This window comes from Nymphaea colorata, chromosome 9 (assembly GCF_008831285.2).
Source record: "Nymphaea colorata isolate Beijing-Zhang1983 chromosome 9, ASM883128v2, whole genome shotgun sequence".
NCBI classification, from domain to species: Eukaryota; Viridiplantae; Streptophyta; class Magnoliopsida; order Nymphaeales; family Nymphaeaceae; genus Nymphaea; species Nymphaea colorata.
The window spans coordinates 36,925-158,820 of record NC_045146.1 but is presented as its reverse complement, the minus strand read 5'-3'; the positions used below and the strand labels follow the sequence as shown (position 1 = coordinate 158,820).

The following is a 121,896-nucleotide window of genomic DNA, read 5'->3' as shown; positions in this document are numbered from 1 at the left end:
CCATATATGGTTTATATGGTTGTGTGTGCAGAACAAAGAACAAATAGTGACCTGAACTGGATTCATCCTCACATATTGTTAAAAGAAAAAGAAAGAAGTTGTAACATTCCAATCACATTTTGAATTTGCCAAGCTGGACCTATTACACAATCAGGTCAAAAGTCCAAATATACACACACATGTTCTACAAAGGGGATGAAATCCTGTGGACATTTAGACCTCTGTCTAATTGCAGCTGCTCGAGACAATGTCTCCCGGCAGTGCTGTGAGAAGCCTGAGGATTTCTCCTTTAAAACCCAGATGGAGAAATCCAAGGATCCTACACACATACATACATATGGGAAAAATCAATGCTGAGGTATGTCGGTAGCTGCTACATGGCTATAGTTCAAAAATTTGTCAAGAAAAATCCTCATTAAAATCATCTTCAACTGTCGTTGCACCAGAAATAGTTACTTTTAGTGACAATTTTCAAAATTTTCGCCATCCAACATTATTAGGCACACATGGTAGCATTGAACTATATATAGTATATACATTTTTTGTAAGCAAGTTTTTTCGTATTTGTATCTGGATTTGAACTCAAAATTATATGCCAAACCCGAATTCTAGTAGTAAACTCGTCTCGCTGCCAATGAAGTGGCGTGTCGCCTTAAAACTATTTCCATCGCTCTTGGATTAAAAAAAACAGCATCCTCGTGTCTCAAGGACGAGTCGTACCCTTACTTCTGTGATCCGTGAGTCGAAAGGAAGGACAGGTCGGTGACTACAAATGGCGGAGCCAGCGCCGGCTGCTATAGTGACCGATACTGTAAGGTGGGGACACGAAACAACTTCTCTCTCTCTCTCTCTCTCACTGCGAGATTGATTTTGGAAGAAGAGGAGGATGGTGGATGCTATAATGGAGGATGTTCCCGATTTACCTGTCCTTTTAAAAGCTTCCGCTGAGTTTGCTTCATATCCTGGTATGTCCCGCTTATCTTATTGTTCGATTCTTTCTGCTACCTTTTGCATTTTATTTTCCTACAGATTAGTCCCTTGGTTGAGTTTTCACGTCGTGTTTCTGGAAAACTTTCGCAATGGGCTGGATTAGGTCAACATAGTGACGCTTCCGTCAAGGAATTCCTCGACCGGTTCCCTCTTCCTCTCATCTTCAGGTAATCGTCCTTCTTGCTCACCAGTCTTCCAGAAACACAGTAAGGGAATGGTATTTGAGACAAAGTGGTTGTTAAAAGTCTTCTTTGGAGTTAATAAGTACTCATATTGATGTTCATCACTATCTTTCGATTGATGTAGTTAGCGCGTTCTATTGGATGATTGGGCGTCAAAATTGTAGGTTTTGGAGTGAAAATCGATGAAAACAAAGAACTTTTTTGGTGCGTGACGAGCTTTATGCCCTAAGGAGTAAGGAGGGAAAATTTATCGCTTTTAGTTGCCGTTTAGAACACAGGATGAGTAAAGAGACACTTCACAAGAAGTCTTTGGTACAATGGGTTATTTCAAGACTTGCACACAGAGCAGGTTCTATGTTAAAAAACCCCTTGCCTTCTTCCAATATGCATTTCAACAGGAAAAAAAAAGTAAGCTGAACCACCTAGCTGAATTTGAGGATAAGCTAGGGTGGTCGAGTTCGAGCTGCAGCACTCATGCTGTACTCCAGATCGAGCTCGGCTGGAGATAGGTTTATTAAGACTTGAGTTGAGATTGAGTTTCCAAGCTGGGTTTAAATTTGGATCATCTTCAGGGCTCAAAATTGGATCATCTTCAGCACTATTTGTTACTATTATGACTTTAGTACATTTTCTCCTGCTTTAATTTCAAAATATTGTAATGATAGATTTATGACAGAGTTCTTTCTGTCATCACCGCATTATAGCATGATAGTAATTCATGTTTTGCAGTATTTGTTATTTATTTATCCATTTTCATTTGATTCATGTTTGACAATTTTAGGCTATTTGTCTCTAATATCTTGTCTCCTTTCTGTAGTGCTTTAAGTCTGAAATCTGATGTGCCTGGGCTCGAGAGTTCATTGGTATCATGTCTTGAAATGATATTCGGAACAAAGTATGGGATTTCTCATGTTCCAGAGTATATGGTATGTTGTAATTTTCATAATATCTCTTGGTACATCGATCCCATTCTATTAATTTGGTATGTATTAGCTCACAGGTTTTATAGCTCATGAAATAAATCTTTACTGTATTTCTTTTAGTCAGCCTAAATATCTTTGCTTTGATAAACTTTTCCTGTAGTATAATATTTGTCATGCATTTCTGCCAACCTTTTCTACGAGAATGACTCAACATTGTTAACAATCAAATAGTGTATACAGATTCTCAATCTATTCTACATCTTTCCTGTCAAAAAAATAATTTGATTATGTTGCTTGTGGATGCTGGTGCTTGAAGTTTCTAGGAGCAGCCATGTGACAACTGACATGGTTCTTATAGCAAGTACAAATATAAGATTAGATGTTTTGAAGAATGCACTGGTGAAAGTCATACATAGAATGGGTATCAAAAGTGGATAGTCATGCTAAAAGCTGACTGATTCATGGATCCACCCCCCCAAGAGCAGCTTTTGAAAGATGTGGAAAACCTCGTGCTTCAAACTGATTGATAAGATTTGGTCAAAAGTCGTCCAGAAGTAATAATTTTGTCATGGCTATAGTAGTCAGATCAGGGTGGATATTAACAAATTATATAAAAAAGTTGCCTTGCAAGATTGCATGGTCGATGCCCATGTTGCTGACAGTAGAACCTGGAATTGTTCAACCAGTCTTGATACAGTGCAAACATTCATATTTTCAACTCAAATTCTTACACATTAGAAATGCAAATATCAAAATCAATTATTATTTTGTTTTTGAATTATGTTTTTGTCTGATACAAAGAACCAGAGAGAATATGCCTAATCTCTTTCTGCTGACTACAGTCAACAGTCAAATGACTGTAGATATCTGTCTGGAAATTGAACCCAAGTCAGCTTTTACTGGAATGAAGGCATGTGATACCAACCATTACTGAACTTGCTTTTCTAATATTTTTCCTATTTCGTCACAGCAGAAGCAGGTATTTTTATTGTAATTTTGAACTGCAGTAGAACCATGTTCTCTGACTTGCCAAAAACTTTTGAAGCTATAGAATGTCCACATAGTTATTCACTAATGACTAGTGTGCTAGGCTGCTAGCATACATGATTCACTAAACTAGTCGTTAAAAAGTTAGCAAATTAGACTTAATAAGGTGTCAGATGATATGATTGTTTTGTTGTAAGTTGTAAAGTGTACTGTGAACATGACTCAAGAGTGTATACGTGGTTTGCATGCAAAATCAATGAACTAGTTGGGAATTGCTTACTCTCTCTCTTTCTCTCTCTCTCCCCCCCCTTCTCTCTCTCTTTTGCTTTCTTGATATTTGTGTGGTACCCCAGATAAATGAACCGGCTTTTGCGTTCCTATATTGTATTTTCTACTGCGTTTTAGGCAGGAAACATCTATTGCACTCAAAAATATTCTTTGGTGATGTTCCAACAGCAATCAATCTATTATCAGAATTCTAGGAAATTTTTATGTCATCAAAATTCATGGGGTCTTCCTTAATTTTTCTGTTTGTGTTTCTTTGTTCAATTTGTTTGCAGCCTTTTGTATGTGTTGGGCTTAGCGCACAATCGCAGGCGGTCAGGTGTTTAGCATGCAAAGCTGTACGTTCACAATAGTAAGCCTTTGTTCCAGTTTGTATATACAATTGCAAATTTTTCCACTAATTTCACTCTTTTCTTTAATCTAATCACATTATTATTATATGGAGTTATGAAGTGTGTGAATTCAGCTGTATCTTGTTAATTCTAAATTTGTGGATAATAATTTAGTTTTATGAAATTTACCATTCAGTTCTTTTTCTTTTGGGATAACAAGAGGGCTTGCCTATAGAGCAGAGTTGACTACTGATTCAAGAGTTCTAGCAACATCCCATTTCTTATTTATGTCTCTACATCAAGGTCAAATCTCTTCTATGTATCTCTGAGGAGCTAAGGCCATCGTGTTCTTACATGAACTGTAAAGGCTTTACACATGATGCTTTTCGCTAGCTATACTTATTCGTAATTAAAGGATTTTGCTTATATAGATAAAATGAGATGAATATTAGTCATCTGTTTTTTAGGACTGAAAATAATTGGGCGCTTGACTTCAGGTTGCAAACTTTTTGGAGAATGATTGTACAGATGGTAAAGCTGCAGAGCTCGCTAATAGTCATGGTGCATATCCGTTGCTTATTGATTGTCTTCTTCATGGGTATGGAGTTTATATCTACTACTCTGTCAGTATGGTGACTTTTCCAAGCAACAGACTGTTGATGTTACCATTTCCTGGTGTTCTATTTATCGAGCATTATATTGTTTAGGCTTTTACATAATGATCTGCACTTTAAGTTGTAGTTTGTGTTACTTAATTTTTTCTTCAGTGGTTTTCTTATCTTCTTTTTATGGTTGATTTTTGCCTGTTGGCTTGATATTTAAGTACTGATGGTACAACACTACAATTCCTTTTTGAACTATTCCAACAATGTTATTGTAGAAATAAAGCATGCACGAGAGTAGAAGAAAGCACACCAAGGTAACGTGGAAAACCCTCAACACGAGGGAAGAAAAACCACGGGTGAGGAGGTCTGACGCCCACTAGCAGCCAGACACTCTCTCTCTTAGAAACTTCATTTTCTCAAAGATTAGGGTTTACAGAGATATAAGTAGTCCTAATTAGGACAAACCGGATCGGGTAAGGATCCAGACCCAGACAACAAAACCCGTCAACACTCCCCCTCAAGTTGGGCATACATATCAAACATGCCCAACTTGGATACATTTCTCTCAAATGGAGTTACACTTAAGGCCTTGGTTAGGATATCAACAGTTTGGTCTTCAGAATTCATGTATGGTAGCGTTAATTCCTTAGGAAGACGAGTCAGCCATGATCACAAATCAGAAGCGCCTGTCACGGGGTAGAGTGTTGTGGATCAACGGCAGAAGCGGTGTGAGCAACAGGAGCGGCAGGACGCGGCGGAAGCAGCAACGTCGGGTGGCAGAGCACTGATGGCGGCAGCAGAGAACGACAGACAGATCACTGACGGCGGTAGCAGAGAACAACGGCGGTGGTAGGGAGCAGCGGACAGGGAGAATCCAGTGGAAGCAGATCACTGGACGAAACTGAGGGAGCAGGTTGCCGAAAAACAGAGTGGCAGGAACAGGGGCTTCGTGCGTCGGGTGCCAGAAAACCAGGGGAGGAACGCCGGAAAAACGGAATTAACAAGGTCGGACGGAACCTGACGGAGGCAGAGGCAGAGCGACGCTGGGTGGGTTGTCGCTGGACGTAGGCGTCGGGCGAGGTGCAACAGCGCAGCACAGGCGTCGGGTGCAACGCACGAGAGAGGCTCCTGGTGCGTGCGGTGAACAGTGCCGGGCGATGATGAACAGTGACAGGAGATGCTCCTGGTGCGTGCGCTGAACAGTGTCGGGCGAGTCCTCCTCCAACACGAACCAAAACGAATGACCCACCAATAACGCCGGAACAACCTGGCTCTGATACCATGTAGAAATAAAGCATGCACGAGAGTAGAAGAAAGCACACCAAGGTAACGTGGAAAACCCTCAACACGAGGGAAGAAAAACCACGGGTGAGGAGGTCTGACGCCCACTAGCATCTAGACACTCTCTCTCTTAGAAACTTCATTTTCTCAAAGATTAGGGTTTATAGAGATATAAGTAGTCCTAATTAGGACAATCCGGATCGGGTAAGGATCCGGACCCGAACAACAAAACCCGTCAACAGTTATGTTAAATTGTTAGTACACTGCAAATTTTCTCAGCTTGAATCGGTACCTACCAAAGGTAAGGCATTAGAGAATGGTACAGTCTTTCTTTCATTCTGCTGGAGAGGGTTCTGCACCTTGCTCTTGTATATCCTGATTCTGCCTTATGTCATATGGGTACGGTTATGGGGTATGGGTGCCAGTGGGAGTGCTGGTACGGGTGCATAACAATTTCCAAAAAGTTGGTTACGAGGACCCATCCATACACACACACATATGGATAGATATATGTATAATCATAAGTTTTTAGTTAAATAAACACAAAATCATTGTTTATATTCATAAAAGATATATTATTGAACAAAAAAATACTAAAACATACCCAAAAGGGATTAAAAAAAATACTAAAATATACCCAAAAAAATACAATAATGCTTCTATGACCAGGCCTGCACTCGTACCCGCAGGTCGACATGGGTGCTTGGCCTTTTCAGCCGTACCCATGTTTCATAGGTTCTGCCCTTTGCACAATCTCTAAGCATCAAAATCATGCTAGGAGTGCTGCACCCTGTTCTTGTATGTCCCTATTGTTCCCAAAGGGAACAAACCCTCATAAATTTATCGTGCTCTTGGACGTCGTGGTTCTGCCTTACGTACAATTGCTGATGATCACATATCTGATATGTTAGGAACACTTCTCCACTAAATTAATTTTATCCCTTTTGTTTCCAAGGGGAGCACAGCTCCCCTGAATCTACTCCAGTTTTTGTATAGAGTATAATTGTTCTACTGTGTATGCAGTTAGTTTCTTATGGTTATATGCTTAAGCTTGGGTACACTCAAGAATGGTGGCTGTCAGATGAGGTTGGTTTAGGTCATGTTGGCGACTGAAGAGGACGTATGCCAAAAACCTTGAGTTCCAACTCCCACTTACTCTAGAAACGGGTTTCTCCATATCACAACCTGGATAACCGTAATCTAAGGTGGTCATAGATGTTACAATCAACCATTTTACTTTGTCCTTAAGGTTGGAGTCTCCTTTCTTGATTTCCACTGTTGCCATGCAAGAAATTTGACTCAGCTTTAGCTACGAGGACTACTTGGGTTGCAGAAGTGCTTTGACCTTCTGAACAGTGGCGTGACCAGTATTAGAAAGATTGTCATGTGATGTGAAAGATGAAGATCAATGTCCTTAAGAGAAGTTGAGTAAAGGAAGATTTCAAAAATTTCTCTAATTTTTAAAGTATTTATCTTCAGTTTTTGAAATTCCTGGACTTTCGGAAAGCCACTTACAAGAAAGACTTTGTGACGAACGAAAACTTGTGAGTATGGGCCAAAGCCAAACTAGTAATGGGGTATGTTATGGTCAGTATCCATTCTAAACAGGTGGGATTTTGATCTGCCCAGGTTAATGTCAGCTGGTGACTCTGGCTCCCTTCGTAGTTGCTACTTGCTTGACTTGAAATGGCCTTTCTGGAACATCTTTATGTTCTGATGCATCTACTCTACCATGTACATGTAATGGTTTTATTTAAGAGGCAACCTGAATTAGGCATGAAAGGACAATATATATAGTGGAGGTGCAATCACAATCGTAAGTCTTAATTTCATAGTGCAAATACTGAACAAGAACAGCGTTGCCTAATCAAATGTATCAAGCAACTAAGTAGAGAAATTGAAATTGCAAGCTCAATCTTAAGTCCCTTGTTCAAAATCCATAGTCAAATTTGGCAGAACATCCAACTTCAGAGATATTTACCTAAAATTAGTTTGTTTGTTCAAATTTTTTCCTAAATGATATTTTGTGCTGCCATAACCAAATCTCATTTGACAATATGGTATACATTGTGCCATGTAAGACAGTGAGGTGGGAATAATAGTGAACTGAAAGAATGAAAACTGGTGATTTGCGAATGCTATGAAATCACACCCTACTCCATTCATGATGCACCTACTTCGAGGACAATTGCTATACTAGCACGACTTGCTTCTTTATTTCTTGAAAAAACATTCTATCTTGGAGAGATCTGTACGTATACTACCATATTTCAGTGTCGTTTATATTCAGTTAACATGTTTAAGTAGATAAATAATTGTATTCTACCATTTTGTTGATTCATATATGCAGTGGAGAATATGGTTCCTGTCTTTGATTGTTGAAATATTTAGCAATGCGTTTGGGCTCCCAGCACTTTTTAGATGGCCTTTTCTCCTATTGTGAAGCACATTCATGGATGTGGAGTTAATGTTTTGTATTTGTTGACTTCTAGATCGAGTTTTTTTTTTTTTTGGCAGTTTTGGAAATTAACCTTGTTAGATGATCATCATTTTTCTTGCATTGCTTCAGGGATGAACGAGTATCTGCATCTTCTATAAAAGCTATTATCAATCTCTCAAAGACCGCTCCTGGGATTGTAAGTACCTTTTGTGAACCTTTTTAGTTATGTTCCTTTCATGAGTTGTTAGATTCTTATTTGTTTATGCATTACTGGTTAACAACTGAATTGTGTATATGAACTGCAATACTGTGAACTGTTTCAGGGAGTCATCTTTCCAACAGATGGTGATGACCCTACACATCTCAAAAATGTTGTAGAACATAGCTCATCATCGGTAAGTTGCCTAATGGACTTGTTTGACACTTAAATGTTCTATAGGAATAGGAAGTAGTATATCTTATTTTAGTATTGCTGCTTTAAAATTTAAAAAAGATCTTGGTATATTTGAATATATTTTGTTGACATCAGTTTCCATATGGCTAATATAATAGGGGCAAATACTGTTGTTATTCTGAAAAATAGCCCGTGTTTCTGCAACAATTTTGGAACATGATAGACAACATTTCAAAATATCAATTAGGTCTAATATCTTGTAATATTATTGCATATTTTTTCTTGTTTGATCAGCTATAAAGCATGTAATGTAGCATAGGGTCTTTAGGGACACACTGCATTTGCATGGGCTGGTAGTGTGAGTGCAGATGCTTCCCTGACTTGGGTTGCTGGTGTGAGTGCAGATGCTTCCTGATTTGCTAAATTCAACATCACTTGTGTCAAGTATGCTGAAAGACGATTATGTCTGAAATATGTTCACATTTGGATGCACATCAGGCTCGACTTTCTGTCACACCAGTATGCAGTCAAATCATAATGGATGGGGAGCACATTAATTCAAACTAACCATCAACTAGACCTGTCAATGTTAACTGATCTTATATATCCATTCTTTCGAGCATTAAGAAGGAGAGAATGCTAGAACTATCTTTATAAGCTGAATTTTTTTACTCAAAAGTATTCAGAGATTATAGAGACCAGAGGGTGTCCCATATATAATGTGCTGTTGAAAATAAAAAAGAAAATTTCGGGCATTTTCCAAAGGGTGAAGTTTTGCATAGGTCGAAGATCCACATCCTGTATTTAGGTGGGGTGACCTTAATGAATAGCAGTATAACTTGGAAATTCTTTCGAAAGTTTTGAATATATGTTAGTTAGAAGGGTTGACTAATTATACACCGTAATGAAAAAAATGAAAGAACCAAAACGCCAAACTTTTGATCTTTTTCTTGGATGGTTTAGACACGCTACGTGCTGACTTATCGTTGCAAATAATGACTTCAATTGAGTCATATGATTTCAGGGCATTCTTATTTTGGATGGTTTCCGTACTTATGTTAATGCACTGTGTCCTTAACTTTTATTCTCAATATATTTTTACTTAGTGAGCATTAAATCTTTTTTTCAGGTTCACATAATGAAAACAGGAAAGCAAACGTGTTGTATCTAAGCATTTAATGAGTAATACATAATGTAATAACATGTAAGGTTGAACTTGAAATGCTTGGTTTCACCTTTGGCCAACTTGAGGGGGTTTGGTCAGTTCAATCCCAGTTTGTTCCAAAAAATTGGGCTATATGTATGTAGCCTGACATCCAACCTTTTTGGAAAATGCTGTGCTCAGATTTGCACTCTGTGCCTGTACCTTTACCTTTCTGATCTTGGGAGCATGTTGTTTTGGTGGTACTTGATGGCTTCTGTTGTTATTTATATGGCATTCTTTTTGTCTTCAAGAAAGAATTTATGTTTGATTGTCATCTGAAACAAGCAAAACTATCGCAGCATGGGGTTCATTCACAGGAAGCTGTTATCCATATAAAAACATAGTGGAATCCTAGATATACTCGTTTACATGGCAGCTTTCCCTACAGCATATTTTCCAACACGGAATGTCAATCTCATTCAATCACTAGATGAGTTGTTCATGAATTGCTGCTTAAACTACCAGTGTCGAGAAAGTGAAGAGGTTGAACATTTATCTGGCACACTTGGTTACTAATGCATGATGGCTCATTTAGGGGGAAAACACATAAGGCTTTTCATTACTTAATGCAGCTAGGGAGGAACAAATGGGTACCTTCAGAGTTCATCTGGTGCAATTTCTTTAATCAAATTCTTTTCTCTTGGAAAACAATGAAAGATTGACATGTAAAATTAGCCTGCATCTCGTGGGCTGTTTTTCACCACTAATGAAAGTTCTCACATACTCCAACACGGAGGAAAAGTCATTTTGCAGTTCCCTTGAGAAAAATATTTTTGTAGATGTTAGATAACTAATCCACTGTGATCACCTTGTTTTTCAAACAATTTCACCTAAGGAGGTCAACCTGTACTGGAGGCAGCTGTATTCCTATTCTTTTAATCAACTATGATTGCAATGGGAATTCATAGATAGATTTCTGATTCTATGGATGGTTGAGCATATTACTGACAACAAGAATTATCATGATTCCAATTATGAAAATTTGCATGCCCCTTGTGATGGTTGAATGCTATGAGTTGCATCCTTGTTGTTTTGTGGCAGCAATTTTTTTTTTCATCTTTATGATAAATTCTTCATTTACTTTTAGTCTTTTGCTTCCTCTCACAGCTTCTACTTCTGCACAAACAAATCATGCAAGTTGTTTTTTTGTATAATTGACAGTCTATGGTGTTTTCATATGTTCTTTTCAGGCACGTATTCGGGTGTTTTCACTCATTGCAAAACTGTTTTCTACTTCAGCTGCTGCTTCAGCAATTCACAGTTCTGGTCTTCTTGATCTGTTGGTGGCAGAAGTCAAAAACTCAAATGATGTTCTTATGACTCTAAGCACTCTTGAGGTTTTGTATGAGGTAGTATTTTCCTTTTCCCTTTTCCAGATGTTTTATCTTGTTCGTTTTAGTCATCTGCATTGACATGATTTTTGGATCTCATTAGTTCTCTTTGAAAGCTCATTTTGTTGATGTAGCTTGAGTGTTGGTTCTTCCTTTTACCAATAGAAAGGTCATGCAGCTATGTTGCTGCAGCCTGTATGCAACCATCATACAGGTGAATGTTGTCTGTGGCTGTGAATGCTATATTTTTTGAAAAATTGGATCGGAGAGTATATGTACTTGTATGAATGGTTCTGCAGGAAATATAAATTAAAATAGATTTGAGAGAGACAGAGAGCGCATGCAAGAGAGAGAGAGAGAAGATGGGCCGTCTACTTCTCTATTTTGGGAGAGAGAAGGGGGATACAACAGACTTGAGCTCCTTTTCCTTTCTCTTTTTCAATGGAGAAGATATCTACCTACTTGCACCTTGTTGGATATTACCATGGGTGCCTGAGTTTGCTTATTGTTAAAGGACATGGTCCCATGGATGTAGAAGTTGTATGTGACTGTACGTCTGAGACACTGAACAAAATTTGTTATTGAAAATCAAAATCATATGGAATTTGTACCCCTAAAAAAGGTTAAGGGCCACAACAGGGTGCTTCTGTAGCCAATAACTTCTCTCCATTACCTGCTTTCACATATAGATTGTAGAGTATTAACTATTAACTGTGCTCGGGTTTTAAGAAAAGAAATCTACCTGGCAGTTTTTCAGTTTGTATTTGGCAGTGTTTAGTTGATTTAAGAACCACACATGTAATCGTGGTGAGAAGTGTATCAGGTCTGAAATCCTTCCTCTGCCTGTCTCTGGCGACTTTGTCTTGTGGTTTGGTTAAACATTTTTAATGGTCTGAATCTGTCTGATAATCCAGGTGATGAAAAATTACTCCATACTTAGAACTCCCACTGGATTTGGAGTGTTAATTAATTGTTTTGTGGACAGAAAGGATATGGCTGGGAGTAGCATCATGGACTATAATTCCATATTGTGTAGATACATCATTATGTACTCTGACTAGTTGCATTTTTGTTCTCCTGTATGCTGAAATTTGATGGAAGCCCTTGCCTCCATGATAAGCTTATTTTTGCTTTATCATTTATTTGTTGATCAAATTTCCTTTATTGCTTAATTTGAATAATGTAGTCTTCATAAACACAGGTAGCATCATCACCGCATGGTACACAATATCTTTTAAAGACCACTCTTCTGCAGTTACTAACTTCATTGATCAGGTTTTAACTCGTCATTGCAAACAATTATCAGATGCTTAAGACTATATTCTACCTGGGCATCCTTTATTCGCAAGCTAATGTACTTTGATACAGGAACTCAGCTGAGTCTGTTTTGCGATCAAGAGCAATTATGATATGTGGAAGATTGCTTTCTTCTGATGATATGTTCACGATAATTGGTGAATCTAGTAAGTATATAGCTTCCAACTTTCATATATGAGGTGTTTACTAGGTAGATGTAGTTTGTGTCCTCAGGCTTCAGGTCATGGTTGAAGGGCAGCTGAAGCAAATAACTGCAATTATAAGAAAAGTTTTTTGCTTGAAGTGGTTAGTAAATTGCTGTCTCTGTTTCTTACTATGTTATGCATTGTCAAAGATAGGAACTAACTCAAACATTGAATCATCTAATGTCAGGATAACATACTATGAGTATGAGTAGAATCTTGTAGGAGCATATCAACTAAGAATAAAACGCTTATTAGGCATGAAAATTAAGCTGATAATTAAAAAAATGAAGGTAAATTGTTCACAAAATTTACGATATAGTACAAGTTATACCAGCATATGTAAAACTACAATGTCCAAGATCTAATGCTTACCAGCCAATTTTTTCAAAAATCTAGCAGATACAACCACCGGGCTTGTCCTTATTATTACTTTTTTGCCACATCCTCCTTTTTTTTTGTCTTTCTACATTGTTGAGAAGGAAGAATCAGTTATGTTTATAGTAATCTCCACCATACTGCCTGCCCACTAAATGTTCCAGTATTTGGAGCTTCTACTGTTTTGGTAAACTACTACTTTTCTTGTAAACTAGTGGGTGAGCTCAAATCTCATGTTGGATAGCATACTTCTCATTTGTGTAAAACTGATGATACTATGGTGATGCTTATATGAAGAATTTTTTATTTGGTTGTGGCTCTGAAGTCTACGGTTGCCTTTAAAAGAAAACGGCATACTAATGACTTGACTTGTAAAGTATCTTATCGATCTAAAGCTACACTTTTCATCAATTGGAAATTTGGACATATCGAGGTGTTTTTGTGTCATTTGATGAATGGTGTGTTTCTACTACTGCTTGCATGATTTATCAAATTGCAAGCAATGGCTGGATAATGCTCATGACCTCTGTGTCATGCTTATGTCTTAACAATACTAGTTGAACTGAACTTGGTATTTTTCCAGAATTGTACAATGTTTTAATACGATAAAAATTAACTTTCATTTCTAACAGGTTGGTTGATCTTTTGAGTATCTGCATTTTTTCAGTAGTGACTTTTTATTAGCACCTATTGTGTCAGGTATTGGAGATGCTCTATCTGCGATTAATGGAATTTTGGAGAATTTGGAAAGTGAAGACTCAGATGAATGCTCAAGTGCAATCGATAGCCTAGGCCAGATTGGAGCTTGTAAGTTTATAAGCTATATGGCTTGATTTTTAAACAAATTTTCTTTTTGATTCTTTGGCTTTTAATTTATCTTGAAGTTGATAATTTGTCTTCTGGATCTTCCCATAAAGTTGTTGTTTGGAGGTTTCTTTTGGATTTGCATATTTGGAGATATTATACATGGTTTTTTGGCTTATAGTATGTAATATTGTCTTTCATAAGTTATATTACGTGAGTGCATTGTAATTACTTGATCTCATATGAGTGAATTCCTTGGAAGGTTTGGAAGCCTATTGTGTACAAACCTGTATATAGGTTTAATATGAGTTATATACTTATGTTGTATAAACTTGTATGCTTTAGCAGTAGTTTATGATCAGTATTTGAACCGATTTCATTACTAGTTAGTATCAGTGTTATGAATATCATTGAGAAGGGGCAACAATTTCCCCTTAATTGTGAAGTATAAGCCTTAAAGTAACAAATTATAGGTGCTTATCAAAATGATTTTGAAGATTATGAAAGACATTTTAAAAATAAGTATCATGTTCTGTGAATGAAATATTAGATATTCATAGTCAAAATAACTATCTTCATGTTCAAGCTCGTGGAATGCTTTAGTGCAATAACTCGATCCATCCAATTGTGCAACACAAAGCCCACCGTTCAAGTAAATAATAAAATAAATTTCTAGTGACAGTTACATATTTGCCCAAAATTGTTCTATTATGAGCATCAAGTCCCAAACTTTTTGAAAAACTTGAGTCATACTCAATATTGCAATGAAAAAAGAAAAACAAAAATGGTGGTCCAAAAAGAGAAATGCATATGACAGAAACTATGAGCTGCCGGCCTCTTCTTGTGGTGCCCATCTTCAAAATCAGGTTAGTTAATGTTACAATGAGGTATCCATGTAAATGAGTCCTTTGCATCTTCATTCTTGTATGCAGACAGAAAAGGATAGTATCTTTTTTACTTGAGCACTTGGAGACTCGGTGGTCCTTTGGCATTGCCTTAAGGGCACTGTTGAACCATAACGTGTAGTGGTTTCTTCTACATGTATGTGCTCAATGAGGTTTATGTCAAAATCTGGCTCTTTAAGTGCCTAAGATTGCTAGGCATTAGTCCTTGCCTTTCAGCAATCAACTTATTGCCTGTATCTATGTTATCCACTATCATTGTTGTCCATAGCATCTTTTCCTTTCATCTATCGCTTCCTTACAGCAACACTATTGTGTATTGCAGGCCATTTTGAAAGTATCACAACGTTTTCTCACTTTCTGATCAAATGGTTTTGTTTTTTTTCCCTTTTTCTGGGCAACAAGATTTCACAACATTTTCAAGATGTTGCTCATTGTAGAGATACGAACAAGAAGAAGAGGAAGAGAAGCAATGATCACGATGTAACGTGGAAAACCCTCAACACGAGGGAGAAAAAACCACGAATGAGGAGGAGTTGGTGCCCACTAGCAGCCAGACTCTCTCTCTCTTAAGATTATCATTAACACTTAAGGATTAGGGTTACATGACTTAAGTAGAGCCCAAAACGGGCTACAAGGCGGGTCGGGTATGGATCCGGACCCGAAACCCACAATCTATCAACACTCCCCCTCAAGTTGGGCGTACATATCAAACATGCCCAACTTGGATACATTCCTCTCAAATGAAGCTGAAGGAAGAGCTTTCGTCAGAACATCAGCAGTTTGGTCTTCAGACTTCATGTAAGGTAAGATCAACTCTTTCGCATCAATCCTTTCCCGAATGAAGTGACGATCAATTTCAACATGTTTTGTTCTGTCGTGAAGTACAGGATTGTTGGCTAAGTTGATTGCAGACTTGTTATCACAATACATCTTCATAGGTCCTTCAATTTCTATTCCAATGTCAGTCAACAATATCTTCAACCATAATAACTCTGACACTCCCATAGCAACTGCCCTATATTCTGCCTCTGCACTGGATCTAGAGCAAACATCCTGTCTCTTGCTCCTCCATACAACAAGGTTTCCTCCCAAGTAGACACAGTACCCTGTAGTGGATCGTCTGGTATCACCACAACCTGCCCAATCCGCATCAGAATAGCCCTCGATTTCCACAGTCTCTTGTTTCACATACAGGAGTCCCTTACCAGGATTTTTCTTCAGGTAGCATAGCACTCTGTCCACAGCCTTCAGATGTGCATCGGTTGGCGCATGCATGAATTGGCTCAAAACATTCACCGCAAAGGTGATATCAGGTCTCGTGAGGGTAAGATAAATTAGCTTCCCAACCAAACGTTGATATCTTCCCTTGTCTTCTTCACAGAGAGGCTCTCCATCTCTGAGACTCAACTTGTGCCCAGTGTCAAAAGGGGTAGGAGTAGGTCTACATCCCAATTTACCAGTTTCTTCCAGCAGGTCTAATGTATATTTCCTTTGGTTTAGTACAAGACCAGTACTAGACCTAGCAACCTCCATACCAAGAAAATACCTTAGTTTTCCAAGATCTTTGAGGTCGAATTCTGTAGACAGTAACCCTTTTAGCTTGATAATCTCCTCCTCATCATCTCCAGTAACAATCATGTCATCTACGTAGACGAGCAGGAGAGTAACCTTGCTCTCCTTCTTCTTCACAAACAGAGTGTGATCTCCATTTCCTTGTTTGTATCCATGACGTATCATCACTCTTCTCAGTCGTTCAAACCACGCTCTGGGCGATTGCTTAAGGCCATACAATGCCTTTTTCAGCTTACAACACATTTCTGGTTCTTCATATCCTGGAGGCATATGCATATATACTTCTTCTTCGAGGTCACCATTGAGGAATGCATTCTTAACATCCAGTTGATACATCTTCCACTCCTTCATCACAGCTAGGGATATAACCACCCTCACAGTCTTCATTTTCGCAACAGGAGCAAAGGTTTCCAAGTAATCAATTCCATATTTCTGGCTAAACCCCTTGGCCACAAGTCGAGCTTTATATCTTTCAACACTCCCATCTGGTTTGTACTTGATGGTATACACCCATTTGGATCCAACTAGGTGAGCGGCTTCAGGAATCTTCACCACTTCCCATGTCAAGTTTCTTCTTAGGGCATCTATTTCTTCTTTCATTGCATCGGCCCACTTGGAGTCACTTTGAGCTTCAGCGACAGTCCTGGGAATCACAGCCAAAGAAAGAGTAGAAACAAAACACTTGTAATCTTTCCCAAGTCTGGAATAAGAAACAAAATTACCAATGGGGTGTTGAGTACATGACCTGACACCCTTTCTCAGGGCAATGGGAAGATCGTCATTCTTCTTTTCAACCTCATCATGGGTCTCCACGGTCTCCTCGGTAGGACTTGGTTCATCCAGGGAAGGAGTGGCATTGGGATTGGAAGTAGATCTAGCATCACAAGTCATCACCTCTGTCCGAGTACCTCGTCTAGAGTAGAACTGTCCAAACAACTGAGGGCCTTCCTTCTCAATGCTATTGTCACCCCTTTCCTCCTTCTCAGGCACATCAACAGTATTAAGTGATTCTGTTTTCTTGTAGTCCAAAAAATCTATAAACTGAAGTTCCTGTCTCTGAGAATACTCTTCCCTGCCCACAGACTGCTCCCCCTGAAGAGGATTCGCACCAAAGTAAGAGGCATGTTCCAAGAAGGTAACATCCCTCGTAACATAAGCTCGACCAGTAATAGGATCAATACATTTGTATCCTTTTTGCGTAGGAGAGTATCCAACAAAGACACCTTTGATAGACCTAGGATCAAGTTTCTTGACATTTGGACTGTGATCATGGATAAAACATACACAACCAAAAACACGAGGAGGAAGAGGAAATGGTGGACGACTGCCAGGAAGCAACGAGTGGGGAGTCCTACCATTCAAAACACGACTGGGCATGCGGTTAATAAGATAGGCACTAGTAAGAACTGCATCACCCCAATAGTGTTTAGGAAGATTTCTCTGAAACAAAAGAGCCCTGGTGACATTAAGAAGTTGACGATTTTTCCTTTCAGCTACCCCATTTTGAGGGGGGGTGTAACTACAGGATGTCTCGTGAACAATCCCCCGTTGTCTAAGAAACTCCTCAACAGGCCGACACATGTACTCACGGGCATTATCGGACCTGAAAGTTTTAACATTCGCACCATACTGGGTATGCACAAGAAGAATAAATGTCTCGATGATTCGAGGAACCTCGCTGCGGTCTTTTAACAAGTATATAAATGTAGCACGAGAGAAATCATCAATGAAAGTGATAAAGTACTGGAAACCTTGACGGGTATGAATGCCCGAAGGTCCCCATACATCAGAGTGAATCAGAGAAAAAGCTTCATTAGCACAACTAGAAGAAAGAGGGTACGAAGCCCTCACATGTTTGGCAAACTGACAAACATCACAAGAAATGGAAGACACATCAAAGGAGGAACACAAGTCTGGAAACAAATGTTTCAAAATCCCAAAAGGTAAATGCTCAAAACGTTCATGCCAGTACATAAAAGACTGAAGACAATCTTCTCTTCTCTTATCTGTCTTGCGGATCGCTGTCAACAGAGCAGTAGCCACACGTATGGGAAGACGATATAATCCATCAGAAGCTAAACCAATCCCAATCCTCTTCCCTGTCACCAAGTCCTGCAAAACACAACGATCGGCAGAGAATATAAGTTCACAATTCAATTCTTTAGTAAGTCTACTGACTGATAAGAGATTTAAAGGAAACTGGGGAACATGTAAAGCGCCCTGCACATGAAATTTGTCCAACAAGGACAGAGTGCCTTCGCCTGCCACACAGGTAGAGGAACCATCGGCAAGAGAAACACGTTCCCTTCCCGAGGACAACTTATACTCATGAAACAATTTTGGATTACCTGTCATGTGATGAGTAGCACCACTATCGACAATCCATTCCCCCACAGAAGAGTTACCTTGATTGCCAATAGCTGCAAGAGCCTGATTAGCTGTAGTTCCCTCTGAGGTCTCAGTCTTGTTGACATCGAGCCTGCTCAAATAAGCCATTAGTTCACGAAGCTGGTCAGCAGAAATGGAGACTTTTTCTCCACTAGAGGCTTGCACCTCAGACACGGGCGTTCTCCCAGTCAAAGATCTCCCTCTGTTCCCCTTCTTTTCTGGATGAAGATCCCAGCAATAATCCACAGTGTGACCTGTCTTCTTGCAGTGAGTGCACCGGCGAAGAGACCTAGATGGGCCGCCAGGACCACGACTCACGAGAGCAGATCTCTCGTTATAGGGCACAAGTTCCCTCTTCCCTTCTTTTGTAACAAGCCTTCGCTGTTCTTCCGCTTCAACACAGGAGTACACATCTTCAATACTGGACACCTCCCCTGAATTCAAAATCTGACTTCGAACACCTTCAGACTCATCATTTAAACCTGCTAAAAATAGGAACACCCTGTTTTCCCATTCATGAGCAACATAGAGTGCCTGATCATGGGGACAATGCCAAGGAATATCAGAATGATAGTCAAGCTCTTCCCACTTGGCTTTCAAAGCCCCATAGTACTCTGCAACAGACGAGGTCCCTTGTCGAATGCCATAAACTGTCTTCATTACTTGGTAAGTACGAATTGCGGTCTTCTTTTGGCCATACATTTGCTCGAGGACCACCCACATGTCTCTAGCAGTCTTCTTCCGAAGGATAAGGGGCTGAATATCGGCGGAAACGGAATTGACAATCCAAGTTTTCACTTGATTATCCTCAAGAAACCAAGTATGCCACACATCACTTGTTCTTGCTGGTTCGGGGTTGCTCCCATCAATATAGGCCATGCGACCACGGCCAGCAATCCCCATGGTCATAGCAGGCGACCACGAAAAATAATTATCCTTGGTGAGGCGAAGAGTGATGACCTGCATGGGAACATTCTCCGTTCTAAAAGCCCCTATTTCAGTGGGATTGGTGTTGACGGTTGACGAGGAAGAGGCTGCCATAATCACAGACCAGTAGGCAGCAAGAAGCAATCACACGATACAACACCAAAAAACGGACAGAGAGCAGGAAACGGAACCAGGCAAAGCGGCGCGGCGCTGGGCGGGAACAGACCAGGCAGTCGGCGCGGCGCTGGGCGGAAACAGATCAGGCAGAGCGGCACGGCGCCGGAAAAGGACACGACGTTGGGCGGAAAAAGACCGCCGCTGGACAGGTCGTCGTTTGGGCAGGCCGACGCTGGGCGGAAGCGGCTGCGCTAATCAGGGCGTCGCTGGGCCGGTTGTCGCTAGGCGGAGACGGCGGAATCCTGAGCGGCGTTGATCAGGGCGGCGCTGGGCGGAGACGGCGGTGGGACGACAGACGACGCTCGGGCACGAGCGTCGGGCACGGGCGAGACGATGAACAGTGCCGGGCGATTCTCCTCTAACACGGGCAAAAGACAACCAGAAACGCCGGAACTTCACGGCTCTGATACCATGTAGAGATACGAACAAGAAGAAGAGGAAGAGAAGCAATGATCACGATGTAACGTGGAAAACCCTCAACACGAGGGAGAAAAAACCACGAATGAGGAGGAGTTGGTGCCCACTAGCAGCCAGACTCTCTCTCTCTTAAGATTATCATTAACACTTAAGGATTAGGGTTACATGACTTAAGTAGAGCCCAAAACGGGCTACAAGGCGGGTCGGGTATGGATCCGGACCCGAAACCCACAATCTATCAACACTCATATATATATATAGATATGTATGTATATATATATTATGTATATATATATGTATGTATGTATATATATATGTATGTATGTATATATATATGTATGTATGTATATTTGTGTATGTATGTATGTTATATATGTATATGTATGTATGGATGTATCATTCACCTACATGGAAGAGGACGAGGGAGCATATACACCAAGCTCACCTCCATAATTTGACATTGAACATTTTCACAATTTCATTATCATCTTGTGATGTAATACATAACATCTAAAACTTGTTTTTTGATGTGATATCTCATAGACTTATGGACCTTAATACCTTATGGCTTATGAATCTATGGTTATGAAATTATGATATACGTTATGTAATTGTTGACTTGTTGTGCTTTCTAGATTGATATTGTTATGAATTTTGATATTTACGAATGATGAACTGTAACTTTATAGCAATAATAAGTCTATCATTATGTAAAACATGTTTTGTATGAAAAACATATGATTCTTGTTTTTTACTGATTTTTTATGATTTTTTCGAATTCTTTTCCTATTTTTTCTGATTTATTAAAAAAATTTACGATACGACGTATCTTAAAGCCGGAACGATACGGCTTACGATACGCTTTTTACAACATTACCTCCATTCCTACAACCAAGAGACTTTCTTGGGCAGGGAGGTCTGGGAGGAAGTGATGTGTGACCCCTCCCCTTTCTTCCTAACTGCATCAGAAAAGGCAAGAGACTATGTGAAAGTGCCATCATTCACTTTTTTTACAATTTGAATGAGGTATGTCATACTGGAAATTTCAAGATAAACGTACAAATATATTTATATATGTGTTCCTTATACTTTGGTAGTTGTTTGGACTTTGGAGTCTTTGGACATAACATCTCTATATTGGACATCTAATCGACTGTGTACTTGGTGAGTCCAAACCTGCACATCTGTCTGGCCATGTTGCCATGAGTTTAGTGCCTTCCTAGGTAAGTCCTCATGACATAGGTACAAGGTAATTACTCAACAAAAAGGAAAAACCGAGTAAGTTTCTTTGCCTTTGAAAGTGAAAATGTGCTTGCACACCTGAAATTTATGAAAACCCCTTTAGCTTCAACTTTAGACTGGCTATCAATTTGTTCTTTCAAAGGTGCAATTGATCAAGTGTGTACAGGTGCTTAGAGCCTGTACAAAAATCAAACAGGAAAGGGTTCAAGCCTTTTCCCTACTGGTTAAGGTATGTCCCATGTGGTATTGTATCAATTACTGGTTATGAGAGAGACTGCCTGATGAGGATGAAGAATAAGAAAAGTGGAATGAGTAGCAAACTGGGGTGGTACAATGTTAATGTTCATTACTTATTCAAGTTTACTCCCTTAGGTATTAGAAAATTACCTTTGCAATCACCCGTGAAAGGTTATCTTGTGTGACAAGAACAATGTTATCCTTCTGTGCGTGCTCCAATAAAAGGTAGTCTTTGGAAATAGTTGTAGTAGTATCATCACATAATTTGTCGCAAACATGTGCATTTATGCATGTGGACATGCACAGGTATTTGCACATGCACAAGCTTTGCAAGGTTACTTTTCAATTGTTTGTGTTATTTTACTTCCACTTCATCAATTAACCTGTTTAACTTATGAAGTTTTGTAAAGTTAGTCCTTTTTATATTGACTTCTGTCACTTTTACATTCAAGTCTTCACATAATTTATATGTAGCATCTGAAGGAGCTGAACTGTTATTTTCAAGTTCACTTCCCATGGTTAAGCATGTGATAGAGGCAGCATTCAGACGGAAAGACAGGAGTAAGCAGTTAGTGAGTGCCTGCCATTTTGTGCATTTGCCCCTTCCTAATTCTTTCTTTTGTAGGTTTTGATCTTGTTTTTTTGATTTGTTGGCTCATCAAAGACTAAGAGATCTCTTTATTACATGCTTTTACATGTCCATTCAGTGACACAATACTAGGATGTGTGTAGGTTATCTTTAATTCTTATAAGAATAGTTTTCCAAATTTTCTGGACAATGTTCACTTAAATCTGGGACCATTATTTTTTTTTCTTATAGAGGATATATTCAAAAAAGTATGGAGAGAAGCTCTATCACTTTATGTATTCTTTCAGTGTTGAGCTGATGGTAGAGAAGATCAATAACCCATGTCAAATTGGTGATCCATGTATATCTGAGAATATGTTGAATTTAGTTGCAGTCATCAGCCTCATCTTTTCAACACAATCCCCATACGATACTTCCTGCCATGGAAATTAATATTCAGTGCCTTATTTTTTGTAGCATAATACTCTCATTTCATAATTTTAAATAAAATACATTCAGGAGACATATGATGTTTTGAAACTAGGTACCATCGTCACATGGATATTCCTTTTTGGTCCACACCATATCGACTTTTAATACTATTCAGTTGAAATCTTAGAGGTCTATGTGAAAATGGTTATGGACCTAGTTTGCCATTGGTCTTTTTAATGTTTTAAAGTATGTTACTAAAACAGTTATGCCGTAATGCTTGACTGCTCTTTTTATATATAATCAGGCAGCTTTACATGCCCTTGGAAATATTGTCGGTGAAGGTAGACCAGCAGACCGTAAGTTGTTAAGCGATCCTTCGGAAGAGCGTCTTCGTCAGTTGATCTATGAGACAGTTTCTTCTAGTTCCAAACTGACACCATCGGTTGATCCATTGCTATTACCCACTTATTATTTCATATGTGCTTCTGCACAACTGCATGTGTTTGTTTTTTGAGGTTTTGCAGTATGTCACACAAGCGTTTGTTTTTTTGTCGCTTTTGTAGGGGCTGCTTCTTTCAGTTCTGCAACAGGATCCTGAAATTCGGTTGGCAGTAAGCATTCTTTACACTTCACTTTATTTTCAATTACATTTCGAAACATGAACACGTGCACACATGTTTTTTTGTAGTTTGATGTTTTCACATTTATCTTCATTCCTCAACCCCTCCTCTCGTCTGGGCCAACTCAGATGAGATTAAAGTGTCCTAAAATTTTTCCCAAATTTTTTGGTTTAACTGGCCAGGTAGGTCACAGTTCTGGCGTGGGTCATCTTCTTCAGGCCCCATGTTTTCCATGAAGGCTCCCCAGGCTTTAGGAATTCACTCTGGTTATAGCAAGCCTGGATTAAATTGCTTGGACGAGGTCAAATTCATTCTCCCTGGAATTGGATACTTCACCCTGTCTCTGGCCAGTCTATCAACATAATTTCTGCCAAGGATATATGCATCCTAGTTTCTTGTATAAACTTTGCTATACTCAAGTGTGATAGGTTGTGCCAAGCCTTGCAAAGTTGAGGTCCAAGCTATCAGCTGTAAGATCAGGATTTACTCTCAATCTCTTCAGTGAAATTTCCTCCAAGTTTCCTTGTTCTCAAGGAGACTAGTGGTTGTCATTTTAATTTTTTCTTCTTTTCATTTTTAAATCAGATGTCAGCATGAATTTCTGCATATTTAGGATAAGGTTTCCTGACGATGGTGAATGCAAGTTAAAATGCTGATTCATTAGTCTGATGCATAAATAATTTTTCATGTATTGTAAGCACGTGTAGCCAATAAATTTTGTGGTCCTTGTCCTATATCCACGTCGAACCTATTCTTCATAAAAAAATTGACCATTTCCTGAATATCTGTTTTCTATTACAGGCTTATAGAGTGATCACTGGACTTGTTGTTCGGTCTTGGTGCCTTTTGGAGGTTTGCTTGAAGCATGAAATTATAGACATCATTACTGATGCTTACTCGGAGACGACAAAATATGGTTTGTCCTTATAGTTACAGAAATACACCTTTTTTAGATTCCCATCCCTTTTCTTGTTTTTTTTTTCCTTTGATTATCTACTCCTCAGTATAATATTATTCCATGTTTTCATATTGCCTGAAAATGAGAACTGGACTTGATTGAACCATCAAACGCCATGTACCTATACTTTCACCAATTTTATCCTGTCATAGGTTGTGATTTCCACCTATAATTTGGCATTGGGCTTTTGCAGTTCAATTTTTAACTCAGGATATTTATTCATGAATTCTTGAAAAGCATTCGAGAATTTACTCGATATAAATGTTATGGTTCATTGGATTAGCTTAAGCATGTTTACGGCTATAACACTATGTGCACGATCTTTTACTGGAAGCTGTGTAGTGTGTATTATGCTAAGCAGGTGACTCTTGCTCTTTGTACTTGTGTAGTGTGTATTATGCTAAGCAGGTGACTCTTGCTCTCTGTACTTGTGTAGTGTGTATTATGCTAAGCAGGTGACTCTTGCTCTCTGTACTTGTGTAGTGTGTATTATGCTAAGCAGGTGACTCTTGCTCTCTGTACTTGTCTATGGTAAACAGACTCGTTGACTGCATCTAGGGGTATCTTAATCTTTTAACTTAGTTCATTTATTCATATTTCATGGCAACGAGATTGGAAGCTGGATAAACCAGGATATAAATTTGTTGTATACCTTATGGATCCAGAATTCACTGAGGGTTTATTAGGGGCTGTACACAATTTGTTAAAGAGGTAACCACATGCTTGATCATGGCAGAAAACTTGGTGGATTGTTAAGATCACTTCTACTACAAGGACCTACTCTGAACTGGGTTTTTTATTAGTGTAGATATGGTAATAGTTCTTTTTACCATATGTTGCATGGATGCTACAAATAGGCCGCCACAAGCGAGTAAGGTGCCCATTGGTTGCGGCTGCTATGTATCTATATATTGGACCCAAAATAAATCTTCGGTCTTTACATGGTTACATTTAAAAGCATGTGAATCTACCAAAGTGAAACTTCTTTTCTTTTTGGAAGGTTTCCACGGCTAAGGGTGGAGGGACAGGACTTGTAGCGAAGGATGCAAAGATTGATGGTAGAAAGGCATTGGTCAAATTGATGAGGCATGATCATGCACCGGTGAAGGTAAAGTTGAAATAAGGGGATAATGAAGAAGTGGATCATAAAATCGTAGACTTGCTGCTTCAGTCATGAAGGTGGCTGTTTAACCGCTTATCCCAGATGATCATGGCATACAGCTTGGAGGATTGTTAAAATCACCTCTACTACAAATATGTGAATTGGGATCTACTCTGAACCGGGTTTTATAATACTAGTTCTTTTTACCATATGTTACATGGCATACAGCTTGGAGGATTGTTAAAATCACTTCTACTACAAATATGTGAATTGGGATCTACTCTGAACCGGGTTTTATAATACTAGTTCTTTTTACCATATGTTACATGGATGCTACAAATAGGACCACAAGTGAGTAAGGTGCCCATTGGGTGAAGCTGCTATATATCTATATATTGGACCTAGAATAAATTTTCATTCTTTACATGGCTAAGGGCGGAGGACAGGACTTGTAGCGAAGGATGCAAAGATTGATGGTAGAAAGACACTGGTCAAACTGATGAGGGATCATGCACCACTGTAGGTTAAGTTGAAATAAAGGGATAACGAAAAACTGGATCATAAAATTGTAGACTTGCTGCTTCAGTCATGACGGTGGCCGTTTAATCTAACAAGATCAGCTAAATCCAGATTAGCAGTCTGTAAGTTACAATTATACTATATTACTATATACCATTCAAGCATCAGATCCACGAGCTGATCACAAAAAAAGGAAAATCCATCACAACCAATATGATGACAGAAAAACATGTAAGAATCCCAACCAAGCTCAGGAGCATAATGTAAGATTCAAACATAAAAATGTACAAACCAAAGAACAGAAAGATAGAAACAAAAACAAAAAAAAATCAGCAAGGCACAAGAGGAAAATCTGTCGGTAACATGCTTATGAACAAAAATGAAAAATGCTACAAGCACAAAGATAGAAACAAAAATATAGCACATCATAGGATGAGTTGATGACAGCAGAAAAATAAAAAAATCGTCGGAAATCAGCTGGAGCCAGAATGTTCAAAAGAGGGAATCAGCAGTAATTGGGTAAAATGGGTAAATCAAGCTGTGGGGATGGGAAAACCCGTTGTCTAACTAGTAGGTTGGTCGGAAAATGGTGAAATCCGGCTGAAATAGTGTGTGAAGGGCATCAGTTGATGAGGGAGTTGAGGGAACCTCCCTGAACCAAGCGGACATCGAGGAAACCCTGTAGCGTAGGGGGACTGGACCAATCAGGTAGGCATAAAAAAATCGACCAAAGAGGAAGTAGCGCTTGTGAGCTAGTGTTCATCGGCGAGTTTGAGGGCACTGGAAAGAAGACGATTCGCCATCGAGAACCACGATTTGCGGGAAATCTTCATCAGTTGTTGGAAACAAGCTTCTCATGATGCACATGACCAACCGTCTTTGTCGGCTGTCATGCAGCTGAGGGGCTTCAACGAAGCCCTAATACGAGAAATAAAACCCTTGTTCAACAAGGGTTTATGATTTTCAAGTTTAAAAGAAAAATCATTAAAAAGGGGACATATTTGTCCTTCACGTGTCCTGACCGCACCCGACTCATCATTGACCCGAGTTCAGTACGCCTTTGATGCGCCAACTTTGACAACAAGTGCGGCAGACCGCATTGGACACGTGTTGACCATGTCCAGTGCCATGTCGGGCCACACTCGTCCGCGCACGCACACCTGCTTCAGTGCGGGTGTGGTGGCCTGTTAGCTGAATCCTTGTGACATAGTGTTTAATTGTTTATCCCAGATGCATAGGAAGACCTACCTATCCTCACCAATATGGGAAATGGTTTTCAGTTCATCCATAACTAACTGAAACCTGATCGAAGTTGGTTTTGGTTTCTTTAGGTTTTAGACCCAGTTAAAAAATACCTAGCCTAGTTAGTGTCTGAACTTTTCAGCCTATAGGGATCTAGATTTTTTTTTCTGTGCAGTTTCTAAATGTTCTGAATATTTTAAATCCGATATAAAATTGTTCCTGATGAGAACCAAATCTGACTTGGAGCAGCCCACTGATTCTCTTACTTGCAAGTGGGAAGAGAGATATAGTGGTCTTGCATTATTCTTTCGTCTTTTTGTGATGGTGTGTAGCCATTATATGTAGCCTACGTGAGAATGAACTGTCGGTCCTGTTAGATGACAGTGTAAGTTTCCTTTTTTGACTATCTTCTCTTCTGATTTGCAGGCATGGAAGTTCGACATGAGTGTTGTTTGGCCATAGCAAATGCTTTGGCAACTCAACGTGACCTAGACGAGCCTTCACTCTCGGGAGTAGCTTCTAAGGTAGTCGATCTAATTTGCTTTGATTCTTGAAACAACTCTGCAGGACAAAGTTTAATTGTATCCAGTTACACTAGGTTTAGGAAAATTTAATGTTGGAGATTTACCATAAAAATCAATTTCCAAGATGGGGAAAAATGGACAGCTTAGAATCCGTCAAAATAGAAGTCCTTTTGAGGGCATGACATGTTGAAACTGTGTTTGACAAATAAAATGGGAATAATGGGAAAATTTACATGCCAAACAAGATCTGAAGGGCATTTTACATTTTTTGTTTTAGATATTTATAAAGCAAGTTTCCGTAAGTTGTGGAGGTTTAGTACCCATATGTGCTTTTGGAGTGTCCGTGATGTAAGAATTGGAGTCAGTGAGTCTAATTTTACAATCTTGATCGGAGATACCGTTATTTGCATTTACAACGGCGATGGTGCAGGTGCAGGAAGCAGTGAGAAGAGGTCCTTACCATGGCAAAAAACGAGCAGAAGCCCAGCCGGTGGTTGTGCCAGCTGAACGATTCTGAGTTGTAACTTTTTAGTCTTGGTGCCTCCTTGTAGTTAAACCTTTTCTTTGGAATGCTTCCTTGCAAACCTGTTCTGGAGCACAAGTTTTGCATGTCAAAGTATCTGAACTGAACATTTTTGTACAAGGAAGAGTTCTGCTTCTGAAGAATTGTTCTGCACGTCCTTTTTTGCCCAAGTCTTTCCTTCCTAAAATCTCACTGGGATGTTTGATTTCGACAATATCCCTCACACAGAGTACGGGGTGTAACCCGATGCGGATCTGCAGTTCATTATAATGTTGAAAAAACCGCAAATTAGCTATTTGATAAGATCCTCATTTTGTCTGCTTATTCTTAATTGTCTTTTTGTGTTCGTAGCTTAATAACCTCCTTCTCCCTCCCTCTCTCTCTCTCTCTCTATATATATATATATATATATATATATATACACACACACACGTACTTTGGCTATTCAGGTCATTTATGAGGGCCCTTTGATTCTGTCACGAATTTTTGGAATTTTGAGAGAAAAATAAGCACCGAGTATCTTTGTTATTCAATATTAATTGACATTTTTTTTTCTTGTTTCTCTCAGTGATCTATAGATTGGATGACCTTTATGAGTCGGATGACCCTTACGAGTTGGATGATTCTAAAAGGTCAAAGTTACCATTCACTATACATATCTATATATATCTAACATAGTATCTACCATATATATCTAGTAGTGTCTACCAGCTTCTTATATAGATGTATGGGTCTTTCCAAAATGGGCATTCACTAGATGGAAAATGTTAGGAGGATGGAGCGACGAGAGAAAAAAAGTAAGTGGACCTGGCCCACTGAATCATGACCATATCAGCTATTTTGTGCAAGCATATCCATAATTTCCTTGGACCATGCAAACTGTGGTTGTTTGGCCATAGCAAATTGCGCTGTAGCACTCAAACTCTTCACGTGCTTTCGTCATATGTTTTTTGTTCTACATCCTTCAATATCCCGACTTTTGGACAAACTGATTGTAAATGTCATCGTGTGCAGGATGGATGTCCAAAATAAAGTTGGAAAAATCAAGTTACGAGCTCCAGTACGCGGTGAGCTATAGTGGACAAGAGTTTGTCAAAGTGGTTGATTAGAGTTACAGAGAGGATAGTGGATTGGAAAGTTCTAATACTTGCCCTGGTTCTTTAAAGCTTGTGCTGGTTTCACTTCCTACGACTGCTATCGCCACCACTGTCAAATATTTCTTCTTCCACTTTAAGCTAGCAAACCAATCACATCTATTATAAACGAAAATAGTAATCTTTTTATTCTCGTTTCTAGTAATAATATAAAAACTTAAAACAGTTCCAAACATAACCTCGTCATATAATACTTGTATGAACCGCTTTCAAGATGCTGAAAACAGAACGCTAGCGTGGTGTCCCCAACTCCGTGAATGCAGTAGAGACAAGAACATAATGGGACCTAACAGAATTAACATGCAGGCCACAGCGGTGTCTCCAAATGTAATGCAGTCTACCAAAACAATACACAGGAACAACTTAAACGTAAACCATGGAACACGTGCAGCATGACGGAACGGTGTGTCCGTCCTGGGAGCTTCCTTCCTCGAAACATAGAGATACTGCCCAATCTTTCTTGTCATCACACTGCCAGAATATTACAGAAGCATCCCATTAAGTGGGCAGAGCTTAAAATCCTTTGAACATTTCATCAAGCACGTAGGATGAATTGTTTTCTCGCAAATAGCTTTACACGTCCAGTAGATACTGAAACGAGAAGAAAACACTACCGAAGTCCCAAATATTCAGTTGAAAGAATAAGCAATAGGCTTGATATTGCAGCCCATTCAAAACTCTGTAGTTTGATCGAACAGGTGAAAGTATGTGCCGTTCCATTCCTCCGATTAAGTCTCGTAACTTCATATATGATTGACTGCCTAGCATGTGCCTCAGAGTGCAACACACAAACCTCGTCAAGAAGACGCATGCATCACTTGAGCAATGGCAGAGACGCCCCAATAAATCAGAGCCAATCCCATTCGCCCATCAAGTTTTTGGTGATTGTCAAAGACCAGACTTGTGCTTGCGAACATACCATAACTTGCTTGAAAAAATTCTCATTCTTGACCACAAACAAGGAATCTCATATAAATATCTTTTTTTTAGTAGGACCAAAAATATGTGCAGATAAACAACCCAACAAGAATAAGGATTAAAAGACTAGTTCCCAAGAGGGATACTTGGTAAGGCAGGATCAGTGACTAATGATCACAAGGTTTTATTTTCCTCCCAACTGAATACAGGAAATATGTAGCAACGCTAATCCACTCTTGTAGAGCTCAATTGTACAAGAGTAATCTAATAAGCCTGTTCCCAGTCGGTTCTAAATATTATAGGAAAAAAAGGTGAATTCATATGAAGAGAACTCTCATTTTATTCGAGCCTGCCAGAGGGAATCATGCCAGAACAGCTACAGCCTACACAGATCATGATCATCCAAGCTGAGTTTAGCTGCATTAAACTCATGAAGCATTAAGACAGGACAAGTGCTTCCACCTTTGTTCAGAGTGAGGCCTGCCATAAATACTCACCAACATGCAAACAATCGTCCCCAAATGCTGGTTACGATTTTATCTACTTAATTGAAACTGCAAGCTGCTAGGACGGCAAGTGAAGGGCTACAATTGCACCATAAAAAAGGCCACATCAGCCTAGACGTTTGAAAGGTCTTGATTGTGATGTCTTCTTTGTTTTCTCCAAATCTGGTTTCGCCCTATCCAAGGCCTGGAAGGTAAGTGTGGTCAGACACGTCAAAGTTCCACCCGAAATCAATCGGAGTTGTTATAGGATCAAAATGGCCCTACGCATTATGCTCCACATATGACATGCCAGAGTATAAAAATGAAAACTTTCTATTTAGCACCTCAATAAAGCACATGCTAAGTTTCCTTGTCCATGGTATCCAATGTACTGGAATATAAAGCTCCACTATAGGCACCAATCTATGATCTTCCCTTTCTGTCTGTGAAAAATGATCAATCTAGATGGATTAAAGGGAACTATGATATGGAAATTGGCACTTAAAAATTTTGGCTTCTGTAATATTGACTGATGAACTTACTTAAGTTGATGTGTTTCAAATTTTCAATGTATTAATAAAGGATAACCTTTAGAAGAAGAATACAATTGAAATTCACAATTATTGAGCAGCAGTACTAAACTTTGTCTTTTGACATGAAGGTTGGAATGCTCGACCCTCCACGGGAGGAAGAACGAAATGCTATTCTGACATGCCTGTCTGCCGGGATACGTGTGATAGTTGTTACTGGTGATAACAAAGTGAGATCAGGATGATTGAGGATCTTTTTTTTGTTCAACTTTTGTAATACAACTTGCTGATTTATTATATAAATCTTAAGTCTACTGCAGAATCTCTCTGCCACAGAATTGGGGCTTTTGATCTTCCTGATTTTACTGGATATTCTTATACTGCTTCCGAATTTAAGGATCTTCCCCCTTTGCAGAAAGCATTGGCTTTACAACGTATGGTGCTCTTCACCAGGTACTTAAGAGCTGGGTTAAATAATCACTAACCCGTCATGATTCCTCCTTGGCATTGCTCAATTCTTGATAAATAGTTGTGCTACTAAAATGGGTGTTCCATTGTATTATTGTTTCTTACAATTCTTATTGGAGTGATGATAATAAGTTTAAATTGTAACTTTGATTAATCTGTTTTGTTTTGCAGAATCTGACTCGTTACTCTTGTAAGAAATAGTTTTGTATGTGTGTGCATGTCACGCCTCAGCTCTTCTCATTGTATTTCACAGCATTGAAATATAACACCTAGATCAAGAAGAAAAGTACCAACAAACAACAATCGCAATAATACGCAATACTCTGAGCTACAGCACACGCAAGTAATATCACACAAAACCTGCATCTCACACCAAATATAATAAATGAAACCATAACATAAGGGGTAAGAGAAGAAACCACTGAGGGTCGCATCTACAACACTAGCATGTGAAAGCACCAGTGGCCTAGCGTAACTATCATTCCCAAACAAAACATAGATGAACATCAGACGACGATAAACATATTATGCTCAAACGTTTGCGAGAAACATAATACCAAATTCCCGGTAAAAAAGAGAAACAAAAATATCTCTATTACTGTTCGGAACAGAGTCCTAAATCTGAAACATCTAACAAAATGGGAAAGGAACAAAAGTGACCACAATCACGATCCGATCAGAAATATCAAGGGGCAGAAGACGCTCTCCTGGAGGCCTAGCTTCTCCGGCCCATGTAACCACCACCGGGCTTTGAGTAGCCCAGGCCGCCGGTAGGGGCGTCGGGCTGCTTGACGACACCAGGGAGGTCCGCCATGCCGAGGGCCGCAAGCATGTCGATCGTCTCCTTGTCGACCTCGATGACGTCCGTCTTGATGGCGGATTCATCGGGAACGAAGTCCATGCGGCGCTCGCGCTCCTCTTCCTGGAGCTTGAGGGAGATGCCACGGACTGGACCACGCTGGATGCGTTTCATCAGGTGGGTGGAGAAGCCGGCGATCTTGTTGCGGAGGCGCTTCGAGGGGATGATGGCAACCTCCTCCAGGATTTTCTTGTTGGTGTGGAAGTCAAGCGTCATTCTCGAGTAGTACCGCTCGATCACCTGCCTCGACGATTTTTTTACCGTCTTCGTCCTCACCCGCCCCATCTTGCCGCCCGCTGTTCGCCGCTGCTACTCTCGGAGGAAGAGAGGGAAAAAGAGAGGCAGAGAGAGGACGGGAGAGAGAGGGGGATGGCGTTTCAACAAAGGCTTTTCGAAGACTAGGGTTTTCCACGAGATCACTTTTGCCGCGGGCCTTATGGGCCTCTGACCGGGCCGGCCCGGCCCGATATCCCGGGTCCCGGCCCGGCCCCGACCCGGACCGACACATTTGAGTGGGGGACGGAGGATCTGCAGTTCATTATAATGTTGAAAAAACCGCAAATTAGCTATTTGATAAGATCCTCATTTTATCTGCTTACTCTTAATTACCTTTTTTTTTTCTTGCGTTCCTAGCTTAAGAACCTTCTTCTCCATCTCTCTCTCTCTCTCTCTCTCTCTCTCTCTCTATATATATATATATATATATATATATAGAGGTAATTTGGCTATTCAGGTCATGCAGGTCATTTATGAGGGCCCTTTTGATTGTTATTTAATATTAATTGACAATTTTTTTCTTGTTTCTCTCAGTGATCTGTCATTATAGATTGGATGACCCAGTCGGATGACCCTTACTAGTGAGTTGGATGATTCTAAAAAGCCAAAGTTACCATTCACTATACATATCTAGCATAGTATCTACCAGCTTCTTATAGAAGTATGGGTCTTTCCAAAATGGGCATTCATTAGATGGGAAGTGTTAGGAGGATCGAGCGAGAAATGTAAAAGTAAGTGACCTGACCCATTGAATCATGACTCTATCAGCTATGCTGTAAATGAAATTGTGCAAGCAGATTTACAAGAGCAATCTATGTTTCAATATCTTTGATTGATTGTAGAAAAAAAAAGGTTGTGTATGTAGGATTTATATACAAATATTTGATCAAGTTTTTCCACGGGTTTTGGGCTTGCGTTGTTCCGTGCAGTAACGCTACGGGATCGGCGTTGGAGCATGCGTGGAAGCAGTGGCGGAGCCAGAACAGTCCAACCTCTGGATCTGGGTAGGGCCAAACTAAATTTAAATCTAAAAAATACATAAAGTGATTAAAAAATATTTTTTTTTTCAATGTAATTTTTTTTTTCATTTTGCCAGGGTGGGGCCATGGCCTAGGCGGGCCCCCTCTCCCTCCGCCCCTGCGTGGAAGTGGCCTGCTGATCTTCCCGTGGAGGCGATATCCCTCCTTACCTTCTGAAGAACATGGTGGAGGACCTCGAGTCCACGCAGTTGCTATGGAGTTTGGAGCTCGCCGGTGTGCAACATGTTGTTTAGGAATCCTCAGGCGACTTCAGCGGTTCTCTTCGGAAGCTCAGGTGCGGGAATTCGACCTCTTTAAGCGTGTAACTCATGCCGCCAGGTCTGAGCATTAATTTGGAGAATTTAAATCTACGCAGACCGATGAATCCATAAGCGCATCGCAGTTTCTGCGAATCCAAACATTCTATTCGGAGAAAGGTCCGTTCGGAGCATTCCTGGCTTGTGCGCTTTAGCATTCAAACTCTTCACGTGCTTTTGGGTGAGCAAGGGGTATTAAACCCACCGCCCAAAAAAGGCCCGAAGGCCCCTCCATTCCTCCTGTCCTCGGGGTCCTGAGTTGCGTCGGTGTCAACGATAGCAACGGTGCACCATTCAGCTTGGGTGTCATGTCCTACCGTCTTAAGACACATGATCGAACTAAAGACCTGCTTTAATACATGCCCCTAACTCAATACAGCCCTTAACTCGACCAACTACGCTATGCCCCTTGTTTTAGTCTTTGTTTACATCCTTCAATGTCCCAAAAACTGTGATTGTAAATGTCATCGTGTGCAGGATGGATGTCCAAAATAAAGTTGGAAAAATCAAGTTACGAGCTCTAATACGCGGTGAGCTATAGTGGACAAGAGTTTGTCAAAGTGGTTGATTAGAGTTACAGAGAGGATAATGGATTGGAAAGTTCCAACATTTGCCTGGTTCTTTAAAGCTTGTGTTGGTTCACTTCCTACGACTGCTATCGCCACCACCGACATATATTTCTTTTTCCACTTTAAACTAGCAAAACAATCACATCTATTATAAACGAAAATAGTAATCTTTTTATTCTCGTTTCTAGTAATAATATAGAAACTTACAACAGTTCCAAGCATAACCTCGTCATATAATACTTGTATGAACCGCTTTCAAGATGCTGAAAACAGAACGCTAGCGTGGTGTCCCCAAGTCCATGAATGCAGTAGAGACATGCAGTAGAGACAAGAACATAATGGGACCTAACAGAATTAACATGCAGGCCACAGCGGTGTCTCCAAATGTAATGCAGTCTACCAAAACAATACACAGGAACAACTTAATGTAATCCATAAAACACGTGCAACATGACGGAACGGTGTGTCCGTCCTGGGAGCTTCCTTCCTCGAAACATAGAGATACTGCCCAATCTTTCTTGTCGTCACACTGCCTGAATACTACAGAAACATCCCATTAAGTGGGCAGAGCTTAAAATCCTTGAACATTTCATCAAGCGCGTAAGGATGAATCGTTTTCTCGCAAATAGCTTTACACGTCAAGTAAATATTGAAACGAGAAGAAAACACTACCGATGTTCCAAATATTCAGTTCAAAGAATAAGCAATTGGCTTGATATTGCATGCCATTCAGAACTCTGTAGTTTGATCTAGCAGGTGAAAGCTCGTGCCGTTCCATTCCTCTGATTACATGTCTCATAACTTCATATATGATTTGACTGCCTAGCATGTGCCTCAGTGTGCAACACACAAACCTTGTCAAGAAGACGCATGCATCACTTGAACAATGGCAGAGACGCCCCAATAAATCAGAGTCAATTCCATTCGCCCATCAAGTTTTGGCGATTGTCAAAGACCAGACTTGTGCTCGCGAACATACCATAACTTTAAAAAAAAGCTCATTCTAGACCACAAGCAAGCAATCCCATATAAACATCTTTATTTGAGTAGGACCAAAAAATATGTGCAGGATCAGTGTCTAATGATCACAATGTCGACACATCACAAGGTTTTATTTTACTCCCAACTGAATACAGGAAATATGTAGCAATGCTAATCCACTCTTGTAGAGCTCAATTGTACAAGATTAATCTAATAAGCCCGTTCTCAATCGGTTCTAAATATTATAGGAAAAAAATGTGTATTCATATAAATAGAACTCTCATTTTACTCGAGCTTGCCAGAGGGAATCATGCCAGAACAGCTACACAGATCATGATCATCCAAGCTGAGCTTAGCTGCATTAAACTCATGAAGCATTACGACAAGACAAGTGCTTCCACCTTTGTTCAGAGTGAGGCCTGCCATAAATACTCACCAACATGCAAACAATCGTCCCCAAATGCTGGTTACGATTTTATCTACTGCAAGCTGCTAGGATGGCAAGCAAAGGGCTACAATTGCACCATAAAAGAGGTCAACATCAGCCTAGGCGTTTGAATGATCTTGATTGCGATGTCTTCTTTGTTTTCTCCAAATCTGGTTTCGCCCTATCCAAGGCCTGGAAGGTAAAGTGTGGTCAGACACGTCAAAGTTCCACCCGAAATCAATAGGAGTTGTTATAGGATCAAAATGGCCCTACAAATTATGCTCCACATACGACATGCCAGAGTATAAAAATGAAAACTTTCTATTTAGCACCTCAATAAAGGACATCGACTAGTATGTAAGCGAAAGATAACCTAAAAATCAATTCAAGTTGATTGACAGCTGTATCTTTGACTAGGTTAAAGCCATTGGTGTCCAACTTGTGGACAATTCAGACCTTGCTTCTAGGTAAAATCAATGAGGAAAAACCTCACAATGCCTAGGAAGTTTTAACAGTCTTGGGAAGATATCAGTATTTATAGAATCAACAAGAGACGGCATCTCAAAGGAGATTCCAACTTCGCTCCACTTCAAGATAAAACTCATCCTCCTTTTGCCTTTGGAGGGTATGACAAGTAACCTCCAAAAACAAGCTTTTAACTTTTGTAAAAGCACTGGTCAGTGCCTAGTTAAAAATCACTACCAGGTGCTTGGAATGGCCTTACCACGACCCAAAAAATAGTTCAAATAACCTAAAAGTTCCAACATTAGATTAAACAATTTGAAAGAAATTGAAGGAAAAATTTACACAATTAGAAACAGTTATAATATGTTTTAGTGTTAAAAAATATTTAAAACAAATATATGAAAAATCATACGCACCACTATATAGGCTCATGAGCAACCCTAGCATGAGGCTTGTGGGAAAAAAGCCTAATCAGAGATGGACAGGCTATTGACTATATAATTTATGCCAACAAATGAAGACCCCCATTCTTCAACCCAATGCACCCTGCACTCTCTACAGACACCATAAATCATACATTATGAGGTCACCACAAGCATTTTAACTGCTGCTATGTATGGAATCACAACTTCCCCAGCATAGAAGAGAAAACTAAATGAAACTCAAGTCTTTGGCCTAGAAGATGATTCTGTGAACTCAATTGCAGTCAGAAGTTACTAAGCTACAAAGTAAACCAGCTGAAATGATCATGAAAGGATCAACTAGATAAATGACAAAAGATACTAAAAGAGAAAAAGTGAAACCTAGGCTTCAACTTTCCAAACCTTATAGCAATCCTTCGTGGGTATGTGTGTGTGTGAGAGAGAGAGAGAGAGGGAGAGGGAGAGGGATGAGGTTTGTCTGGAAAAGATGAAAGTTTCTTAAGGTCAGACACAAATAAGAGAATATTGTTAAATCATAAATGTAGGCCTATCATGGAAATTCAGAAATCCACCTCTTTTCTTATTCCTCCCAATCAAAATCAAAATGAGGAGATGAAGTCATAGCTGTATGTGGGTGCAAGCGCATACTGTCAAAAGCCCCTTTTAGGAGTCATAATCATACCCTTACATTCACCAAAATATACCATGACTTTCATCTTTGCTACTTTTTTTCGGGAACTGAGACATCATTCTCGAGGTGGGGACCTGGCAATACTGATTTAACATGGTGTGCCTACAATTATGTCCCTTTACAGCAAAAACCACTGAGGAGAAGGCTCCTTGAAACACAGAAACCTTCAACACAGAAAGCATACGAGATCTTCTTGTGCAAAAGAATACAATGAAGCTTTGAAATCATGATCAGCTGTTTAAATGACTAACATTTTTCTTGCTGTGCTTACTGCCTAACCATTTGGGAACATAAACCAATTCACCTGGTGTCATAGCTTAGCAGTGTGAGGGACGACCGCAACTATTCAAACCTACCAGGGGCATATATATGGTCCCTGGTGCATGCATGAAATGGTGATCCAACCTCAATTTGGCCACTTGCATTCCAAGTCATGACAATGTAGTTTCTGAAGATGAGCTAGACCACAGGATAGAGGAACAAGTAAATTTGTTTGAAAGTTTGGCTTTAAAATCTTTAGTTTAGACTCAATAATTGCACATCCTAGGGATTGAAAATCTGAATCTGTTTTCATCTTACTATGAAATTCAAAAGAAGAGCCTAGGCCCCTTCCCTGAGTTAACTGCCTGATTCAGAAACCATCCAAGTACACAGGCAAACACATGCACACAAGCAAGGACATACACATACAGAGAGACACACACCAACACACACAAAAAGGTGCGAAAATGACCTGTATAGGTTGGTCAGCAAGGCTAGTGATAAACCAACTACCTTGCTCAGTAGGAAGATTGAGCAGGTGTTCACACTTACAGAATGAATCTCAGAGACAAAAGAAGGAAAAAAGAAGGCTTGCATCGAGATTTTGTGGGCAATATTACCTGAATCAGTGACTCCACACGTCGCCTCATTCTAGTATGCATAAAACCTTCTGAGCACTGCAGAAAAACAAATATGGGGATACTGTGAACTAAATTGCAGTCAGAAGTTAATCCTTCTTCAAGGAAACAAATTACAGAGATTCACGGATGCAGGTTGTGCAAAGCCCCCAAAGTCTCCAATTATATCTAGCCATATTACCAAGCACAGGTATAGCTTTGCAAGTCCAACCTAGACACAGCACATGCATGCCTAGCTTTTTCTCATATCAAAAAACTCAAACCTAGAAATGAAGTGAATTTGGCAGCAAGCTGGATCCAAGGTAAACCGATCTGCTTAACCTTTACATGGATCAAGATAATGGGCTCATAGTCAATCCATCCAAAATGATCGTATTTTAAGTGAGACAAGAAACCATTCTTATTTCATAGCATGAAAATCTCATATCTAAAACCACCCTCGTACATGAGAGACACAGTCGACATTGTAATTCTGTGCAGTAATTATCTAAAACCACCTTTGTACACGAGGAATACAGCCAACATTGGAAAATGTGAATGAATAATTCATACTCATAGGCACTAAAAATATACTCTATAGTACAAACCATATTTTTATTCAAATTTTAAGACCCAATATTTTTAAAAATCCAAAAGCATCTTGATACAAGATAATGATACTAGCTGAAAGAATTGGTCTCACATTTCATGTAGTCATGAACTCCATAAAACATCAAGAGGCAGTATACTGTGAATGGCATGTACATCTCACCATGAAGTATGACGAATTGGATGTGTTTCACATGTAAAGTGTTAAATTGAACTAAACAAAGTTTATGATATATATATATATATATATATATATATATATATATATATATATATAGGAGAGAGAGAAAGAGAGAACACATAAACACACATGAACCATGAACCAGTTTTCCTCTTATCTCTTGGACTAAAATTGTTTATATGATACTTCCTCCAAAACAAGCAGCAAATACTCCCTTCTATTGAAAGTAATCACTATCAAATCTAAGATAATGTGGATCAACCACAACTGAGTGGATGCTTATCAAAGACCAAGCTACACATGGTTGTCAATGGAAATATGCAATGCATCCAAACAGGTATTTTTACATTAATAAAGTGCCATAATGAGGGCTTGATTAAAAATGACCAAAAACACATTTTCCCATGATCCAGATTCAGAGCATCCGTCCCATTCACTGGTTGTAAAATAACAATCAGAACAAAGTTCTTTATATGATAAAGTCCCCCTGAGAAAGAAGAGGGGAAAGAAAAAATGGACTCACTATTTATCGTATCCTATTGAAAGATTGAACTACTACTGAACAAGAAACTAACAAAAGGGATAGAGGATGAGAAAGATTCAGGAATTAGAAGTGTATTTTTTATGTTTGCCAGTTGCCACTATATTATTGCAGACAGAATCTCACAGGTGCAGAAATTGTATGAAATTTAAAATACAGTGACAAGACATGTCAGTGAATCATAGGATGCACTTAACATAGATAGGTTCATGGGATCAATGTTATGTACATCGTACGAAACGCATGGCTATCGTACAATATGTAGAAACCTATACGGTACACTTAAGATACACTTTATTGTATCCTATTGAAAGATTGAACTACTACTGAACAAGAAACTAACAAAAGGGATAGAGGATGAGAAGGATTCAGGAATCAGAAGTATATTTTTTATGTTTGTCACTATATTATTGCAGACAGAATCTCACTGGTGCAGAAATTGTATCAAATTTAAAATACAGTGACATCAGTGAATCATAGGATGCACTTAACATAGATAAGTTCATGAGATCAATGTTATCTACATCGTACGATACACATGCCTATTGTACGATATGTAGAAACCTATACGGTACACTTAAGATACACGATACCCATGTATCGTATGATACAGGGAAAAATGCAAAAAGGGGCCTGACGGCTCCTTTTTGCATTATGTTTTAGTTTAAATACTCCTCTCACTCTCTCTCTTTTTGTTTCTAAAGACTCCATGAGATGTGGGAGGGAGAGATTTTGCCCATTTTCATCAAAAATCACTAGAGATTCAGCGATTTGAGAGAGCTTACTAGCCGGTGAAGAAGCTTTCTCATAGTGGGGATGGTGGGAAGCAGTGTTGTATGTATCGTATGATACATATCGTCGCGTTTCAAAAATGTGATATGACACACCACCTGATCATACAGATACGATATAGGCACCATATCGTACGATACAATTACGATACAGCTATGATACGTTACGATACAACTACGAAATGCTAATTTTTATTGATTTTTTCAGAATTTTTTTCTATTTTAATTTTTTTCTGATTGTTTTTTTTTTAAAATACGATACAGTTACGATACGTTACGATATTTTACAATACAACGTATCTTAAAACCAGACCGATACAGTTTACGATACGCTTTTTACAACATTGGAGGGAAGCTTGGAGAAAGAGGGTTTTTTGGTTTCTAAAACCAAGAAGGTAAAAAATTACTTATTTTCACCGTTGAATCGTTTATTTTTCTTATTTCCTATAGTTAATCGTAGGTTTTTACTTGTGTAAAAATATATATTCGAACCCTGCATTCAGTGGTGTACAAAGGTGAAACCCATAGCTGGTATACACAATGATGTAGCTCAATGCATTGGCTCCCAAGAGAACCCATTGCCACCCTACGTCAAGCACCAATGTTTGGAGTTATTAATGCCGAAAGCAAACAGTATTGAAAAGAAAATGCATGAAGATGTAGGATATGGGGACCCATATGAAGAGGAAGGAAGCGAAGGTGAAAATGTTGAGCTCGAAGAAGAAGATGTTGGTGTCAATTTGGGAACAAATAAACGGAAAAGCATCATCCACAAAGGTGGTTCTTCAGCTGCAACCAGAAAGAGAAGATGTGCAAGTACAATTTCACGAGGACGTGGCACGAGTCATGGTCATACTATTGGAACTGGTGGTGGTAGAGTCCCTACTATGAGGTCAAGTATTGGATGCAATTCAATCAAGAATTTTTTCCCCACTTATACTGCTGCAAGTGCTCAGTCTGAGATTCATACAACCATGTGTTCAAAGAATATTATTGCCGCAATAGATGATGCCATAGGGAGATGGTTCTATGACGCATCCATTCCCTATTCATTTTCAACCTATAGCAGATGTGATCACTTTTGTAGGCCGAGGGTATAAAATGCCCTCTTATCATAAATTGAGAGGTAAAATTCTTAATAATGCAGTTAGAGATGTCAAGGCACATTGTGATGAACTGAAATTGAGGTGGAAAGACACAAGATGTGGTGTAATGGCATACGGGTGGACGGTCATCAAGAACAGAGCATTGGTAAACTTCCTTGTATATTGGCTCCTTAGGTACAATGTTCTTATAATCTATTGATTTGTCTGATACTCCTAAGACTGTTGATGTTTTGTGTGAGATTTTTGATAAAGTTATACAAGAAGTTGGGCCTGGGAATGTCGTGCAATCACTGATAATGTAGCAAATTATAAAGTTGGAGGTGAAATGTTAGCAGCACGATATAGGACATTTTATTGGAGCTCATGTGTTGCTCATTGTTCAAATCTAATGCTTTAGGATCTTGGTGAAAGAGATAACATGAAGTGGACAGTTCAAAGATGCCAAGAAATCACTAAGTTCATTTATAATCATGCTTATGTCTTGAACTTGATGAGCAAATTCACAAATGGGGCTGAATTGATTCGACATGCAAAAACACGGTTTGCCACAAATGTTTTGTTTGTGCAGAGTATAGTCAAGCAAAGAAATCCACTCAGGCAGATGTTTTCAAGTGATGATTGGGCTGCATATCCACATGCATATAAAAGGAACGACAATTGTTGATACTATATCCAACACTGAATTTTTGGAATCATGTGTGAACTTATTGAAGGTTTGTGTACCTTTAATGAAAGTTCTCGGATTGGTTGATAGTGAAGATAGACCTTCTATTGAATATTTATATGAGGTGATTGATAGAGCAAAGGAGGCCAAGAAAAGAAGTTGCACATACTTATATGGAAGATTATAGATGAAAGGTGGTCTGGACAACTTCATCGCCCACTTCATGCAGCAGCCTACTATCCTGCTATTAGATATCTTTCCACTTTTAAGGACAGAAAGGTCGAGTATGGCATGTTGGATTGTATTGAGATATTGGAAAGTGATTATAGAGAACAAAAAGTTGTCCATGTGTCGATCAACAAATATGATATTTGTTATGGTAACATGGGAGAGACACAACAATTCGATGCAGGACATCATTGTGCCTAGGTATTAGAAAAAGAGACTTTATCTTATCTACTTTTTTATTGTTATTTTATTTGTTATTTCGACCTTCTCATATATTTACTATTTCGCAGCAGAAGGAGAGGTTGGAGAGTAATGGAATGTTGGTGACATTCCAACAGAAGGGATAGAAGCAATTAATGATGAAAAATGAATCTGATGATGCAAATGACGAGGAGAAAAATGATAACTATATGTTTTGAACATATGAATTGTGATGTAATCTAAGTCCTAGGAGGTTAAGACTCCAAACCCTAACTCCTAAGACTCTAAGTGATGATGCAAATGACGAGGATTATTGTTGAATCTATGATGGATGTTTATTATATTATTTTGAATCTCTAATTTCTTATTTTTGAATGTGTTGTTCATATACATGAATGTTCCCTATGTATGATGATTTTTTTTTTTATATTGAATACATTTTCTCTTGATTTTTTTTATTTGTAGGATTTTTTCGGAAACTTTTATGATTTTTTCTCCATTTTTAATGATTTTTTCATATTTTTTTAAATTTAAAAATTAATTTTACGTTATGCTACACTACGTTTGCGATACGTCACAATACGGCAGATAGGTAGGCCCAACCAATACGCATTACGCTAAGCCTTTTGCAACATTGCATGAAATACACTTGATATAGGCAAGTTACACTGCGGGACTGGATTTGAGGGTCTATTTCATTTATTCCCTGAATACTTACAACAAATATCTTAAGTTACGCTGTAATAGTAAGAAAGGAGGATACAGCTAAAGATGCTTGACTTGACCTTGCACAATCCATTCCTAACCATATTTTTTTCCTGTAAATGTTTTCAAGCCATAAAGGAACTTTACCTTAACATGATAGCTAACATAGGCATGAAATGTTGACAAATTCCAGACAATTTTGTCCAGCTTGCCACCTTCCACATGACGAGGAAAAATCACTGAAATGGAGAACCGTTACTCAAACATACAAAAGGAAAAGACGAATAAATGCTACAGGAAATTGTTGTGCTGTTACCAAAAGTAACAAATCCTGCATTCACAGACAATGCTTGATCAGGAGCTCCTTTCAACTCTATTGGAGGTGATGGTGACCATAAACAAGATGGTGCAGTATTTAGTCCTGTCGCACGTCGTGCCTCAACGAATTCCTGCACATGTATCTTTCAATTGAAAAATAGCTCATATGTGCAAAAAAATTTGCTTTTAACTTTTAAGACTCATAACAAGGGCTCAGGCGAGTCTACTGACTCGGTTCAGGGTCACTCGACTCGGGCCTTTACGTTATTCCATGATAGAAAAAGCACCACAGGGGGAAATGACTAATTAAAATTGTTACGTATTACAGCTGACCCAGAAAAAGTTACCTGCAGGAAGGATGTTGCTAGAACTGTATCAACTGGATCCCTAAATCTCATTGGGAATATCACAGTCACTTTTTCTGGCTGCCATGAGAAAACAGGGTTGAGAATGTTAAAAAGAAACCTTTGGTGAAGAATGACATTTTAATACGAACTACAGAACCACAAACAGCAAACAAAATTATTTCCAGTGAAACACCTTTTCCTCTAACATTTTTTTTTCATATGTTAGTCTATAAAGAACATTCCAGGCTCCCAGGTTTAGCTAAAGCAGCCAAAAAATACCAATGAATTTTAAAATAGTCATAATATTGCAAAGTTCCCGAATCATATCATTCAAGAAAGTGCAATTACATTAAATTGGTAATGCCACAAGATTTAACAACTTTGTTTACAATTTCACATTAATTTTATGATCATGGTTGATAGACAGAGCAGTCAATTTCATTGCTCAAAGTTGCAAAGACAGAAAGAGAAACGCAGATAATTGCTTGTAGCACTAAGTCACAAGCCCACACCAACACATGCACACATGCACGCACACACACACTAGCTATTTAAAACTGTAATTATGGTTTGCTAATTTCTCCACTTTATTTTTAACTTTTCTGGTTAACATAGCATTCAACCAGCTGACCTAGCCAGCCGCTAACTCCAATAGCCAGAATTCCAGGCTAGCTCAGCTCCTTGGACTTGTATGTAAAGGGACTTTTCCCTGAAAACTTTCATTTGTTTTTGTGTAATTAGGGTACAATACCACTCTGTAGCCACATGCAGGTAATTGAACAGAACAATCAGATCTCCACATACTTCAAAATAAACAGCAATAAATTACAGGGAGAAGACCACCACTGACAATCTTGGAGGATCATTTCTCTTCTTTGTCATGTAGACAACTAACGTATCATGTTGATGGATAAAAAGAAAGAAACAATAATTGGATGATGGCAACAGCAGCAGTATGCAATGGGCCTTACAGTTCTTCTGAAGATTGCCTCTGTTCCTTAAAATACCATGGCATTTTTCAGTCAGACTAGATACTATCAATTTGCATAGGCAAGGCATATGACGTCTCCTTAACCATTATGTATGACTTCCTCCTTTTAGAATAAAAAGTTGTTAGATGGCAGTGAGACAGAGGTTGTCCACCAAATTTCATGTGCTATTCCAAATCTTTGATGTGTCAGGCCATAGAATAAATTCAGCTTGCTGTGACTATAAGCCTAATTAATCAGATGCTAACCTCTACTAGTGAGGATTATTTATCTTCTATATGGTTTTTCTTATTCTCTGCTTGATCTTATTGTTGATTTAGTTGTAGTAATTGTTGTTCTCTTTTAGTTAATCTACAAGAGCTGCACAAGAAATTATCAAACGAGATACAGGAAGAAAAACATTGCACTGAAGACATTGACAAAACTCCTATGGAATAAAGCTTACAGTGTGCAAACACAAGATAACTACCAGAAAAGCATTTCATTCTTTTTCTTTATGAAAAGGGGGATCTTATCTTTAATTGCCTATGTCACGGAAAAGGAAGTATATGTGTATGTGTGTGTGTGTGTCTCACTGTGATCAGGTAATTGATAGAAGGCACAAGGAATGGACTATAAAATTTGGCATTCACCTGGGGAATCACGAAGAAGGATTCCTTAGGCCTATGTAGAAGTGCCACAAGTCTATCTACGTCTGGAGCAACAGTCTTGGTTGCCAGGTGCTTAAGCACTATTCTTAGTGGAGCTCCCAACACCACTTCTCTTACTGATGCAACCTTTACCAAAAAGGCATATCTTTGACCTGATTAAAAAAAACAAACCCATACTAAGCATGAAATTCAATATTATTGCCATCAAACATCTTCATTAGCTGAAAACAAAACATTTGAATCCAGGAACAAGACATCAATGAAAGTAAGGTTACGATTTAGAGATCCACTAATTAAAATCAAAGGACGATGCCATGAAACGTTTGATGCAGAATATGCATTCATCTGGCTAAATTGTAAAGAGTGGTTAACAGATGATGCTGTCAAAAGAATAAGTCTCATCCATACAGCAAACAGAACATGGAAGCTGGACATAGACTTGTATATGCGGTCTTTGTCGAAACCACCTCGAAGAGGGTTCTATCAAAGGGATAACCAGGATACCCAACTAAGTAATGAATCTCTGCATTCTTGTGCCTAGTTGTCGTCCTTCTCTCCTTTTCTTTCCCTTTTCTATGTATGGTAATTCAAAATCCCATGGACTAAGACTACGGACCTTTCATAAGAGAGGTATGGGATAGATTAAACATATCTAGATCATATATATTATAAAAGCTAGTCATTTGTTTTCTATAAAATAGTATTTATACCATAATCAATTCCAAAAAGAATAACTAAAACCTAAGCTTATAAACTAATAGACATCATTTATAAAGGAACATGTAGCATCAAAACTGCCTCTTATGGATGTTAGCAAGACCTACCACCAATGAATTGAAAGGATAGAGTGGTCCGATGTACTAAAGGCCTCCAATCATGGCATTGTTTAGAATTATTTTAACAAATATAATAAAGAATATGCATGTATAAATGCCAAGCGATGGTGACAGTTTTTGATGTCACATTAAAGCTTATTTTTTGTGTAGGAGTATAAATTCTAATTTCTAACATAGACAATAACTTGTGGAAGCCAATGACTCTGCTATTTCTTAATTTACTGACTAAGATATGTGCATACACTTGGAATCAGTAGTAGCTGCACTTCCCAGTCAGCAAGAGGCAATAGCAGTCGGGAATTGGAATTCTCTTGTAATGAATTTTTTTTAACATGGGTATTCGGTATTCCAATTCAACCCAAAAAAAAGACGTGCAGACAGGTCCATGTAATAAAAGTCGACAAAAATAATTTCTTCAAGTTCAATGACTTGTTGCTTTAAGCAACCACATTGTAATACCCCAAAAAATTTAATCTCGTATTGAAGATTGTGAGAGATCTTCAAGGGCTTATAAAAGAGGTTGTCAACATGGTTAGTTGTCCTAATTCCTAGTCTTTTTTGGGCTGAAACTAAAACTGTTAAAGGACGGGTTGGGATCCATCAGACCAGAGAGTAGGTTGGGTCGTTATAGTGGTATAAGAGTATAGTCCAACACTCGAACTTGAGGTCCCACACGGGCAGACGCGTGTGCCTTAAAGAGGGTGGATTCTGACATCCAAAAAAAAAAAGTCTTGTATTGAAAATTGTGAGCGATCTTCAAAGGCTTATAAAAGGGTTTGTCAATATGGTTAGTTGTCTTAGTTCCTAGCCTTTTTTGGGTTGAAACTGAAACTGCTAAGGGCGGGTTGAGATCTGTCAAACCAAGGACTCGAGTACAGGAGTGGGTTGGGTCGTTGCACACATATAACAAGGAGAAGACCATCGAAGAGGAAAAAGAAGAAGAGGAGGAGGAGAAAGAGAAAACATTAGGAGAAATCGTACAACAGCAGTGACAGTAGGGAGGGCAACAGCGAGAGCAGCAGAAAATGTGAGAGGGAGAAAGAGAAAGAGATTTAGGGAGGAAACTATAGGGGGTTCCACCTCTTTTTTTTTTCAACTTTATCCTTTAACCAATTTAAAAATCTCAACTCACTTCACTAATGGTACCTAAGATATGGACTCGTTGACCAGTATCTACCTATGGCCCAAGCTCTTGCATAGGTGGTTTTGACAAATAATGTAAGTAAATGGTCCATGGCAAATAAAAACTCTAATAATTAGGTGAAAAATAAAATAAATAAGAAATAATAAGAAAACATAAAAAATTAATTAGATTAATGACAAAATGATGTTTTAATAAAAACAAAAATGAAGATAAATAATTAACTTAATTTTAAACTTTAAAGCAAAAAACAATGTGAAAAAAAACATGAAAAAACTGATAAAAATGCGAGAAAACACATTAAACTAATTTGGCGGCTTTTTTTTTTTTTAAACGCATCTTCTTTCAGTTTTATTTGTTTCAAACATTTTTAATGTAAATATCAGGTCTCTTTTGAAAAAGATGTGATATTTGACACCTTGCTTTATAGTGTACACCTTGCTTTATAGTGTAAATACAATGCAAATGCAGCTCCTGGAAAGAGAGCCTACAGATGGTTCACAGCCTCTCAATGCAGTTTATTGATCTTGTTTCCATACCAATGAAAAATGTTATAAATTCCCCTGCTGCTCCAAATGATCTCTTCCTACTTGCAACTGACAATCCCATGGAGCAGAAGTATAGGAGTTATGCAGTTTGGAACCTGATGTAAGCAAATAAGAGAAAACTAAGATGAGCATTCCTATTGTGAGTCTGGAGTCCTTTCTAAATGTTGTAGAAGGAGCTAAATTGCAGAGGCCTTTCAAATAACAGCAGATATGAGGAACCCATTAGGCCATTACTCTAGAACCTTCCAGAACAGATTATGTGTCTCAAAGAAGATTATGCAGCAAAAAGATCTCATGAGAATCCAAATATCAAGATAACCAATTACCTACAAAAGCAGGCATGCAAATAAAATTGTGGAAATTAATTCTCATAGGATGAAGCCATGGAACTATCTAGAATCAAGAGATAGAATTGAATAGCAAGACTCAGGAGGCTCAACAATCAATCCTACACTCTTCTTGTAGAGTTAACATAGTCATTATGACCTTAAGTTAGAAACTTCTTGGACCTTCATCTGGGGGAAGTTTTGACAGATTTAACTTCATTGTGAGGTTATATCCATCCTTTGGAGGATCAAGAATTTGTACAGCACCACCATAGGCTGCTTTTATAGCTTCAATTGCACCAAACGGGAGCCCATCAAAGAAAATAGTCTCTGGAGGTGGGGTAGGCAGTGACATTGACAAAAGAATTGAATGAGGATCCCTCACAGAAAACTGCAACCAAAATTTTCAGCATTATGTAAAACCATCACTTAAGCATAAGACAGACCAGATGTGATGACTCAGATCAACAAAGGTGCACAAGAGGTTGTATGCATGTTACCGTATCCAACAAATTGAAATAAAGAAAATATATGGGTTGGACAGAGGAACTACAGGTACCTGAATGTGATAGCGAATATCATCAAACTCCACAGAATGGCAATCCATTTCAACAACTCTTTCTGGACTGCAAGACCAATTTTCCAACAGGACAAGTTAGCAGGATGAGTCACAAAATTTCCTAAATGATTTTAGAACTTGAACACTATATCTTTCGTTTCTTATTAACATATTTACACCAGTGTTTAAGAAAAATTCAACAGACTCACAAGATGAAGCACAAATAGACAGCCATGCAGATGAAATTGAAAAGATCGCTTGACTAACATACATGAAAAGGATAAGATAAGATTGATTGCTTAGATGGGGAAAAATACAAGAAAAACAAGTGGTGCGGCATACCCACTTGTACATTCATGCATGGATCCTTATACATTACAAGCAAATAAGAAAAGAGTTCTGAAAATATGTTACTTTGTGTGGCACATTATATTCATAATACCGTTTATAATTGTATCTTGAATTAAAAAAGCCAGTAAAATTGTTTGGTGACGTGCATTCCTTTCCTAAAAACATGTAACAAACAGAGCAGCACAGGTAAATTCTTAGCCAAAGTTAGATGATGAACTGGTAAAAACATAACAAAACCATTGTCCAAGGTAAAAAAAAACTAAATAAAATGCATTTTAGAACTTGGAGTTTAGGCTTTCTAAGATGTGTTAATATATTAATAACTGTCAGTCTGCTGCATACTTCAGGTGATATCCGTTGCAGTATAAAGCTTTATTAGGCCACTACCATATACTTTCTCACGTGCAGCAGTATCTGGAAGTTTGGAACTAAGCTTCACAGGTAAAGAACACAACCAATTGCAGGACAATGGCCTTTTACCAAGACCAGAGAACAGAATTTGGTTATAGAAGAAAAAGAAAAAAAAAAAAAGGTGCAACACAAAATAATAATATACTACATATACTGGGATATATTAAATTGTAAGACAAGCTTTCAGGTTGTTGATCAAAAGATTTTTTAAAAAATACCATTTAGCATTATATATTCAGTATGTAGACAATTGTTTATGCATACGTGTTTGTAGATTGCACAACACACACGTCTGTGTGTGTTTCTTTATTTCTTTTTATATCTTTCTTTTTATTCACGTGGCTAGCTGACACATTCATATTGTAGCTTCTTGTAAACTAGCCGACAGCTGGTTTCCCCATGTCAGGGAATAATACCCAGTTCTTGTCTACTTCTTGCATACAGTTAAATTATTTTTTATTTTATACGCTGTAATGGAGTTCTTGCTGTTAATGCCTTTTGAGCACCATTTGAGTTTCTTGAGTGTGTGCTGAATGCACTCAAGCAAAAGCTGTTGCAAACTAGCCAACAGCTGATTTCCCCATGTCAGGGACTGGTACACAATTCTTGTCTACTTCTTGCATAGAGTTACATTTTTTTTTCATTTTATACGCCTTTATGCAGTTCTTGCTGTTAGTGCCTTTTGAGAACCATTTGAGTTTCTTGAGTGTGTGCTTAGTGCACTCAAGCAAAAGTAGTTACCTATAGCTTGACAAAGCAATTCAGTGAAGAACATTGTTTGTGTTAGCCATTAATTAAAAAAAAAAATCCAATTTTTAATTGACATTTCAGCCACAAATTCATGTCTCAGCTAAAAGTGCTCTGGTTACTGCTAGTAACTTTTCCAGGCAACTAAAAGGTGAAAACATTTCAGACAAGCAGACGAGTTCTACCACACAGCACTGAAGAGTCCTGATTTCTGAACAAAACATACCCATCTTTCCCATTTTTAAGATAGCTTTTATAGTCTGTGATTCACATAAATTTTCCCATTTTTGTCAAATCAGGTTAATTTTCTTCCTTAGCACGAAGGAGATATAATTTCTGCACAAGACCAGACCACGCCTTTCTAAGCACATGATGTCATTTCCTGAATGGGTTAGGTACTGAAGATCAGGAAACTATACAATAAAAGCTGCACAAGAATTTTTTTATAATGGAATGCTAGAATAGACTAGTTTCTTTCCTTAGTTGGTATCCTGACAAGATACATTTATTGCACAAGGCAAGATAGGCTCCCTAAGCACATGATAGTAAAGCAGCAATAGCAGATTTAGAAAAGCCCATTTCCTATGTCACATAGATAGGTGGGGAGGGCAAGTGCTGGTGCTAGTGTGGCATTTCCGTACACTGACACACAAATACATAAACAACATGACCTTTAGGAAGTGCAACTCTTTAATACCAACAAGCAAAATGAAATTTACAAAATCTAGATAGAGAATACTATATATATATATATATAAATATATATATATAGTCACAAATAAAGTTTTGGAGTTTTAAAAGGCGAGGTTTTTCTCGGGTATAATACTGCGAGCTTGAAAAAAAAGGAAAAATACAGTAAATTTTTAAAGATTTTAAAAAACTAAAAATAGGGGAAAAATAAAATAAGTGAGAAACTAATAACACAAAACATCAAAAGATAAGTAGATTTGCAACAAATAAGAAATAGAAAATGAAAAAAAAAAACTGTTTGGCATTAAAAAAATGAAAAAAGTGAAAAAAATGAGAAAAAATGCATTAAAAACGTGTTTTTTGTTTTTAACGTTTTTTTAAGTTTTAAACGGAAATTTAATTTATTGCGTTTTTTTCGAAAAAAATGTGTTTTTTGTGACTATATATATATATATATATATATATATATATGGGGGAGCTGTATGTGCCAGTATTTAATATCAAAAGCAAAATTAAATTTAGAAACATTACATAGCAAAACACAGAAGATATAGTTTCCTAGTGAGACTAAGCTAATAAATCAGCTAGATTTATCGCTCAACTGACAACTTGCAGTTTGCACATAGTCCAGTCCCTGTGCACATTCCAGTTGACTGCCCTTTCTATGGCTGCTAATTGAATTTGGTTAACTGGTAGAACATTGATGCCTAAACCAGCACCTGATCGGATGCTACATGAATCGACGACCCCTTAAAGAGACCAACTGACATAGACTAAGTCACACACAATGGAACTTCAGCTCATTATGGATTGAAATACTCTTGAATAATCTCCCTTCCTCTTCATATGCAAGCAAAAACAATATCATGCAAATGTTATGGAGAGATTGAATTTACATAGTGAAGCATTTTGAAATTAGTTGGGGAAGAAGCAACATCACGCGCAAATAAGAAGCATGGTACCACCTCGTCTAGGCAAGAATACGCTAACATATAGGCAGGGATTGAACTGCCTTCACATAAATTTCCTCAAGTTATTGTGACAGTAGGAGTGCACAGTCAATTTTGCTGGGATACTGGTGCTTATTTCTTGTGGAGAAGCTATTTACCTAGATTATTTTCAAGCTAATAACATACTGAAAAACACATAAACTAAACTTTATCCAATAGCTATCAAATTCTTCTGGCATGTCATACATCCTTAGATTTTTACAGAACTCACAACAATTTGTTTCAAAGACAAAAATATGACAGTTTCCTCAAAGAAAAATGCAGATCAACAATTGGTTTGGGGTAAAGGTAAAAAAACATGGTTAAAATTGTAAGTAAACCTGGTCAACAAGAAAAGAAACAATGGTTATTATAAACTCTTGCTTGAGCACTGTAACATCATAAGCAAATTGGATACACACAGATCCACTCCATACTCTAAAATTGGAGGATGATAACAGTTATACATCCAGTAATCATCTGACGAATGTTTATTTCATTTGAAGATTTGTAGATGCTCACCAAGTGTTTGTTGAAACGCATGAACCAATCTGGTCCTTGGACTGCCTATCTCACTGTATGTTCATCTAAAGTATTCAAATGGAGGGTCCTTGTTTGCATCTTTCTCTGAAAAGAATCACATGCGGATGAATTTGGGTAGCTGAGGATCAAAGGAAAGCTGGTAGAACAATGAATTAGGCATGTTCCTCTTCCCCACCATGTTAATTACCAATAATCACCACAGGAACAAGATCCATCCTTAAAGTGATGGAAACGATTGATATCTCTAATAATAATCTCCCGTGATGCAATCATGCATATAAACTTGAAAGCATTATGGCAATCACCACAAATTCGAAGGTTTTTCTTCACTCGAATTGGAGTCCCAGGAGGAGTACTTATGAGTCCAAAGGCTACAGCCAACTTCTCACTGTGGTGGAAGAGAAGTATCTCCTTCTCACTTTGCTCCACATCATGCAGATCAAATTCAACCTTGGGCACATAGCCTGCTTGATTCAAGAGATCATTCAACTCATCTAATTTAGCATATATCTTATCTGTCTGCGAATGACTTTTATCTCCTACTATAAAGGTATGAACCTTATCTTTGACTTCAATCCAGCTAATGCCTGGCTCCTTTTTCACTCTGCTATCTTTAAGCATTCTTCTCACCTGAGCCACGTTCTCCCACATGCCCTTTGCAGCATACATGTTTGCAAGAAGAACATGAGTTCCTGATTTCTCAGGTTCAAGTTTGAAAAGCATTTCTGCAGCTCGTTGGCCCAATTCCAGATTGCCATGAATCCTTGAAGCAGCTAGAAGAGCGCCCCACACTGTCGCATTAGGCTCAAAAGGCATTTGATTTAAAAGATCCTTAGCTTGTTCCAGCTTACCTGAACGGCCAAGAAGATCAATCATGCACGAATAGTGTTCTTGTGTTGGTTCAATGTTGAACATTGATTTCATTGAATCAAAGTACCTAGTAGCCTCCTTGACAAGTCCTGCATGATTACATGCTGATATGAGGCTAACCAAAGTTATATGATTGGGATGGATGCCTTCTTTAAGCATTTGATCAAACAACTCAAGAGCCTCAATTCCATGTCCATGTTGTGCAAGCCCAGCGATCATTGCTGACCACGAGACAATGCCCCTCTGTGGGATTTCAAGGAAAGCAAGGTTTGCATCCTCAACGCATCCACACTTTGCATACATGTTAACCAACGCATTTCCAGAAAACACATCCAAGTCAAAACCTAGTTTCACAATGTGAGTATGCACTTGTTTTCCTTGTTCAAGTGCAGATAAGTAAGCACATGCATTGAGGAGGGTGCTGCATATGAAACAATCTGGTCTGAGACCTTCATGTAGCATTGCAGAAAATAGCTTCAATGCTTCCTCCCCTTGTCCACAATGAGCATAACCTGACATCATGGAGGTGAAGGATGCAACATCTCTATCTTTGCATTCCTCAAAAGCTTGTCTAGCATCTTCTATCAAATCACATTTGCCATAGGCATCAACTAGACTATTTGTTACATAAATGTCTTCTTGAAATCCAGAGCTTAGAACATGTGCATGGATCTGTTTGCAGATTAAATCATCCTGCAGACTAGCAGCAGCATTGAGCAATGTAAAGAGAGTAGTTTGGTTCCAATTAATTCCATCCTTCCACATGCAAAAAGCTAGAGAGAGAGCTTCTTTCGCATTCCCATTTTGCAGACAACCTCCAACCAATGCATTCCATGTAATCAGATCATGTTCAGGTAGGGAATCAAAAACTTTTCTTGCATCCTCCAAACAACCACACTTTGAGTACATATCAATCAGGCCAACACCAACAACAATGTCAGCTTTGAAACCTGTCTTGATGACATGCGAATGAATCTGCTTTCCAATATCCTGCAACTCCAAGTTAGCAGACGCTTTAAGTACACTGGACAGTGTGAACATATTTGGCACCATTCCCACCCCCTGCATTTCTTCCAGCATCTGTAAAACTTCCTCATGAAATCCATGAAGAGCACAACCAGCAATTAAAGCATTCCAAGAAATAACATCTGGCTCTAATATACCATCAAAAACTTGTGATGCGTCCACCAGATTACCAAGTTTTGCATACATATCAACAAGCGCATTAGCTGAAAATATATCCAGATGATATCCCAGTTTTATCAAATATCCATGAATTCGCCTCCCTTGACTCAAATCCTCACACACAGTGCATGCATTGACCAAATTGGATAAACTGAATTCGTCAGGTTTCTGACCACAAGAAATCATCTCATCAAACAAATAGATAGCTTGATCACTGTAATCATTCTTTACATAAGCAGAAAACAATGCATTCCATGACACCACATTTCTTATGGTCATTCCATCAAAGAGCTGGCGCGCTTCTGAAAGCTTCCCACATTTTGCATACACTACTACCAATGTATTAGCAACAAAAACATCGCTTTCATAGCCAGTGACAACTACCACACAATGAATCTGCATTCCTTGCACCAAAGCTACCATATTTGAGCATGCTTTGAGCACGCTGGGAAACGTGAACTCATTAGACTTGACACCCAGATTATGCATCTTTGCAAAAGCTAACAGTGCATCTTTTTCAAACCCATTCTGTGCGTAGCCAGTGATGAGAGCGGTCCAAGACACCAAATCCGGCTTATGCATTTCAGTGAACACTTGGTGAGCGTCCCCAAAACTTCGAAATTTGAAATAAATATTGATCATATGATTATTCAGTGTGTTATCGTCACTATGTCCTGATTTTATAATATGGGCATGTATCTGTGTGCATCCATATTTGCATCTGAAGCTGCTGCACTCAATCAAGAGCTCAGAATAAGCACTGTTTCAGCTATCGAGTAAACAATGCTGCAAGCAGACATTAGATCCCACAAGAAGAAAAAGAAACTTGCAAAAAATACCAAACCTAAGTTAACAATGGCGGACCATCATATTACCAAAATCAACAAAATAACAAAAACCTAGAATGCATCTGCAAATGGAACGAGGAGAAAGACAAGAAATAGCAGCACTCGAGAAAATGAAGGAGCGAAAAAAAAACAAAAAAACAGGTACTAACTTCTGGACGCGATTGAGGAGGATCTGCAGGAGGAACCTCGAGCGAGGCTGAAGAAGGATCATGGCCGCCCTAATAAAATTACCGGCTTTCTCGGTCGGGAATCCTTCTCCTCTCCTCTCCTCGCCTCCAGTAGAAACGAGAGGGAGAGAGGGTCGGTCTTTGTTCCGCCAACGCGACCCGCTCTTTTACTGCGGAACCAATTTGCCGCAGGTTTCGGGTTTGGTACCAAAAGAAAGGATCCACTTAAGTACTTGGATCGGATTTATCGGGTTGGATTACTTAAAAAAGCGATTCACAATAGTAAAAATATATTTATTATTCCATGTCTAAAGACAGATTCATATAATATTTTAACAAATGGTTTATGAATCTGCCGTTAAAATGTTCTATGAATTTATTACAATTTTTAGAGCAGATACATCAAACAACAAGATACTATTTTTGCTGTCAAACTATCCGTAAAGGAATATTGTTTAAGAAATTTTATTTGAATTTCTTTATTTCTCAAGAAAAAAATCTAGAAGATATAATATGGATTTGGATATACACTTTTCAGGTTAATCTAAATCTGGACCGCCTGATTTTAAAAGGGTCCGACCCATTGTGCAACTCAAAGTCATAGATCACAGCCATACTCAAAAAGCGGCTGTCTTATCCTTAGAGCTCAAGGAAGCTGTTGCAAGGCTTGGAGGGATTCTACTTCAACAATATATTTGGATCGAGGGCAAGGAATGAAGTGGAAAGTAAAAAGGAGGGAAAAGAAAAAGAAGTGCATGAAAAGAAACAACTTATTAAAAAAAAACTTGTTGGTTTAAGAACAAAAATAAAGAAAAAGAATTTGATTTGTTCACATTAATGTCCACAATACCAAATAACTTGATTATACCTATTTCTCGTTTTCTCTCACATACGTATACATTTTGAACTTAAATTTTAAATTTTCAGATAATATCATAAGATTTACTAAGCCGAACATTTTAAACTTGAATTTTAAATTTGCATATAATGATGAAGAATGAGGAACAGCATATTTCTTTTCATACATTCTTTGGGAACAAGTGTAAATCGCCGCTCCATTTGTTTCGTCAACATGACAAAAGTGGGGATCTTCTTCAATAATGGTCCCAAAACCATTAACTCATGACTGTATTTGCTCGAGCAGCATTGCCACTTCCTGTAGTGGCGATTTTACGGAAACCACTATCTTCTTAAATCGTCACGCTCCTCCCTCCGTCTCTCTTCGCTGTTCATCTAAATCCATCGACTCCCCTTCTTACATCCACTTCTTCTTCCTCCTCCACAGATGGTATATCTCACACAAACTCTTTCACACTTTAAATCAGAGGCTTCCCTCATTGGTCTTGCAGTTGTGAGATGAGATAAATATCTTTCTTCTTGTAAGTGGGAGACACTTATGTTGAGGAAGAGGTCTGGAGAATCGGTACTTAGGCCATTCTGATGTGTGAGACTGGGTGTTCTTGTGCACTGCTGTGTAATAGATTGCTCATATTGTTTAGCACAAAGGGGATTCATGAGAATGAGCCCACAATGAGGCCAACTTCCGTTCTTGATGGCAATCTGTGTCTGTTACAATCTCCTCTTCTGCCATGAATCTGTTTCTCGCCGGAAATCTCAACCTTCAAAATAGTACTATTTGTTGTCATGAATATGCCCTGAGAGTGTTGCACTGAAAGTGTTCGAGAGAATACCTAAGAGAGCTGTAAATCGCCTCTACGCTTTGCCGGAATTTTCTGAGCACTTCACTGGCGACCAAGCAATCAATCAAAATTCTTATTATCGGAGGCGATCAAGTAACAAAAGTTTTGTCGAATTAATAACTAGATATTTTTGGTTGCTTTTCTTTGAATTGCCCATAGGCGTTGTTTGAGTTGCTTTAATCCTAGTAACAATGATCAATGCAGTTTTCCATTGACCAACATCTGTTCTTAGTTTTATCTTGCGGGAACTTTCATTAACTTTGGCTGTTGAATTCCTTGATGGTCGGCCATAAAAGATTTTGAGCTACAATTGTGCAGAGAAAAGACATAGATAGTCTGAGAACAGCGGAATCAATAATTCTCACAAGTACGTGCAGTCAAATAGCTCGAGTGATACTAAAAACATGCAACAGAGCCTAAACATTCAGCTTAATTAAATTTGGTGTTTGATTTACTTAAAACTGGGTTTGTTAATAATGCACCTAAGTGTTAAAAAGAATTTTTTATTATTTATCAGTTTTATAAACTTGGTATTAAAAATATAATAAAAAAAGTTATTTTTCCATATATTGTTGGGCCCAGCCAAGTACCTTAAAGCTTGTCGGGCATGTATACCAACTAATACTTAGGCCTTCTAGATTTTTAGAATTGAAAGAGGTCAAAAGTTCAATACCCACAATCATTTTTACTTGCAATGTATAGTTTATTAGAACTAAGTTTGGAGGCATAATCCAGAGAAACGATAATTATATTCTTTTAACACTAATTTTTAGCAAGATGCATCTCTGACTAGGAACCCGAGAGCAGATTAGATAAAGATCGGACCTGCTTATATTCATATTCAACCTCTATTTCGTCTATTCGTTTATAAGACATTCAATTAATCACACACATATATCTAGGAATGCGAATGAATCCGATTTTTATCTTACATCCTGCCTAACTGCTTAAAAAAAATGGATATAGAAAATTTAACATTCATTAAGAGATTCATATTTAAGAAATGACATCCAATCGGATACTATATCCAAATGCCAATGATGGAAGTCGATACCATATCCGAATCCAACTTAAATTCAATTCAAATCTAACTTATAAATTCACAATCCAATTGAAACCTCATTGTGATATGTCAAGAATAATGCATGGATATTGAAATGGAAATGTTGTTTTTTTAAGTCTAAACCCAATGATATTATTTTCTTATTTAAAGAAGTTCAATTGAATATCCACTTTTTATCTGTGTGTGTGTCAATTTACGTGTTGTAGAAAGAGACCGCAAATGCCTAATAAGTTAAATTGAAGCAAACAAAAATGAGACTTTAAAACATGAAAAGCAGACCCGCGTTTACAGGCTAATCGCTACACAGAGAAGGAGCAAAACCCAAGTTAGCGTTTTCCAAATTGAACTCCCACAGGTACTTCTGCTGGTGTATGTTCCCGATGACCGATATTCCCGGCCAGGCTGCCCGAACTATCGTTAGGCATTTCTGATCCGGCGCAACAGGGCTGACGTAGCTGTCCATGTGCGGCATGAATTTGGCACCGCCGGCGAAGTGCCACCCAAGCTGGGGCCCCGCCTTCTTCCGCTGCTCTTCGCTTAGCTGACTCTCGTTGAAGCATAAGTCAAACGGTGGTTGCGTGAACGTCGGAAAATCCTGAAAATATGACTGGAAGTTGGCCAAGACGACGTCGTAGGCCGGCCGGACCAAGCTCGTAAGGGTCATGCCCGAGTCGATAATGGCCCCTCCCGTGATCGAATAGTTCGAGAAGACGAATTTCCAGACGGAAGGATAAATCGGGAGAATCTTGCCGTCCAGCGAGATTCCGTCGACCTGGAGGCCGTAGAACGGCTGGATCCGCGGGTCGAAGACGAGCGGTGTGAACTGCAGATTGGACCGATTCGATACGCGGGGGTTGTCTCCGACGACGAGGTAGTTAGAGTCCTTCATGCTGAGGTGATCCACCAGGCAGTAGGAAAATTTCGCGCCGTAGATTTGCGCCGCGGCGATGGCGAAGGACATGGCGCTGAAGCCCAGGGCGAGGACGCCGTCCGCCTTGTTGAAGGACGTCCCCTCGAACTCCGAGCTGCGGCCCACAAGAACATCTCGGATCGTCGAGACGGTTCCATCCGGTGACGTGAAGGTAACCGTCTCGTTGCCATATGTGCCTTTTGTGAACGATCCGTCGGCGTATTGGTAGTCGTAAAGGCACGGACTCGCCGGCGAGGGGCACGTCGTCAACGAGAAAGGCAGGGATTTGCACGAATCGGATGAGCACCTGTACGGAACGAAGGACGACGATGGGGCGCATCCAGTTTGGCACTTTATCCAGGTGGCGTCGCTTCCTGTGTCGGCGACGAGGAGGTGCTCCTTCGCCGGAGAGCCGACGTTAAGCTTGACGAAGTACTGTCCGACGCCGGCGTAGGCCCCCGACGAGATTGGCGCCTCGAACGAGACCTCGGACGCCCTACGGCGAGGAGAGAGCAGCGTCCTGGCAATGTGCTTCTGGCGAAGCTGGTCGCGTCTGGCAATCTCGACAAAGCGGCGAAACGCATCGCCCGCGGGGTCGTCCTCGGCGTCCTGCAGGAATTTGAGTTCGCTTCGGTGGAAGAGGCGGAGTTGCAGAGCTTCTCCATTGGTGTCGGCGGCCGGAGAAGGACGAGAGAGGGCGGGAACAGCGACGAAGGTGGAGATGAGGACCAGAAGTACTCGAGCGACTCCCATGGCTGGCGGAAGGGAGAGAGAATATAGAACGTAAGGAATAGGGAGAGGGAGAGGGACAAGGTATTAAACGCCAAAGGGCAGGGGGAAATCTTCGTCCGCTCAACACTTTCTTGGAAAGTTTTCCGTGGATTACGCGTAGTATCTAAATTCATTATATTTTATATATATATAATATTTTTTAGAATCACCCAAACATTTATTAGAACCGCTATATTTAATCTATCATGATAAGCAGTTACCAGAAAAAAAAATGATTAGCATTTTCTTTATTTAATATTAATTCATATCTTTTTCTCTCTTTTTTTTATTTATATATACGTATATATGACGTGAAATTTAGAAAAACTATCATTTAGGAGTCTTAAAAGTACTCTAAAAAAATACATGGAATGTTCTTAATTGTTGGTACATGTTGACGTTATTATTTCACATGAGTGTATCGATTCAGATTTGGTGTGATTCCTTGCCATATTTACGTTAACATTTCGAACTATCTACTGCAGATACAAGGATAGATGCTTCGGATCTGGATTCAACTATGGACGAACCGATCTTCTTGAATTCATGGCTTAGATCCAAATCAAAGTTCAAATAACGATAAAATGCTATCTATACGGATTCATCACATTGTGAATGCCCATTCTCTCCGGTACTGTGACTATAGTGAGCTTTGTGCCTGTGAATATTTCTTTGGAGAAGTCCTACGATATACCGATTGGCATGGACATGTGAGAATCAGCTAAACACTTACATGAAGAACTGACTATATATTGGATTCAGCGGGGAGGGAAAGGAAGGGAGAGAAAGGAAACGGAACGGAAGAGAAAAAAAAAAGGAAAGGAAATGAATGGAAAGGAAATGGAAAGGAAGAGAAAAGAAAGGGGAAGGAAATGAATGGAAATGAAAGGAAAAAGGTAATTTAAAAGCTTGTTTCGATATAAATGAAAGGAAAGGAATGAGAGGGGTAGTGTAGGAATAAAAAGATTCTTTTTCTTTCATTCCTTTCATTTCCTTCCCAATCCGTCCGATTTGGAGGGGATTGCATTTACACTAGTCACTACACAATCCCTCTCTTTCCTTTCATTTCCCTTCCTTTTACTCATTTCTAATTAGCCAACCAAACAAATGAGAGATTGCTCAATCCATTCATTTCCCTCCAACCAAACAAGCTGTAAGAGAGAAAGAGGGAAAGAAAAGGGGTCTTCTATGAGCATAATATAACCCCATGATGGAGTTGGATCATGAAAACATGATGTGCAAGACTAGCTATGGGCTTCTACTCTTTGAATGTCATAGCTTGAGATAATTAATTTTGGATAAATTTGACCATGCAAGTGTGATTTGCATGGCTAATTTGTCAGAATTGGCCGTCCGGATTTTCGACAAAATACATAGATATCGGCATTTGATGTAAGCTGGTCTTTGTAATTATACATATCTATATACACCTACCAGACCCTCATATACTAAACTTTGACAGAGATTATAAGGCTATCTGTTCTTATGAGATTAGTGTTTGGAGATTAAGTGGCATATTAGTGCAGATGCCATATTTTTTTATTAAGAGTCCAATATACCTTCAAAGGAGGAGAGAGAGAAAGAAAAAAAAACAATCATTGAACTAAGTTCCTTGTCTCTTTTGAAGGGTATTTCAAACTTTTGAAAAAGAAATTTGACTTACCTGTTCGCAACTAATTAAATATCCATCATGATCTCTTTGGAATCAACAACTTAGATGATTGGCATCAAGTTAGGTTTATCAGAGCCTAATAGCTACCTGTTTTTCTACACACACACATGCACACACACACACACACAAAGTACTGCACCTTCTAGGAGAGAAATTTGTATAGAGGTCCAGTTAAGGACCAGTTGATCTCTATAAACAGGTTGGACTCAGGACGGGTTCAATCTTTATAGAACCCAACCAAATAACTCTTAATTTGTCGGATTTGGATTCGTACTCAGGCTCAGAATTGATTTTCCTCAAACCAATTTTGAAGACAAACTAACAAAAGAGTCAGACTTTAATATGATATCTGGTTGAAACTTTAAAAGATCCTAATCAGATCTTGAACTTGGATTTGAAAGTTTGTGAAGCCACATATCAAAATTGAATCCAACTAATAATTGGATTATGTTCTCCTTATTGGACCCAACTAAAACAGATCTAATTTAGGGTTGGTGATTCAGATAAATCCGCCCTATGACGCCTCTCTATACACATTGGAACGCAAACGTGCATAAGAAATTAATGAGACACCATAATGTAAGTATTACCAAATTCAACTTATTGGATTTGGAACCAGATAAAATTGAACCCCAAATGCTTACATGATAGTAACTGATGGATTCTTAAGAAACTCATATACCATCAATTTTGACTACCAGTAGAATTCTAATTTTCTTTACAAATCTTGCTAAACATTGGGTATTTGCATCTGAACCAGACAACCCTTCAGCCATATGGCTACTTCTCATGTCAGGATCAGTGTCGTTTGCTCAAGTTAGAAACAGGAAAAAATTAGAATTTGTTCCTTCTGCCTTGGTCCGTCGAATAAGGAGGTATTTGACTATAAGAACATTATACTCTTAAGACATGTTTTTATAATAAACGTTCCAAGAACACCATGCTCTTGTTTTAAGAAATTTGGTGTAATTATGCCTAGCATTTGATAATTGGATAAAACAATAACATTCCTTATCACCCCATGTTTTTTGAAATAGTGTTTTTTGAAACATTGTCTTAAGAACATGGATTCTAATTCCTTGATCTTGTGAATTATATATTAATAGATGGAAATCAAGAGTTCAATGATATAACGCGTCTTTTTCGATACTCTAGTAAGAGAAGTTCATCTAACCTGAGTTTGCTGACCCGGAGAACAGTATATGTTAGAACAATGGTGCAACGTTATTTGATTTTCTGAAGATATTTGACTAAGGAAGCAATTGAATTGGATAAAGACTGGAACTCTCTCTAACTAAACTCAAATCTGGAACACTGAAATCCACTCCGGATTTGTGCCAGATCGGAAACGAGCACCTGAGATATCTGTCTTAGCAGTGGAACAGAAAGATGATCAAAATTTTATATGCGCAAGTTACATTCAACTGGTCATTAATGAACCGAAGCTAAAGTACATTTGACAAGTTACATTCAACTGGACATTAATGAGCAGAACATAAAGTACATTTGACTTCATATCAAACTCCGAAGAATATTAAAAAAAGCTGCAAAAATTGAATAATGAGTCCATTATATGTTATTACTCTGAATGTTTAGAAATAATGGTTAGATTTGTACCGAATATCTGAAATATATATCAGAGAGAGAGAGAGAGTGTGTGTTAATAAAGGTCTTTGCCTTTGTTGAACTGAAAAGTTGGAGAAAGGGTTGAAGCAAGCATCAACCAACGAATACATATAAAAATTCGTACAATTATCAGATAACAATATCTACTGCAAGTGACGTCCCCATCTCCTCCTTACATAAGTAGGGATGCAAGGGGTTCGTATTCAGAGATCTACATACTTCGGAAATCGAAATTCTGACAATTTCCGGCACCTGAAATAATCAAAATCTCGAAAACCATATCCTAACCACTTATATTCATCTTCAATGGACGCCCTGCTTCTCCCCAACTCAACTCTCACATTTTTTTTTTCTCTCCTGCCATGCAAAGACTATACTAATAGGAGGAGAAAGGTTATCCTTCACACCTCACATTCTTTACCTTGCACCCCTTTCAAATCACATACTTGCAGACCGTTTCAGTTAATTTGCTTCATTACAGATGAAAATTCATCATGGGTTGTTTAGTTAAAGTACATATGTCAAATAATTGAAAATTTGAAACCAGATGCAAAAAAATGGAAAAATGGTATTAGTAAATCATTTTAATGTAAAACACCATCATCCTTGTAGAAAAGTTAGATTTAAAAGTTAAATTTGTGAGAGATTAATGGTGAAGAATTCTTCTTTACTTGAGGTTTTTGAAACCGTTGCCAAGTATGAGAACTGAAGGAGTCAAATGAGGGTAGAGTCCAGATACTCTCTTACTCATCTCTTTATCTCTCTTTTGTCTCACGCCCATTTAAAGAGAAAAAAGAGAAGAGGGAGGGAGGGAGATAGTCTATTCAGTGCAGAGAGAAGGAGCAAAGCCCAACCTGCCATTCGCTAAATCGAACTCCCACAAGTACTTTTGCTGGTGGATGTTGCCGATGATCGATATTCCTGGCCAGGCTGCCGGAACAATGGCTATGCATTTCAAGTTGGGTGCTACGACGGTGACGTAGCTGCCAATGTGCGGCGTGAACTTGGCCCCTCCAGAGAAGTGCCAGGCCAGATTGGGCCCCGCCCTCTTCGCTTGCTCTGGACTCAGCTGAGTGACATTGAAGCACAGATCGAACGGTTGCTGCGTGAACGTCGGAAAATCCTTGAAATAGGACCGGAAGGCGGACATGACGACGTCGTAGGCCGGCTTGACCAGACTCGTCAGGGTCATGCCCGAGTCGATGATCACCCCTCCGGCGATGGAATCTTCCTTGAAGACGAACTTCCACACGGCAGGAGGAATCGGTAGCATCTTGCCGTCCATGGAGATCCCGTCCACCTCGATGCCGTAGTAGGGCTGGATCATCGAGTCGAGGACGAGAGTCGCGTATCGGATATTGAGCTGCGACGCGCGGGAGTTGTTCCCGAAAACAAGGTAGTTCGAGTCTCTGCGGTTGAGGTGATCCACCAGGCAGTAAGAGAATTTCCCGCCGTAGAGCTGCGCCGTGGTGATGGCGAAGGATATGGGGCTGAAACCCAGGCCGAGGACGCCATCCGTCTTGTCGAAGATCACCCCCTGGAAATCCGAGCTGCGACCCACCAGAACGTCCCGGATTGGCGTCACGCTCCCATCCGGAGCCGTGACGAGAACCGTATCGTTTCCATACGTGCCTTTCGTGAACGATCCGTCCGCGTATCGGTAGTCGTACAGGCAGGGGCTCTGCGGCGTGGGGCACACGGTGGTAGAGAAGGGCAGGGACTCGCAGGAGTCGGTTGAGCACTTGTACGGGGCGAAGGACGACGACGGGACGCAAGCTTCCGTCGCCCTGCGCCGTCCGATAGAGGACGCAACCGTCACGCCCTCTTGGCACTTCGTCCACGTCAGGTCGCTTCCCGTGTCGGCGACGAGGAGGTAGTCCCTCGCCGGAGAACCGATCTTCAGCTTGACGAAGTACTCGCCGGCGCCGCTGTAGGCGCCCGATAAGATCGGCGCCTCGAACGAGCTCTCGATCGCCTTCCGGCGGGGGGACCGCAGCGTCTCGGCAATGTGCTTCTGGCGAAGCTGGTCCCGTCTGGTGATGTCATCCAAGCGGCGGAAGGCGTCGACCTCGCCGTCGCCGCGAGCGCCCTCCAGCTGGCTTCGGTGGACGAGGCGGAAGTGCAGCGCTCCTCCATTGGCTTCGGAGGGCGGAACGGAGATGAAGGCGGAGACAAGAGCCAGAAAGACGGGAAGAAATCGAGAGGCTGCCATGGCGGACGCGATGCGAGGGAAGGACAGAGAATTAAAATGCAAGGGATGTGAACCAGACGGGAGGGGAAGCGAACGGACCTCCGAAGGAAGCGGCAAATATTCTTTTGACTCCGAAAATTCTTCGAAGAGTTTTTTCCGGAAATCATGTCCGAGCACCCGTTTAAGCAGAGGTTAAGAGATTTTTCCAGGACCGTCCTGACTTATTGTCTATATTCTAAATTCGTGCTCCATTTTCCACAAACTGTCCATCTCCTCTTTTACTTCAACTTCAAGCAGTCAAATATAAGAAAAAGACATCTTTACCCTTGACCTCTCGCCCTGGATGATTTTAATACAAATGAAAAGGGAAATGGTTTTGAAAAATTAAACTATGAAAAAAGTAATAGTGTTCTTTATAACTGCATAACAAAATAATGTTTTTTCTATGCATACAAAAAAAAAAAATTAAGGAGGACATAAATAATATTATTTTTATATCAATTTTCAAGTTCTTAGATACGAAAATCACATTTACCTCATGGAGCTCTTCTTAGGGAAAAATAATAAAATATGCTTATGAATGCAAAACTTATGCGTCAGGTTGTGGTTCAAAGGTAAATTAGTCTTTTTCCTCAGAATTTTGAAAAAAAAAAGGTTGAAGGTTGAAATAAAAAATAGACAATAGAATAAGGACTACTATTAAAAAAAAAAAAAAGTAAACGCCAGGTATGACTCAAGAAGGTGTGTTGCGAATCCACCTGCCTTAGGTTCCTTGGCCAATGTGCAACAACTCATAATCGAATCGAGCAAAAGGAGATCCATATCCGTGGCCAGAGAAAATGACCTTCATTTTTTATGACCACTAGGGCCATTCGAGCCAATAAAAAGTATATATATATTCTCTCTTTTGAAGGTTATGCCCCCAAAGGAAATGGAATGTTATTTAGCTGTAGTTGTGGTTCGTAGCTCTAAGATTAGAGTCGTGCTAGGCTGCAGAGTTCCCTGGACTTCTTTGCTACTTCACGGAACGTGAGACGGAGGCCTCGTAGTATCTCTCTACATCTGGCTGGCAAAGAAGGCGAGAGACCTCTCCAAGTAATTGGAATGAATGAAGAGGAATGAAGAGGGAGGGGGGCTGACCGCGCCTGCCCGATAAAAAGCCGGGCTCAGGCCGGCCTGACACTCAAAACCTGGGCCCGGGCTTGGCCCCACCATTCAAAGGGGCCCCAGCGGAGAGAACAATCATGATAACGAGGGCGGAGCCCGCCAAGCAGCCGGCAGGAACAACGGGCAAGTGCTTGGTAGGCCAACAGCCCTGTGAGTGAACTGGGCTGGACACTCGACGAAAAGGGGCACACAGTGCAAGTATGAGAAATTTGCCCTGTCGAGTCAAGAAGGCTCCACTTGAGAGTTTGTTACGAAAATCTGATTCCAGTATCACAATTTATCAAGTTGTTGTAAAAAATACATATGTAAGGCATCGTTTGGATATAGAAAAACTTGTGAGTATTTTATGAATGTGGTCCAAAACTTTGAAACAAATATATTGGACATTAAAACTATTGTTTGATGGACGTGCTCCAATTTTTTGAGGTAAATTTACGAGACATTCATAAACTGTTCCTGCTACCAACCTACCACTAAGGAATCATTTGGCTGCAGAGACACTTCGTGAGTGTCCCATGAATCTGTACGAAAAGTGACTCAATAGCACCCAGAGCAGTTCCGATAAGAGAAACGCAGATCCATCATCTAGTAATGGCAATCTATGAGCACATGGTCATTTCCTAAAGCGGACATAAACTGCCTGCTTCATGTATGAGCTGTGCCGAACTCATCTCGGCTGGGGGACTATTTCATTCAACGTATAATATAAACACATATTTCTAATATTGAATCTACTCAAATATTTGGTTTGATTCATGAGACAGTCACAACATGTACTTGCAACCAAACGGCCCCTAAAGGGTTCTATCAATATTTTTCCATCCTTTCATTCAACTGTTGATTTGTAAGAGAATCATACATAAAAGAAATCTACTCATGAGTAAGTAATTTACAATACTAACTTGTTTTTTGAGTAGTACTGCTTTTCCTTTTCCTACATGTTTGATAAAAGTGTCTCTCCTTCTTTTGTTTGTTTGTTTTTCTTTTATTTACATATGTATAAAAGAAGTTGCATAAACCATTAGCTAACAAGTCACCTGCTGCCACGTGTATAGGGTTAGCCGCTAGGGCCAATCGAGCCATAGCAAGCGGCCTAGTCAGTTGCCTAGCTTATCAGCTAGGCAAAGTGAGCTTGGCTCGATCCAGCAGCAGAGCCAGAAAATTTTGGTTGAGGGGCGTTAACCGATCCTTGGCCTATTAGAATGAGTGTTTGGGCGGCACAAAAAACACCACATGCGATTGGGCCCAGGCACAGCTCAGTAAGAATGAAAGGTTTTAAAGGCTGACATGGGCAGAGGCCCACACCAATCACAAAGTAGGTCCGTTATTGGCTCGAGTTCTACCTTGGGGGCCCTGGCCATCACCAGTCACCAAGGTTGGGTGTCATTTGAGCCATATAAAAACATATGCATTCTCCCTTTTCAAGGTCATGAAAAAGGAAATGAACTGTCAAATCATTTTTAGTCTCTATTAACTGTATTTAATAGTGAATGGGCAGGGGCAGAGTGAGGGGGGCCCACCTAAGCCGTGGCCCCACCTTAACTAATTAACTAATTGAAAAAAAAATATATTAAAAAATTGAAAATTTTTAGTTGCGTAATTAATTTTTTAGATTCCGATTTAGTTTGGCCCTACTCGGATAAGTTCGTTGGACCGTTTGGCCCACCCCTAAAAAAAAATCATCGTTCTGCCCTGTTAATAGGACATTATCAATACACAAGGTTCGTTCTCTTTTTCTACTGCAGCTTCTTCTTTTGATCTCCCTTACCCATTTGCTACTGGACTCTCTTGGGTACCCATGAAGCTGATACAAAGTCAGATTCAGAATTTGTTATGAAGATCCCATTTGAGTATCACATTTTATTTATTTTTTTGTTACAAACATTACTTTGTAAGAGAATGATATAAAAAAGAAAGCAGCTTGACCGGGCCTAGTGGTGGATGGACTTACCATATCTAGCTGTTGGCCAGACTAACTGGGCCCTGCCGCCCCCCTTGGCTCTGCCCTTGATGTGAGGCATACCAAGCCCGGTTGTTTGATGGAGTGACCCGAGCCACCCCAGCCAATGGCCAAGGCTGGGGCATCAAGCCCAACCCAGTGGTCGGAGATAACGAGTCTAGCTGGGCCCCATCCTAGTCCATGGTAGGGCTTGGCCGGTGCCTTTGGCTTGGTTGACCAAGCCCAAGATAGATTACCTATGATGTTCACCGCTCGAGCCCGGTTGACTAGGCTAAGCTAAGCCCGTTTGATTCTAGATAGGCCTTTGAAGTAGTTGACGTATGATTGGACTCACATATACATAAATATCTGCAGTGCAGAGTGTTATTCAGATCAAATTGAGTTTTAAATAAATATCATATCTATGATGCTCATACCTTTTGAAAATTGGCCGAACTTGGTTCAAAATTTAGATTTGGATTGTTAAATTGGATTTTGGATTTGGATGTCTCGTTTCTTCATTCAAATTGAAATCCAAGTACGTGAATAACTATAAAAACAATATGGTTTGAGAGTATATCCAATTCGAATCTGATCTATTAGTAACCTTTATAAACAAAAAAACTAACCCCCCCCCCCCTTTTTTTTTTTTGCCCCGGTCGTGCTTCTAGTTTTCTGGGTTACTAAGCTTGCTTCAGGCCCTTTTATGGGCCAGGGACTGTGTGCTTCTGGAGCGGGCAGGTGACGCCCAAAGACTTATCCCGAGTTTTTAGCTGACAGAGCACTTCCTCCACGCCACCAGTCCGCAGTGATTTGAGATCAGATCAAACTAGAATCTCAGATCCGAGGATGGACGGCATAACCTGACATATTTGCGGATGGTCAAATTCTTTCTTTACTAACTAGATTCGCTTAGTAGACGAATGTACGACTGTATCCAACTATTCCAATACAAGAACATGAATTTTACATGTTGAAAAAGAAAATAGCCAATAAAATAAGGACTATATATTATTAAAAAACCTATAGTTGCAAGGTGTACTTAAAGGTAGTATTTATATTGAAAATTTGAATATAGAAAGACTTTTTTTTTAAGTCGAGTCACGGCATTGTTGATGATTTTTTTTTTATAGGGCTATATTCAATTGTACAAGTATTCTTGTGACGTTATTTTCATATACTCTAAGATGATAATGTTTTTAGTTTTATACTTGTTGTTGCAGCTCTTTTTGTCGTGTTGCTAACATGTTCATTTAGATGGTCAACGAATAAGTGAGAACGTACTTAAGGAACTAATCACTTAATTCAAGTTGTTTTCATTAAAATTTTTATTTTTTACTACCAAAATTTGGTGATAAAAAGCTGTTAATTTTGTCACGATAAAAAGAACACAAATTAAACTTAAAAGGGGATTGATTTTAACTTTTCTTTTCTATCCAACGCTATTAGAACAATATTTATAAGAATCAATTACAAAATAAATTACATTCATAACTGTTGCCTCTAAACTAACTAGTTAAGTTGTTTGAAATATACTTCTTCCTCCCTCTTTCTATTTGACGCACACGCGCATGCACAAAAAAAAATTAAAAAAAAAAGTATATTATAAAAATTGAAAATTTTTAGTTCCTTAATAGATTCGGATTTAGTTTGGCTCGCTCGTGAAAAAAATCATAGTTTGATCAAATCCTAGTTTGATCCCTATACACGTATTATGAAGACTTGAGGCCAAGGGCAATAAAGTTTAAAAGTTTAAAATATAAGGACCATGCGTCATATGATTCGCAGCGTGAAGTCTAAAATATTAACAAAATTAATTACGATATTAAAGATATGATTTTCTTTTTTCCTTATAACTTACAAGTAACTGAGGTAGGCCACAATAAAATAAAATTTTTCAATATAAATATTATCAGTTTATTTGTATTGCTTGGCAAGTTGGCCATGCACAACATAAAGTATGAAAGCTTATGGACCATTAAATTAAACTTCTTTACGTCATTTCTTTTCCTGTAGTATTAGTCGACGGAAATTAACAAATCGACCGAAAATAGTTGGATATCTGTTCATTCATATTTATGGATTCCCTTTCGCTACTAAAGCTCCCAATGCGCGTTCAGTAGAGCTCATACGATGCATAGAGCTCGATTATTGCTACATCATTCATTTATTTATTATTTAAAATAATAAAAAACATTTAGTCAGAGGTTGACTTTCTATATAATTGAGCAATGAAATTATATTGTTAAAATGTGGGCAAATTTTTTAATGGGCAATGGCATCAACCTAGGGATGTTAATGTATTATATTCAAATCGGTTATACCATTCACTGTACTGCCACATTCAAATTTAAATTTAAACGCAAACAAAGAAAAGTCACCCGAATATGAATTTGAAATCCATTTTGACAATCTAAATTTGATTTTTACATTTATATCCAAAAAATATGAATTTTGAATAGAATTGACCAATTTTTCAAATGTAAGAGCACAGGATATAGGATATTTATTTGAAACTAAATGTGATCTGGATCCGATCGAATGTCATTTCTTAAATCTAAATCTGATCCAATTTCTTAATTGGATACTAAATTTGTTTCATATCCAACTTTTTTTGGAACAGTTCAAATGAATATTCAATCCAAATCAGACATATTGACATGCCTACATCAACCGGCTTTAAAAAACAAAGGCTCTGGGGCAAGGTACTAGACCTGGGAGTTTTACGCGACTGGGCGAGATAAAGTTTCCCGATACAAGCACTCTTCGAGACCCAAAAGTAAAAAAGGTTGGGACAAAGATCAGCATTTGAGAAGTTGACCCAAATCTATGGGGGTGCTTCTCGCAGTTGAGAAAGATCCCTTAGGGGGTGTTTGGTTGACACCTCAAAACCAGGTTTTTAAAGTATTTGGGTGCCACTAAACTCAATTTTGACAAAATCTGCGAGGTAGTGAAAAACTGGACCACCACGAGGTTAGTCATACAAAATCTGGTTTTATATATATCGCCAAAAAAAAACAAACCAAGTTTTCAGAATTCATTAAAAAACTTATAGTTTTACATAGATAAATAAAGATTCGGGCACATCGAATTGGCATCTATAACTGATTTAATTTGAACAAATTTTACAGAGAACGTAGTTTTTTTTACCATTAAGTTAGGCGGTGATCGGCAAAGAACTTAGCTAAGAAACTACATGCTTGACTTATTTTTTCTGTTTAATCAACCACAGGATCATGAGCATGTGAAACGACATTTGTATGTGTTTGGAACAATCTGGAACACAAACTGTTTGCGATGCACCAGTTAATTGATTTAATAATAAAGGAAATGCTAAAGAGCATGATTCATGACAAGGGATAGGTTTGACTCGGATTTAAATCAATTACATCCACGCATGTGCGCCCGCGTGTCTACAAGAAAGTTATACACGCAGCCAACTTTAAGGCAAAAACCCTGGCAAACCAAAATAAGCAAGTTCTAGTATTCTTTTGTGAGATCTAAGTCAAACCTTGTAGATTTCATATGAAAAATGATTTATTAAGAGAGGTATGCTAAATTTACCTTCTTCAGTACTAAATTTGGTTTTTGACAATACAAGATGAGTTATAATTAATATCAGAACACTAATAATTTTTTTTTTATTTTTTATAAGCACGCCCACACACATATACATATTTAGATATTTCCAGAAATGCAATCATAACGTCCAAATTTATATTATTAAAACATAACTAAAACTTATAAGTTGATGTCTTAGTTTTGTTATTCAGGGAGCATCCTGATCTCATAGGTAATTGGAATTGAATACTTAAACCCTCCGTCCTTTGTCCAGGCATGGAAATGGCAGGCCAAGTAAAGCCTCAAGCAATCCCACAGCTAAACGGCCTTCTCCAAACTTTTAATGGATTGGACACTACCACTTACAAAAGAGAGAGAGAGGGAGAGAGAAGTTTAGATGCCAAATATAGAGAAAGAGAACAACAACTTAGCTGACCCACAAAACCATGTAACCACAAGTGAAATTCAAGAGTGCTTTCCAGTTACAAAATTTTTAACTTACAATTCCTCGATGCTTGTGCCTCTACTCATAACAAAGCTCAACACAACTTCACGACATCACATACATTGCGCTGAATACCAGCAACGTTCACAGAAAAACTTCTTTGAAACAGAATTTACATGTCAACCACCACATTATACGACGATCATTTTGATCTTCAAATGGCAGCGACGTACACTCTAAGAGTCTAGAGGACATCACTGCGGCCGCCTCATGGAACTACATGACCTAGATGATAGACAAAGGCGCAGATCTTTTAACTGAAGTGAAGGACCACTTTTCACCCTACGAGCAAGGATTAGTCGCGTGGCATAGTTTCTGCACTAGAAGGATGACTTGGAATGACAGATATGAATTACACCAGTATAGGCTTTCAGAGAATCACCTCATGCATATTGATTCAACTTACTACGTCATCCTTACATAAATTGTACCCTTTCGTTGGATATTTACAAACAAGGGATGCTAGCGTCAATAATTCTTGCAAGCGTCTAATTCCCAGCAGAATAATGATCCCAAAAGAAACCTGAGAAATTGAAAAGGAATGAAACAAAAGGGGAAAATTGGGGGCAAAAATATTATACACGAATTGTTGATCAACACAGATTTAACCCAAAAAATAAGAAAGAGAAAAAGCAGGGGCATAAGGCCATCAGAGTTTTTGAGTCCTAGGTTGAGGGCCGCTCATGCTAGCTCGCCGGGCCACATCCCAAGCCTTTTGTGGAACATAAACGCCAGCCTGTAAAGCGAAAAATGACTCGTATCCTGGGGAATCAAAAGCGAAGCCTGTGTGCTTTGAAGTTTCACGTGGAAGCTGTGCAATTGCATATGATCTTTCCTCGTCCGGTGTGAGTCGTCTACCAATTTCCTGTAGCTCTGTCCTGGTTGACTCCTGAGGATCACGTCTGTGCATCTCTTGAATGATCTGGTAGTCGTATGGTGCAAACCATCTTTGCAGCCTACATGGAAAAAGCTTTTTGCTTTTAGATATTCCCCAAGTGATATTGTTTTGAAATGTGAAAGACATGTAAGCAGCTCTAGGCAAAAATACATTCAAAGGAGTACGGCGAATATCCTCTGAGGGTCCCAACTGTGATGACAAATAATCGTTTTGAAAAATATCTAGCCAGAGACATTTTGTCTTAGTAGCAAAATTCATGCATATAAGAAAAGCAATCTTGCATGAAGAAAGCAACAATGCGAAATGCTGCCAGTCCTTTTAGGGGTTTTACCAAGTTACGATCTTGAGTCCTTGACCACATTGAACAATCCCAACTCCAAAGGTCAAAATAGATATTTAAACGGTTGAACTAGACATATTTTTCAGAACTTTAAGATGGATGTCATTCACCGATTTACTCATGTTTCCAAAGTAAAGCTTCCGATGACTTTGTTGAGGCCCCACCAGAAGGCATGAGTAGTCAACTAGAACAGAAGTGGCTGAGTATCAGAATGCAAGTACATTGTCCAACTTAGATTAGAAACTGACTAGCTGAGGATAAGAAAGAAAGTATATTGCTCGATTAGGCTAAGCTCCAAGCTCTCATAACTAACCATACAGCAAGATTTTTGCGTTTATTTTACAGTTGAACTTCAGGACTACGTGAATGGCAATTTCATGTGAAGAAAAGAGGGAAAAAAGAGAAGAAAAGGCAAAAAAGTTAACTGAAAGAATTGTTCATACTTACCCTATGTATAAGAAATCACCAAAAAGTGCAACAACAGGAACAAGCAGAAGTGTGAGATAAAAATAAAATGTACTCATCAGCACATAAATGACAAAGAATATGTTCTCCTGCAACAACAGAAAAAGTGAAGTTACCAAGATTGGCTCAATCAGCAAAAATGTTCAGCAGAAAAATATCAACAAAAGGATGACACTTACCTGTCTATCAAATGGTGTCATAATTCCAGAATATAAGAAAATAAATATAAACCATGCTAAAATGCTTCCAAAGACACTGATATGATGCCATCTTGTCAGCAAATCACATGCCATAAGCAAACGCAAGTTCACTGTTACAACGACACATGTGAATGCCATTGTGCTTAGATCCCAAAGACCAAGAATCTTCCCTGATGCATTTAGACCTTTCTGGCTGGCAGCCATGGAGAAGTTATATAATATTAGTGATTGAAAGAAGGAGAAAAAGGCCCAGATTGCAATAACTCTCCACTTGAAGTACATATTTCTTATGCCCTCTTTGTATAGTTGAGGATACTTCTTAGAAAGTGAAGCACTCACATCCTGACAAAGTTATAATGAGAATGTTAGACACTGTCTCTCACACCAACAGCAGAAGGAATTGAAAAACAGTTTTCCTTTAAATAAAACATAACATGGCGAAGGATCAGTAGCTATAGCTTTTCAGTGAACAGGATACCTTGTCAAAAAGTCCAACCATGATCACAGGTAAAGCTGTAAAAATAACATTGTACAGTGATTGGAACCAATCATCATAGAATCGCTGTCCAGAAAAGCCAGTTCGAAACGTGAACCAGAACTGAGTTAATGTGAATGTGAGATTTTTGTAGAAGAAGTATGTCACAACCTACATTTTCAAATAGGGCATCAAGATAAGAACTCCATCATTAACAAATATATGTCATTCTAAATTAAGAAAAATAACTAATAGACCTTGCAAATTCTGATGTAGGACCAACGCCCATGCACAAGAAGTAAATCAGTCAAAAACCGAAACTGTGCAATTGCAAAATCACTAGCCATGACAGCCTGCATCCCCTCCAACCCGCTTATGCCGACACCAACATGGGCAGCTTGAATCATGCTCACATCGTTGGCACCATCTCCAATGCTAAGTGTGATCTTTCGAGCACCATTCTTAACTAGGCTTGTCACCTGAAATTGCACACTGTCAGTGCACCTTCAGAATATGATGAAACAGATATGTGACCAAAAAAATATGTGTATCTCCATACGTATATAGATCATGACTGCTACCTATTCTAACAGTTCAGTGTGTCGCATTCTGTACTCCCCTTCTTATTAAATCACTATGGGCTGGATTTTCAAGTCTCTTTATCTCCCTAGGATTCCACAATCTTGGGGTGGAGAGGATGTCAGTGAAAAGGAAAAACAGAAAAGAAAAAGGGAGTGAGAAGAATTTAGAGAGAGAAAGGGTGGCAGTGGAAAAACCAATTGCATTTTGATGCCATAAGAGCTATTATATTTTATTAATAAATAAACAGTTAAACTCGAAAATCGATTGACTTATACATCTTTCTTATCAATTTGGTCTAGACATCATACCCATGAGGTCAGAATTGCATAAGAGATACTTTGATTATGCATTCTCAGTGGTTTTTTGTCCCTGACCTAATTGGCTCTGTGGGATATACCAGCTCCTCGAATATATACGAATAAGATATATATGTACAAGAGATTTCAAATTTTACTGTTTTTATCACCAAAAAAATTATGCTTTATCAGGAAAATAGCATGAGAACTTCAATTTATCACAAACATGAATTTCTCAAGATATTATCATTACATAAGAAAAACATGTAATTTCTTTAAAGAAAAAAGTCTTTATTAAAGCATGCACTTTTTAAAATCGGGAAAGCTGGAAGGGAACTTGGAAAGTAAAAACCAAAAAGGAAAAGCTTGAAACGTTTGTTAATTTGAAGGCTGAAACTTTGAACTTTGAACCTTGCTGATAAATTATTATCTTTTCAATGCAATAGTTCGTTGATAGCTAGGTCTGACACTGACTTATCAATTGTGTGAAAATGGTGCTTATGGTTAGTGTTGATTGTTATACATTATATGTTACCTTACTCATTTGCTAGTTAGTTGCTATTTGTTATACAACTAGAACGTTTCTTGCTATTTTCCTACAACATACATAGGTATATATAAGAAAAGTCAATAGTGCGGTGTGCCAGACGACTAAAATTTAAAATTTCATTGCCTAAAAAGGCCATAAATTGTCACCATACGCTGTCGCCGTATCATAAACCATGGCTAATACCGCTCTAGTGATTGTCTTTCAGTGACAAATTTTTAACTGCAGCATCTGGCACATGGCAGCTATATATATATATATATATATATATATATATATATATATATATATATATATAAATGGAATGTTGTATTTTCAAAGTAACTTTATACAAGGCACCTTAAGAACCCTTGTGGAGCTCATAATCGGTTTAGATAGTCCTCATATTTACTTAGACCACATATTCCATAAACTATATATATTATCACATGCACTCGAGTACAACATGCTAGAAGCATTTCTGTTTATATGGTATTTTTCCTTTTGCACAAGACTAACTATATGAACTTATCATATTTTAAAACCTAAAAGTTATGGGTTTTTATTGTATAAATCATATATGTTTGGGAGAAACATCCCATCCACTCATGTAAAACATGATATATGCATTTAGATTTCCTTTTTTTAGGCACAAAACTAACCAAATAAATTCATCATGTTTTAAAAAACTAAAAATAGTGACCTTTTGCTGCATAAATTTAAATCCCATTAGAGATCCTTTCACACATAAAATCTGATGTACGCTTCGAGAAACATGACTTTTTTTAGTTGATTTTTTTTAGTTGATTTTTTTTGGTATTTCACACACAACATGCACATGTATGGGTGCAAACACACACACTCATACACACACACACACATATATATATGTGTGTGCCTTTGCTGCTTTATATATAGGAAATTTCCTCACTACACAATACTTATCTTGCCCCACAAAATCATTAAACAGTGCAAGAGCAATGCCGGAAAATATATCTGTATAGATGTAAGGATATAAATGGAGGATGAAGCAAAAGTTTGTGCCGCATGCATGGCCTCCAACATCATGAGCTGTAAGTCAAGCCTAACCTTGTGTGGACTACTGTAAGTTACTTATTTTCTTGGAGTGAAGAGAAACTGGGTAATAAAACGGGTACCATATACCTGGCTAGGGCCCAAAAGCACAAAACTTAATTATGATTAGTCAGCCTATATACGAACTTCGTGAGGGCAGGCACTTGAACTTGGCCTATCAATTTAGAAAGGTCAACGGTGCATGAACTTACTAATTCCAACTTTGACTTATTCCTTTACTGAAGATGAGGTGCGCATAAGTTGCCTTTGCAGAAAATATCCATTATTAACCCTAGTTAAGCAAATCATTTTGTTAAACAAGAAGAATAAAACTCAAGTGGTAACTATAAATCAGCACAAAATGTCATTGAAATGGTCTTGAACAACTCAAAGTAGTTTACTAGCATAGGATCAGAAAGGATGTATTCCTTTCTCAAATTGAACCTGAGTCTGGAAGGGTCTTCACAAGAAACATATCACCAAAAATTATATGATAGGTGAGAAAAAAGGAAATTTTTCAGATGGTTGGAACCACTGATGAGCAAAAACATCAAAGTAGATGCTAAATCATAACAAGCTTGGCTTAAAATGCTATCTCAAATGATCAGAGATAAAAATAACCTACTTATTCCAGGAGACAACCCTGCAATCCAGAAAGCTTCAGAATCTAGTTCTGCTTGTGAACAAACTTGACCATTAGGCAAGTATGCACCTTAAAAATTATTATTTTAGATTAAAGTTAAAAGATAGTTCTACAAAAGGTTTCAAACCAGAAATGGACAACTAAACACTTGTAAAACAGCAGTTTAAAGATCTATTCAGCATTGTGAAAGAACTTTCTGTCCAAACATGTAGTTCAAGGACAAATATTTCTACAGTTGACTTTAACAAGTGAGAAAGAAAACAGTTCCCTGCATTCAACGACCCATTGGAGACCTCTTACACAAGTAAGCCTGTAAATCTAAGACAATCGATGACAGTTTAAAAGAGTCACTTCACACAACAATATAATTTGCAACAGAAAACCAAACCTGCGCTTTCTGGAGTGGTGAAACCCGGCAACAAACAACTGAACTGCAATTCAAACTTAATCTTAGCAGGTTTCCTCTCAGTTGTGGATCAAGTGCATACATCAAACACTTCCCATCAATTACAAGGGCCAACTTAGGTGCTGGGGTCATGTGCAGAGATCGCTCAGCTTCATCAGTACATCTCCTCAGCTCTTGTTTAACCAAATCCTTGATAGCACGTGCTGTTTCAACTGGATCCCCCTTGTGTACATAAGAAAACATTCCCTCATCATTCAAAGCCGACATATCCCATGAACTAGCTCACAAATAAAGATGTGGCAACCAACAAATTGCTTACCCTATTTTCAATATCTAGAATTTCATCAGTTTCTGAACTAATGACAAATCGCTTCATATCATTGTCAATTAAACTGCAAGCTGTACATAAGGAAGTAGTAAAAACACAATTTCCATTTCTTTCAGTCGATGCAGGTTGTTGGTCTGGATATCAAAGTCAGGTTACAGTACATCATACCATATGCAATGTTTATTGCTGTTTCCATCTTATCACCAGTAAGAACCCAAATTTTTATTCCTGCTCTAGAAAGGGTTTCTATACATGCCGGCACTCCTTCTTGAAGTTTGTCTTCAATTGCAGTGCATCCAAGCAATACGAGTTCATTTTCAATCATTTCTGCAACCTAAACAACCATTGAAAAGATAAGACAGTTGCATCATCAAGGATTTGATACAGGACAGAGTTGCAATGCTCAAGAACAAAGCTGAAGCCAATTCTCAGCTGTTATATTAAGGTTATTCACATAATGAAGCTTCAGAAATCTGTACAACCCTGGGTCAGGAATGAGCACAACCTTGAGCCCTGGTCAAGAAGAGCAACTTGGATTTGAGCTCCAACAGTTAAAGTTATTAACTTATTATAAATCAGACTGTCCAAAGGCAGGCATTAATTAATAAATCGGATAATAGATTCAATAAAAAAAATTCAAATGTAAGAGTACACAATTTGTTTTGGAAATCATTTCTGACATAAAGAAGCAAAAATATAAAACTACATCACAATCCACAAGCGAATGGTTTCTTTATTCAATAAACAAAGTAAAAGTGAGTGATATAAGCAAAAACTACAAAATCAAAACATCTCAAGAAAACCTTCACATGTCCACAGATCACCTTGCAATTTTAATATTGTTTCTCTATTTTCTAGTATTACTATTTGCAAAACCAATTATAATGATCATTCATACGCCATCAAACATTAGGGTGATAAATGGAAAATATTGCTTTATTTGCTATATTTAATGATGTTTTCACTATAGCTACAGTTTCAAGCTTAAGGATGTCAATGGTGTGGCTCTAACCAGAAGCTTGTCCATGCACGCACACACACACAAAGTGAAAACATCAATTGAATAAGGAAAACAGGATGAACAATCAATAATTACCCTGGAGAATCAAAACAGCCACGACTTTGAAAGCTTGTGATTGAAAATCCAACCTAAAAAATTCACATTATGGCAAACTACAAGAACCACTTATGGTGAATTTAAGGAAAGAAATTTTATCACCAAACCAAAACGACTAAAAAATTAATATCTTATCTAAAGTTAATTTAATATCTACACAACCTTGAAGGGAGGAAAGAAGTACCACAGAAATGGGAGAAGTAAAAGGAAACTCTTGCATCTCACACAATGAACAGGCATCAATTAAATCAGAATAATAGGGATGATGTTAGTGTATACATAAGAAAAATCAAGACACTTGTGTCTTTGAACATTGTAATTGAAACTCCGACTTACAATTAATTAAGAAATGTACTACTACCACCAAATCTGAAAAATTAAAAACCGGCATCTTTTAAAGCCTTTATGGGTGAGGAACATTGCATGATAATGAGGACGAAAAATAAAAAATAAAAACATAACATTGTATAGAAAGTAGCAAATGCTTACTTTTTATATAACATTTTAAATTTTTTAAGAATTATATTCTACTTAGTCTCGCATTTCAAGTCATAACTGATCTCTCATTTTAATTTATAGGAAGAGTCCTGCCATCGTAAGGGGTTAGTCTTTATCCTGCTTAATCTTAGAGAGATGGCAACTTGTAAGAGAATCTTAGAGAGATGGAAACTTGTAAGAGACATTGGTTGTGTGTGTGTGGGTGGTTGGGGGGGATGGTTTGGTTGGGGGTTTGTGTGGAGAAGTTACTCTTTCGTCTTATTGGGATAGAAATAAACTTATCCTAGGACCTATGTAACACGGGTACTCCTCTTAAGGAGGAGTACCCACACAGTACCGGTATGACACCGGCACGGGTGCGGGTGCAGCGCCGGGTGCAGCGTTGACCACACCGGGTACGGTCAACGTACCCAGGGTCGAATTCGACCTTTTTCAGACTCGATCAAAGTTGACCGAGTCCAAAATGGTTCGGTTTTAGATTTTAAAGTATTTTACATTTTAACATTTTTAACAATTTTCACGTTAAAATTATCGAAACCCTTAAACATATTTTCATCAACTATGGTTCTTCCTCTTCATTCTTCACTGACAGAGACCGACGAAGGCAAACGAACAACGAGCGGCAATGGCAGGCAGCAAGCGGCGAATGATGAGCCAATCATCTTCTTTGTATTTGCTTGCTTTCATCATCTTCTCATGTGCATTGTCAATGCGCTAAGCCTTCCATCGTCTCTAGTGCCAGTGGACCAAATGCCGATGTCGAGGAACCATGCTCTCTCTCTCTCTCTCTGGGATGGCTTTTGTTTATCTCGTCTGAAGTCTTTACGATGGAAATCCTGATTCTTGGTTGATTAGTTTTTCTCAATCACCAGAGCCCATCAATCTTTTTTTCTTTTTATATCTGGGCATTCTTGTTGTGTGGTGCTTCTTCGTGCTCAATTGCCGGTATTCATGATTCCTTTTTTTCCTTTACGATTCTGATGAATCCATTGGTACTCCCTCTTCTTAGATGACCTCCTTTTTGTTTTTGTCTGAAACCTTGACAGAGGAATCTGTTTGACTTTTTTTCCTGATTCTTTGTTTGACCTTCTTTCCTGATTTCTTCACTTTTGTCCTCTTTTGTTTTATTCTAGCTCATCGAAGAGTCTATCATTCTTTTTCTCTTTTTTCTTTTTTTGCTTTTTTAAATTACTTGGTGATTCTTAGTTCCTAATCCTTGTTCTATGCTGATTTTACATGCTTGATTGTTGCAGTCTAGCAGTTCTAGTTTTTGTTCCTCATCATGGTTAAGTCTCTTTGGCGATCTCCCTCTTATATTGCTGTGGATCATGATTTATGAACATGTTATTCTGTTTGTAATTTTTTGATATATATATATGTGTGTGAATATGTTATTCAGTTTGAAATTTTTTGACATTATATATATATATATATATATATATATATGTGTGTGTGTGTGTGTGTGTGTGTGTGTGTGTGTGTGTGTGAACGGTCGTACCCCTGCACCCAAGTTTTTTGAAAATGGTCCGTACCTGCACCCGTGCCCATGTGACATAGGGAACATTACTTTTAGAAAAAAAAAAAGTATAAAAAGTCAGAGATACCTTCATAAGTTTGCCAAACAAGTAAACATAAGGTTATTTCTAAAATTTTATAACAAGTATAAAAATGATAACGTCAATCTTAGCCTGCCAATTAGGAACTTCTATTAAAGAAGCAAAATTATTGAGGAAACAAAAACATTAAGCCAATGCTTGAAGAGTAAAAAAGTCAGACCTACCACCTCCTCTTAGTATGCCTAGTATTCATAGAATGGGAGCAGATTTTTATAAATAAGCACATAATAATTTCTTCATGCATACCTTCAGAAAAGATAAAGAAAATGGATGAGAGAAATGGATGGAGACTCTTATTGCATGCAATAGATACAACAACCAGTCACAAGCATAATCAAGCATACTTGAGACTTTTCATGGTCAAGGAGATGGGCAAGCTCTGTTTTTTTACCGAAACAATCAGATATTTCCCAAGAACAATAACAGCAACTAAGGCTTCAACCAAGCCCAATGTTCAATGAGTAGCCAAAATCAGTAACAGAAAACGACTGCCTTGTCACCATCAATATTTGGACATGGATGTAGCCTCAGTCATGAACAAAGCCATGATGATGCAGTAAATACAATCATGCCTTTTGTAGTCCAATTTTGAATACCATTCTACCTGAGGCCAATCTTGCCTTTAATTTTTTGTTTCTGTAAATTTTTAATATTCATTTGATTTGGTCAGATTATCTAAGACACTTTGGACTGGTTGTGAACATAATGACTACTTATTGACAATCCTATTCTAAGAACTATACATATTTAACAAGCATATGCACATTCATATATATCATAGCCACCAATAGCAGTGGTATTTTGAACATATTAAATTACATCACTAACATAGCACCAAACAGTAAAATCAGGAAAGTACCATGATAATTTTGAATTTTTGGACAAAAATACTTTGATATCATAAAAAAATAGTATTATGACTCCTTTCAGAGAATATATATATATATATATATATATATATATATATATATATATACATACATTCATACATTATATATATATACATATATATATAAAATGTATGTATGTATGTATGTATGTATGTATGTATATATTTGTTCATTTTGAACATATTAAATTACATCACTAACATAGCACCAAACAGTAAAATCAGGAAAGTACCATGATAATTTTGAATTTTTGGACAAAAATACTTTGATATCATAAAAAAATAGTATTATGACTCCTTTCAGAGAATATATATATATATATATATACATACATTCATACATTATATATATATACATATATATATAAAATGTATGTATGTATGTATGTATGTATGTATATATTTGTTCATTTTGAATTTTTAATGTTTGCCAACATTTTTCTAATAAAAATGTTAGAAAATTCACAAGTTCATAACATTTTATTGACTTCCCTGAGGTTTTCCTGAGAAAAAAAGAAACATAATTAAATAAATTGTAAGAACCCTTACAATAAGAATATGATATTATATATATATCCAAGCCAGATCTCCATTGATATGACCGTCTGGCATCTACAGTTTTACTTCAGCAAATGTTTACCAGCATTCCCTCAAAAATTTATTTAAAAAAAAAATCTGAGTCAGCTACATCTTCACGTCATATTTCATTCTTCCCACTGGTTTCCTAGAGCCACTATTTCTAAAAAAAAACAACAATAATTATTTCATCCCACTGAACGAACAACAGAACATATTGCTTTCATTCAAGTAATGAACTGCAACACAATCCAATGACATGGAAAGTTCAAATAAAAAGGTTGGACAAAGAAGATAACCGACCTCATCTAACTTCTTCTCACGTTCACGTAATGCAGACTTAGCTTGGATGAATTTCTCATTCCAAGCACCATAGTAATCCACATCTAAATCTTTATATGCAAGGCAGAGAGTCCGTAAACCAGCAGAACCAAACTGTTCCAGATGCTCTCTTGTCACTTTCTTTATCTTTCCATTACCATCAGATAGCCTTTCATAAATAACTGTGTCAGCACCCTGCCAATCATTTCATGTCAAGATTCAAGTACAAGTGATGAATCACCTACTTAAAAATTCAGAAAAAAAGAAATTGACACTTAACCTTGCAGTATAATACGAGCCTCCCACTGGGATAACGACATATGACAGATTGGCGCTTCCTTGTGCTGATTTCAATAATGAAGTAGTCAGTTAAATTAAGAAGCTATGATTGTTGATTCAACATAGAGAGAACATGAAACACAAACCTATTAAATTCTAGGACATTCAAAATCTCATATGAAACATCCTGAATCTTGCCCATTTTTTCCACATGTGACTCACGCACCATAACCATAGTGGGAGTACGCCTGAGATCAGTTGAACAATATTGAAATTAATGCAAGATTACAATGAAAATAAAACAAAATTAGTAGAACCAGAGTCAGGTACAGGAAAGCATTATGTTAACTGCAATATTTGCCATTTGCAAAGTTCAATGTGAAATAGTTTCAATATATGACGCAGTTATGCCAATTGCCAAAGGACCAAAGTGCATTCCCTTAACCGCCCTCCATTCAATGAGTTGAGCGGAGATAACTTCAGTTCATTTTTGACTTCCCAACCTTACCTCATAAGCTTGCAACACCACTCTACCAGCCAAGGATAAGACAAGTTATTTGTAGTTGTCAATAGCATTAAGATTTCTGATATTCTTCAAATAGATGACAATTATGCATGTGAAAATGGCAAACATTTTCTAGCTACTATTTGGAGCTGAAAAAGAGGCAATAACAAACGAACCACAGCAAGACAGGACTGACAATAAAATAAATAAGAGTTTCAAGTAAACTTGAACGATAAGGCCATTCATCATACGCTCAACCCACAAACTTATTGTGACAGTCTGGTAGACTCCTGCTACCTTCCGCCACCTGCAAGGAGAAAACTCAAAACACACACCCAGCTAACCAATTTAGAGTCAACCCCTTAGAACAGTGGAAAATCAGTTCATTAATTTCTCCAAGTCTCCAGTATTAGCTCACCTGCATATATGTGTATCAAGGTGACTACAAGCATCTAGTGTATGAGCAACACTGAATTATTACCCTAATTTTGTCCTCTCAATTATTTTCATTGATCTCCCACAACCCCCATGACTATCAATTGCCCCTTCCTTTGATAAACACTTCATCCTCAAGATGTAAATGCAGAAAATATTGTTGCAGCTGAAAGGAGTCTTCCCATGTAGGTTCTGGAGCCCCTCCCTCACCAGTCCATTAGCCATTTTGTTAAACTTAAAGGCGTTCCAGAATGGTGATCTGTTTTCTGTTGCAGAAATGGGAATGCAGTGTCGGACAGTATCGAGGGAAGGAACCAATATAAGTAGGGTGGAACGGGGTTGGTCGGCTGGGTTTCAGCCACAACACATGAAAGACGTGAGGTTTATAGGCCACCTTACTAATTTTCTCAAGAATCTGGAAGAGACTTGAGTACGCTGTTGAGTATGTCCCACGGGTACTACTTTTATGGAGCAGCACCTGAAACATATGGGTAAGATAGAGGTACGGGAATGGTTACACTCATGGGTACATCTCGAGTGCGGTCAAAGCAGTGCCAAGTATGGTTAACGTACCCAGAAGCGTATTCCTTCTTTTTTGGATTCGGACAATGTTGACCAAGTCCATTTTTGTCCAAAAATTAGGGTTTTCTTTTTTTTTTTTAGTCTGTTTGTTACTTTCATACTTTGTTCATTAGTTTCTTCTTCATAATCTATACATTTTGAATCATGAATGTGTTGTTTTGTTTAAAAACGTGTTTTTTCAAAAAAACGCGATAAATTAAATTTTCATTTAAAACTTTAAAAAATCACGTTTTTTTAAAAAAATTGTTAAAAACGAAAATGAACATGTTTTTAACATTTTTTTTGCTTTTTTTCACTTTTTTCATTTTTTTAATGCCAAGCAGTTTTTTTTCTATTTTTTATTTGTTGCAAATCTACTTATCTTTTGATGTTCGTGTTATTAGTATCTCGCTTATTTTATTTTTCCACCATTTTTAGTTTTTTTAAATTTTCAAAAATTTACCGTATTTTTTCCGTTTTTTCCCCTTTTTTTCAAGCTCGTCGTATTATACCCGAGAAAAAGCTAGAAAAACCTCGCCGTTTAAAACTCCAAAACGTTATTTGTGATTATGATATGTGTGAGTGTGTGTGTACGGTCATACCCTAGTTTTTTGAAAATAGTAAGTGCCTATTCCCATACCAGCACCGGTACCCATACCTATGTAACACGAGGTGGTTGATCATTTATGCACCCCAGCGGTTTGACATTGCACCTTGCCTGCTGGAAAATCTTTGGATAGACCCACTCTTCAATCTCATATTATTTATCTGTGGATGTATATTGTGTTGCTGCACCGTACAATTTTGAGCTGCTACCAACCGTCCAATAATGACCTCCAGCACTTAATCTATGCTTAACATCTGAAGCTCTACATGATCTGAGAGCTGCATTTAGGGGTGGAATCTGCATACTCAACGGGAGATCTGCCATGAAACACTTCAAACTGGGATACACCCATTGTGTTGCAAGTGAACTCAGCCCAAGATAGACAGTCAACGCAATTGTGGGACTGCAGCTCAGCAATACACAGCACATGTTTCTACTTTCTAGCACGTGGTTTACCCCTCCATTAGGCTGTCGGATTAGGGATGATATGCCATGCTTAACTCAAATTTAGTTTCAGTGCAATTTAACATAGCTTTGTCAAAAATTGCTTAGGAATAATGGTGACAGTCACTTACTATGGATCGCAGCATGTCATGTCATTTCCCGAGCTGCTCCTCAAATGCCTTGGCTACATACTTGAGAATGCATGTGGTGCTGTGAATTGTGTGTACTTTGCTACCAGATCCACTACCACAAAGATGACAAGCTTTCCCCTTGGGCATGGTAGCTCTTCAATGAAATCTGTAGACAAATCTTCCCAAATGGGCATGAGAACCTAAAGAGTTTGAAGACGACCAGTGGGGAGCAAGGCTTTTATGAGATTAGGGTTCGTCCAGATTGTTAAAGGCTGTCATCTTGCTGTTGAGGAAATCCCCTCTTGTCTTCTCTTTTCTCATCATGAACAATTCTGGACATTGAAATAGTTTTCTTCCAAATGAGTGGCCCTGGAGATCAGCCATCTGCCTCAAGTTTGAGATTGTGCATCTATTTTTCCTTCTCAGATTCCGGTGCATTCTTTTCTTCTCGAATCCTATGATCGTCTTGCTGTTTCTACTTTCCTAAACATGCTTTTGGTGGAGACCCAAACAGAAAATATCAAGCTCAGAGGTTGGATTTGATTAAGAGGACAGATTCGTGGAGTAACAAAGGAAGAAAACAGGAAGACTTGACTAAGGAAGATATCTTGTCTTGAAGAAGATAGCCATCTCTATGGACCATAGCCATAAATATCGCAATATTTATGATAAAAACAAGGAAAACGAAAAAAGGGCAAAATATCGCCAAAAATATATATATCGCGATTTTATCGGAGGTTGGATCTGAGTCAACGCGTGAAACTACTCTCTGTTGACTCTGCGAATAGTAGCTGTCCAAAGCTGCAGTGAAACAGGGGCATTGTTCGTATTTTTTGAAAAATTTTAAAACTTTAAACTGCACGTGTTCCATTTCATTCTTAAAAGGGGTAATTTTGTAATGAAAAAGTTTTAGCAAGGCAGTTTTGAACTATTTTCTTCTTTTTAATGGAAAAAACAGAAAAGGAAAAGAGGATTAGGGCTTTTAAGCCCTTTTTCCCTCCACGATAGGGTTTGGGGCTTGGGCATTGCTGACCTGAAGAGGAAGAAGATCTGCAGTCCAGCAGCAGGCCTTTGGGGCTTGGGTTTGGGGTCTTTGGGGGCTTGGGTTTGGGGTCTTTGGGGCTCACCTGCTGTCCTATTCTTTTTTACTATTCAATAGAGGAGCAGCAAGCTTTACGCCTTCAAGTTCTGTTTTTTTTTTTTAACATAATTTTTTGATTTTTTATTTTAAAAAAATTGCCTAGATTTTCCCAAGATTTTTACAAGAAAAAGAGCTTTGCCAAAAAAAAAACCCGAGAAAAACCTTGCCGATATTTTCCCAAGAACGACATTTGTGGCTATGCTATGGACATATCTTTTGGAGTCAATTGCAAGTCCTTGATCTAATTTTGCTCTGACATCATGTCAGATTTAGAAAAAGACACAAGAATCTGTCAATAGAGAAGAAGGAAATGCAGACACAGGAGCTTAACTTGTCACTATTTTGAATGTGGATCATATATGAGTTACGATATTCTCAATGGACATAACTCCTGCAATAAAAAAGGATAGTAAACAGATACCCTCATACATACATGCCCATACATATTAGATGAAAATGCACTGTGGGATCAGATCTGATACTGATTGAATCCATGATCGCAACATCTTATTATAGAGTACATACATGAAGGCTGGGAAATTGTTGTAGATTTCAGCCTTAACAAAGAAAGAAATATTAAACCTACTGGTGAACTTCTGTAAGATCATTGTGATGACGATTAATAAGTCGATTTGGACTTCCACTTAGTTGCACACACGAGACACATAATAATTTTTACATCAACACTTGAAACATATAATGTTTGATAATAATAGAATGTAAAGAAACAAGATTGGCATCAATAACTAGATAAGCACTGAACCATACAGAACGTGCACAGAAGATTTCATATAATGGGAACAACGTGTGAAGGGCTTTTGCGAAGATGATCAACATAATGGTTAACTCAGAAGGCACATATAAAAAGCATAAATTTACTTGGAATTCCTATCATTAAATAAAAACTTGTATAATAAAATGCAGAGTAATCGAGTTATATTAGGGATCTGGTAGCAAAGTAAACTGCATACTTGTAAAAGAAGAAACCGAAGTGTTTTGCAGCAATTACTAGGGCCGCCTCATCTGGAGATGCAGCTTGGTACGTGATCTTCTCAGGGGATTCATCACCTTCTGGTAGTACAGTATGACAAATTGCTAGGCATCTGAAGAATTCCTGCATGTAGGATCGGCACTGAATAACTGATGGGTTTGAGAAAACAACTCTAAAATTGGATAATGTTCCAAGACTATGAAGAAATGTTTCAAAAAAATAAAACATTGAAAAAAAAAAATCTAGAAGTTTCTTATATACCAATAGCAAGCCGGGTGCTATTGATTGCCCCCACCCTTTTTACTTTCCCTCTCCTTTTTCTCCTCTATCTCTTTCTCTCTCTTTCACACACACACACACACGCACATATACTCTACAAAGGATGACAACATCTGGTCAACTTTTTTAATGGATCTAACAATCTTTAGAAAAAAAATTATTTTATTTCCTTCGAGTGAAACTTGATTATCACCTAAAAAGTATAAACATATAACACTATATACCTCTCACTGCACCAGCACCCGCATCCGTACTCATACTAGCACCCATGTGACATAGGTAAAAAGGCTTTCGAACATAGCGAAAAGGCAAGTTTAACAAAAGACATTAATGAAACTCTTTCCCTCCCTCTTTGTGTGTGTGTGTATTGTTGTAGGTAAGGGGTCCAAAGCCTTGCCATGGTGTTGTTGCCTCCTGTTCTCCCATAGCCAAGTATGTCCTTTATGTAACTTGCTACACCCAAGCGACGCATACACTAAGGCTTAACTTTTCATGCACCCTTATCTTCGTGTCAGGTGCTAAAAAAACTAGCTCAGTTCAAGAGCTTGAGTCAAACTTGAGTTAACCCCTTGTCCTATCCACATCCACAAGCAGAGGACATGATCCCGACTCGAACTCAACAGAGATGGATATCCATGTTCTACATCCTCCCTACACATTCCAATGGATGGATGATACACTCCAGCATGTCCAGGCCCAAGTCGATGGACTGTGTCACCCTTGGTTACAACCTGTTGCTGGGCTCTCCACACCAAGCAAAAGGCCTTATTTCCGATGGAAACTTGGCCTTACAGCTGATTCCCATAGGCTACAATAGACCTCATCAAAAACCAATGCCTATGCGGCTATGCCCCATCGGCAGGCACAAAACTTTGTCTATTCAGCCTACATAGCATGCAATAACCACAGAACCTCGTAAAAGTTGCACACATCAACACTGCCCGGCAGTTGATCCTTGTCAGTCCAATCAAAACCATTGTGGTCCCTCCAGCCAAAGGTGACCCTAGCATTGTCATATTGATGGTCATCACCAACAATGCGACCACTGTAACATGCTCGACCACTAGCACCTCCTTCATTCGCATTGTGAGCCTTTGTCAAGCACCCTCATCACGCCACACACATTGACACTACTGTGTAACGAATCATTGTAAGCCACATTAGAGACCACTACAGCCACTCTCAGAGAAGGTGAGCCCCACACCTTCATGTCAATGGCCATCATCAACAATGCGATCGCTGCAACACGCTCGACCGCTAGTGTTCCCCTCAGTTGCACAGGTCACTGTTGTCGAGTAGTCACACACTGCCGTTTGGCTGAGTGTTGTCAGCCTACTAATGGAGTCCATATCCAGCTTTGATGCATGCTACACACCAGGCAACTACTCCTATGTCTTTGACCTTTGATGCATCGAAGTCGATCACCGTATGAATTATCAGCCCTGCCTAACACCAGCTGGGCAGCCACCCACATGGACTCAATTGCTCACATAGTCCCAAGCGATGGTAAGCACTGCCTCCTCCATCAACAACCCCTACATGATAGTCTCAAAACCTCATGCTCTCATAATGCTTATCTCCCTTAGCCCCCACATATGTTGAATGATTGTGGTGCTTTCGTTCCTATGCCGCTCATGCAATGCCCCATGTTATTTGAGAATCTAACCCCTCAATACACTTGAACTCGACCTAAGGCCTCATCATGACCAAGAGGCTTCTTGCAACTGATACCAACCTCTACAAGTGGATTTGATAGTCGGTCGGGCCAACCGCCCTTAGTCGCATGATGCTTCGCGTAACACCCCTTACCCATTGTCAAATGACTCGCGAGCTCAACAGTAGCAACATGGCCCTCGTGTGAGGCCTTTCACCTCAGCCAAGAGCCTTGTCTTGATCGGCAGGCCTGTTCTTGTGCTTGCACTTGGCTCCCTTTTTAGTCTTTCCCTTCCCTGCCACAATGCTCCCCCTACAACGTGTTAGTCGTGGTCTTGTGCAGCCCTCACATGTGGGCCAATCTTGCCCTGACCGAAGTTCATTAGTGATTCTTCCCTCCAACCTAGCCATAAAGCATTTTTTTTCCATCTTTAGCTTAGGGATCGTATCGACTTAATCCCCATCATCATGCGACCTTGCCCCTAGGCCTAGTTAGGGCTTTTGTGACCCAGTTCAGGGGTTTTACCCTTGGGGACTGCCCTTTAGAGTCGAGACCTGTGCGTGGCAAACAAGTGTGGCACATCCCTTAGCCAAGTTGCACCTTGTCCGGGCCAAAGCCAAATTAATATTTCTTAGCCTCTTTCTCAATCTTTCTCTTCTTGATTCCTTGTGGTTTCTACATGTGGTACCATTATGCACTACACTAGAACCTAACAAATCCACCAAATTGCTGCAAATGACTTCCTTGTAAGGAGAGGAGAAAGATAGCTCAGTTGGATGGGGATTCTTCTATACTAACTTATTTTTGCTCCAGGGTTTGTCCAGACATGCAATTCTTGTACTTATTCACAAGCGTGTAATAGAATCAACCTAGAACCCTAGCCCCTAGGGCTGGTGGGTTAGACCGCATCATCAAACTACACCAACATCGACGTCACTTCAATGCAGCTGCAGCTGCAGCTGCAGCAAACAAGTGCTGCATCCATGTCATACGGTAGGCAAAGCAATAAAATGACAAGTGTGTGTGCCTCACTTAAGAAAACTTTGAACATGGAAAAGTCAGATGGAAAAGTCAAATGCTAAATGCATGTCATGAGACTCCAACAAAAATAATAAGAGTTGTCAGCTAGGACTTCTACACTACAGACTTTCTGTAAACTTATGGGGATCTCCGATCACCTTCTTCTTTGCCTTCTTTAACACAATCTCCAGTTATTTGAATAGGAAAACATTGAGAAGCAAAGAAGTGAAAAGAAGTTTATCATATATAATTGACTTGAACAAATGGACAATTTAAAACCAGAAAAATAAACAGTGATAAAATCAAAACAAGCATACAACTATTAAACAAGTATTTCCCTTCTGGTGCACATACATGTTTCTGTGTGAGTTGGGTTCCATTCAGCCAACTTTAACTCATGGGCCAGGCTTGAACTGCATATAATAATAGGCTTCCCAACTGCAAGATCTTGATATTCATTTATGCTAGAACTAGCCCAGTCAACCCTTTGTGTCTTAACAATTAGAGCAAAATAAGCAAGAAATATACTATTTCAACTTTGGACAACAAATTAAAGACGGCAAAGAAAGGAAAAAGACAAACCATCAAAACTGAAAAATATAGAGCTTCATTTGAAAAGGTGTCCAAATTAAGGATCATATGTTATGTGCTCTGGTGTATTGACTGATCACGTCATAAGGATCAACACAAAGAATCATAGGCACCAGACCATTATCCACCACAGAATTGCAGGTAGTTTAATATCATTTAATAAAGTAAAAAAGAAGACCTTGCAGGTCTCAGGGTCTTGCTCATTTCTCCATGCACCACGCATAAGCCTTGGATCATCAAAATTGAAACCCTTTTCATGAACTGCAGTAGGCGATCTTTTCACCTAAAAGATAATAAACAAACTGAATGAAATTATATTAAACTTGGTAAAAACATCAAACGTAAGTGATCAAAACATTTACTAGCGCACCTCATCAATTTGATGGCCACTTCTTTGAGCCGCCCCTCTCTCAATTTCAGTAACTCCCATACCATACATTTCCCCACCAATGGAGCATTTGAAGAACTCCATCAAGTTTCTTGTCAAGGTCCCTGTCTTGTCAGAAAATATATATTCCACCTGCCCAGATTAAGGACAAGAGAAGAGCATCATAGCAGGAAATAAAAGCTTAAAAGAATATTAGACTGGAAACCCAGAAAGTCTGCACTCCTTTAGTTTCTCAAGTTTCATGGAATTGTTTTCGTTGTCAATAATTATTAATATAGCATCAGCCTGAGCATAATGTAGCCAATTTAGCGCAAAAGTTTACCCTCTATAAGATAAAAAATTAAGAGTTCACTAGTAGTAAAGAATAAAAATAAATGAAATAATAAGATTTTTATATCAAGAAAAAAAACCAAAATCGAAATTCTCTATCAAGAAAGAACTTAAACTTAGGATTTGTTATACCAATTTAGGAAAAGCATGCTAAGAACATGAGAAAAAGAAGCATGGAGAAATAAGATGAAACAAAATGAAGCCTAAGAAACATAAGAAGAAATGAAAGGAAAGCCTAAGAAGCAAGAAAAAGTATGAGGAAGACATAGAGGAAGCACAGCAGGAACATGATCTCTTAGTGTTTAGGCAGCAGGAAAATTCCACTCCCAAAGCAGGCTTCTTGAGGGAACATGATTTTCCACCAATAAAGCTTCTAGTAACTCTTATCAGGAAAGAGTTTATTCAAGCCACATATATGTTCACTTAACTTACCCAGCGAAAGCAGGGTTCTTTCCCCAATTCTAGCCAGACAAAAGCTTGGGATTCTGCATGTCCAAAATTCTGACCTATAAGAAATGGAAAATGCATATTGAGCCTTGTCCTAGAGATCTACCTGAGACCACAAATGGAGAAAGAGTTGCTTGGTAATGGAGATGAATAACCAGATTTCTGTACCATTTACAGTTACTGCTAACACATCAGCTTACGTGTAAAATCAGATCCTAATTGTGCTAAGTTAAACTGACCAGAGCAACACCTTGTTTGAATCTGGCATTAACAAGAACCTTTAACACCACAAATTTTCAGCTTATCATGTTGGAAGACAGTAATTTGTCTGATTTTAAGTAACTAGAATAATATCTTCCGTTGATGAAGTGAGAACAGGGGAAAGTGTATTTTACTAAAGATACCTGTCCAAGCTCCTCATTCAAATTGGAGGTTCGTGCCAATGCTGGCGTATCAGTTGCAACGTGATACATGTGCAGATCCTTATTGATAAATTGAGTGCACTGAATGAATTTGATCATCTGCATATGTAATCATGTTGGTTATGCATCCAGTTGCACCCTAGCTGGAGCTTCCCACAATTGACAAATATTTGAAACCAACACATTTTTACCTCAATTGACACGTAAAGAGAAATTGGAATTATGGTGGAATATAATGTAATAAGAGTAAACATCGTAAGAATGGCAACCTGCAGAACCAATGGAAGATATTTATGCTTGTAGACATGAAGAATAAGAAGAAAAAGCCACAATGCAAAAACCTAGCTACAGAAATCAGCATAGCAAGCAGAACGTGCAGAACCATACCACAAATCTATTGCTGGGATTAAACTGCTTCTCCACATCCACATGAAGACCTAAATAATAATATTTACGGCTGATAAAAACACCGCTGCAAATTTTGAGATGTCATGAAACCATCATCACATGGTATGGCCTAATTATCAAAACATTTATAATAATAACTACTTGGAGTATAGGATAAGGGAAGAAAATAATTTCAAATTTGTAAGATTATATAGACATGAAAATGTAGACAAAGCAAAAAAAACTCAGCATTGCCACACACGCTGCCAAAAGTAAGATCATTATTCATGAACAAGGAAATTTTAAAGCCCATAATGGTATTCAGTTTATTTGTTTGAAAAAACATATCCAATAATTAAAAGAAAATCAAAAGGCATTTATTTACTAGGCAAGTGATTTACCTGCCAATCGCTCCAATTAAGCACATAGAAAAAAGAGCACCAAAAAGTGTTAATATGAGTTTGTCAAGCTTTCTTTCCAAGGTACTCCTTTTTGAAGGAACATTCATAGTGTTCATCATCACCTGCAAAAAAATCCATTTACATCAATTAGATTTTGATATTGTCATAAATATCGTTCTTGGGTTTTTAACCGCAAAACTTTTCTCAGGTATTTTTCAGCAAAGTTATTTTTTCTTTTTTGGAAAATCTCAGAAAACTAAAAAAAAACTTTACAAAATAAAAAAACATCAAGTATAAATAAAATAAATCACAAACTAATAGGAAAACATAAATAAAACTAGATAAAAGTGTTAAAAGGAATGTTTTAATGACGATAAAATGATGAAAAATAATTTAGTTTAAGTTTAAATGTAAATCCATGATGACTCGATGATATCAATGCTAAAAAATAGAAAAATGAAAAACTAGGAAAAATTGCGAAACCAATGTGATAATAATGCGATAAATATATTTTCTCCATGTTTTTCAAAATATCGCGATTTTTTCCCTTTTATTCGTTTTTCTTATTTGTCACGTTAACATCGCGATATTTTCGAAAATACTACGATATCTGTGATACTGGATTTTATTGCTCAGGCAAGGAAAATCCACATAACCGTATGGATATCAACAAAGTAAACCAACATCAAGACTCAATACTGATAAAAAAAACACTACACCTTTGTCTCATGTCCAGTGAAGATAACTGCTCCTACTATGTACTCGGTGTTCCTAAGGCTGCAGCCCTGCAGCAGCGCAATGAAGAGAATAGATGCTACCACTTATTGAGAATCAGTTCAAAGCTCAAAGCTAGGGCAAGGCAGCATTCACATACAGAGAAACAAGATAATGCAGGAGCACTACAAAGAGTGAAATTATGGAATGATGCTGACAAGAGAAACAAGCATAAGATGAACAAAAGTATACTAATCATCAACCGATTCCAAATATTCATAATCAGATAGAAGGATAAGGAAAAAGGGAAAAGTGCATCTAGTCATAACATGGCTTTTATGCCAATATTTATAATGTACATCACCACTCACAAGTCACAGCTTGCACACTCCTACTCCTCACCTACCTCTAGGTACTGAAATAAAGTGTTACAGCAGGCAATTTCATGGTGATTTTAAGACTCTCTAATGTGAACAAGATACAAACAGCAGATAACAGTTAAAATTGAAATAACCAATGCACATCATCAATGCCGTGACGAATCAATTGGGGCAGGCCAACATATTAGAACAACCATGAGGCAAAACACAAAATGAAGCTGTGAAATAAAAGATCCAAATAATACTAAAGATTGAAAAATAATGATAAAAAATAATATTAGAACTCGGCACAATGAACCAGTATAGAACAAATAATTTGTAAAATATTGTGTTGCATTGCTGGAATCAGATTATGCTCAGGCTATTATAAAAACATAACATTAGGGGCACAATCTGACAGTAAAAACAACAATCTACTAACAACTCTTGATGCACCATTTTGCGTTCAAAATTTTAAAATATGGTGATACTGACTCTCAAAAGAACTTGATTTGGAGTAAGTGGCAAGGTTTGCTTCTCCATGATAAGGTTGCCAGTAAATGTGTACAGTGAATTGTTGGGCTGTTCACATTGTATTTCACCTAAAACAACAAAAGGAAAAACAAACTTCCACTAGTCAAAGAAAAATCATATAGTTTTCATATCTTCACATTAACATATTTATGGCCATTTCTGCCACATAGAAAAAGAATACAGGTCACCCCACTGTTCAACAAGTTGGCTCAATAGATATTGTTGAATTAGAGAAAGAGCATATCCAAAGTGAATTAAGTGATTAAATTAAACCAGCCATCTAGAGGTACGCAAATACAGGAAACTTCCCAAGCAAGAGGCTGTACACCAACCATGCATGACAAACAGCTGAAGAACCATATCGTATGGAAAACCCCCGTCAACTTGTCACAGAAAAAAAACCTTTCTGTAGATTGCAAAAATGTATCTTTGGCTAACTTTCACTATCACATAACTAACAGAAGCTATGGATTGGCATGCCTGGACAAAACTACAAAACTAATGTCAGCATTGTCCTAAAAGCATTATTTTGATTACTTGCATACAGATTGAGCATATCACCTCTACCCACTAAGATATCATTAATGTAATCTACTAAGCAAATCTACAGACCAAAGAGGAGCTGCCTTACAAGGATAAATGATCATAGATATTATGGAGAATATTAACATCATTTGTTATGCAGATTAGATAGAGTTAAAACATTTCTTCCTCTTCTTTTTGTGAATAGGTTCATGAAAGGAGATCCTTCCTTGCATCCAGCAAGGGTTGCTAATCTCGCAGATTGACTATGTTAATGATGTCCTTTGAGAGTAATAAACTTGCCTACCAATTAACAACCACGATGTCTGCACATTATGAGCCTCAAATGCACCCTAAAGAATTGCTTGCAGCAATGGCATTTTAAGGACTTAACTTTTAACCAAACATTTATTATGACCCCCAAGAAGCTAACATTGCTTTAAATGAAGGCTATCAGATTATAGTCGACAACAATGACCGACAATTCCAGAAAAAACTATATCTGCTACCTGTAAGTTCTCTAAATGAGTTGAATTTCTTAAACTATAATGTCACTATATTACTAATTTGTTTTTTCTAAAGCCTAGTAGCTTATGTGAGTCACATTATCAATTTCTTTCTATTTGATTCAGTCGTACTATCAATTACAACAAGTGGACTCCATTCACAAGGCTTACACCTTAACTTAAACCATCAGCTTTACACCCTTACAAAGGCCACCTCATCTCATCAGCCATGGCATTTATTTGCAGACTGCAATGTGACCACTTCAGAGGCTCCAACCAGGAACCACCATATGCCAACTTTGACCCTGCTGGCAATCCAAATTCTACATAACATACCTATGGATTGGTAGTAATCCTAGTAGAATGCAACCAAACAAATGATTCCCCATGGAATAGCAACAAATACACTTCTATAAGCGTGAACTGAAATGGTTGATGGCTCTGGACACTGATAGTAACACTCTTTGAACAGTTCTTAATGGTTCACACCTCTTTTTTTGTGTTTGACAAAAAGAATAGGTTCTTACTTTTCTACAAGAGAAGGAAAAGGGGCATAGGTGCTGCCCCTCCTTGAATCCATTTTGGTTAGGCAAGAAATTGAAGATGGAATAGTACACGCATCATTCCCTTTCTTTCAATCTCCTTTTAAGCATTTATTCTTATTTATTTATATTTAATGACTTAAACAGGCAGTAACTCAAACATCCCCTGCTCTCCAAGACCCAATGCAAAGTGTCATATCGTCAATACATATTTCATTGCTCATGCCATATAGGCTGTAGGACATCATCTACAGTTTGGAACTTAGGACCAGACAAGATAGTATATATCAGGTCAAGGACATCCATACTTTACTACTATTACTATCTCGCTAAAAATAGAGAAAATTTTGATTTTCTCAACACCAAAGCCCATAAAATTAGAATTACAAGCATTCTCCAATAGACTAAAAGTTTTTTTTTCCCATGACCAAGAAGAGTGCATTCTCATATTAACAGATTTATTACATGTAGCAATGTAAGCTATTTTCAACCAGAGAAATCCTTAACACAAGTTATATTTTGGTGGCCCTCAGACTCTGTATCCCAAAAGGAAATAGCATGAATGTTGTGGTACAATTATCATAATTTCAAATAGTACTACTACATGGAGTCTGAGGTTTCTAAAATTCCATTTGCAAGTACAGCCTCCTTTAGTGGATGCAGACACAGAATTTAGATAAAACTGACATTTCCGTATATAGCCTAAATGGAAATAAGCGAATCCATCTATTTGCAGTTACATGAATATATCTTGATCATATCTCAGATGGCTTCAGCACTAGCAAATAAGAGTAATGTCTACAACCCAGAGTAAGAAATCTGTGATAACAGGAGTAGCATGATAAACTATAATCCTACAGTCGATGTTACCTTTAAATTCAGCAGCTCTCTCTGGGAGCACATAGTCCCATGTTCTTTCAAGTGCTTTTCTTATCTTCAAATTTGTCTCACCATCAAGATTTGCAGTCTAATGCCAAAGATTATATTCAGTCACATTGATAATAACCATCTGTCACGACTTGCTCAACATAGTTATTTCTTAGGACAGGAGTTTTTAAGAAAGCAGGTAAAGGCAAAGAACCTCAATATAGCAGACACCATCTGCGTTTGTGCTAGCAAGAAACAACAAATCTGCAGGGAAAAATCCATCCTGCTTAACCTGCAATATACTCACATTTTAGCACAGAGGCAGACAACTAATATGAGGCAGTGAAGAGTGAACTCAAGTATAAATATGCCAGAATTATGCAAAATGCATGGCAAAAAGCTAGAAAGTTTTTCTTTTTTTTTTTCCAGTTTTCCCCTCGAAGTTTGAGATAGATAATCAAGTTTCACTGGCATGTTGACATATTGACAAAAAATTACTGTCATTCTTGAGCAATAATATTGGAAAAATATCAAAACAGTTCTAAATATCAGCAGTAACAAATATATCTCCATTTTAATCCTTTAACTTTTTCTAAACTTCTAAAATTTCATATATGTTCCCAACAAAAACTATTACTGAGAAAAAACACCTGAGGAAACCCAAATGTTATTGGCAACCAATCCTGAGATTTTAATTTTATAACATCTAACAAAGAAACATGTCAAAAAGAAGGCCTCCCACTCCAAACTTTACTGGACGCATAAATATTGACATTGTAGGACATAGTTTATAGAGCAGCAAAGAAAACCACAATGACCAGCAAGGCAGAAATGGGAAATGGACTAGAATTACAGAAGCAGGAATCATGTGATAATGTGCAGAAAAATTGGTTGAAAGTTCAAACAAAAAGGTATTTGCTTGGAGCAATAATGCATAATCAAGTGGTTACAATCATCTCAGAAGTCAGAAGACATTATATAATATATACTATACAGAGGAAGACTTGAGTGCTATGTTCAGGTTATGGTTATCACAGAGAACAATAATATTTAGTAACCGACATCGAAAACCAAAGGCAACAACCATGTTTGCAAAAATGAATCATTCACTACAGATATTGACTGCATGGAAATAAACAATGAAATACTTACCCTAACAATATCTCCAACCTGCAGCTTCCTCCAAGGTATAGAAACCCACTTTTGTTCCACCAATACATCAACAGGACTGCTATTTATCACTTTGTCGTTATTCAGCCGTTTCTGAAATCAGCAGAAACAAAGGAGACTACAGGTTAAGATAAAATTCAGCATAACAAGGTATATGTTTGTCTCTATGCTTTTGTATGCATGTGAAATTCCTCAACTCTTACTAAGGCCTGCAAAAATCCAGGTACCTTAATGTCCAATTGGCAACTTACTGGAAAACATGCTTCATGAGTTCATATACACTTTCTAAAGAGGTGAAGAACCAATGGCTCAGAATTGCACTATAATTGAGTCATATAAATCTAAAGTTTTTTGTTCAACCAATGCGACCAAAGTATGCTGTTGGGTAAATAACTGATGAGTCAATGACAAACAGATTTGATGAACTAGATCAAGTGAACAACCCCTGCTACTTTTTTCTAGAAGGGTTGTACTTGAAGCCTGATGGAAAAAAGGGGCTCTGAAGAACACAGTAACCATTTTCCCCTCACCAGCCTCCCTCCCCCACCACCCACACCACCCAAAAAATAAATAAATACATAAATCCCTTTCCTTTCCTTTCCTAAAAATGCACCACAATATCCTGCAAACAAGTATTGATGTGTGTATAGAAAAACAGAGAGAAACAGATGACAAACAGAGTAGCATTGCTTTCAGGGGCATGCCCAAATAGTGGCAACAGATACAAACAAAAGAAATTTAAATATACATAGAGAATCATATTGCATGATAAAGACAAAAATTTCCACTCACCCAGTCCTCGAATGCCTCCTTGACAAGCGAAACAAACAGCACAAGACTGAGAGGGACCACATTTGTAATAGGATGCACAGGGCTGCATATGACAATGAACGTTCAGAAAAATGATGTACATGAAATACCTGTTCTGAAACATATATGAAACAACGCTTGTAGCCTCATATTTGATATGCATGACATGAGCACTACCAGATTATAACTACAAAAATTTAGAGAGATACCAATGAAGGGGTACAGAAACAGGATCTGACAAAAGTATTTACCTAATTGGTGTGGTAGATAGTATAGATATCATCAAGAAGTACAAATTTGCCACCCGCCTAAACTGTTAGTTGACCAAAAGAGAACATCCACAGAGGGGTCAACTGAAGAAATGAACATTTATAATCAAAGTGGTAAAGTCATTAGGGAAAAGAAAAAATAGAATCTGCATACAATGACCACATACCTGCTCAAAAAGACCTTTAGGAAGGAAGGTTACGATGTTATATTTTGTGGTTGATATAGAGTTGCCCTGAAAAGCTAAGGTATATGTGACTCATTCAAACGGAATAATTGCAAAACAACCAAGGCAAAAGAAAACAAAGAAAAAGCAAAATATGACAAGTGCCAAGTGCTATAGACAAGATGAACACTAGTTCCTTAAGACCGTTTATAACATATTCAAAATAAGAATGGCAGTGCAGAGACAATTATGATAGTCTAAATTCTAAGATGAGTATGGTCAAAATGATATGGCCAACATATAAGTCAGAAACACCACTATCACGACATTTCCTAATATAACTATATTCTATAGTTAGAACAAAGGTTTACTCATCCCACTTCATCTATGCCCATCTTAATGAGATGAATAATCAGCAGTTGTCTGTTCTGTTTATGAAAACATACAGGCAGCAGGCAGCAGGTGGAGAAAGGATGGCTCTCATCCCCTCCATCATTCCTTCCAATCTCCTTCACTCCTCTGCCTGGTTCTTGCCCTCGACTTGTCTCTTCCACCATCCCTTAAATTTAATTTGGTAACAAAGTAACATTATGGTTTTGTCTAGACTATGTCTAGGTTTTCCTTGCCATAAATCCCAACCAATCTTATGCAAAATGCGCTGCCAAAATGACTTCTAGCCCGTCTCCTGAAATCAGTTTATCAGTTATATAGTTCCAATTTTCCAAAGGCCAATCTGATATTTCCCATTGGCATTGTGTGCATAAGAGTGGTTGAAGAAAAGTTATGCCTTTTTTTGTATCATGTGTGACTCACAAGGGATTTTGTTACTGGAACATTATTTCTGTGTGCAAATTATACTAGAAAACTAGAAGTGATCGCCTTACCCTAAGAGCCCACTTGATGCACATGGATTCCACTACTACATGCAGATGTTAATCTGAGATTTCAAAAGATGAGCCCTGGCTATCACCCTCTAAATGAAAATTCCAAAATAGACCCCCCGTTCCATAATAATCATTCTGGAAAAATCTGACCTGGAGGGGTCCAAATATTTTAAATTATTTTCTTGCCAGTTAGGGCGACGTGAACATTTCTCCTCTCCTTCTCGTCTTGTTAAGGCATGTCTTCTTCTTCACGCAGCAGCTACACAGTTATGGTGCCACCATCTACGTCCTTAGCTTGTTTTCTTCACATCATTAGGTAACATTGTGATGCGAACCCATCTAATCCGCAATCATCCGCACACCTTGGCCCAGCCATGGCCAGCCAAGTGTCAAAACCTAAAATTCCTTAGGTCAGACCTTCATTCAAAGTGCTCCACAACTCTTGGATCCGGAACCCATTCCCAAGTGTGATGGTTTGAATCCATTTGAATCAATTGAAATGGATCCAAACTTAAAAATGGATCTCAAAAGGATATAGATCTCAAATTGTTTTCTAACACCAATAAAGCCAACCCATATAGTGCAGCACTTTATTCGTCATTTTTTACTTTTCAAGAAGGAAAGCATGCTTGAGAAAGGTTTCATGAAGAAATTCGCAAGCCACAAGAGGCCCTTAGGGCATGCACAAAGGGTGGTCATCTCCGTCATTTAATTTTATGGAGCTTGAAAAAGATAAAATTCATTATTGAATTTTGTCTTATGCTAAGAAAGGACTATGGTGGGAGTTTCACAAGTCATACGGAAATAGAAGATAAAGAAAAAAAATATAGATAATGATGAAGAACTTAAACAACTGAGGTAAAAAGGAAACGTCCACCAATTAAGCCATTCTAATTGGAAGGAGAGAGAAATATACACCACAACCAACTCCCCATTTCGTGCAGAGAAAATATTCCTTTCCTTTCTAAAAGGTCGGCAATTCAAGGGGAGGATGAAGATGCTAATTGCTTTATTTTAATTTTGAATTGTCTTTCCAACTTTGTTTTTTCTCGCTTAGTTGCTTTTCTATTTAAGCCGTGTAGCACACTCATTTTGGGCCATGCTTGGAATAAGAATTTACTTATCGAGTTTTTCCTTTTCTACAGCATGGCTCTCCATTTCTAGCGATGTCATTTGCTTTTTCTTTATCAAATTGCATAGACTGACGGCCAGTCCAAATGCCAGCCTCACTAGTCTTCAGCAGGCACCTCACACGCATGAGCTCTCCACACCAAAAGGAATGAAGCTCCTCTGAACTGGCATCTTGTGCTAGAAGGCTCTCCCAGTAACACGGCTACCAATAACCTCTCAACCAACCTCTCCTTGAACGGGTTGTTTCCTTAACCCACAATAGCACGAGTTTCCAAGAAAAGTCTTCATAATAAACCTCTTGACCAGGTCATAGTGGCCTTCCAATCCAACCGCTGCACTCTCAACAGGGTTAAGCAATGGTCCTGCAAGGGATCCCTAGTCGGGTCCTCATCACATCGTCGGTTTCCTCCTCTATCTTCCCGCAATAAGTCATCTTTCCTCAAAAAAGTGATGAGACCAGTGATGTTGTTTGTAAAGAAATCAGTCATCTTAAATGCCTTGAGCTTTGCACTCTCATAGGGAATAGGAAGGTCGGTACTATATTGCCTCTACACCCTGCCTGAAGAATCCAGACCTTTTATATTGCCTTGACCTGGCCTTCTGCTTAAGACATAACGATGACACTACAGCCATGGAGAAGGTCTGTACTCTCTCCCTCTGCCTGTCATTATTTCATTGTAATTTTCTTCAATCTTCTGCATTTAGCTTGTTCCATATTTGAAGCCATGTATTTCCAAGAAATTTGGCATGTAAGGTTTGTTGATTTTACTTGTGTGCCTCATTCAGTTCTACAGCTTAAATGTTAAGTACAGTAATTTCAACAAATAAACAATTACAGGGAGTTGAGGCAGCTGCTTACCACATGTCCTCTATCACCTATTTTCTTTCTTAAATTAATTGGATCTTTCAAAGCTATTTTGTAGTTACTTTGAAATTTTGAAGCATGACTCATACTCAATAATTAGTGGTCTAATTTTTTATTTATTTACATAAAAGAAAAATGTTTGTGCTTGTCAAATTTGTTGAACTTATTATTATTGTCACCGTATTGCTCCTCTCCTTAATTTCTCAACTATCCAAAGCATACAGTAGTATGTAAAGCATCCTGCTGCAAAAATTTTTTGTTGAGTAAATAGCTGCTCTATAAACTGATTTGTGTATGTTACGTAACTGCTAGCCACGGTCAAAAACATTTTAAAATTTCAGTGTTCTGCCATCATCACCAGAAAAGATTTCCACGAATCATTATCCCAAAAAAGCAAAAAATTTGGATGGAAGAATAGTTTTCCCCTTCCATATGTTCCAGAATTATAATTATGGACTATAATTCGAAAAATATAATTTTGAGGTATCAAACTCGATGTGCTCAGAAAGGTACTGTTCACGGATTAAAATTCGAAAAAGTGTAAACATTTTTCCAGGAATTAAAGTCCAGCCCTAAGGGATCCGACTTTGATTCCAGAATTATTTTTGTGACCATTAGGGTTGCGAGTGCATCTTCGTCTTGGTATCAGCTGCTTCCCTCATCCTCGGGTTTCGTCAAGTTGAGAAGATACGCATTATCGGCCGCGCAGATAACCACCTATGAGCACTATGTTTTAAAATTCCAACTCAAATGTGCAAACCATAATTCAAACCCTAGTTCGTCGAACTAAAGGCCTTAAGCATATCCAAAGACAAGTGTCCAGCCCAAATCTCATACGCCCAACACGAGAACATCAGAAAATCTCCCAAGACTATATTAGTTGGTCGATAAGAAAGTTAATAAAGTTGCTCGAAATGATCACACCACAAAGAAACGAAAGAATAGACAATTGAAAGAGAAAACGATCAAGAGCAGCCAAAGTACAGATAGAAAACTACCTTAAACCTGACGGGCAGATTAGCCTCTCGGTCATTGCAGTAAATGGTCCGATGACCGGGGGCCTGCGGCTGGACCCTCCCAAGCCGGACTGTCCGCGACGAAGGCTGCCGATCGGTGATGTGCGAAGAGGTCCTCGACCTCGCCATGCTCGGCACGGAAGACATCGACGACGAAGATGCCCCCTTGATCCAATCCCATCCGTTCATCCTCTTCCCTTCCCAATTCCCGTCCCTTGAGACTAAGCACCAGATCGCAACTCCGCCCCAACGCAGCTGCCCTGTCTCCCTCTTCCTCCCCACCTTCCTTCCTCCTCTCCCAACCAACGAGAAATAACAACCGCAGTAAGAGAGAGGGGAAGACGAAGCAGCGCGTTCGCCAGAAAGAAGGAACTTCTCTTTCTTTTTTCTTTATTTCTCTTCTTTTCAGAATCGATGAAAATTAAATGAACCCGAAATTTTCGCTGCCTCCTTCGCTTTCTCTTCCTTCAACAACCGCGTCAGCGCCTGTCGGCGTCTCAACGGAGAAGGCCCTTTTCCTTCCGCTATGGCTCTTTCCCGCGCCAACGGTGTGATAGCGACTTTCCACGTGACCACTGGGAGCACCCCAAAATCCAGGCCCGCACCCCCTCAATCACCACCTGAAGATGCCGCACCAAAAGTAAGATCCGCGACGAAGATGCTTATGAGTGATGTCTCATTTTTTTGCCAACGATTTTCCATGCCCATAACTTTTTTGGTAGCAAAAATTTTTGGTACATATATATCATTTTTCACTTGGTTTAATTGGTTTTTAAAATATTCAGTAATTTTCAATTTTTTTCAGCGAGTTATGTCTCATTTTTTGCCATCGATTTTGCACGCCGATAACTTTTGGTAGCAAAAAATTTGGTAAATATGTATCGTCCTTTTACTTGGTTTAATTGGTTTTAAAATATTTAGTAATTTGCAATTTTTTCCATGTTGAATTGATTGATAACATATTTGAATACACTAAAAAGTAGTGATTTTTTTTTTCATTTTTTTGTGATAAAATAAAGGCGGAAGGAAAACGAACGTGTTAAAGGCAGGGAAAGTGGCTAGAAATATTTTTGCTGATGCCAAACACAGTTCTAACCGGGCTTTCAGTGTGTTTTTACTTTGACACATTAAATAAAGTTTGTGTATGAAATTTAAGAAAAACGATGAAGAGATTCAACAGATTTGGAGGATGATGGAATTGGTTCGAACCCAACCTTGGTCGCTTTAATTTAAGTTCCATGTGTGTCTGTTCAAACTTCATTTTTTAAGAGATTCATGTTTTGATTTTCTTTGCCTTTTTATTTCAATTCCAACACCCAACTAAAATATTTTTAACAAGAAATTTGGCAATAGTATTACTAATGTATTCTTTAATGAATCTGCTTCAATTTTTAAAACAAATTTATGAAACAATTATTAGTGTTCCTGTTGCCAAACGCTCCCTAACATTTTATCATTACTCTTATAAAGTTTATACCTCGATGCACCTATATGGAAAATGATATTGTCAAATTTAAATACCACGTACCAAAATTATATTTTAGTTTTACTGATACATGGCAGTCGAGGAAATAGATGAATAAATATTTGTGCACATCGAATTGGCAACAAAGAACTGATTTAGTTTGAACAAGTTTCACAAACGGTTGTAGTTTTTGGCCATTTAGCCTCTGTCTGAATAACTTATTTAAGAACAAAAATGCTTGACTTTTTTTTGTTTAATACAAACAACAATTCATATCTAATAGAATGTAAAATTACATTAAGATGTGTTTGCATCAATCAGGAACATAAAACAGTTCCGGACGAACCTGTTAATTGATATAATAAAAATATATGTGGAGCCCCCTTATGCTTTTAGAGCAAGTCAAAATCATGGTTTTTGGGGTTGTTTCAAATATAAATCAATTATGCCCACATATGTACGGAAGCGTGTCTATGGAAGCCATACTACCACAGAACTTGCACTGAAGAAAAACCAGGCAAGTCAGAATACGTAAGTCATTGTATTTTTTTTTTTTTTGTGCAACTCCAGCCTTGTACATGTCATGACAAAATTAATTTAGTAAGCAGAATCGCTCAATTAACCATTTTTCAGTACTAGATTTGATTTCTGACAACAAAGAATGAAAGAATGACTTATAATTAATGCCAAAACAACAATGATAAAAATATTTGACTTTTGTGAAGTCAAGTTTCCCACAATTTTGTAGGATTAAAAACCGTTAAAATCTGCATATAAGTCAATGATCTTACGTTTTTTTATAGAATTATATTTAGTTTCACACTCTCGACACACATGCGCACACACACACACACATATATATATATTACACAAAGAGAGAGAGAGAGAGAGAGAGACTGGGTTGCATGAAGACAAGTCTTCAACACCAATTGACACAACATTTTTGCTAGACTAGCTTTTTGGCCCACGTATAGTTTATAAAGTTTCAAACCAAAGTGGTCGCATCTAAAACCCATAGAATGGGAAAATGCAAAAAAAAAAAAAAGAAAAAAAAGTTTTCATGATTGTTAAAATCAGTAAGCACTTTGAATTTCCTCATCCCAATTGCCAAAAAAGTGTGTTTATTTTGAAGAGAGTTCACAACTGATTAACCCATTAAGAAAAAATGAGGCATATATAATTGGTGCTCATCAATGTCTAATTCCTCATCTAAATTTGGTAATAGAGATATGAACATAGACTTCATCGTTCACATCCCAGGCCTCTTGATCCCAAATAATACCAGTGGCAATCCAGCAGGTTAAATCCCTGTGTCTTCTCTCCATCTCTCCAGTCCTGCACCACAATAAATTCCACGCATGTCTTCCAGCAAACATCTGCTTCATTGCAAAACTTACTGATCTTGCCATGCTTTATACCATTCCTCTGTTTGCAGATGAGCCATATGGCAGCATGGAAACAATTCTTCCACCATTTTTGAAGAACTGTGTTTCTAATCTTCTTCCTGCTCCATCATTGAAGTACCCTCCCTTGGGCACTCTTCGCTCTGGATTTAGTAACTCTTCTCCTCCAAATGCTTTGGCTAATTGGGCATTTAAAGAACAGATGCCACTCATCCTCCCTCTGCTTTTCCACATAAACTGCAGCCTGAAGTCACGCTAATCCAAGTCTCTTCAACCTGTCTTCGGTAAGTATACACCTTCTACTCTCACATAGAGCGTGCAGTTTGCCTCAGGACAGCTCTTTGTTAGCCATACCCCCTTCATGCCAAGGTTCAGCTTGGCCTCTAGCTTTTATATCCAGAATAGAAGCTCTGGTAATAATATCTTCACTATTTCCTCCATTCCATGTTAATCTCTCCGGCTGGTTGGAGCTGAGGTATCCTTCGATGAGATAGATCAGGTGAGAGGGGGAACAAGAAAAGAAAAAAAGAAAAGAAAAAACACTCCCTTGAGAGCATTTCACAGGTTGCCCAGCCACAAAAGCTCCTTATCTAGTCATCAGTGAACTCTTCTTATCATACTGAACTTAAATGGGACCAGATATATATAATGGTTCATGTTGCTGGGTCACCCAGTCAGGGAGCGACCTCATCACAAGCAATTTTAGGCAATTAGAAATGGACACTTAAACCCTCCTCCTTCATCCAGGCTTGGGACTGGCATTGGCCAGGTAAAACCTGAACCAATGGCGGAGTTAAAAACTTTTTTTCTACTGTTCAGTGCTTTGGCCACGGCCACTTCCAAGAAAGAGCAAAAGAGCACTGGGGGTGTGGTTTTGAAAGCCACCAAAATGAAAATAGAAAAGATAACATCAATGTCACCGACCAGCAAAACCAGGTAGCCACAAGCAAAAAGCAAGAGTGCTTTCTCTTATTTCCTTGCATATTATTAACTTCTTCTATACCTACCACAATAAGCTGCTAAATGGAAACGTGAGTTTTTTGATAGAAAGAATTAATACCCCTTAACCACGACCACCAATAAACCAAACACAACATAATTTATATGCTATATTCTGAAGGACAAAGTATTTTCCAGATCGAGCAACTGGTATGAAAAAAGAACTGTCCATGGACATGTTTTATGCCAAGACAATCATCGAGGACAAATTTAAAATTGAATTAGAACAACGTAGTCCTCAAGAACTTGATTAGATAATAGATGTCCATTCTATTTAAACATGTGTTTGCACCATGCCTAAGCCAAATAGGACATGCACCTAGTCTGGCAAGAACACGATGGTGACAGGAAGAGACCATATGCCACCTAGAACATCTTAACATTTTTTGAACACTTTTCTTCTTCCCAATGTGAAGCAATAAAGGATTTCACTTCACTGAGTAGCAAGCAATACATCTTTTAGCTCCTATCAGTTCGTAAGAGTAGTATTTTCAAACTGCATAGGGGCAACCTTTAGAGCAGTACATAGATAACATAGACTACCATACACACTCATGTGTACTTACTACTCATGCACCAAAAAGTCCTATTCATAAACATACTCAAGCACACTGATGTCAGAGTGTAGCCAGCAGGGCCATGACCCTCCTCAAATTTTAAAGAAAAAGAATTCACATGCTTATATCTTAAAATATTTCAATTGGCCCCAAGAAAAATTGTGGATCCACCAACAGATGCTGGCTATATATATTTGCGCAAAAAATTGTCGATCCACCCACAGATACTGACTGTATATATTTGTGAATAATAAGAATATGCTATCGATTCAAATATGCCCTTTATGAGTTTTTCCAGGCAAATGGTACAAAAAATGCAAATGATATGCTGTTTTATAATTTTTATGTACATCAATATGTATAGGGATATGATTTTTTGTGCACAAATACATGTGAGTGTGCATGGTCATATACTATATGTGCAATGCCTTGGAAGATAGTCACTGTGCAGTTTGAACATGTTGCTACTTTAAAATAATAGACACTGAATGGTTTAATTTTGAAATATAAACTGTTATACTTTATTGTGTCTCCTGAACTTGCTCTGCACTTGTATCCGACCTAATGAAGTAAAACCGAGGCACATCAATTGCTGGTTCATACTTAAAACATCGAATGTAGTAATATACTAAAAAACAAATTACCAGTGGAGACCAATTGTTCCATCCTTGGCATCTGGGAGACCAAATTTTCCATCCTTGGCATCTCGGGAACACTAATCAAACAACCTATAGTGTCTCCCATAAGTCTCCCACTTACCAAGTGCCTAATTCTTTTATGCAGCCAAACCTCAAGCTCTAGTTTTCTCTATTAGTTATATATGATATATCATAAAGGAAAAGTTAAAGAAATTATAGCATGTCGTTATTTAATAACACTTTTTCCTAGGTTTTTGCCAATAAATTTTTCAAAAATTAGGCAGACACAAGGAGTGAAAACCAACAAGAAAGGCAATAATGTGTAATGTAGACACATGTAGATCACATTAGAGATTTTGAGAGAGCTCTTTTAATTAACTGTTTTCCGACAAAAAAACAAAAAAAATAAAGTTGGCATTTATTTAAAGAGTTGTTGTTATTGTTGATGGTGGTAGTGGGGGTGAAAGTGATAGCAATAATAATAATAATAATCATTGTTCAGCAATAGTAATGGTGATAGTAGTAGCAATAGTGGCAATGATATTAGTGCCAAAAATCAAAGTTGGCCGTAAGAATGGGGATGAGCATAATATAATATTAATACTTATGAAAAACTTATTTGCAATAACCTAGGTAAAAAAGTGTTAGAGAATCTTATTCATATCAAATGGTGACAAGCTATAATTTCTTTAAATTTTCGTTTGTGATATATCATACATAACTAATAAAGAAAACTAGAGCCTAAACTCTGGCTGTATAAAAGAATCAAACACTTGGTAAGTGGGAGATTTATGGGAGACAATATAGGTTGTTTGATTAGTGTTCGCAAGATGCCAAGGATGAAACCATTGGTCTCCACTAGTAATTTGATTTTTAAGATATTACTGCATTCGATGCTTTAAGTTTGAACCAGCAATTGATGTGCCTTGGTTTTACTTCAGATGCCTATGACATAAGTATGGGTATAGAGGCAAATAGGGGTGCAAGTGTAGACACAGTTGCAGAGCAATTTCAGGAGACATAATAAACACTTTACACTTCAAAATGAAACCATTCAGCACCAATTGTTTTAAAGTAGCAACAAGTGCAAACTGCAGAGTGACTATCTTCCAAAGCAGTGCACAAATAGTATATCACCATGCACACTCACATAGTCACATGTATTTGTGCACAAAAAATCATATCCCTATACATATTGATGTACACAAAAATTATAAAACAACATATCATTTGCATTTTTTGTACCATTTGCCTGGAAAAAAAAAACTGATAAAGGGCATATTTGTATTAATAGCATATTCATATTATTCACAAATATATATAGCCAGCATCTGTGGGTGGATCCACAATTTTGCTTGGGTGTGGATTCTTTCTCTTTAAAATTTGAGGAAGGCCATGGCTCTGCTGACTCCCCCTAGCTACACGTAACATCAATGCGCATGAGTATGTTTATGATACAACTTTTTTGTGCACAAGTAGTAAGTACACATGAGAGTATATGGTAGTCAATGTTATATGTGTATTGCTCTAAAGGTTGTCTCCTTGCAGTTTGAAAATATTGCTCCTACAAACTGATAGGAGCTAATATATATACATCTGGCCTCTCACACACGCCGCCCAATGTATTATATTAGGTTTTGTGTGAGAGAGGCCAGATTCCTCTAAATCGTTGAAAGAATCAATGTTCCACATTCAAAATTGCTTTGCACCTGTATCCCCACTCCCCATGTGACATAGTTGGCCAATCGATTTACTATAACGGGGCAGAGCTAGGGGGCCATGGCATTAGGGTGTCTGAAAAGTAAAATATTTACTACATAACATCTTTAAAAGACATTCATAAGGTCCCCCATGAAAAATTTTGTAAATTATATAATGGCCCCCTTAGGGAGCTACACCCATACTACTAAGAATGGCCAGAATAAATCCTGAGTGAGTTCCTCAAAAAAATTTGGACTGGAGTTATAATAATCCACCTCAGTGTTACTGGCAAACATAATTCAATTGGCACACATAATGCAACAACTATAGACAATTGACCACTTAGCTCAAAACCTACAAACCTTCTGCAAACAAGTGATCAAAAGAAGTTGGACTCTGGAAAACAGAAATTACATCTTGAATTCAACTAAAACCGGATCAAAAAAACTAATGAATTTGCACCAAATGCTCTCATCGCCTAACTACCAATGGATTCAGACCATGTCCCCTATCATCTTAACTACAGATACAAGATAATATATGAAAAATGAAAAGCTAAAAAGACGAGTGTCAAACTATTCAAATACACAAAGAGAAAGAAAAGATGCTGTAAAGGAGAAAAAGCAGTTTCAGAAAAGAGAGTAATTAGAAAAGTAGATAAAAGAGGGAGAAAAATTAATCTGCAGAAAGCATTCCTTTGTTCCTCGTACTGCAACACAATCTGCACATACACTTTTTGAAGACCAACATAGAAAAACTCTGATAATAGCAAATTCCCAGCGCAGAAATCTCTCTGGTGCAAAAATTTCACATCTAAACAAAAGTACCCAATAAATAAACCAAAACTGAAATTCAGAGATTAGACAAAGACAGTCATATACGTACCTGATTGGATCTACAAAAGCATCCTTACCTAATCTCCATGCATAATAAGAGATGACCAAGCTAACAGGAGTAGGATGGTAATGAGAACGTGACATATGCACCTGTAACAACTTGGATGTAGACTTTGAGACAATTTTCCTGATCCCAGGTGCATGCAGCAATGCTTAATTGCATTAAATCTGGACAATCAACTGCACTAGTTAGGATTCCAGACCCAATGATTAGGCCGATGAACTACAATTTTTTTTTTTAAAAAAAGGATTATGAATAGCTCTCAAGATGTATTCCATGTCTTTCTTAGTAGGCTGGTTGGCTAGCAATAGCTCAGATGACCATAAAATTATGTAATATATTTCACAACAAAAGCTGAATCAACAAGTCTAGGCACTCACAAGACTATAGAAAGGTAGACTGCATCATGAACTAGAGATGCAGCAGAAAGACAGATTGCAAACATTTTGCATTTCAGAGAAGACGATGCCACTGCCATGTTTTATATAATACATCTCCTTGAAAAGAGACTAATCTTCGTCTAGGAGAACATTCAGGCATTTATGAAGACATTCCCATTTCCGAAAGTGTTCAATTCATTATGGACCAGTTGGGCATGAAGCCAAATCTCATGCTGTACTGGTCTTCATAGGTCCCAAAAAAATCGAGGCCAAGTTTCGACTCTGAACATCTTTGGCTCTACGGATATAATTTAGATAATAATCTCATTTGGATCATAAACATGGATCTAAATCAAGAATGACATTAACAGAAACGAATCTTCAAGTAAAACGAGATCCAGACATGCAGATCCAATGCATCAATATGTGACGTCCTTTTATAAATTCATATACCTCAAAAGAATTCAAGTTAGGAACATGGATTCAAATTATGATCCCTGAACACTAATCTTTAAATGGATCGCACATCAGACTTGAATAAGAATATGGATCTGAAACCAAATGTTAGCAAATCTAAGCCGTATTATTTGAATTAAATTGGGTACCAACGAAATGATATAATACCCATACGAAATCCGATATAAAGTAAAGGAAGAGGGAGTAGGCGAAAGCGGCTCGCAAGAACCTAAAAAGCATCGGGCAAAAAAAAAAAAAAAAAAAGGGCAGAAAACCTGCTACTCTGCCATTCTTGCTGCCTGCAAGAGAGGACACAACCACCGGCGACAGATTCCGGTGGCCTCCTGTGCAGTATGCGTTTGACCCTCTACTCACCCCTTTCTTCCTTTTTATTTTATTCTGTTTGATCTTTAGATGCTGTAGGAAGAGGGATTCCGGCACTCCAAACAGTAACAGCAGGGCCAACGGCCCTGTACGCCGAAACCGAGAGGCGTAACAATGAAAAAACGGTGGAATCCAGCCATTGCCGGAGAAGACTGTAAATCTTGCTCTGATACGAATCTTGGGTTTTCCATACCCGTTCCGCGCATGCATCACATACTTCTTTTCGATGGCACAATATAAAGATTCAGATCATTTACCTTAGCTTTGTAGCGGAAGAGAAGGTGAAGATGGACGCGACTCGGGATCGCTCGATAGGCTCGTAACCTCTCAAGGAAGGAGAGATTCAGACACCTTTGAGAGAAGAGCGGGTAATCTCTTCTTTGCTGAAATGCCTCGTTCAATTTCTCATCACCCAACCATCGGAATCGTCTCCTATTTATAAATTTGTTCATGTAAAGGATAAGCATGGTCATTTGGATGATCATCGAGCTCATTTGCAGTTGCAGGGATAAGCATCCTCATTATGGGTGGATTCAAGCCACCACCACTTTCAAATGCCGCCATTTCATTTGAAAGTTATCGGATCCCGCCCTTCACGGCCGGATCCAAATCTTGATAACCAACACTATTACAGTTGCGTTCGCACCATGCCTGACAGCCTGAGCAGAAGAGTCCATGCACCAAGTCGGTACGCATATGATTATAACGACAGCAAATCACAACAACCTAACATCTTATACATGCAGTTTGAGTCAGTTTTGTGCATCCCAAGGTGAGAGCAGGTGAGGTTTAACTTAGAAAATCAAGAATTCAAGATCTTCTCATCTAGCGAGGTGGATCTGATCAGGTTTAAGCCCCGCCAAAAGAAAATGTAATGGATAATGAACTGCTATAACAACAACGTAATGATGACAAAGACAACCAATTTCTGCTGTGGTTTTTTTAATAGATCCGATTGTTTACAGACCAAGAACTTGACAAGAAAAGTTCGTTGCTATCGGTATCAGATATTGAACCTACAACTAACCGTGAAAATCAATGCTTAAATTATTGGGCTTTAACTCGAAGGTGGTTTGCCTTTGAGAATGGCAATCAATGGAAGTCCCAGGAACCAACAAGGAAACCTTGAAATAAATAGTCGACGAATGGCGTAATTTCTGACATGCTTGCTTCATATAATTAGGAGAACCCAGGATTTTACTTCTTAAACGTGGTCATTTGGATGACAACAGTGGTTTTCAAGCTGCTTCTAGGAAATTAGTGCCAGCTTAATTTTCATGTCCATTGGAAAATCAAAAGCTCCAGAATAATATTAGTGAATACCTCTTTCGAAGATCGGACTCGTATAAAAAAAGAAAAATCGGAAAAAGTTAGCGAAAATGTACACAATTGAACCAAATGTAACAAAATCGAGATCAAATTCATTTTTATGTAACTGGATCCACTGAGAAATTGAATCTTACATGCATCCATTCGGACATGTATTATGGTTGTGTTTGGATTTTTCTGATCATTAACTGGATTCAAAAAGTTTGAATATATATTTAGCTACCATGCCTATGCATCCCACATTTTTTCTTCACGTAAGTTTAATTTTTCCTTCTTCTTTTTCGCCCTCGCTTTGTTTATAATTTTTAGTGTCACGCCCTGTTTTAATTTTGATCCTAAAATCATGGGAACTAAGTTGATTCCGTAGCATTTTATAAGAACTATATAACGAACACTCTCCAATGCAAACATATGAATAAAATTTTGGACATGTTAGTACATAAAAGAACGTCCAATATGGCAAGTATCCATAGCAACAGTTGAAAGTAAGTTGCCTTTAACAGTGGTGGAGGGGTATGAGGTATCTTCATTCTTTGACTTAAAAAAAAAAACCATTTTTCCATTTTTACCCTTGAGAGGAAAAGGGGGCGGGTGTCGTTGCTTTTCTTGACGTTAAAGGCATTCAAGTAATTTTGAGCCCCCAAGATCGCAACCAGGTTGAAATAATGCATGAATATTGATCGCAATCGCACTAAATCAACCAATCCGTTGGGCTAAAACAAGATAGGCAGATAAAACACGTCAATTGTTTTTGTACACTTTTTTCTATCATTTTCTTTTATTGATATTATTTCTATTAAAATTAAAATGACACAAAAAATTGAACTTGTTTTTATTTTTCTCTCTATATATACATAATTGATTCTTTGGGTGTTTCTTCTTTTATAATATGAAAAAGAGACATGATTATATATATATATATATAGAGAGAGAGAGAGAGAGAGAGAAAGAGAGAAAAAAAAAAATTGAATGGTGATTTTAAGAGTCACTTAGCTATCTAATAAGGCCGGTGATCAAACATGATGGATAATTAAGAGAAAAAAACAATGAGAAAGATGTGATGGACATTTTCGTCATGTAATATTAATTTACACATTTTTTTTCTTATTTCTCTCTCAATCATTTATCTTCTTTAGATGGATGGTTCAAGTTGGATGGTTAGGTGACTCTAGATAACCACAATTATTGTTCACTCACTCATATATATATATATATATATATATATATATATATATATATATATATACAAAGAAAGAGGGAGAGATAGAGATAGAGTGAACAGTGAGTTTGACTGATTACTTACCTATCTATTTAGAGTCATTCATCTGGTGGTTGAAAGAAAAACATAGAAAAAAAAGAGAAAAAAACTAATACCACATGATGAAAATACTCATCACTTTTTTCTTTTTATTTTTCTCTTAACCGTATGATGGATCATACGACTTTTATTATATAGAAGGGTAACTGTAACACTCCTGAAGTTTAGTCCCGTATCGAAAATTGTGAGGGATTTTCAAGAGCTTATAAAGGGATGTTTTAATGAGATGATTGTCTTGGTTCCTAGCCTTTTTAGGATTGAAACCGAAACTGCTAGGAGGCGGGTTGGGATCGGTCGAACCAGGGGCTCGAACCCGAGAGTGGATCGGATTGTTATAGTGGTATCAGAGCCGGTTTGAACACTTGGACCTGGGGTACCACACACGCGGATGCGTGTGCCTTAACGGGGGTCATTAATGAGATGATTGTCTTGGTATCAGAGCCGGTTTCAACACTTGGACCTGAGGTACCACACACGCGGATGCATGTGCCTTAAGGAGGGTGGATTGTAACACCCCAGAAGTTTAGTCCGTTATCGAAAATTGTAAAAAAAATTGTAAAAGATCTTCAAGGATTTATAAAGGGAGGTCATTAATGAGATGATTGTCTTGGTTTCTAACCTTTTTAGGATTGGAACCGAAACTAGTAGGGGATGGGTTGAGATCCATCGAACCAAGGGCCCGAACCCGGAAGTGGGTCGGGTTGTTATAGTAACTTTAGAAAACTAAAGTATCATTCAATTTTCCTATATATGTAAATATGAATAAGCTAATGGCAGCTCATTGGGCCTACCTCTCATGTTAACTTCCATTTCTTACCTTTAATTTGAAAAGAAAAAAAGAAAAAATAGAGTCAGAGCATTTTGATAATAGGGAGAGTTTGATTGCATGGATATTCTGTCGTTTTATTTGAACTTTGTATACCGTGCGCATAGAGATGCAACAGAAATGAGGGGATGATGCCAGAGAGGGTTATGAAGGACAATGGATTGTTTCTGGACCGGGTATCTAACCGGTCCGTTTCAGATAAACCGGATATGGAAAAAAAGATAAGATCCGATCAAGGATTCAGTTTAGATTCGATTTTAAGAGGTCATGTCAAATCAGATCCAGCTTTAGCTTTAATAAATATCCGATTGGATGATTAACTTATAACACGAATATCATGATTTAACTTATAACACGAATATCATGATTCAGATATTTGAAACTGACTTATCCGAATATGAATGCACATATCTGATCTAGTGTTTAGATATCTGGATCTGACAAGTATGTTCCATCTCATTGCATTAGTTTCAATTCATAATGGTAACATGGGTTTTATCCAATTCATGCATTTCTGACTTAAGAACTAACAGTGGGTTTTTGCTCAAATTCAAACAAAAACTAACTAAAGCAAACAATGACTGGAGCTGGGGCCACTGCAGTTGTAAGAATCCAAAACTATCGAGTTTCAATATTGGGCTTTCTTAATTTTCCAATGTGTTGATTTAATTTAAATCCAACTCTCCATATAATCAGCACATTTAAATTCCAAATCCTTTGCACCTATATAAATCGAACTAGCTGTGATGTAGAGAAACAAAAAAAGAAAAGCTTTCATGATTGTTCGTCCTCTCTTTTTATTGTTCGTCCTCTCTTCTCCTTTTCATCTCATTGCTTCTTGGGGATTTTGCTGCTGGTTTGCCTGTCCTTTTTTTTTTTTTTAGTTTACCTTCTCTTCTCCCTGTCATCGTTTTTTATTTTTTGTTATTTTTCTTACTAGTTTATTTTATGTTTGTGGTTGAGCTCTGCAATTTTGTCTAGTTTTTTTTGTTAATTGGCCTTGTGTGCCGATATTGTGTGCTTTTTTCATCAGTTTTTTTTCTTCTTGTTCTACACTAAAGTGGTATGGGAGATCGGGGAGATCGCAGAAGATGGTCTTCAGCTGTATTTTAAAGCTTACTCTGCTAGATTTTTTTTCAGAAGAAGGTGCGAGTGCGGCACATTTCAAAAAATTTAGGTGCGGTGAGAGTATTTATTATTATTATTATTATTAATTTAATATATATATATATATATGTAATATATGACAAAAAATTGTCTATATATATATATGTAATATATGACAAAAAATTGTCTATAAACCAACATCAAAATTGTAATTTTCTTTAGTGGCCGCTTTTATTTCTTTTCATAGTGGTTGTTCTTCGGATGCATATGCTTCATCATGTAGTGTAGAAGACTTTGAAACATTAATATCATTAACATTCATGACAAGAGAATTTGAAACAACTTTTTTACTTTCCTTATGTTTGCCATTTTTTATGGTTTTACCTTCAAAATGAAAAATTTTAAATATAACAAAATTTTAAATACAACTTTAAAATTAGATAGTCTGCAGACTAGAAAGAAAGAAACCAATAGACACCATCGATGCTTCGTACTACAAAGCCACCTACTAATATGGTGTTTTATTCGTTTAAAGAACATAATTTTTACACAGAAGCAGAGCTCAAAAAAAAGAATGATGCAAATATTTTGCGTCCTTTTTGCATAGTAACAATGAGAACTTTGCATAGCAACAATGAGAAGCCCAGCCATTGAAATCTCTCACTTATAGGTTGCATCACTATTCCAAAAACATAAACTCAAAAGAAAACAGCAGACATTTCCACAAACAATTGCACTCAACGCCCATTATACCGCAGAAATGCTGCACCCTGGTGACTTAGATTAGTCTCCAAATTATTTCATTCAGCTGAAGGAATTTGCCAGGAAACATCTCATGTTTCATTGTTAAGTTCTTCTTAAGAGCGGTCTAGCATCTATTCTGCGCCCATGACCTTTGGGTTCTTTTTGCATCAACGGGTCCTATTGTTTTTGCACAACCTGCATTGGGTAGACTTGCAATATTCCTGTACTGGAAGGAGGCTTATCCGCTGCTCTATTAGTAGCATAGCTATCAGCTACATTTCTTGTATTAAGTACCGCATGCGTTTTATTTGAGGAAGATTACAGGCATGAAGGAAAGAGGAGCTTCAATGGTGTAACCGTCGGTGCTTTTTTATCACTTTCTTCAAGTTGGTGGTGGTATCAATTGGTAATCATGTACTGAGCAGCTGGTACAAAAATTTTTAACTCCGCCATTGGTTGAGGTTTTACTTGGCGGATACCAGTCCCAAGCCTGGATAAAGGAGGGTTTAAGCAAGCATTGATTGATTTCTCCCTGTTAAAAGAGAAGTGCGACCAGATTAGTTTCTCATTGTGTAGCCAGCAACATGGCTCGCATGACAATACAGAGATCATCCGGTTTTTAACCTTTGCTTATATCTGGCTCACGTAGAATTATGACTGCAATCTTTATGTTTTTGGCATAAACTTGTGAAGTATTGCTTTAAGTTTTGTTTAAAGTTTTACAAATTAAGTTAATCCTTCCTCCTCATGGTGCGTTGATTGATCAATTCTCTCTCTCTTTTTCTGGTGGATCACAAACAAACTCACATCTTTGCACTGAGGTTTGCTATTTGATTTGCTGTATCAGCCGACCAGGAGTTCCTTGAGCCTTCTACATATCTGCACTCCCGCTTGCGCATGGTATTTTATGACTTCTTTTTAGGCAAGTCAAAGTTGGAAGGCCTCTCCAGTGCCAGGAACGTGCAGCCTGCGGCCCCTACTGCTTTTAAGCGCAACAAATAGCAAGGTGTTGAACAAAAGGAGATTGGCAAGCAGAGAAAAAAGGAAAAATAACGCTTCTGGTCGAGCGGTCGAGGGATCAGCAACGAGTGAAAGTTCTTTTTTTTATATTTTTGGCTGTATCTTAAGACGGTGAGGATTCGAGCAGTCTGAAACTGAATGCAGAGTTACTCAAATAAGAAAAGAAACGGGCGTTTGTAACACATGTTCTTAGATACAATGTTCTAACTAGATACGCAATTGATGGTTCTTAAACGAACAATTTATGTTAGACACCTAAGAAGTTATCCTTGAGCACACTTTTTTAATGGTGGGTATCCAAACTTTTGGTACGAAAACGAACAATTTATGTTAGACACCTAAGAAGTTATCCTTCAGCCACCCTTTTTTAATGGTGGGTATCCGAACTTTTGGTACGAATCGATGAGCTGTGATCAACCTGTAGTGAGACATAAGAAAGACATTACTAGAAGTTTTTTAATGGTGCTCAGAGAACTGATTGGCAAGGAAAGTTAGGTCGTTTTATTCTCATAAGCATCATTCTCTTGTTCTACCAAAGGTAGAACGTTTCACGCCCCATCCAGGTCCTAAAGTAGCTTTGAACCCCAAAAAACAAAAAGAAAGTTTCACGTCCCATCCAGGTCCTAAAGCAGCTTTGAACTCCAAAAAAGAGTTGGGCCTCTTTGGGGTGTCCCCAGGAACTTTTTTAGTGGTTAAGATGACTAGTACCGGAAGAGAAAAAAAATACGTTTAAAAGTTGCATATATTGAATTAGTTATTACGAGAAAGCAATCTAAAGTTTCAAAATTTAAACAGAGGACAAAATAAAAATTTTAAAATTTATATATATATTAAACTAAAATTTTTTAGATTTACATATAAATTTTTAAAGCTTTTAAAATATGAGTGAGGGCCAAAGACCCCCCTTCTTCCCTCCGCCATTAAGCATGGAAGAGAGACAGCTTAGAAGATGATGACTTCCCA

General features: G+C 38.1%; 6 protein-coding genes across 16 annotated transcripts; 1 reads left to right on the top strand and 5 right to left on the bottom strand.

Moving 5' to 3' along the window:
* The first annotated feature begins 779 nt into the window (after nt 1–779).
* LOC116260893 (uncharacterized) lies at nt 780–28,131 on the top strand. 4 transcript variants are annotated; one of them, XM_050079547.1, is made up of 17 exons: nt 780–965; nt 1,094–1,157; nt 1,990–2,098; nt 3,643–3,705; nt 4,197–4,297; nt 8,155–8,221; nt 8,349–8,420; nt 10,814–10,972; nt 12,156–12,229; nt 12,323–12,417; nt 13,516–13,638; nt 21,975–22,072; nt 22,805–22,942; nt 23,064–23,111; nt 23,922–24,036; nt 27,368–27,465; nt 27,902–28,131. In XM_050079547.1, exons 1-17 carry the CDS (start codon nt 887–889, stop codon nt 27,980–27,982), a joined length of 1,584 nt encoding a protein of 527 aa, XP_049935504.1. In that variant the 5' UTR covers nt 780–886; the 3' UTR covers nt 27,983–28,131. The 4 variants fall into 4 exon arrangements, with proteins under 4 accessions (XP_049935504.1, XP_049935503.1, XP_031495276.1 ...); XM_050079546.1 differs by having other exon boundaries at nt 782–965; nt 27,896–28,131; XM_031639416.2 differs by having other exon boundaries at nt 785–965; nt 13,531–13,638; nt 27,896–28,131.
* A 2,089-nt stretch (nt 28,132–30,220) lies between these two features.
* On the bottom strand, nt 30,221–56,153 carry LOC116260160 (actin-related protein 2/3 complex subunit 2A-like). Of its 7 annotated transcripts, none has more exons than XR_007574206.1 (10): nt 55,971–56,149; nt 49,188–49,254; nt 48,812–49,019; nt 45,760–45,929; nt 44,139–44,216; nt 43,790–43,922; nt 43,621–43,712; nt 38,451–38,507; nt 30,523–30,750; nt 30,221–30,443 (listed from the first exon to the last, which is right to left on the bottom strand). XR_007574206.1 is itself a non-coding variant. In XM_050079458.1 (9 exons), the coding sequence occupies exons 1-9, from the start codon at nt 56,030–56,032 to the stop codon at nt 30,673–30,675; spliced, it is 945 nt and encodes a 314-aa protein (XP_049935415.1). In that variant the 5' UTR covers nt 56,033–56,149; the 3' UTR covers nt 30,221–30,672. The 7 variants fall into 7 exon arrangements, 4 of the variants coding, with proteins under 4 accessions (XP_049935415.1, XP_031494146.1, XP_031494147.1 ...); XR_007574208.1 differs by having other exon boundaries at nt 30,221–30,477; nt 30,558–30,750; XR_007574207.1 differs by having other exon boundaries at nt 30,558–30,750.
* LOC116260161 (40S ribosomal protein S17-like) lies at nt 31,923–32,816 on the bottom strand. Its single transcript, XM_031638288.2, has one exon. It carries the CDS (start codon nt 32,685–32,687, stop codon nt 32,259–32,261), a length of 429 nt encoding a protein of 142 aa, XP_031494148.1. The 5' UTR covers nt 32,688–32,816; the 3' UTR covers nt 31,923–32,258.
* Nucleotides 56,154–59,043: 2,890 nt separating the features above from the next.
* Nucleotides 59,044–60,414, bottom strand: LOC116260176 (aspartic proteinase NANA, chloroplast-like). Its single transcript, XM_031638308.1, has one exon. It carries the CDS (start codon nt 60,412–60,414, stop codon nt 59,044–59,046), a length of 1,371 nt encoding a protein of 456 aa, XP_031494168.1.
* A 3,229-nt stretch (nt 60,415–63,643) lies between these two features.
* On the bottom strand, nt 63,644–65,978 carry LOC116260175 (aspartic proteinase NANA, chloroplast-like). Its single transcript, XM_031638307.2, has one exon. It carries the CDS (start codon nt 65,940–65,942, stop codon nt 64,551–64,553), a length of 1,392 nt encoding a protein of 463 aa, XP_031494167.1. The 5' UTR covers nt 65,943–65,978; the 3' UTR covers nt 63,644–64,550.
* A 7,042-nt stretch (nt 65,979–73,020) lies between these two features.
* LOC116259859 (phospholipid-transporting ATPase 3) lies at nt 73,021–106,198 on the bottom strand. Of its 2 annotated transcripts, none has more exons than XM_031637820.2 (27): nt 105,692–106,198; nt 101,817–101,890; nt 101,632–101,693; nt 101,363–101,444; nt 100,553–100,663; nt 99,615–99,692; nt 99,404–99,500; nt 96,925–97,031; nt 96,076–96,141; nt 95,357–95,478; nt 94,956–95,040; nt 94,760–94,837; nt 94,551–94,667; nt 93,352–93,501; nt 93,160–93,264; nt 89,418–89,560; nt 84,769–84,870; nt 84,624–84,687; nt 84,326–84,538; nt 79,495–79,660; nt 79,318–79,397; nt 78,981–79,220; nt 75,729–75,950; nt 75,475–75,642; nt 74,976–75,338; nt 74,779–74,885; nt 73,021–74,049 (listed from the first exon to the last, which is right to left on the bottom strand). In XM_031637820.2, the coding sequence occupies exons 3-27, from the start codon at nt 101,661–101,663 to the stop codon at nt 73,743–73,745; spliced, it is 3,405 nt and encodes a 1,134-aa protein (XP_031493680.1). In that variant the 5' UTR covers nt 101,664–101,693; nt 101,817–101,890; nt 105,692–106,198; the 3' UTR covers nt 73,021–73,742. The 2 variants fall into 2 exon arrangements, with proteins under 2 accessions (XP_031493680.1, XP_031493679.1); XM_031637819.2 differs by having other exon boundaries at nt 101,817–101,882.
* Nucleotides 106,199–121,896: the final 15,698 nt, after the last annotated feature.

Coding starts and splice junctions, on each gene's coding strand:
- LOC116260160 (XM_031638285.2), bottom strand. CDS start 56,032: ATGATCCTTCTTCAGCCTCGCTCGAGGTTCCTCCTGCAGATCCTCCTC. Junction 55,704..55,970: donor CTCCTCAATCGCGTCCAGAA/GTTAGTACCTGT, acceptor GATTGAGTGCAG/CAGCTTCAGATGCAAATATG.
- LOC116260161 (XM_031638288.2), bottom strand. CDS start 32,687: ATGGGGCGGGTGAGGACGAAGACGGTAAAAAAATCGTCGAGGCAGGTG.
- LOC116260893 (XM_050079546.1), top strand. CDS start 887: ATGGTGGATGCTATAATGGAGGATGTTCCCGATTTACCTGTCCTTTTA. Junction 2,099..3,642: donor CTCATGTTCCAGAGTATATG/GTATGTTGTAAT, acceptor ATTTGTTTGCAG/CCTTTTGTATGTGTTGGGCT. Junction 27,466..27,895: donor TCTCGGGAGTAGCTTCTAAG/GTAGTCGATCTA, acceptor GCGATGGTGCAG/GTGCAGGAAGCAGTGAGAAG.
- LOC116260176 (XM_031638308.1), bottom strand. CDS start 60,414: ATGGGAGTCGCTCGAGTACTTCTGGTCCTCATCTCCACCTTCGTCGCT.
- LOC116259859 (XM_031637819.2), bottom strand. CDS start 105,898: ATGAACGGATGGGATTGGATCAAGGGGGCATCTTCGTCGTCGATGTCT. Junction 97,032..99,403: donor GAGAGCTGCTGAATTTAAAG/GTAACATCGACT, acceptor TTGTTGTTTTAG/GTGAAATACAATGTGAACAG. Junction 75,643..75,728: donor CCTACATCAGAATTTGCAAG/GTCTATTAGTTA, acceptor TTGAAAATGTAG/GTTGTGACATACTTCTTCTA.
- LOC116260175 (XM_031638307.2), bottom strand. CDS start 65,942: ATGGCAGCCTCTCGATTTCTTCCCGTCTTTCTGGCTCTTGTCTCCGCC.